The sequence below is a fragment of the Tiliqua scincoides genome, chromosome 2, assembly GCF_035046505.1.
Source record: "Tiliqua scincoides isolate rTilSci1 chromosome 2, rTilSci1.hap2, whole genome shotgun sequence".
Classification (NCBI taxonomy): domain Eukaryota; kingdom Metazoa; phylum Chordata; class Lepidosauria; order Squamata; family Scincidae; genus Tiliqua; species Tiliqua scincoides.
This window is the reverse complement of record NC_089822.1, coordinates 247337445-247459340: the sequence shown is the minus strand read 5'-3', so window position 1 is coordinate 247459340 and position 121896 is coordinate 247337445. Positions and strand designations below refer to the sequence as shown.

Genomic DNA, 121896 nt, shown 5'->3' with positions numbered 1-121896 from the left:
ATTCACACATTTCCAGCAGGTGTTCATTTGTTAATCACTGAATGCAAAACCTACGTAAAGATACATGATGCTTCTTGTCGCTTCCTGTGCTTTGTGGGTCTCAAGGGTGCTATTGGCTCTGCTGTAACACTTCCTTAATGATGAGTATCTTTTCAATCACCATAGAAGGTAATCTGCAAACAGAAAAGACATGATGTCGCAATTTTGCAAACCTAAGGAACAAAACTGTAAATTCAAGGCAAGTCATCTTAGAATCTAATATGGCTAAGATGCTGGAAAGCTTATGGTTGATCTGCTAGTTCATACTATATTGGTTGCCATGTCATTAACAGTCTAACCCTCAGCGGGCTGCAATAGTGACCAAAATGTGCATTCATAGTAGCTATCTTGAATTCCAGTATGGCAGCTATAGGCATCACTGACCAGATGGCAATGTGACTTTTCTGACATATATAAATCATCTCTACCTCAGTCATACACTTGCTGCTTGTGGTGAGAAAGGAAAGAGATGCCAGTTCTCCGAAAGTTGAAAACAACTCATTTGAGTGATGTGTACAGTGTGCCTGAATTGTTTTTAATTCAAGATAAAGGTAAATAAGTTGCAAAGACTTGTAAACATTAAAAGGCCCAGTGAGGCCCCCAGTGTTGGTTTTGAATGTCAAGTTTTTAAAAGCTTGAAACATTTAGATTTGCTCTGTTGGCATTCAGATAATCTGTGTGATTTGAGCTTGGCTCTGAATGTTTGTGTCCCTCAGCCTTTTGGGCTTCTTTTAAACTGAGATCTTGGCATTAGGCCCAGGATTATCCCCCCCCCCCCCAACGGCTTCTTCCAGTTCCTGCTACGCCCTCTGCACCTTTACTCCACTTTGACGCAATCTCTCCCATAATAGCCAAAAAGGGAGGGGCAATTACTAAACCGGGTTGCGACAAACAAGTTATTGAGAAGATCTAGAACCTTGCTTGATGAGCACACTTTTGCGTCTCCTTGCTTCTGCCTTTTGGAGAAGGGAAACTTGGCCCTTCCTTCATCTTGGGATCCTTAAGCCTGGCACACAGCTTGCTGGCTGCCAGTCTCTGAACTAGTGCCTGAGCTGGGAACAACCAGAAATAGATCTTGGAGAGGAAAACAAGGGAAGTACCAAGTGTGCGATTCCAACAGGATCTGCTCCTGCTGGGTGGGAAGACAGGTTCTGAGATGGAGGGGTCACGGTCTTCTTCATCCCAGTTGTGACACTGGAGCCATTGCCTAACTCACAACGAATCCCAGAGATGTGGATACTGACTTTGGCACTGATCCTACTACACCTGTCTCCTGCCTGCCTTCAGCTTACAACTCTTCCAGACTCTGTCAGCTGCTCTCCGGTGCGTATGAGTTTTATCATGGTAGTGGGTGGCAGGTTCTCTTTCGGCCAAGTCACATCTCAGGCTTTCAGTTGGAAAACCGTCCATTCCTTTCTGTCTTTCTCAGTTTTCTGTCTGTGTGTCAGCAGTGTACAGTATACGTACATTCCTGCTAGTTTTGTGCCACCAGCTGGCCTGGGGATTGCAGTATTTGCAACTGATTCAGCACTGCTCAGCTTGGTTTCTAGACAAAGAATGTGAAAGGGCAAGATCCACACCATAATCTCTTTGACAAACATATCGCACCAGCTTCAGGTGCCAAGTGAAGCCTTGACAGCCCTATGAAGGGGCGTTCCCTGGCAAGAAGGGAAGCTGTAGCAGCCGACTTGGCCAAGCTGAGTCCTGTGTCATTGCCTCAATAGACACCTATGTTTGACCTAAGGTGAATTGTTCTGTCTTACTTGGTACTACAAGGATTTTAGTTGGCAACCTTCAGTCTCAAAAGACTATGGTATCGCTCTCTGAATGGTGGTTCTGGAACAGCGTCTAGTGTGGCTGAAAAGGCCGATTCGGGAGTGACAATCCCTTCCACACTGGGAGCAAGTGTAGTGTGTCCCTGGTCTGTCTCCCTGGCTGTGGGCCTTCCTTCTTTGCCTCTTTGCCTCGGTCTGTTGGCCAAGTGTCTCTTCAAACTGGGAAAGGCCATGCTGCACAGCCTGCCTCCAAGCGGGCCGCTCAGAGGCCAGGGTTTCCCACCTGTTGAGGTCCACTCCTAAGGCCTTCAGATCCCTACAAGGATAGGGTGGCCAGATTCATGTGTGTGATGCTCCTTAGACTGAGCTGAGCCATTTGACCATCTAGCTCTGCGTTGATCTCCTGGGTCAGAAAGAAGAAGTGAGGCCTCCCCTTTCCACTCCACCATGGCCTGTGATTGTGCAGGGAAGGAGTTCTGTGGTTGCTAGGAGACACCGAGGCTGGACCGCCTGAAGATATGGACTCCGACAGGGCCTCTGGGCTGCTGTTTGCTCAGCAGCTGCTGAAGCCTTTTGACCAGCTGGTGTGCTGGTGCCCATGGCCGTGGAAACACAACTGTGGGAACAAGAAGCTATTGTACCAGTGCTAGGCTCAGAGGAGTGACTACTAAGGCCCTACTAGTATTATAGTGGCCACCTTGTGTGTGTGGGGGGGTCGTACATCTGTGCTTTTAAGACAGGCTGACATAGGAGTGATGCCGTTTCCACCACTTATCCCTATGCCAGGGAAATTGCTTTGCCTGCTCAGGTGTCAGACTGCTTCAAGGCACAGGAGTAGTGCCAGAAAACAAGGCGGCAACCCTCGCTGCCGGTCTAGGAACAACAGGCAAAGAAAGAAGGTCTTTTCATGGATACTGCAGGAGATGAAAAGGCCACTGCTGAGATGCTATTATGATGACATTTTATCTCTCTGTATATTTATTGAACTATTGCCCCCTCAGTGGCTGCAGAGCAGCCCGCTTCCAACATGCTCCTCCCTTCCTGATCCTCTGTTGTCTTTCCACTACCAAAATGTATATTGCAAGCCCCTTGGAGACAGGGACCTATACTTTTTGTTCATGAAACAGTTAAAAACACCATGTATACTGATGACACTATTATCAAAACAGTAAGGCCAGTGTGGTGTAGTGGTCAGTGTGCTAGATTAGGACCAGGGAGCTGTGGGTTAAAATCCCCGTTCATTGCGTAATGTTGGGCTGTTCACTATGTCTCAGCCTAACCTACCTCACAGAGTCATTGCAAGGATAAAAGGGAAGGGGGAGAAACCTATATGTTGCCTTGAGCAGGTACAGGATGCAAATATATCAGTAGTTCACAAACTTTTAGCACTGGGACCCACTTTTTAGAATGAAAATCTGACAGGACCCACCAGAAGTGACATCATCAAGCAGGAAAAAATTTTTTTTAAACAATCCTAGGCTGTAATCCTACCCACACTTTCCCAGGAGTAAGCCCCATTTACTATCATGTGTGTATCAGTTAGCTGGCATCCTTCAGTCTCGGAAGACTATGGTATTGCGCTCTGAAAAGTGGTTCTGGAACAGAGTGTCCTCTCCAGTGTGCGAAGCCTGGGTAAGGTAGATATGGAGGATAGACTGTGTTACCCATGCAGCAAATCCCCCCTCTCCACGTCGCTGAAATGGTCCAATGGAAAGGCAGAAGCCAATACAGTTGATTCTAGCGGCGTTGCAGGAGTTGCCAGAACGTTACTGAGTTCAGCCATGAGTTGCCTCAGGGACTCCGGCTCCAGATTTTGCCTCAAGGTTGACTCCTGAAACCTTTTCCATAACTGGATGTAGCCACAAGGCAGTGGAGGTTTGGGATCAGAGTTTTCCTTCTCTCAGATGAGCTGCCTTCCCAGGCTGACGAGTCCCATCTACACGGTGGCTGTTTAGTTGCCTCTTACGACAAGTACAGCCAAACTGAGGGCCTATTCTTATCCCCAGCCCCCAGGGAAATGTGTGTATCATGTGTACTATATATATGCTTTTAACAAAAGCACATATATAATAGCCTGTTAAAAGTACAGATGTGTAACATTTCCCCAAATGCAGTCACATACCATGATAGCATCAAGTCTAATACATCAAAAATAAAATATTGAAATGAATGGGGACCCACATGAAATTGGCTCAAAACCCATCTAGTGGCTCTCGACCCACAGACACTGAAATACATAATCCTAAGTTTGTAGGACAAAGGGAAGGTTCCTACCTGATCTCTAAGTAGGAAGTAAGGCACGAGCATTTAAAAGGGTCACCTAGACTTTAAAACAGTCATTGAATCCTCAAGCATTTATCAGATGAAACCCGAAATAACACATTCCTTGTCTCCACTATGTGAGAATGAGCAAGAAGCAACGGTGACTCAAGGGACCAGGGGCAATAAAGGCTACTATTATCCCTATTTAAAAAGTCATTGACATTTTACATGCTGCCTATTTTCACTTTTAGATATTACAGATGTCAATGTTTTTCAAGGTGTCACCCAAAACTCTCTCTCAATACTGTGACTTCTGGAACAAAATTTTAGCTGGTTGTTTGATCTGGTACAACAGCAAGAAAGTCAGTATTGCGTTTCTCAAATGGGTATAAACCCTTCCCTCTATCACTAAGTTCCCTATAAAGATTTTCACTTATCCATACTATCCATAAAAAGATCATCCCTCTTTATCCATACCAAAATGTTTGATATAAGGCCTGAGAACCATGGGGGGCGGGGCGGGAAGAAGGACCAGGTCTTTCTTGGAGGCAAGATTTACCTCCCAGTTTAGGATAGGCCTCCCCTTCACTCTGAGCTCTGGTGACAGACAGTGAAGAGTATAAACATGCCTTGGATGCCCAGGAAGGACTTCCAGGAGATCAGATTGTATTTTGGATTTATCCCCCTGGTAGGACAGAGGTCCAGAAGTGTTTCTTCTCTTGGGTGTGCTCCTGCGGGCTTTAGCAGAAGCTCTCTTCAGGACCCTCCGAGGAGCATGGAGAGCGGCTCAGGAAGAGGCGCTCTCCATGTGAGATATACTGTCAAATGAGTAGCAAGTCTCCATGTTTTCAAGGCATATGCATTACACTCTCCCTTTTACAGTGTAACCATTTTTGTGCTTTGTTTCTAAAAATTACTCTGAATCTGGGTCAAAAAGAAGAAGATGAAAAACATATGAGAAAAGTGGGGAAATGGGTGAAATGTAAAAGACCAAGCGCACAGTTTGCAACTACAGCTTGAGATACTAAACTTTATTATGTGGTGCCAGAATTTCTGAAACATTTTTATTATTGACTTTAATACTTTATTGATACTACATAACATTGCCGTTAATTGTTTTTTATTCTGTTTTATCATGACACACAACTTTTTCCTCGTGCTGTTAGGCATTTCGGGTTATGTTGGGGTGAACTTGGAAATGACTTTGGAATGAGTTAGAATTTTTCCCATTGAAATCATTGTAATAATTGTACTCATCTGGTTTTTTGCTGTAAGGACCATTTTCCAGATTGAATTAGGTACAGATGACAAGGGAAGAGTGTATTTAGAGAATATCTCCCTCTTGTGTATAGATTTGGTACATGCCAAAAGATAGCACACTTAATAAGTGCTCAGTTGGAAGGGGTGCTATTTGTGGGGGTGGGGGACAGCAGGGCCTCGGGGGGGGGGGTAAAGGGGGTAATTTGTACCCAGGCCCTGGGACAGAAAGGGGGCCCAGGAGCCAAAGGAGGGGGCCCAGAAATTTCCTGGGATCTTCAATTTTCTAATCTCACCCAGACTCACTGCCCATTTGGGATTTGGGTCTCACTGCCCAGACCTGAGCTCTCCATTGGAAGATTAGCAGACCTTGGCTCCAAAGACTATTCTGGCTTTTGCCACTTTCCCCCTGTTTTGCCTCCATTCTGCTCACCCCATTGCCACTCCCACTCTGTTTTCCCCCTCCCTCTTTGGGAAGGGGCCCAAAAGAAACTTCGTAGCCCTTGATAAAATTCCTCTTAGAAGCTCTGGGGGGCAGCAAGAGTTCTTCACTAATCCCTCGATCTGTCCCTTTTCTGTCCTCCTACACAGAATCTGCGCTGCAAGCTGCTGGGTAAGTAAACTGTTTACTCTGTTTTGTACTGGTCACATTTTTTTGTCACTGTTTTTTATTTAGATCTTGGTTTACACATTTAACCCAGCCCAGTCTGAAGACTGCCATCTATGTGGCATCTTTGAAATGTGTCATTCTAGATTATTTTGTTACAGGAACAGTTTTGCTTACTTGCTTGTTTAAAAGTGTATGGCTAACCCTTGCTGTGAGGGCAGTAATTCACATATGCTTTGACATGAGCAAAGTGCCACTCCTTGGAAGTGACAACGACCCCCAAAGCACTGCTCCTGGGTGAATATGAATGGTAGAGGTGGGGGGATATTTATTTATGCAGGTATTTATTTAAATAATTTCTACCCTGCCTTTCCCTTGCCAAAGCAAATGCCCAAGGCAGTGTACAAAATATTCATAAAGTACAATACAAAAATAAAAAAGACATGAAAGAGAAAATCCATTGTTGCTTGCCTCTTCGGCCTTGTGGACCTAGATTCAGCAAAAGCTCCTTTTTAGCTGCAAAACTCCAGTGTCCAAGCTTTATACAATGGTTGTCATATCCTCATGCAAGAGTTGCTTATAACACTAAGGCCGCAATCCTAACCCCTTATGTCAGTGCTTTCCAATGGGACAAGTGCTGCCAATGGGACAAGTGCTGCATCCTGCAGTTGGGTGTCACTCACGGAGGCCTCCTCAAAGTAAGGGATTGTTTGTTCCCTTATCTCGGAGCTGCATTGCCCTTATGTCAGTGCTGGAAAGCTCTGAAATAAGGGGTTAGGATTGCGCCCTTAGGGGACCAAACAAGGTGACTTTAAATATGTCATTTGGCCTTGTATGTGTTTATTTCTGAATAGCAGCCATGGGCTTCCCTGGATTGGGCCACACCATAGAGGAAGAGAGGGATTTAACCCTTTGCTTCCACCACAACCCCAATTCATATCTCTCTCTGCAGCTGTTGTTTGTCCGAGGAAGGAAGGGTTCATTGCAGGGACAGAGTGCAGATCCTGTGAAGGAGCATGGTTAATATGACTACTTTTTAGACAATTAGTGCTGTGGTGTTCTCTCAGTGAGCATAAACTTTCCTTCAGTCATTCTATACACTTAGCTGAGAGATTCTTAAGAGTAATTTTTACCCCCTCTTTCCTCTTAGTAAAGGCTGGGCTGCATACTTCTGGAGAAGTACTACCAGTTCCAGAGCGAGATCCAGTCCTGGTACTGCTCCACCTACAGGCAGAGAACACACTTCGATGTCAGCAGAAAGGAGACTGCTTCCCATGTGTGCAGGTGATGCTGCACCTTGGCCTGCTGGGTGAGAAAGATGGTGCAGCAGCCTGTGTGTGGAAGTTGATCTGGTTCAACTTGACATCTGAGTTACTCTCATGTATAGGATGTCTTGCATGTACACCTATGATTGCCTATTAGGTTTCCAAACCCAGTTTAATATGGTGACATTCACTGGCGTAGCTAGAGGGGGGTGGCGCACTAAGTTTTGCAGGGAGCCTCCCTGCAGCGTGCAAGCAGCTCCTTCCCTCCCCTTTGGAGTCATGTGGGCGGGAGGGGGGGCGAATGGCTCCCAAGGGGAGGGGGAGTCTAGTTGTGCCAGTGGTGACATTGACTTTTAAGGCTCTTAACAATCTGTAACCAGATTACCATTGAACCTGTCTGAGCCCTGTGATTAGCATCAGAGGCCTTGATTTGGCTCTCCCACCCATGGACAGTCCAATCATGAGGCAGCAGATTGCAAGCGGGTGGCAGATTCAGGGTGCCCTTCATCCTGCCACCACCTTCCTGCAGCCTACCACAGATGCAAGTCACTTTGATCCATTTCTTGTTCACTCAAGTTAGAAGTGGATCATCCCTTCCCGTGCTTCTTGCACAGTTTCCTCAAACCCAGAACTGCAAGAATTCTGGTTTTATTTACAGGGGCTGTGCAAACAAAGGAACTCCTTTATTTGTGCGCTGTGGTGCCTGAGAACTAGGCCATGGCTTGGGAAGCAGAGAGTATCCTGGGGGAATTCTCAACTGGCACAGATGTGGTTCAGGGCAGTGCACAATGTTGATACCCCTGATACTCCTATGGCCTCAGATCCTGGAGAGGAGGGAGTTGGAGTTGCACCCTGGCCCTCCTCCAACCACACCCATAAAGGCCTTGTCACTGAGCTTGTCTCTTACTTCCAGGTTTGAGGAAACCACACTTAAGAGGAAAGTAAGGGTTTTTTTCTTCCTTACAGCATGCTGTAGCAGAGACAGCTGCCACCATGTTGGGCAGCGTCCAAGATCACACCTCTTGGAAGGGAGGGAGATAGCAATCAGCAAAAGCACCCCCTTTCTATGGGAAGATATCCCATCACCTAGACTGTTTGCTATCAATAAAACATACACAGGAGTAGATACAGTACTTGGTTAAGGTTTCATAAGAAACTCACAGTTTGTAGTTGTATACAGGCATCATCTGAAGTGAACCAGAGAACCCTAGAGCTGTTCCCTTTGTGTGGAAGTCTGGTGAGGATGGCCTGGCAGGCATGGACCCCTGGCAGAGCACAGTCCCCTTCTCTGATTGTGTGGAAGGCAAGAGAGAATGTGGGAAGAAAGGGGAGGAAGGAAATAGTGTTAAGGACCACACCTCCTGCCAGAACCATAGAGGGGGCAGGTGAAGAGGTCTCAGGTGTTTGGACAGTGCACTGCCATCCAGAGTCCTACAAATCATGTTGCATCCAAATTCGAACAATACCAACCCTGCTCTTACCATTGGCCTGTTGACATATGTTTGGAAGGTACAAGATGCAGGGCCTTTTGAATAATGGCTCCACAATCATTACCATTAGGTAGGATTGTTATAGGATTCTTGCCGACTGTTCCAAGCAACCTTGTTTTCTGCCACTAAGCTGGTGGCATTTGCTCAAGGCCAGGAATGCTGAGGTGTTTCTTCTGAATTCTAGACATTGCTTCAAGAGCTCCAATGACAATTGGCACAATACTGACCACCTTCTCCCATATATATATTTATATACAGGACCACTTTTCAACAAGAGTAGTTTGCAAAACGTTTTACAGAGCAAAATAAATCAATAAATGGTTCCCTGTCCCCAAAGTGCTCACAATCTTTAAAAAAAAAAAAGGCAGAAGGGACACCAGCAACAGCCACTGAAAAAGACACCGTGTTGGGATGAAGGACAGTTGCTCTCCCCCTGGTAAATATAAGAGGACACCACTTGAAGTGGTGTCTTAGGAGTGGTGGCCTTAGGAGTGGACCTCAACAGGTGGGAAACCCTGGCCTCTGAGCGGCCCGCTTGGAGGCAGGCTGTGCAGCATGGCCTTTCCCAGTTTGAAGAGACACTTGGCCAACAGACTGAGGCTAAGAGGCAAAGAAGGAAGGCCCACAGCCAGGGAGACAGACCAGGGACAGACTGCACTTGCTCCCAGTGTGGAAGGGATTGTCACTCCCGAATTGGCCTTTTCAGCCACACTAGACGCTGTTCCAGAACCACCATTCAGAGCGCGATACCAGAGTCTTTCGAGACTGAAGGTTGCCAACTACTACAATCACTTGAAAAGGAGCCTCTTTGCCCATTTAGCAGGGGTTGTTTCAAAATTGCTGTATGGCTTTTTTAGTGTTACTTTTCTACATAAAAGCCTTGCTTCTTTTAAATTATTCTGTTTTTGAATTATTCTTTTAATTTATTCCTGTTTTTTTTAAACTTTTACCTCACTGCACATCATTTTGGATTCATTATGTAGAAAACAAGTCTGAAAATAAATACTGGCTAATCACTCCCCATCAGCTTATTCAGCTGGTTCAGCTTATTCTCTAGTCTTCGTGCGGCTCAGTAAATTTGTTCTGGCTGCTCAACATCCTTTCCCCTTTCTCCTCCCCTTTCTTATTTCCAGCCGATTAGTAGTTTAGTATTAGCAGACGATGCTAATCAAACATTGACTTGACTTGACTTCCGACGGGCGGACTTCCCTCAAATGAGGAGGCTGGTTAGAAGGAGGCTGAAAGGGAGGGTAAAAAGAGTCCAGTCTCTCCAGAGTGCATGGAGGCTGCTTAAAACAACAGTAATAGAGGCCCAGCAGAGGTGTATACCGCAAAGAAAGAAGGGTTCCACTAAATCCAGGAGAGTGCCCGCATGGCTAACCAGCCAAGTTAGAGAGGCTGTGAAGGGCAAGGAAGCTTCCTTCCGTAAATGGAAGTCTTGCCCTAATGAAGAGAATAAAAAGGAACATAAACTGTGGCAAAAGAAATGTAAGAAGGTGATAGGGGAGGCCAAGCGAGACTATGAGGAACGCATGGCCAGCAACATTAAGGGGAATAATAAAAGCTTCTTCAAATATGTTAGAAGCAGGAAACCCGCCAGAGAAGCGGTTGGCCCTCTGGATGGTGAGGGAGGGAAAGGGGAGATAAAAGGAGACTTAGAGATGGCAGAGAAATTAAATGAGTTCTTTGCATCTGTCTTCACGGCAGAAGACCTCGGGCAGATACCGCTGCCCGAACGGCCCCTCCTAACCGAGGAGTTAAGTCAGATAGAGGTTAAAAGAGAAGATGTTTCAGACCTCATTGATAAATTAAAGATCAATAAGTCACCGGGCCCTGATGGCATACACCCAAGGGTTATTAAGGAATTGAAGAATGAAGTTGCAGATCTCTTGACTAAGGTATGCAACTTGTCCCTCAAAACGGCCACGGTGCCAGAAGATTGGAGGATAGCAAATGTCACGCCTATTTTTAAAAAGGGAAAGAGGGGGGACCCGGGAAACTATAGGCCGGTCAGCCTAACATCCATACCGGGTAAGATGGTGGAATGCCTCATCAAAGATAGGATCTCAAAACACATAGACGAACAGGCCTTGCTGAGGGAGAGTCAGCATGGCTTCTGTAAGGGTAAGTCTTGCCTCACAAACCTTATAGAATTCTTTGAAAAGGTCAACAGGCATGTGGATGCGGGAGAACCTGTGGACATTATATATCTGGACTTTCAGAAGGCGTTTGACACGGTCCCTCACCAAAGGCTACTGAAAAAACTCCACAGTCAGGGAATTAGAGGACAGGTCCTCTCGTGGATTGAGAACTGGTTGGAGGCCAGGAAGCAGAGAGTGGGTGTCAATGGGCAATTTTCACAGTGGAGAGAGGTGAAAAGCGGTGTGCCCCAAGGATCTGTCCTGGGACCGGTGCTTTTCAACCTCTTCATAAATGACCTGGAGACAGGGTTGAGCAGTGAAGTGGCTAAGTTTGCAGATGACACCAAACTTTTCCGAGTGGTAAAGATCAGAAGTGATTGTGAGGAGCTCCAGAAGGATCTCTCCAGACTGGCAGAATGGGCAGCAAAATGGCAGATGCGCTTCAATGTCAGTAAGTGTAAAGTCATGCACATTGGGGCAAAAAATCAAAACTTTAGATATAGGCTGATGGGTTCTGAGCTGTCTGTGACAGATCAGGAGAGAGATCTTGGGGTGGTGGTGGACAGGTCGATGAAAGTGTCGACCCAATGTGCGGCAGCAGTGAAGAAGGCCAATTCTATGCTTGGGATCATTAGGAAGGGTATTGAGAACAAAACGGTTAGTATTATAATGCCGTTGTACAAATCTATGGTAAGGCCACACCTGGAGTATTGTGTCCAGTTCTGGTCGCCGCATCTCAAAAAAGACATAGTGGAAATGGAAAAGGTGCAAAAGAGAGCGACTAAGATGATTACGGGGCTGGGGCACCTTCCTTATGAGGAAAGGCTACGGCGTTTGGGCCTCTTCAGCCTAGAAAAGAGACGCTTGAGGGGGGACATGATTGAGACATACAAAATTATGCAGGGGATGGACAGAGTGGATAGGGAGATGCTCTTTACACTCTCACATAATACCAGAACCAGGGGACATCCACTAAAATTGAGTGTTGGGCGGGTTAGGACAGACAAAAGAAAATATTTTTTTACTCAGCGCGTGGTCGGTCTGTGGAACTCCTTGCCACAGGATGTGGTGCTGGCGTCTAGCCTAGACGCCTTTAAAAGGGGATTGGACGAGTTTCTGGAGGAAAAATCCATTATGGGGTACAAGCCATGATGTGTATGCGCAACCTCCTGATTTTAGGAATGGGTTAAGTCAGAATGCCAGATGTAGGGGAGAGCACCAGGATGAGGTCTCTTGTTATCTGGTGTGCTCCCTGGGGCATTTGGTGGGCCGCTGTGAGATACAGGAAGCTGGACTAGATGGGCCTATGGCCTGATCCAGTGGGGCTGTTCTTATGTTCTTATGTTCTTATTAGTATTCTCTGCTAAATTAACACAAAAAATGATATACAACAAGGAATATTTAGACAATGGTTTAAACATCTCCGTGATGACACACGTCTTTTATTTTCCTGTAGAATCACCTGCCTTAGGTACAGACCTAGATGGAGAAGCTGACAAGACTGGTCGGCACCCCAGGAGACATAATGGGAGAACCAATGGTGAGATTTGTCTACAGCAGCCCCTACCCACCAACCGAAGATCCCGTCTCTGCCCTTGTGACCCTTCTCTCCTTCACTCTGTTCCCAGCATTACTGAAGACACGCATACTGCTTTTAACCCATGGGTATGCATCATCCCGCAGTGTCATTGTAGAGGTGTCGCTTCCCCATGACTGGCACAGCAGAACGAGGGTGAGTAATTAGGGCTAGTGTCATGTTGGCACAGCCCCTTAGAGAGAGACACAGTCCCTTAGAGATACACAGGTATCAAGATACATGTCTGTAGGCTGCCCCAGGAATTGCAGCAATGAATCTTGTTTCCTCCACACTGAACAATACTCTGACCAGCCTATCCAAATCACCTGGGGGAGAAGCATACACTTAGTCTTGCATGGAGGGGAGTCACTTGAACTAACCCACCACATGATTAGGCAGTGGGAGGATGCTGTGCCAAGGGAGGTAGCATTTCCCCTCACTTTGTCCTCCCTCCTCCCTCCCGCGACATACCATCTGATTATCTGAACTGTATCTTCTGACATATCTTTTGAACTGGGCAAAAGGTTCCATTTCCTGTATCTGTTAAGTCAAGTCAAGTCAAGTCAACCTTTATTAGGCATAAACATTTGGTAGGTGAAGACTCTGTACGGAAACCGTAGAGAGAATATAAACCTAAATAGTACACAAATATATGTATATATGCACACCTACGTGTACACACAGATACAAATGTACAATACATTTTACATACAAACATGTATTATTAAAAAAAACAATCAGTTACTCTGCAGATATTGCCAAAGATGTAATGTACTCAGTGATTACTTGCTACAGAAAGCTTGGCTCGATTCAAATTACTCAAATTTAGGAACTGTGCAACTGAGAGGGTTGTATGCTCTACATCACCTGCTAGAAGGAACTGAATTATAGCTTTCTCAGAAGTATCTATTAAGTGCCAAACTACTGGACGCATTACTTTAAAAGTGTATTGAGTTGGAATCCTGTGACTTCCCATGTTTCTTCTTTTACAAAAAGCTACTGTGGAGGGTTGAATCCAGAAGAAGACAGTAATATGGAGGAGGGCAGGTTTAACCCCTTCCCACCATGGCATGGGGCGGAGGAAAGAGTTAACCCCCACTCCAAAGTTCTGATCTGGATCAGGGCCCGCCAACAGCTGCTCTTTGTAAAAGAAAAAATCTGGGAAGTCTCAGTCACAGGATTCTAACATGCTCTTGAAGTATCATCTAGTTTGCCCTTGACTCATGCACCTGTGTACCCTATTGGTACCCTACTCCTACCGTGCTCTGCTCTGCCCTGCTCTGCCCCTACTGCCTTCATTTTCCTTTCACCATCATGAACAGTGCCAGAATTTTGAAAGAGCCCAAATCAGTCACAGCAGTATCATGAAAATAAATGAGGAAGCAATGAACTGAGTTGTTTTACAGCTATTTTTTCTGTGCTAATTTTCGTAGTACAGAAATTGGATGTGAAGGGGCCCCAGATATCTGGCAGCTCTAGTTATTTTCCTTTGAAGGTACCTGTACTGTGTGCGCATAGTTCCTAAAAGACATCAACTAGGAACGGCAGTGCTAAATACCGTGGTGACGGAGAATTCGATGTATAGAAAGGGAAAGAAATTAGTATGGTTCTTTATTTTAATTATTTACATCCTGCTTTTAGCCACACGGTCACAAAACAGCTTACAACAAACCACGTTTTTAAAAATGCAATAAACTGTATTCTAGAAATGAATTGAAAACAAAGAATTAAAGCAGCTGTGATTAAAATGCCTGATCGTGACCTGTGCGATATTGATGCAGAGACAAGGATCCCATTGTTTCAAGAGGGATTAAGAAAGGAATGCAGCAATCCTTTAGTTATCTCCCTCCCACTTGCCGAGCAGGTTCTGACTTCAGGTAGGGCTGTACACATCTGGTGGAGCCAGCCACCCCATCCCTGAGTCATCCCCATGTTCGACTTGGTCTGCCCACAAATTCCATCACTTATCCTATCCATAAGCAGAGCTGGGTCTCTATTGCACTTTAATTCTATGCCAAAAACATCACATAGCATTCTGTAAAATGTGAAATCAGCCAGGTTGTGCGTGAGCTTGCACCTTCTTGTCTATTCTTCAGAATGTGTCCACTAGTCATGAGGAAGGGCAAAGACAAAGCCTTGGGCACAGGAAATTTACTAGAAATTTCACTCACAATGTTCTCCAGCTTCTGACATTTCGCAAGGGTGTCTGCTCAGCCTTAAGGCTTAGAAAGTTGCCTTTTTGAAGGGAGCAAAAAAACAAAACAAAACAAAAACAGAAAACTGGGCTTTTCAGTTATGCTGTATTCTGTGATGTGTGTGTCTATAGAACTGTACAGTACACTCAGACCTGTCCATAAGTGAGCACAGTTTGCATAACATGTTTACAGCTTTCACTGGGTATAACCAGGCCTTTGGAGGGGGGAGGCAATGGAGTATCACTCTCCCTTCAAACGTAGGTATAGGATACGCTGGGATCTCCTGACTCATCCTTCTCCCATGTACAGCAAAATCCAGGTGCTAGAGAACAGGAAGGAGGAGCAACCTCAGTAGATCATAATGATGATGAATATTCACACTGTATGCCGCTTTTCAACAAAAGGATTGATTGATGAAGTCATCCCAAGAGTCTCCCACTGGAGAAAATAGAGATAGCAAGGGTTGCTGTGTTGCACTAAGAGATCCTCCCCTTGCTTTACCTTTAAACCTGTTGCTGAATTGGGAGATGAGACAGTCACAGCTTTCATCTGTACCATTCTCCTGTCCACCTAGCGTGTTGTCAGAATGTATGTATGCATGTGTAAATAGATCTACCCTTTCCTACCTTCTGTGTTGGAGAGCAATCCTGGTGTGTTGGACAGTGAGGAGGGGAATTATGCAAGAGTACCAATAGCTATCTCCTCTTCTGATTTCAGCAGCAGATTTAAAGGTAAGGGGAGGACTCTCTGGATTGCAGTCAGCCTTAGGTTTAGGAGTTCTTATATATGTTGGTGGACTGGCCAATACTTTGCTATTAAAGACAGAACAGAAGGTCCCTGTCTTTAATAGCAATTAGGACTGGGCCCTTCTAGTTACTCAAGTTACATTATTCCTGTTGAAGTAGAGACAAGTTGAAGAAAAGCAAATGCAGATGGTTTGTATACACTGTCACACTGGAATATGAGGTTTGTCTTTTTTAAAAAAAAATTCTTCATTGTTACTAGTTAAGGGCCAAAGTAGATGTGGTCTTAAATGTATAACATGGCCAAATTAGGGGGTGGATAATTTTTTTTAATGAATAGTACATGCGTGTGTATGACTGGTGGTGAAACTATGGCAGGGGTAGTAGGGGGACTTTAGGAATTGTTCCCATGATGCTTTGGATTCTGGTCTTGGCCTCCTGTATGCAGGTTTTAACTTAACTTCCATTGAAAGTCAATGGAAGTTTTTAATTCAACTAAAATAGCACATTGGGAGAGCCAAGATCAGGATCAAAACTGCAGGGGGGGGGGGCTAATTCTAAAACCCCTCCTATACCCCATCACAGATTTGCCACCTTTCATGCCCCACATGCTATTTATATATATTTTTTAAAAATCCTCTTCTGTGCCCAGAATTCACCTTTTAGTTTACATCTAATTTGGTCCTAAGAGTTCACTTTGTGTCCTTGTTTAAAAGCAGTTTGTCAGGGAGACCTAGGGGGTGATATTGAGAGTAAACTAGAACAAATAGGTGTACTCTGGAATGCATAGTATTTATCCATTTATGTACAGTGCAATCCCATGCATATTTACTTGGAAGTAAGTACTGAGATCAAGTGAGCTTACTCCATAGTATGTATGTGTGTATAGGATTCCAGCTTTAGACTTGAAGCCTACCCAATCTCGAAGATGAACACAACCCACTTACAGCAGAATGGAAAACATCTTTAATTATTCCCTGAAATTTCCTTGTTCTTTCCTGGTTTAAACAGTGGGCCTCAAGGGATTGTCAACATGCAAATCAACTGCAGTTCTCCTGTTGGGGTTGTATTTTCAGTGCTGAACACATTGCCCATGCCTGTCCTAGAAAGTTAATCACCTGTTTGTCTTTATTAGATAGAAAATGCAGATAAGAGATGTATAAGGCAATCCCAATTTCCAGACTGAGTTACAGAAACACCCAGCTCTCATGGAAGCTTCTAGGATTAATCCAATGGGTATTACTGAAGTAAATTGGCTTCATCAACTTGGCCGCACATACCTTTTAAGCAAGGACTGTATGCTCCAAATACTATACTCAGCATTATTATGATTTATTATTAAAGAAAGAATGAATGGCAGATGGTCACAAAGAATTCCTATTATAAGTGGCCATGAATACTTTTTCTTCCCATTATGCCAAATAATGCAATCTACAGCAGTCAGTGGTCACTATATTCTTTGAAGCAAGGGCAGGCAGCCATAAAACCTAATATGGGAATTCTTGCAACTTCCTATTTCCTCTCCTATCACATAACACATCATGCATTAGTGATACTCCTTTGCTACTAAAGCAGAAAATATTTAAGAGCTGGTATAATGTCGTGGCTAGGAAACTGAGCTGGAAATCAGGGCTCTGCTAGTTCAAGTCTTACCTCTGCCATGAACTCACTAGGTGGCTTTAGACAACCCCGGCAGTGGTCCTGGTGCTTTCCACACCAGGGGCAACCCCTCTTCTGCCACCCCCCCCAACCCGGAAGTAATTGTGATGATGTCACCACAATTATGTCTGCGCGACCTCCTCCTTTTCGGAGGAAGCAAGTGCCACTTCAAATGGCACAAAAAAATTTTTTTACAGCACTGAAAGCAGCACTTGCCTCCTCCCAAATTGGAGGAAGTGGGCGCTGCTTCTAACAGTACAAAAAAGCTTCAGTTGAGCCTTTCATGCCACAACCAATGGCACAAAAGTCTCCATCGGAGCTATTTGACCTTTCTAAGGGCCGCCCTCTTCTCCCCTTTCTTTTGAGGGGAGGAAAAGAGGGTGACCCTCAGATGTGGTTTGGAACTGCGCCGACAAAATCGATGGTGGGCGGACCGGGTCGTGGGCACTGCCCCCCCCAGCCTGGCACCAGGGCATTTGCCCGCATTGCTCCCGCAGGTATGCCACTGGACCAGCAAATCCCTCTCAGCCTCAGCTCTCCACCTGCAATATGGTGATAATCACTGCCAGCCCATCCATGAGGGCACCTGATACGGGTTGCACAGGTGGCAGATTGTGAGGGGTTCAAAGGGGTGGAGAAATTGGGGTGTCTTTCACCTGGAGTCTGCTACTGCCATCTCCATCCAACCCACCACCGACAAAAGCGGCAATTATCTGCTTCCCGCTCGTTCAAGTGAGAAGTACCGTAGATCATGTCCTTCCTTACCATGTTTTTTCTGTGCTTTTGTCAAACCTGGAATATACTGGACTTAAATAAAAGTTCATTTACATTTGTGTATGTTTGTGAATGTTTGCACTGTCCCTGTATGTAAAACCGAAGTTCTGCACTTTCAGGTTTGACAACAGCATGCAAGGAATAGGGTAAGGATTTAAGGGCTTTTGTAGCACAGAGATGCCAGACCTGAGACAGCATCAGAGGGCATCCTGGGCCACACCACCCGTGGGGATATTAATACATTCCTCGCTGGGTTGCTGTAAGGATTATATTGAGATAATATATGTGAAGCACTTCGCATACTCCAAATGTGCTATACAAATATTAAGTATCAAGAGCCCGAACCAGAACCAGGGGACATCCACTCAAATTGAGTGTTGGGAGAGTTAGGACAGACAAAAGAAAATATTTCTTTACTCAGCATATGGTTGGTCTGTGGAACTCCTTGCCACAGGATGTGGTGATGGCGTCTAGCCTGGACACCTTTAAAAGGGGATTGGACAAGTTTCTGGACGAAAAATCCATTACAAGGTACAAGCCATGATGTGTATGCGCAACCTCCTGATTTTAGAAATGGGTTATGTCAGAATGCCAGATGCAAGGGAGGGCACCAGGATGAGGTCTCTTGTTATCTGGTGTGCTCCCTGGGGCATTTGGTGGGCCGCTGTGAGATACAGGAAGCTGGACTAGATGGGCCTATGGCCTGATCCAGTGGGGCTGTTCTTATGTTCTTATGTAAGAGAAGTGGTGACAATATGGAAGTGCCCTCACTGCATTTAGTCCACTTGTAGCTTTTGCTTCTCTTCTAAGGCAGCCCATTCTGCAGCATTTGAATCAAGAGAAGCCAATTGTGGATGGCACTGATTAGCAAGTGTCCTTGATGTCATCAGCATTCCTCAACCCATGCATCACTAGAGTAGTTTTGCAACTGTGTTTAGTTTGTGGTTTTCCATTATGTAATAAGGTAAAGCATGTATGTATAATAAACAAATACATTCATATGTTCTGGGTTAAATGTTTTAAAAAAAGGAAGACAGCTTACCTGAACCATAAGGGAAAGAGAAAGACTGACAGCTGAATGAGTGTTCAGTTCACAAGTGTGCACTCAGTCACGGCAAGGTACAAAGCTAAGATCACATCAGTGATTGTGGGTGAAAAGCTTAGTATGGCCATTCTTTATATGTTATCTTTGTTTTTATTTCAGTTTTTCGGATGTGTGAACAAGTTCTGTATATACAATATTACATAACTTCCCTTTGATCTTTGACGCTCCCGATTCCTCCCTCTCCAGGGCTCACTCCAAGTTGATTGCTTCCCAATTGCTCTGGAAGGAGAGTTGCATATCAAGGCCGTCACTAGCCCCCGGTACCAGTCCATGCCTGAGCTGAACTACACACATTATGGACCAAGTGAGTGTTCCTCCTGGCCCTCCAAAAGCAGAAAGCAGAACAATCTGACTATAATCAACTTAATCCCCAATTTTCCTTTATTTTTTGTCTGTTTTGTGCCTTCCTATCACCTGCAGGCTCCTATATGGAATTCAGCATCCTGAAATGATTCAAAGGTAGCAAAGGCTTGCAAAGGCGGCAAAGGATGCAAAGGCCTGACCACTGTGTTGTCATTCATTGTTTGAGCATCTTCTACTTCCCCACCTAACCAGTGAACAAAGAACCTGGCTTTGAGCCAGCTTATTGAATCATGAAGCCCACCTAATTCCCCCCAAAACAGGAAATGCAGATGGTTCAAGTGACCCCAAATATCCAATCCCACTGGTGAACCCCTAGAAGCACACACAGTTTATAAAAAGCGGGGTCATGCATTCTCCCTTTGCACCTTTGCCCTGTGTGGAACATCCGATGCTTTGACAATGACCCACACCTGGCTCACAAATCAGGACTTTAGGGACTCTCCATTATACTGGGAGGGTGGTTTTTCCAAGACGGCTTCCTTCTGTCCAGTTCCTTCCTTCTGTCCTTGGGTGTTAAGAACATAAAAACAGCCCCGCTGGATCAGGCCAAAAGCCCATCTAGTCCAGCTTCCAGTATCTCACAGTGGCCCACCAAATGCCCCGGGGAGCACACCAGATAACAAGAGACCTGCATCCTGGTGCCTGGTGTTGGCATCCCAGTTCAAACCCTGTTGGGTCAAGGAGTGGGTACTGGTTGGTTTCTAAGGTGCTGTGCCTTGCACTTATCTGCCTATTACACCTCCTGATTGTTCTGCTGTATTTTCTTCCCACAGGCTGCTCCTGGAGTGAAGCAAAAGATGCTATCCTCCTCTGCCAAGGTTTGTAGCAATGCTATCTCCCTGTTAATAGTGCTCTTCTGAGCCCAAGCAAACTTCTTTCAGCTAATTTGATTGGTATCGGACTTTCATTCAGGCACTTCCATAATTACTTCTTAGTCCTGCCCTGCTGGGTGAACCCAAAGATCCACGTAGTCCAGCCAGATGTCCTACCAAAGCTCACAAACAGGGCATGACAGAGGTATCTGGTAACTGGATGTATACTTGGCACTGGCAGGACAAACCATAGTCACAGGACTGGAAGGGAAGTGATGATTGCCTAGTCAAGCACTATGTTCCTTCTGCATATAAAGTATTTATACTCAGACAATGATATGTTAACTCGCATATAAAGTACCCCTGCCCGCAAGCGTGGAATCTGGTGGAGAACTTGGCATCAAGAACCCCAGCTTTCATTCCTAAATAGCCAAGTTTCAAGTTCTCAGTGTTGTGGAGAGCCACCCGAGCATGTCATGACTGTGTCTGACAAACACACAGAAATGGTGAAGATTTGCAAAGGCACCAACTTGCATGAGTTGGCACAGATTCGGATAGTCTTGATTAAGATATACTGCTAGTGGAGCAGTGAATTATTTGAACCAGGGCAGAGGAGCCTCAGGCAAAGGAGATGTTCAAGTAATTCAGGTGACTCATACAACAGATGCAACATTCTAACAGTGATTACAGCACAGGTGTTGCTTATCGTGTGGTCCTGGAAAGCAGCGTAGATACATTTATACATAACACTTTTCAGTGTATAAAAAATTATCCACGTACATTGTAATCACGATTGGTGGATTTCCCTGGGGTAGACAAGGAGCATTCATGATACCATGGGTGCTAGCCAATAGACACCTTATACGGGTATCCTTTCCTTCATTCAAAATGCACTAAGCTGGAAACTTTCAGAGCTGTTTTGTCAGGTTCCAGTGAATAGCCAGGCATCAAAAAGAAGGGCTCATTCACCACGGAGAAAGGATTTATACCTTGCTCCTTCCTTCCCAAAGTCCATGCAACCCTATGGCTGCAATTATTATTATTATTATTATTATTATTATTATTATTATTATTATTATTATTATTATTATTATAGATGTGAGTTGTTTTACCTGTGAATTGCTTTAACTGGGTATTAAAACATTACATCTGAAGGACAACCTATGTAGCCGAGAAATTTAGTAATAATTGAGATCACTGTCAGAGGTCCTTCACTGGACACTCCCACTGACAATGATGAGGTGAGTGGTGAAAGAGCCTTTTCTGCTGTGGCACCCCATCTCTGGAATGCTCTCCCTAGGGTGGTTCACCTGAGTTTCTGGCAGCTTACAACTATCCAAGCCGTTCAGTGCTCATATGATCAACTTGATCTCTTGTTGCTTCTTCCTGATTTCTTGAGGGTGTACATTTATTTGTTACTTTATCAGCGGCTTTATTGTTGATGCTATAATTTTTGAGATTGTTTCAATATTATCTTATATTTAAAGAACTGTAAGATGGGAAATACAGTACTATATATATACTTTATTCTATAACTAGAAGGACCAGAAGAGTGGGCTGAAAAAGGGAGACCATTAGCAAAGATTCAAGAAAGGGAACAGCTTGGAATCACCATGTATTTTTCCAGTTAGCACTTTTCTCCTTCCAAGTGACCCCTAGACAATACCATCCCCCAGCCAGCCTGTACAAAGCATATGCCAGAATTATTGTGGATTTTAGTGACATATTCTCTCCAACAGTGCCCAGGCTGAAGATCACTAAGGGGTTAGAGGAGGTTGTGCTGCATGTATTGGATGTCCCTTTAGGACAACACCTTGAGCTGTGGCTGTATCGGAACCAAACGCGTGGACATAAAGGGATTATGGACAAGTCGAAGGCGCTGGTGAGTGAAGGATCCTGCTCAGTATCTGCCTAGCTTAGTACTTCCCCCATTCATTTCCTCCCTGTTGTTGGCATCCTTCAGTCTCAGAAGACTATGGTATCGCACTCTGAATAGTGGTTCTGGAACAGAGTGGTTCTTCTCCAGTGCATGAAGCCTGGGTAAAGTAGGTATGGAGGATAGGCTGTTGTCCATGCAGCAAATCCCCCCTCTCCACGTCGCTGAAATGGTCAAATGGAAAGGCAGAAGCCAATACGGTTGGTTCCAGCGGGATTGCAGGAGTTGCCAGAACGTGACTGTGTTCAGCCATGAACTGCCTTGGAGAGGTTGACTCCTGAAGCCTTTTCCATAACTGGATGTAGCCACAAGGCAGTGGAGGTTTGGGATCAGAGTTTTCCTTCTCTCAGATGAGCTGCCTTCTCAGGCTGATGAGTCCCATCTACCCGGTGGCTGTTTAGTCGCCTCTTACGACAAGTACAGCCAAACTGAGGGCCTATTCTTATCCCCAGTCCCCAACGGATTTCCTCCCTAGCCCCTATTTAACCCCTCCTTCTGTAGTTTGAAGTACACTGTACAGCTGTGTCTTGAAGTAACAGCAAGTCTTTAGTTTTCATTGTTAAGTTTTCAAGGTACCTTATCTCTACATTGCAAGTTATAATTGGTATTTTAATTCCTGCATGCATAGTAGCACACAGTCTCCTTTGAGAAAAAGATGGTTGCTGCAGCATTATGAGTTGCCATTTCCTTTATCCGAGGTGGTTAGATCAATGTTAGATTCAACGTTGCCACCTGTTTTTCTAGATCTGTACCTGGGTCTTTAACAGTAGCAGCCTGAAATTGTTGGTGAAGTTTTGTTATTATGAACGTAAGCTATGGGAAGAGCCTCACCTGCTAAGTTTTTATGACAGGCGATGGTTTAAATGCATAGGAGCAGGGCCAGAAAAAAGGTTGCTACCCTGGTGGTTGCTGTTGATTTGCTGTTTGCTTAAAAATGGGAAAGAGTTTGGTTGTACTTGTCCTAGGAGGCGACTAAACAGCCACCGGGTAGATGGGACTCATTAGCCTGGGAAGGCAGCTCATCTGAGAGAAGGAAAACTCTGATCCCAAACCTCCACTGCCTTGTGGCTACATCCAGTTATGGAAAAGGCTTCAGGAGTCAACCTCGAGGCAAAATCCGGAGCCGGAGTCCCTGAGGCAGTTCATGGCTGAACACAGTCACGTTTTGGCAACTCCTGTGATGCCGCTGGAACCAACTGTATTGGCTTCTGCCTTTCCATTGGACCATTTCAGCGACGTGGAGAGGGGGGATTTGCTGCATGGGTAACAGTCTATCCTCCATATCTACTTTACCCAGGCTTCATGCACTGGAGAGGACACTGTTCCAGAACCACCATTCAGAGTGCGATACCATAGTCTTCCGAGACTGAAGGATGCCAACTGACTGAGTCCAGGGGTGTCAAACATAAGGCCCGGGGGCTGGATGCGTCCTGTGGAAGCTTTTTATATGGCCCTCAGGCTTTCAGCTGCTGAGTAGTGCTGAGGTGTTACTGCTGAAAGGGCAGCCCACATGAAAATTGGGCTCTCCCATATCTTGAAATATGATCAAGATTCATATATTTTCTCTTTTGTTATTTGCAGCTATTGAGTTCCTAAGTGAGAAAAAAAGTGTTTATTTTCGGTTATGACCTGTTCAATGGCATCTTAATGCCATTACTTCTTACTTAATGACATCACTTCGAGCCCTCAGCAGGCATCATGAATGCTATGTGGCCCTCCGTATGAAATGAGTTTGACACCCCTGTCCTAGTCCTTCCCCTGGCCCCCTCTTACCGTATAAACTTGTTGAGAGCTTCTGATCAAAGCCATTCTATACATTACGTAGTGAAAAACACAGGTCTGCAATGAACAAAATAAAACACTTCAATATATAGTGATTGTTTTCTCACCATAGTTCGAAACTATTAATGATAGGATGAATGGCTGATGGTTAGAATGTTAGATCTTTCATTTGAAACTGATGGAGAAGAGCTCATGGGGCAGAAAGAGGTAGAATTACACCAGGTTGTTCCTCTAATGGTTCTCACCCTCCTCTCTTTATCTTCTCATCTTTCAGATTGGCCCTGAGAATGTGAGCATCCCTATCTCCAATGTGTTTCCTTGTCTCTGCCTGCAGGTGAGGCTCTGACATGTTTCACAAGGTGCTCTCACCCACTCATTTTAGTATTATTGTCCTTCCTCACGCGATCACCTCTACTCATACCCACTCCTTTCTCCTGGAGCACCAAAATACCAATTAAAGAGGCGGAAGCAGCCATGTCTTGACAAGGGTTGTGTATGGGCGTAATCCTAACCCCTTATGTCAATGCTTTCCAGCACTGACATAAGGGCAATGCAGTAAGGGAACATTCCCTTACTTTGAGGAGGTCTCCATGAGTGACACCCAACTGTAGGATGCAGCACGTGTCCCATTGGCACCACTATGCCAGTGCTGGAAAGCACTGACATAAGGGGTTGCCTCTTATGAGATTAACCACTAGGCATAACACAGTAGTGCCTGGATTCATGTCTGATTAGGAGATTTATTTTCATATTATGGCTTTATCCCGCTTCTCAGACAACGATGTGTCCCAAAATGGCTCACAGAAGTTAATTGTACCAGTCACAGAAAACCAGGGCCCAATGGCGGCTGTGTTTTAGGACAGTTTAGAGCAATTCCCAGCCTGATGTTTCAGAACATATAGGCTAGCTCTGTCCCCAGTCCCAGGGGCATGTATGTATGTGCGTGGAGTGAGTGTGATGAGGGAAAAGCAGTTGAATATATGCTGAAAGGCATTCTTTGACTTCCATGGCTGAGTTCGGGCAGAGAAATAGGTTTGTGGACTGCTGCATTCCATCTCAGATTAAACCCTGCCCTAATGGAGGAGAGAGCCCCTCTTGAGGCTTAGCCTGGGTGGCAATAAGAAAAGGTGGAGGGTCAAAGGGATTAATTGGCAAGGTTGAATCCAAGGAAGCCATTTCAGAGCTCAATGGAATGGGAGAAGATAAGTTCAGAGATTTGATCTTGCTTATGTCGAAGACGGAATTAAAAAAGCAGCGTTTTCTAAGATGATTTGTTGTGGTTGCATTTTAAGCACCCTGCAGATGCCCCTGTTTTTTTCCCCTAAACTGGTATGATTAAGGGATAATTAACAAAGAAGGTCTAGCAGTGGCTACAAAACATGCTGGTTATTCACCACCCCCAGTTTCTGCAACAGTTTTCCTCTGAATTACCTGTTGCAGAGGCGTAATGGCAGGAAAAAGGGATGCCTTTCTCCCCCGCTTGTGGGCTTCCCAGAGGCAGCTGGTGGGCCATTGTGGGAAAGAGGGTGCTGGACTAGGTGGACCTATAATCTGATCCAGCAGCGCTTTTTCTATTTTCTCATACTAAGTGGGAGAGTTGCTTCAAGATGCTCCACATAGTGGCTGGTACAATGAGGTGTGCCACAGGTAAGCAGCAGCAGTTCTTTGGGTGATTTTCTCCATACCAGTGCTGGCTTTTCCTTTTGCAGAACCAGAAGTTGTGCTCACTTCCAGGGGTTGGCTGCCTTTCTGAAACAATTTAAAGGGCCTTCCACTGGCACCAGCTGCAGTGTCATGCTATTGGAAGCGGCTGGCTTCCGTGTGATAGTCAATGTTACGTATGAAGTCAATCAGTCCTTGCATACCAACTTGATTCATTCTCCCATATCAGCCGAGATTCAGATCAGAGGCCTTGTTCTCTAGCCCAGTGGTTCTCAAACAATTTAGCACTGGGACCCACTTTTTAAAAGCACAATCTGTTGTGATCCTCCAGAAGTGATGGACATTAATCCGGAAGTGATGTCATGGCCAAGGATGACATCATCAAGCGGGAAAATTTTTTTACAATCTAGGCTGTAATCCTATCCAAACTTACCCAGGAGTAAGCCCCGCTGACTAAAAACATATACACAGTAGTCTGTTAAAAGTACAGATCTGTAACATTTCCTCAAATGCAGTCACATTCCATGGTAGCATCAAGTCTATTAAAAATAAGATATTGAAATGAACGGGGACCCACCTGAAATGGGCTCACAACCCACCTACTGGGTCCTGACTCACAGTTAGAGACACCGCTCTAGCCCATTATTGGCAGAGAACTGGGTTGGCTGGCATAAGAGATACACTCTTTTTGGTGGTGGCCCCAGTGTTGTGGCACTCCCTTCTTGGGGAGATCCGTATAGCTCTCACACTTGCAGCTTTTAGGAAGAAGCGAAAAACATTTTTATTCGGCAAGGCCTTCCCAACTCTGTAATTTTTTTTTTTTTTTGCTTTAATGTTATTTTAGTATTTATTTCATCAATTTTTTGTACACCACACTGATCTGCAGAGAAAGCCGTCCAAAAATTAAATAAATAAAATAAATTCATCCTTCCTGACTTTCCCTCAGGGTCAATGTGTGACATCATGGATTACTTTTCTGTTCCCTGTTCTGTTTATAGGTCTGGATCAAGGGTAATGACTCACCCCGAACTCACCTGTGTCCCTTTGCAAATGGTATGAAAAAAATTGCATTTATTCAGATTTCTATCCCTTAAGGCAGGTAACAACAGGTTTAAAGAACTATAAATTATATTTCAAAATTGGATTCAGAATTTCAAAAAATTTTAAGAATTCCATTAACAGATAAAAGATCTGGCCTAGCTGGTAGCCATAATCTAATTTTGTCACAATATGTATTTATATACTACCTATCCAGGAGCTCAGAAAGCAAAAAAGTTCAAAAATATATAAAATCAAACCATGAAAATACAGTATCACCGTAAAACCAGTACATAATACCTATAATATCCTAAAGAGGCATCATTCTCCTCATCACTGGATTCAAAAATAGAGGGGGCAGGATGCGACATTAAGATAGAGACTGCTGAAAAAAGGGTAGAATCCCCCTCCCTCCATATCAGATGTACAGCAATTTTCAACCTTTTTCATCTCATGGCACCCTGACAAGGCGGTAAAATTGTCAAGGCATAGCATCAAAAAAATGGTTGGCAACCTTCAGTCTCGAAAGACTATGGTATAAGCCTACAGCATCCAGTATTCCCAGGCGGTCTCCCATCCAAGTACCAACCAGGCCTGACCCTGCTTAGCTTCCAAGATCAGGCATGTGCAGGGTAACAGTTGCTATCAGTTTTGTGATAATTGACAAGGCACACTGTACAGCTGGTGGCAGGCTCACCTTCCCTAATAGCCCTACTAAGAAATGACCCTCCCCCAAACTCTCCTGGCACACCCGTGGACCATTCATTGGCACACTGGTTGAAAACAGCCACTCTAGAAGAACGCATTGTGTGCGGAGGAGTTTTCATGAGATGTGTACTTTGGGAGAGTGGGCTGTAGCAAGTGTATTTGAGCAGTGAGTAGAAGGCACTCTTGTCATTGAGTGTTTGCTGAGGGCATATATGTGCTTCTAGTGTAGTGTTTAATGATGAATGCTTACTTCCCATTTCAGACACTGAGGCTTGGGACAGGGCTTGGAGCCGGAGCCAACTGAAACTAACCGCCTTCAATGACACTTCAGTGAGCTGCTTTCTCAATGCACCGTGTGACCAACCAGGAGAGCTGGTTCCCTGCTGGAGAGGGGAATTGTTTGCCTGCTACCCCCTACCCCCACAGCTGCACTTGGCTATCACTCCACATGTGAGTAGGGGAAAAGCAAGGGGTATGGGAAAAGATGATATAGTTGAGGTGGTGAAGGAAGAAAGGGTTGAGGAGTGCAGAAGTTCTGGCCTCAGGTTGCTACACTAACATTTCAAATTTAAAAGGCAATTGGAACTTTCATTTCTAATCTCCTGGAAACTAGTAGTTGGCAGCCTTCAGTCTCGAGAGACTATGGTATCGCGCTCTGGATGGTGGTTCTGGCACAGCATCTAGTGTGGCTGAAAAGGCCGATTCGGGAGTGACAATCCCTTCCACACTGGGAGCAAGTGCAGTCTGTCCCTGGTCTGTCTCCCTGGCTATGGGCCTTCCTTCTTTGCCTCTTTGCCTCAGTCTGTTGGCCAAGTGTCTCTTCAAACTGGGAGAGGCCATGCTGCACAGCCTGCCTCCAAGCGGGCCGCTCAGAGGCCAGGGTTTCCCGCCTGTTGAGGTCCACTCCTAAGGCCTTCAGATCCCTCTTGCAGATGTCCTTGTATCGCACAGTAACTAGACAGAAACTAGACACAGAAACTAGACCTCTTGTTCCTATGTGAATATAGAAATTGAGACATTTATCAATTTCTTCTATTTTCTGTGATGTGCTGGAATAAGAGACAGATAGCTGTATCTTATTCCAGCACATCACAGCAGATAGGATACATGCCTCAATTTCTATATTCACATAGGAACAAGAGGTATATTTCACTTTGGCTAGTCACTTTAGCTAGACTCTATTTTAGAGTCTGGCACTTCTGATAACCCTAAAGCAGGACTGCAGGAGAAGGGGTTGGGTGAATTTGCATGGGGAGCTTCATGTGGAGTCCCATTGACTCACGGGAGTGGTTCACCATGTGGGGGAGATGTAGTTACAGATGTGTGTATGGGTAAGTACTGTTTACAGACTCTGATGTGGGGGCAGTGTATGTAACTAAATATTTCCAAACCCTATAGGAGGTTCAGGAGCTTCCAGGACTGAGACCCCACCCCAACCTCTGTGTCCAGGTAGGAGCCACATAACGATTGCTACAATTGCCAGCTTCCACAGATTCTTCACAGTGCTGGGCTTAGAAATGCTTACATCTAAAAGGTGAAAATGTTGCCTTCTCTGAATGGAAGCTTAATCTTTTCTGTAGTACAAGTAGATTCGGTATAAGTTGAAACCACTGCACATGCATCTCTTCTTAAGTGTGTCTACTCAAAAGTAAATTCCACTGAGATCAGTATATGTGCTGTGATCACAGCTTCGAACTAAGAATCACAGGCATGATTCAGACAAGAAAGCAAAGGAACTTTGATTCCTGTTATCACAGTGAAAAGCACTGGAGAGGTCAAGCCCTAGTAGCCCTTATCGGCAGACTACATAATGAACTAGATAGCCCATTTTGCTGATCCATTATAGCAGTTTTTGTATTCTAGGCTTATGAAGATAGTCCCAGCATGTACTGTTATAGAAAATAACAGATAATGTAAATTTCCCAGCAATTTCATTGAAAGGGGCACCTCTTTGTTTTGCTTGTGGTATTTTCTGGCTTAGTGGTTTAAAAACTAAAAGCGAATTCACCTAAACATGAACAGAGCTGTCTCGCAACTGTTTATTTTCTTACATGGCACAGATTCTCTTAAAGGCATTGTCATCTCTTTTTAATTGTTAAAACAATGACATATGAAAGGTGTAATCCTACCAAAAAGCAATGTTAGCAGATCATGTGGTAGATGAAATCCCATTATCTCTTCAATACGTGGGGTTTTTGAAGCCAATATGGTCTGATTTTAATATATGCCCAAAGAGTATGTAAAAGATCTGCACCAGGATGCCCACATCTCCAACATTTATCTGAAAATGAGCAATATATCCTGCTACATCTTTGTGGCGTTAGATGCTATCTTGACATCCACTTCTAGTGATTTTTTAAAAAAATTGACACTGTAAATTTTGGGATATCCTTGTATTGGCAACCTTCAGTCTCGAAAGACTATGGTATGGCGCTCTGAAAGGTGGTTCTGGCACAGCGTCTAGTGTGGCTGAAAAGGCCAATCCGGGAGTGACAATCCCTTCCACACCGGGAGCAAGTGCAGTCTGTCCCTGGTCTGTCTCCCTGGCTATGGGCCTTCCTTCTTTGCCTCTTTGCCTCAGACTGTTGGCAAAGTGTCTCTTCAAAAAGACAGCATCCCTGCTGAAGTCCTAAAGTGCTGCAAAGAGATCATCATCACTGAGCTGCATGAAATCCTCTGTCTCTGCTGGAGAGAAGGTGGAGTACCTCAAGACATGAGGGATGCAAACATCATCATGCTGTACAAGAACAAAGGTGAAAGGGGTGACTGCAACAACTACCGTGGCATCTCTCTCCTTAGCGTTGTAGGAAAATTGTTTGCCCGAGTTGCACTAAAGAGGGATATCCTACATTTGTGTCTAGACCACCAGATTTTCAAATCTCTTTCTCATATATATTGTTAAGACTAGATAGGGTTATTCAGATTCGTTAATATCTTATACATTTTACTGATTAAGCCTTCATTTTGTTGAGTCTTTAGCAGATTCTCACAGGTATTTCTATGCTGTCTTTCTTGGTCCTCAGATTTCTCCTTAGACTTTATTCAAGGCGGTTTACATAGGCAGGCAATTTTTAAATCCCTGTACGGATTTTTACAATTTGAAAGAAGGTTTCTATCTTTCAAGAAACCACAACATTCAGGTATTTCTTTCTTGATCTGGCCACACATTCTGGCCTCTATCCTCCCACGCTCAGAGCAGATGAAATAGCTCGGCTCAGCTTGTCAGCTGCTTCAAGGTCGAATAGTTTCAGTGGCCTCAAACTGGTGACCTTCAGATGTTATCGTCAAGCAAATGGAGGCTCAACCCTCTAGACCAGACCTCCTGCCCTCTAGACCAAGCTATTAGAATAGCTACTGAATAAACATCCAGCTTGCAAATACTGAAACAAGGGTACTTATTATCCTTCCATCTCCATAAATCTGTCTTTACATACTTAAACAGAGAAACTCCTCTTATTTAAGAAAAAAGCCACTGTGGAGCCTTGATCAAGACTCATAGGGAAGGGTGTTCACTTTTCCCATGGGCCATTTTTTCCACCAAAAATTGTCCCCTGGAGCAACTGTATCTACCAACATGGCAATTTGCTATAAATGGCTCAAGGACATGCTGTGAGTTCAGTAAGAAAATCCACGAGTGTGGCATTCTTGGCCAATGACACAGAATAAGGAAATAGATGGCCCTTAGTAGACCAGCTTCTGTATAATATTTGTAAGTTTTGTGCTTTTGCCTGAGAAAAGGGTTCTGTGTAATATGAAATATGCATTCTCTTTCATCAGGAGATACCCATTTCATTAAAAACTATCCTTATTTGGCCTTTATATTAATATATATATATTTTTTTGTCTGGAGTCTGGGCAACTAAATGTGTCTCTCCCACTGATAAAATCCCCTGTTAGTCCACAAACTTCTCAGTGTGATTTGGTGTAAAACAGTTGTCATTTCTTGGTCCCATAGAGCAAAAGAGAGAGCACGATCCAGCCAGAGCCATTTTGTCCCATTGATTTCAGTGAGAGAGTTAAACACATCCAATCTTGCGTTGCAAGAGGCAGGCCAGGAAGCCTGCGCTATATCCAGTGCAAGACAGGGGTCCAAAGTGGCTCAGCTGGAGGTAAGGGGAAACTCTTCCCCTTACCCCCCAGGTAAGCCACCGCAGCCCCAAAGGGTTTCCTTTAATTCCAGAGGTGGCATAAGTCTGAGGAGAGCAGAGCAGCTTGCAGTCTCTCTGCGCTGCTTAGGAATGGGGGCTAGGATCTGGCATATCTGCCAAGTCCCAGCCCTGCCTCCTGCTCCCCACCCACCTGCCCGCCCCCAGGACCATCCTCCCCCCACCCTGGAACACCTCCCTCCTCCCTGCCTCCTCTCTGCCCACTCTAGACCCTTGCATTGGCCAAGCTTGGCTGACGCAAGCCTCCCTGCCAGAGTCAGAATGGAGGCTGGATTCAGCCTCCGCGGGTCCCCGCGCGTCCCTGCGCTGGCCCAGCCAACTCTAGAGGAAGTGCAAACCCTCCTGGGCCGGCGTAAGGAGATTGGGAGATTGTACCCTAAATCTCTCTTAGCATCTTTTTTCACTGGTGGCTAACCAGATGCTTCTGGGATGCTCACAAGGAAACTGCCCTTGTCACACGCATATGTGAACCCTATTGTTGTTTTTAAAGTGCCATCAATGTGCATGGAGCTTGGCATAGAGTAAAAAGATAGTTCCCTGTCCTGAGGCGCTTCCATCCTAGACATTGACACAAGGGAGAGATGGCAGGTGGGGAGAAGGGGATGGAGACAGGGATAAACAGGGGTTGCATATGCTATTGTTTCAGTTACATGTACGTAGTTTACTACCTTACCCCTACCCAGCTCACTGTCCAGCATTTCACTGACTTAAGCTTTCTTTCTGTTCCAGGTAAGGCGCAAGGGAAGGATCTTGGTCCAGAGCTGTCTGCTGGAAGGTGAGTGGCCATAGCAGACTCTGGCTGTGCACTGAGCAAGGCCAGGTGAAAGATGCTAGCAAGCCCCTGCCTGATGTGATGGTGGGATGGATGATGACCCGTCTCAGCACCAATTCTGCAATAAGGCCTTGGTGAATATCCCTGGTCCATCAGCCACCAAAACCAAGTAATTTTCTTAATGGGAGCTTGGTTTTTCAAGAATCTAGAATGGCTCCTAGTCTTGGATGTGAGGAGGGAAATTGATTCTGTGCATGCTCAGATGCAACTTTTGGTGTATTGTGTTTGCTGAGTTCAAGGACTGGTCCCAACAGACCCAGGCTCAAAATAATTCCTACAGCCAATCTTATGATGCTTTCCTTTCTTCTGTGTACTACAGAAAGCCACCAGCCACCTGGGCAGCAGTTGCTGCTTTGGGAGACCCCAGGTTCCCAAGGCAATTCATCACTTCATGCATTGGAGCAGGGCAAATGGGTCCCCATTGCTGAGGCTACCAGCACAGTAAGTCTTGCAGAGGCAATTCCCCTTTCTTTTTACTGGGGGTCAGACCCTGGTTTCTGCTGGGCAAGTAGCTATGACTTCTGCAATGTTCATTGCATTTTCCTTTCTGCAGGGAATTGGGAGCCTGGAGGAAGCCCTGAAGAATGACGTGCGGTCAGGAGAGTGCATGCAGGTGATTGCTAAAGCAAGGGGTCACTGTGTTAGGGGAGATGAAAGTGGGAACTCTCACAGTGTTCCCTCTAACAATTCCCACCACCGCCCAGAGCCTTTCCATGGCTGCACTGCAGCAGAGCCAGGGCTTCTAGGCATTCGGCAATGACATCACATGTCACAGCTAACTTCCAGGTAGTTGAGTTCCAAACCAGGTGGCCACACAGCTTAGGGGGAACAGTGATCACAGCAAGGAAACCAATATTGGAGAAGTTTTGGAGAAGTATTCCTAATTTATTAGCAGATAATGCAGTGGAGATGTTTTAGTCTGACTGGTTGGTTGGCAACCTTCAGTCTCGAAAGACTACAGTATAAGTCTACAGCACCCGGTATTCCCATCCAAGTACTAACCAGGCCTGACCCTGCTTAGCTTCTGAGATCAGACAAGATTGGGCATGTGCAGGGTAACAGTTGCTACCTGAGGATAATCCTTGTGGTTGAGGAGTATGTTAACTGAACACTTATTGCCCTTTACTGAGTCAGGAGGTTCACTCTCTGGGGAACTGTTTGGTATTTTCTGTTTTTATATTGAGTTGGATCACTGATCCCTCTAGTTCAATATAATGCATTGTATTCTGACTGTCAGTGCAGCTTGCAGAGGAAAGCATTTGGCACTCCAGCCCACCACTTTTCACTTCTTCTTTCAATCCAGGTAGTGGGAGGAAGGGGAGTAGTGGAGGTGAGTGCTCCCTGCCAGACTGCTGCCTGAGGCCGTCACTTCAGTCGGCCTCATGGATGAGCCGGCCCTGACTCCTTGTGATTCACCATTTGGGAATTTTTACTTAGCATACAATGTTGTTTCTGCCCAGATTCTTCTGGCAGTTCATTGTTCAGTGTTTGCATTGCACAAGCAGGGTGGAGATGAAGTGCCTGTGGCAAATTGCCAGATCGCTCACAGCCTTTGTGGCAGGACAAGGGAGGAGACTTGGATCTGCCATAGTTCTTTGCAGTTGTGGTGTTAAAAGTTTGTTGTAAGGAACCTCAAAGAACATTCAGTTGAAGGTTTGGGGTATAAACCTGCAAATAATTGACTTGCCTCGCAGGGCTGTTATAAGGGTCTCTGAGAAAATGTATGCGTGAAGTACTTTGATTGCTTTATATCAGTGCTAAGTCTCATTGCAGGTTAGATAGGCATCTGTTGAGGATACATTTAATTATAGGATATCTTGCTGCCAGGCAGAAACTTGCCTGAGATGATCCATTTGGTCACCCTGAGTAATGAGAGTCTGTCATGCCAGGCAGTCTGTTTCACAAGCCAGCTGTTCTTTATTGCTCTCTGCAGGTGTGGTTCGGAGAAGACGGTGAAATTGGAACAATCTGGGCCTGCTCACTGGAGAAGTGTACGTGCCTCAAGACAGGGCATGGGGCAATGGGATGGGCTTCTTGGAGAGCAGACCTTGTATGCTATCAAGGCCAACTGAGGACAAGACAAAGACTAGCGGGAGGTGGGGGGGACTGTTTGTGCAGCTTTAAAATTACAGTCCCAGTAAAGAGGGGAGGAGGCCACAATCCAGCAGGGCCATAGCCATGGGGGGGGGGGAATGGCTCCTTCAGGCATATTCCAGGCCCCTTTCCTGAATGTTCAGCTTTCATTAAAACAGAACAAAACAAAAATAAATGCCCAGCCCTTTTTGTTTTGGACAGAAAAAGGAAAGCACACAGGCAGATTTCTGCCCAACTCCTCCCTAAGAAAAGTGTTCTGTTAATGCATAGCAAGGCAGTGGGGTGATTGTCAAGCACCAGGCATTTATTTTGCATGCTTTCATATAATTTAAATATTTTATTAACATTTTAGTGCAATTAAATAGTGTTAAACGTATTATACTATGTGTACCTAGGTTCTGACTTTTTGTCCCCCCTCTCCCATGCAAACCCAAAGATCCCTCATCGCAATATTCCTGGTTCCACAATCAAGAGGCCTACACCACTGACTCTGCATCCCTAGAGGAGTTGTTGACAATTCCTTGTTCAGCAGAAGCAGCATGGTTGGGGTGGTGTCAGAGGTTAGCCAGGAAGGACAGTGGCTAAATGCCCACACCCATCATGGGTCCAACCTGTCCAGACAGACTCCTGAATCCTAAGTACTGGTGGTAGTGGTATTGTCCAGTGCAGAGAGGGGCAGGTGGGGGCATGTGATGGCAACCTGATGCCAAAGGTGGACATGGCAGAAAGAAGGTACTGTACACTATGCCATCCTGGCTATGCTAAATAAATGTAATGAATGACCAGCCCAAGACATAGTTCATCAATTATAGCAGAATGGGCCAGTGAGTGTGGAAGGCACAGAGGCCATACCTACTAGAATCTGGGACCCAATATCTTATTACCACTACTACTACTTTCCCTCCTTTTGTTTTGTGCAGATCACCGAAAACATTGGACCCTGGCTTGCATAGTGACTTTCTTAGGCATCTGCTCTCTCTTGCTTGTGGTGCTGCTCAAGAAGGACACATTGAAAGGTACAGGACACTCTCCTGTTCCTAGGATGTTGCCTACAACTCTGGAACCTGGTCTGTTACCTGGCTACCAGCATCTTCACCATTGCTTATTCTCTTGTAGTTCTGCTCTTTATCCCCTCACTCATTACAGTGTCTACTTCACCCCCTGTTCTGTACTACCTTTTTAAGAGCCAAATCCAGAAGGCCTTGAGATAAGAAGGCCATGTAAGAGAACTGGGGGACAGTCTCAGTTTTGCAGCAGAAGCATGTGTGAATTGTTATGCCTGTGTGATCTTCTCAGTGGCCTGAACAGTCCTGGCCCAGATGGGCTAGAAATTTGATACAGTTCCCATTTAGATTGTGTGGCTTTTTTTTTTTTTAAAGTATATATTATATTAATCTAATTTAGTTTTATGTACTGGGCTTTTCCAGTGAATTTTAAGAAACAAAAATTGAGTTATTACAGTAGATCTGGTGTGTGCTCCTATTCTTACACAACCAAGGCCCTCTGTCTCTATTAGAATCCTACCTTCTCCCACCAAATCCCCCATTCCAGAGGGCCAAATATTGGCCATTCCAGAGGCCAAATATTTTATTTATTTGTTCATAAAATAAAGCAGTGCCCCATTCCCCAGCCAGTTGGTCTGTCCAGACATTTGGGATCCAGGCCTGTGTATGATCTGGCTAGGTCTTGGTTGCTTTTGGGTTTACCAAAAGTTCACAAAGCAGAGAACCATGTATATTAGCTTCTTGGAGGATGTACAGGATAAAAATATAATGAATTATACTTAGATGGCAAACTGGACTGTATTACATCGGGGGAAGGACTCCATTTTGGATATCCCTCCAATGCAAAAAAAGCAAAGCAAAACAAATGAAAAACCTCATTCTCTGCAAATAAAAAAACCCAGCACATCAGGGAGACAGAGTCTCACCCAGCCTGCTTCTTGAAGAGCTAATTTTCTACTTGCAGACACTCCTGTGTTTTATGTAGAAAAACTTAGTTTTATCGCATCTGCAGCCTGAAGTCACTAGTTCAATGGTTCCCAAACTGTGAGCTGTGGCTCCCCAGAAAGCTGTGGAAACCAGCCAGGGGAGCCATGAAAGCCGCATGAAAAACCCACCATCCTACACAATGTATAGGATTGTAGCCCTAATGGGGAGTCGCAACCAATAGCCCAGTAGGTCAATGGCGCTGCCAGTCAAAAATGTTTGGGAACCACTGTCATAGTTCATTTGATCCCTGCCCTCAGCCTCTGAACTTTATCACCTCTGTGTAGACAAAACCCCTTCAATAGAATTTTCTGACCTTGAGCTGGCTAGTTTGCCAGGCTAGTTTGCTCTCCTGTCCTGACTGTCAGTTCTATGGTTGGGCAGTTCCTTGACATTCCTTCTCTCCACAGGTTGGCTCAGAAAACTGAAAGAGGATTACAGTTCTGGAGGTGAGAGTCAGGCCTGGAGAAGCAACAGTGACAGGGCTGGGACAGGGAAGGGATTTGCTCTACCATTCAAAGGAGGAGACAGCATGGGTGGGCTATGCTTGGAATGTGTGCAATGCCTCACACGTTACCATAGTTCATGCAGTGTGGGTAGTTTAATAGCACTCAGACTATCTTCCTTGATGATTAGATGTCACTCTCCCAAGAGTGACACACAACTGTACCGATGGGGGTGCTAATGCAGGAGACGGTATAAGTCTGGTGATGTCTGCAGATTAAGAGTGTGTTCATTCTGTCATAAACACCAAATTGCCTCTGGGGGCAATCCTAACCTTGAGTTAGGCCAGCGCATGTCCCCAGCGCCTGCCTAGGAGTGTCGCAAAAATCCTGTAAGACATGCGCTGGCCTCTGGAGGCTGAATTTGGCCTCCACACCACTGACGTAAGGTATGTGTGCCCTGGTGGCAGGCCTCTGGAATGGGGGTCTTGGGAAGGCAAGAGAAGGGCGGAATGGGGGCTTTCCTGGGTGGCGGGAGGTTGGGCGGCAGGTAGGCCCATGGAGGGATTGGGCATGGGCAGGGGGTGGTGTCAGGATCTGGCACTTATGCCAGATCCTAGCAACCCTCCTGGGTGACCCAGCCTAGGCCTGGGCTGCCCGAATAGTCCCATTGGGACTGCTGCCGCATTACCCAGGGTAAGGGGACATCCAATGGTATATGGCATGACGGGTAGCTCCTAATACCGCGATGTTAGCACGTCCTCCCCCAGGACGCATCACCCCCCAGGGCACGTCACCTGGTGTGGCCCGCACCCCCCGCACTCCCCTAGCGATGCCAGTGAGTAGTCCTAAATTCATTGGTTAATTTGAGCTAGAGTTTACAGGGGTTTCATGCTGTTATCTAAACGGAATGATAGGGCCAGTTTCAGTGGTGGTCATTCAATAAAGAGGGCAATAAAGACAAGAGGACCTCTGAGTACTGTATGTGCAGAGGGCATGGCCCTTTCCATTTAATGGTCCCAGATTGGATAAGGAAGCAAAATTTGCAGATTAAACAGCATGGCTTTCAGGCAGACTTGCACTGTAGGGTCTCTTCTTAATACCTACCACTAAGATCATCAGCCCATCTGTCACCTGGGTGAAAACTTCTTCCAGTTTCTCCATGAAGGCTGTGGCGATGTGGATGGCAGTGACATAAGACAGGACCTTCCCCCCCCCCCCCGGAGCAGTGATTTTCAGCCTTTTTTGTCTCAGGGCACATTGTCAAGGTCCTAAAATTGTCAAGGCACATCATCGGTCTTTTGACAACTGAAAAGGCATACTGCACTGCCAGGAGGGGCTCACATCCCCCAGTGGCCCTACTAATAAATGACCCTCCCCCAAACTCCCATGGCACACCTGCATACCATTCGCGGCACATCAGTGTGCCTTGGCACAGTGATTGAAAATGGCTGCCCTGGAGGGGTGTGTGGCTCCTAAGTTGGGCTGGGCTCCCCTAATCTTTTTACTTTGGTAGGCGTTTGGCCTTAGTGGTTCATTAGGCTCTCTTGCTTCTTCACAGTTACCTTGCGTTGCTTCTGTGTTGGAGTTTTTAGTTACCTAATGTGGAAGTCGAGGAGAAATTTTGTTTGACTTTCATAAGCCATTTTGAAGTCCTTTTGGCAGAAAAGTGACCATGAACTAACGTAAACAAATAATAGTATATATAGTATTACCTTTTGAAGCAGCCAGCCAAGAGCAAATGTTCTGTCTCTATCTTCCCGCAGGAGCACTTCCGAGACGACACATTCTCATCCTCTACTCTCCTGACCATGCAGGCTTTGAACGTCTGGTGGCTGCTCTGGCTAGCACACTCACCCGGCTTCAACTGACTGTATCCTTGGAGCTATGGAGCCATGGGGAGCGGGGATCCTTGGGTCCCATGCAGTGGCTTCATGCGCAGCGACTTCGGGTGCTGAAAGAAGGGGGAGCAATTGTGTTGCTTTTCTCTCAAGGGGCTGTTGCCAGTTGTGCTGAATGGCTGGGCTGGGAGCAGAAAGGCAGGCTGTCCCACGTCAACCCTGACAGCAGTTTCTTGGCCACGCTCAACTGCATCTTGCCCGACTTTCAGGCTGGGAAGGCCAGGGACAGGTACCTGGTTGCCTGCTTTGAGGAACTCCTTCCTGTTGATGAAATCCCTGGCCTCTTCCATTCCGTGCCTATCTACCCTCTGCCATCCCAGGTTTTCAACTTTCTGCTGGCACTGGCTGGACCCAGTGTAGGCCATGAGCGGAGGAGCAGGCTAAAGACTCATGCGGTGTGGATCAGCAAGAGCCTGGAGCGTGCGGTACAGGAGTGCCAGCAAAAGATGTCACCAGGCTTTCAACATCCACTGTTGCCGCCTCCCCAGCCGAGGGATGCACGGATGAAGGAGATCAGTGGTCCACTTCTCATAGAGACCTGAGCGAGTAATTTTCCAACGAGGAGTGCATTTTCTGCATTGTGTTCATACAAGTTAGACTGAGAGCACATGGACATGAAGACTCCATGATGGCTTTTGGGACAATCAACCTAGCTCCAGCACCTGCAAGTCTGTTTTCCCATTCCTGTAAATTGAACAAGGAACTATGGTGGCACAACATGGCTGTACAACAGACATGTATGCATTTGAGCACAGCTGTACAAGCAAGAAGTGTGTATGTGAGCTTGATTAGCGATCAGGAAGGAACGGATCACCTGGCTGCTATATGACAACTCCAGTGTTTGTTGTGCTTAGAAGAATGGATACCATCAGAACATCCAAAACTGAACATATACAGAAGCAGTATGGTGTGAATACCAGATGTTGGAGGGGCAAACAAAGTGCCTATGGCCTCTGTGCCCTGCTTGTGAGCTCCCAGAGACATCTGGCAGGCTGCTTTTGGAAACAGAGTGCTGTACTGTATTGGACTTGATGGATCTGTGGTTTGACCTCCGCTTGTTGTTTTTCACCTGCCTCCAGTTGGTGAACTTGAGGTTCTAGTTTTATATTAAAAAAAAAAAAAGACATAAGAAAAACACAGGTACATAGAAGCCAGCAAGTCCCATTCAAATTCAGACCTGGAAGTGCACAAATATCTAAAATTCTCCACTAGAGGGCCTTCAAGGCAAAAGAGGTTTCAGCTTCCATTAGTTTCTAAGAGAAATCTGCTATAATCACATCTTTTCTTTTCTTTTCTTTTGAGTCAGTATTTATTTAAGAGAGAGAGAGAGAGAGAGAGAAAGAGTACTCCAAATTTGCCCCTCATAGAGAAATTTTCTACAAGTTTGGCAGGATTTCAACCTTGGAGAAATTTTAATTGTGGAGCTGCTGCCCTCTGAATGCAACCCCCTAACCCCAGTCTCCAGTAGGCAAGACTGAGAAACAGACCTCAGTTTCTACCCAGTCAGAGCTGCTCTTCAGAAGTTAGGCACATTTAAAGGGCCCTTCTGCAGTAGGGAACAAAACTGAATGGGGCAGGGCAACTACTCATTCAGACAGCCCCCACTTGACCTCCCTCTCCAGCCTTCTCCCTGCCTGTTCTGGTGGGGTGCAGTTCTTTAGCTGCCTGGTATATAACCTTTTACAATTTACATCTAGGCAAACAGAAGGGGAGGACACTTTGATGGCCCACTGTGACCAACCTGCAAGACACTTTATGGATCACATAGCTCATATCTGCCACAGCTTGGACTCTGCATTGACAGTTCTGGTTGAGGCATCTGTTAATACAGTTGCTATGATTCTTTTCAGGCTATGTAGCCTGAGGATGTGGACAGGATTTTTGCTAGTATTAGGTAGGCTGCCCCAGTTCCTGTTATGATAGGTATCTATCCATGGGAAGGGGTAGGGGCTGGTTGAGTGGCCAGGGTGGGTAATAAATGCTTCTCAGGGAGAGTGAGTCCATGCTTATCTTAAGACAGCAGTCAGTTGCCCTGTTCTGAAGAAACCCTCCTTTATTCCCACTTAGATATTAAACTATCAGTCTTTGGTCTCATGTTCTTGGACAAGTTGCTCAAGTGATTAGTGGGGACCCAACTATAGGGTTTTCTGGAAGAGACTGGTCATCTTGACCCATTTCAATCTGGCTTTTGGTCACATTTTGAGATGGAAATAGGTTTGACTGATCTAGTTCAGGGGTATCCAAAGTTTTTGGCAGGAGGGCCATATCATCTCTCTGACACTGTGTCGGGTGCTGGGGGAAAAAAGAATTAATTTACATTTAAAATTTGAATAAATTTACATAAGTTTACATAAATGAATATATTAAAGATGAACTTATATGAATGAATGAAGGTCTTGCAATAGCTCAGGGCCTATAAAAGGCCTGGCACAAAGCAAGGCCAGCTTTTCCTTCACTGCCACTGCTGCGTCACAGACGTGAAACAGCAAGCAGTGGAGGAAGCCCTCATCCCATAGTTCACGCTAGAGGTCAAACAGTCGCCCTCATGCTGAAAGCAGTTGCGTCAGGCCAATGCGGGCTCCAACAAATCTCTGGAGGGCCAGAGGCTCATTGGAGACTGGGGGCTCTCTGAGGGCTGCATTGGGAGTCCTCGAGGGCCGCAAGTGGCCCCAGGGCCGGGGTTTGGGCACCCCTGCTCTAGTTGATGATGCACACCAGGAACTAGATAGGGAGAGTGTGGTCCTGTTGGTTTTGCTGGACCTGTCAGTGGCTTTTGATACCATTGACTATGGTATCCTTCTGGAACGCCTGGATGAGACCTGGGGTCACCACAAGCAGAAAAATAACATAAAGTTTTAAATTGCCTCGGTGATGCCTTTCTTTCTAAGGCATATTCTGGTTCTCCCTTTATGCTGGACTCATAATCTGTTAGCACAGGTTAGCCTGTGCATGACCTCCCTAGGCCTTAGATGGCTTTCAGGAGGCCTTAGAAAGGCACTTCTGGTTTTTGTGAAAATCGGAAGTCCCTTTTGACCCCCAGGAGGACTTCTAAGGCCTCAGAAAGCCTACTGGATGCAAACAGAAGGTGCTTCCGGTTGCACCTGGGAGATCATATGGGGCCTTCCAGAGCAGGTTCGGAACCCGTGCTGAGTCAAATCCACAGGTTCTGAAACTGCAGATAAAGAGGGCTCTCCTGTACTTACAGGAATACTTGGATGGGGGAGGGGGAGAGAGAGAAATCCTGCAGGCTTGCTATCTAGCTGGAAAGGAATTCTGGGATGAGGAAGGAAGGATAGCCTGAACTTAGCAACCTGCATACCAAAATCAGACATCCCATCTGGCTAGCTCACCAACTCTATTGTCCCCTTCAGGTTCAGAAGGCTTATGCAGCATTACCGTTCTCCCCTTCCCTTGTGTGTACCACCGCTGCAGGGGTGAATTTGGCAGTGATACATGTGAGGGTCTTGTCTGGAGTGGCACCCAGCCTGTGGAACTCCTTATCCCTAATGTAGTGCCTTCATCACTCCCAGTGTTCCAATGACAACTGAGAACATTTCTGTACTGTTTAGCCTTTGGGGCCTAATTTTATGTTGAGATGTTCTGTTGCCTCTTTTGTACACTATTGACTTTATTTTTTCCTTCTGGTGCTGTATCATGTATTGTTTACTATGGAGTGCCTTAGTTTATTTTTTGTTAATTGTTGATGTTTTTATTGTGTTTTTTTAATACATGGTGAGCTAACTTGAGCCACCTCCGTTGTCGGAGGGGAAAGGCAGGATACAATTATTTTAAATCAATAGAAAGGGCTGAATGTTGGGGCTTGTAGAAAAGCAAAGAAGATGCCCAAAGTGTGAAGTTGGCCCCCCTTTGAACTGTGTGAATGAGGAGGAAGATTTTGTAGGCAGTGGAGGGCATTTTGGGGCAAGCCAATTGCAGCAACTGTTAGCCTGCACATCCCTGATCTTATCTGATCTTGGAAGCTAAGCAGGGTCAGGCCTGGTTAGTACTTGGATGGGAGACCTCTTGGGAATACCGGGTGCTGTAGGCTTATACCATAGTCTTTCAAGACTGAAGGTTGCCAACCAGTTCAAAATTAATGGTCACCTGAACAACAACAGAACCAGACTTGCTGGCACTTAGGGTCTGTCAGAACAACTCTCCTGGCTTCTAGGAAAAAGCCAACAGGCGGTAGGCAGCATTCCATTCAGGAAGACTCACCCAGGTGGAATGATGGTCCTAATTTAGATCAACTAAATGGGGATAGGATAGAACCTGACAATAAGCATACAGTGGGTCGTGATAGCCATTTAAAAAAACCAGAGGGTTATAGGGGAAAAATTCACTTTCAGCAGCCAGGTAGAGAGATAGAGACATACACAACAAAACAGTACTGATGTTTATGTGCTGGTGCTAGGAGCCTCCAACTCAGGTTTAGTTTGTGGAATTTGTTGTCGCAAGATGCAGTGAGGGCCTGTAACTTGGGTTGCTTTAAAAGGGAAGTGGACAAAACTCAAGGAGGACAGGTCTATCCAACTGTAGGTCTATCCTCCTGACAGGTCTATCCTCCTTTCAAGGAGCACAGGTGACTACTAGAGGCTGTTGTGGGCTACTGTAAGAAATACAGAATACTGGAGTAGATGGACCTTTTAGGTGACCTTAAAAGGGGGATACAGCTGCTGTTGCTGCATATTCACAGCATCTACCATGGGCTCTATTGTAGTCTATCAGCCACAGCTATTGAAGGGCATTTCCATGTTCTGAGGGCTCCTGATGATTCTGAACCCCAGTGGCTGGGCTACTGTGATCTACTCTCTGTGGGCTTCCAGAAGGCAGCGGCCCATCCGCTTCTGAAACATGACACTGGAGTAGCCAGAGGTATCCTTAAAGGCAGGACACCAGGAATGGTGTTTTAAATCCAGCAGAGGGACCAGATATCTTCTTTTCCCAGGACATGTCCTTTTCTTTTAGCCTTGTGTCCCTGGTGTGGAAGGGATTGTCACTCCCTTTTCAACCTTTTCAGCCACACTAGACGCTGTTCCAGAACCACCATTCAGAGCGCGATACCATAGTCTTTCGAGACTGAAGGTTGCCAACACACACTGTGTCCTGGAAAAGAACTTCAGTGTCCTCCTTTTCCCTGTGAGTGGGCAGTGCAGAGCCTTCTTGTAATCAATCAATTCTATGCAATATAGTTTTAGATTTTAAGAATAAGTAATATAGTTTAAACTGACCACATGAAATGCACATACGAGTGTTTATAGCTTTTACTTTGCCATATCCTAACTTTTTCTTCGATGCCCTACATTTTGGGGTGCCTGGTCCTCTTCTGTGGTTATGACATCTGATCACCCTGAAACCCAGACACCTTCCTTTTCCCACAGGGCCTCTTTGTCCCTGATATTTGGGGGGGGGGGAGTCTGATGTCAGCAGGAGGCCGGTGACGTAGCTAGAGGGGGGCAAAGTGGTCAGTTTTGCAGGGATCCTCACCGCAGGGTGCGAGGGCCCCCTCCCCTGGAGCTATTCCTCCTTTCCCCCCCCCCGCCTGGAATGCAGGGAAGAGGCCCCTTGCACCTGCGGTGAGGATCCCTGCGGAACTTACTGCTTTGCCCCACCCCAGCTACGCCACTGCAGGGGGCCTTTCCCCCTGGAGAGGAATCATCCTCGGGCGCCGCTGCGGCTGCTGCAGAGCCCGTCCCCGGGGCCTGCCCTGCTGGCGGTGCGCTTCCACTACGTGCAGCCTCTTGCCCAGCTGTCTCTTTAAGCCACCCGACAGGTGCTGCTCAGCAGTGCCCGTCCATTGGTGGCTTCATGGGGAAGAGAGCGATGTGGCTGCACATGGCCCGATGCCATTGGTGGAGGGGCGGGCTCTGCCCTGCCAGCTGATTGCGGTGCATTGGGCAGGAGGAGGAGGAGGAGTGGGGGGGGCACTCGCTGGTGCTGCTGTTGGAACAGCCCCGTCTGCAAAACCTGCGGGTCTCGCCCTGCTGGCTCCCCCAGGGGCCAGGGAAGGTAGGTGCTGAGCGCCTCTGGGGAGGGATCAGAGCGCACAGGCAGCCTCCTTCTCCCCCCCCGGGGGGGGGGCTTGTGCCAAGAGCCGGGTGGGCATTCGGCGCCTTGGGCAGCAGGAGGGGCTTTGGTCTTGGTCCCTAGTCTGGCCTTTCCATGGCAATGCGTGTTGCCTGCAGATTATGGCGAGAGCACCTTCCAGTCTGGGGGAGGCTGGAGCTGCCCAGGCCAGTCCTAGATCTCTGGTCTGCCTACAGGGATCATGAGAAGGGGATCATCTTTACACGGGCCCAGAGTCAAAAAGGGGGCCCCGCCAGGAGCCAAAGGAGGGGCCCCAGAGATTTCCCGGGATCTTACATTTCCTATCTCACCCAGACTCACTGCCCGTGCAGGATGCTGGGGGTGCCACCAGGGGCACAAGACAACAGCAGCCCCACAAGCCTTATGCATCCCTGACGCTCCTTAACACAGTGTCACAGTAGCTCTTTGGCTTATGGATCTGCTTGCCGTGAAGCAGTGTGTACAGGAGCTCAGGGATGCAGCACTGGGGCTACAGCTGCTGCAGAAGTCAGTTGGATACTCAGAAATTTCCTCAGATTTCAGCTTGTCTCATGGGATGCAGAAGGGAGGCCAGGCTGACTGGGAGGCCAGCCAAGTCTACTTGGTGGGTAGACCTGGGCTCTGGTGACTTTTCCAGCTGTTGCCACCCTCCCCCTGCCCTGTTTTGCCCCCTCCCTGCCCTGTTCCACCTGCCCCATCACCTCTTCTCCCTGCTCTGTTTTGCCCCTTCCCCCTTTGGAAGGGGCCCAAAAGAAGCTTTGTCACCCCTGATAAAATTCCTCTTAGAGGTTCTGTCTGGGCATAGAGAAATATCCCGGAAGCTTGATCTCTTCTGGCCAGAGTCTCATGCGGCCTAGTCTTGAATGCTTGTTTGGGATATTTCCCACTTAGCTCAGTGGGAATTCATTTCAAGGAAATGCACATAGGACTGAAACCTTAACATTATACAGGACCATTATACAGGATCATTATACATTGTTGCTTCCTAATGCCTTATGCTCCAGACGGCTTCATTCTAATTTGTGGTTTCCTACTAATCTTTGGCCAAGTACCACGGCAGATCTGACTTCTGAGCAAACATGCATCTGATCAGACTGCAAGAATGCTAAAAGGGATGTGAGAATAGCACTGAGGCTAGTTGTGGATTAACTAATACCAAATATGGATTGTACATTGTACAATGGATTGTATGTTAGCGCAGGCCAGCCAGCAAATTATGGGTGCCGATATCCGTGTTTGCATCCTGAGATTCCCCAAGGAAATTGAATTCATGGGCCTCAAGCCTGAAATTGGTGCCTACTTGACTTGGGATGTCAAACTTGTTTCTTACAGAGGGCCAAAGTTAGCATTCATGGTGCCTGCTAAGGCCTGAAGGGACATCATTAAGCCATTGATGGCCAGAAATAAGCAGTTTATTCTCACATAGAAACTCATTAGCTGCAAATGACCAAAGAGAAAATGTGCAAATTTTGTTCATATTTTCAAGATATGAGAAAGTTCAATTATCACACTGAGAGAGCACAATTATAAAGGGGGGCTGGATAAATTGCTTCCACAGCCACATTCGGCCCTCAGACCTTATGTTTGACACCCCTTGTCTGGACAGCAAGCAGATGGATGGTGATTCCAGCCCAAATCTAGGTATCTTTAAAAAGTGTTGCAAATTTGTATTTATGTTTGCTTTTGACTACCACGGTAGGTAGGGGTTTATTTTATGAATATTTAAAAAACAATAATAAATGTGATGTTTATTTGTTTTTAAGCATCTCTAGGGGTTAGAAGCTTAGGTTCGTCTAACCTAAGAGAATTAAGAAGCAGTGCCAGGATATCCAGGGATAACAAAGGTCTTGCCCCCTCATAAGAACATAAGAACAGCCCCACTGGATCAGGCCATAGGCCCATCTAGTCCAGCTTCCTGTATCTCACAGCAGTCCACCAAACGCTCAGGGAGCACACCAGATAACAAGAGACTTGCATCCTGGTGCCCTTCCTTGCATCTGACATAGCCCTTTTCTAAAATCAGGAGGTTGCACATCATGGCTTGTAACCCGTAATGGATTCTTCCTCCAGAAACTTGTTCAATCCCCTTTTAAAGGTATCCAGGCCAGATGCTGTCACCACATCCTGTGGCAAGGAGTTCCACAGACCAACCACACGCTGAGTAAAGAAATATTTTCTTTTGTCTATCCTAACTCTTGGTTCCTAACCAGGGTTCTGGTGTTATGTGAGAGTGTAAAGAGCATCTCTGTATCCACTTTATCCTTCCCCTGCATAATTTTGTATGTCTCAATCAGGTCCCCCTTCAGGCGTCTCCTTTCTAGACGGAAGAGGCCCAAACGCCGTAGCCTTTCCTCATAAGGAAGGTGCCCCAGCCCAGTAATCATCTTAGTCGCTCTCTTCTGCACCTTTTCCATTTCCACTATGTCCTTTTTGAGATGTGGCAACCAGAACTGGACAAAATACTCCAGGTGTGGCCTTACCATCGATTTGTACAACGGCATTATAATATTAGCCATTTTGTTCTCAATATCTTTTCTAATGATCCCAAGCATAGAATTTGCCTTCTTCACTGCCGCCGCACATTGGGTCGACACTTTCATCAACCTGTCCACCACCACCCCAAGATCTCTGTCCTGATCTGTCACAGACAGCTCAGAACCCATCAGCCTATATGTGAAGTTTTGATTTTTTGCCCCAATGTGCATGACTTTTCACTTACTTACATTGAAATGCATCTGCCATTTTGCTCCCCATTCTGCCAGTTTGGAGAGATCCTTCTGGAGCTCCTCACAATCACTTCTGGTCTTCACCACTCGGAAAAGTTTGGTGTCATCTGCAAACTTAGCCACCTCAATGCTCACCCCTGTCTCCAGGTCATTTATGAAGAGGTTGAAAAGCACCGGTGCCAGGACAGATTCTTGGGGCACACTGCTTTTCACCTCTCTCCATTGTGAAAATTGCCCATTGACACCCACTCTGTTTCCTGGTCTTCAACCAGGTCTCAATCCAGGAGAGGACCTGTCCTCTAATTCCCTGACTGTGGAGTTTTTTCAGTAGCCTTTGGTGAGGGACCATGTTGAACGCCTTCTGAAAGTCCAGATATATAATGTCCACGGGTTCTCCCACATCCACATGCCTGTTGACCTTTTCAAAGAATTCTAAAAGGTTTGTGAGGCAGGACTTACCCTTACAGAAGTCGTGCTGCTTCCCCCTCAGCAAGACTTGTTCGTCTATGTGTTTTGAGACTCTGTCTTTGATGAGGCATTCCACCATCTTACCCGGTATAGATGTTAGGCTGACCAGCCTATAGTTTCCCGGGTCCCCCCCTTTCCCTTTTTAAAGATTGGTGTGACATTTGCTATCCTCCAATCTTCTGGCACCGTGGCCGTTTTGAGGGACGTTGCATATTTTAGTCAAGAGATCAGCAACTTCATTCTTCAATTCCTTAATAACTCTTGGGTGGATGCCATCAGGGCCCAGTGACTTATTGATCTTTAATTTATCAATTATCAACTGAACCATCTTCTCTTTTAACCTCTATCTGACTTAATTCCTTGGTCAGGAGGGGCTGCTCGGGCAGTGGTATCTGCCTGAGGTCTTCTGCCATGAAGGCAGATGCAAAGAACTCATTTAATTTCTCTGCCATCTCTAAGTCTCCTTTTATCTCCCCTTTCCCTCCCTTACCATCCAGAGGGCCAACTGCTTCTCTGGCGGGTTTCCTGCTTCTAACATATATGAAGAAGCTTTTATTATTCCCCTTAATGTTGCTGGCCATACGTTCCTCACTGTCTCGCTTGGCCTCCCGTATCATCTTCTTACATTTCTTTTGCCACAGTTTATGTTCCTTTTTATTCTCTTCATTAGGGCAAGACTTCCATTTATGGAAGGAAGCTTACTTGCCCTTTACGGTCTCTCTAATTTGGCTGGTTAGCCATGCGGGCACCCTCTTGGATTTAGTGGAGCCCTTCTTTCTTTGCGGTATACACTTCCACTGGGCCTCCATTACTGTTGTTTTAAGCAGCCTTCATGCACTCTGGAGAGATTGGACTCTTTTTACCTTCCCTTTCAGCCTCCTTCTAACCAGTCTCCTCATTTGAGGGAAGTCCGCCTATCGGAAGTCAAGGGTTTTTGTGAGAGATTTGCCCGGTATTCTTCCCCCAACGTGCAAGTCAAAATGGGTCGCAGCATGATCACTGTTCCCCAACGGCTCCGTAACATTGACATCTCTAACCAGGTCCTGTGTACCGCACAATATTAAATCCAGAGTCACCTGTCCTCTGGTGGGCTCCATGACTAGCTGCTCACACAGTCATTTAGCACGTCAAGAAATCCAGTCTCCTTTTCATGACCAGAACACAAATTGACCCAGTCTATATGAGGATAATTGAAGATTATCACTACTCACTACTCCCCTCACTACTCCTCCTCCTTCTGCTGCTACCCCAAGAATGCCCAGTTTCCAAAGACAAGGAAGAGAAAAGTTACTGCTGCAGTCCTTTACACACTTAAATGGGAGTGAGGCTGCAATCCTAAACTTACTCCTAAACCTGGGAGTAATTCCCATTGAATATAATGAGACTTAGGGCCCAATCCTATCCAATTTTCCAGTGCTGGTGCAGCTGTGCCAGTGGGTCATGCACTGCATCTTGTGGTGGGGCAGCAGACACAGAGGCCCCCTTATGGTATGGGAACATTTGTTCCCTTACCTTGGGGCTGCATTGCAGCTGCATCTGTGCTGGAAAATTGGATAGGATTAATTCTGAGTAGACAGGCATAGGATTTGGCTGTGAGGCCTGTTGAACTCAGTGGGACTTACTCCTGGGTAGACGTGGATAGGATTGTGCCATAAATAATATTGACAATGAACACAACTCACTAAGAGCATTTCTTGAGCACCCGCAAATAGATTAGGTTGCACTGTTAACCTTGGACATATATCTTCACACAAGGTGGGATATAAATTATTTGAATACATAAATTGACGCTTGAGGAGGAGAAACTTCCAGTTGATTCTTGTTCATTGTCGTTTGATGAAAACAAAGTCCTTGATCTCCTAATAATTCTCCCCTGGCCTGGTTATGTGAGCTGTTGTTCTGTCTGTCTGTGCCCTAGCTGGCTGTCTGTTACCTACAGTTCTCTAGAAGTAACAGGTACAGACTGTGGACCCAGAGAGGGCCAGTGAAAAGAGAGAAAATGTCCTTTGTTACTCATACAAGAACATTCTGTACTGGTCTTCCTTCCCCTCTCTTCAGAGCAGCTTTATATACAGGTATGCTGAGCTCTAATACTTGTTTTCAGTGGCAGAGATGGACTACCGAAAATAGGAAGAAGAAAACTGCAGCCTTTAGCCTAGGACTGTCCTTTAGTCTTCCTTACCAGGTTTCCCAGACACATTTCATCAGAAGGAGAGCTCTGCTGACCTGCTGCAGCCAAAGCTAGAGAGCAGGTTGGTCAGTCCCGACCTTCTAGGTTCAGGTGATGATCCAGAGAGTAGTGTACCAAAGGTGGGGAGGCTGATCTACCCTGGGTGTCAAATGTGCCACTGAGTGACCAGTAGACCTGGCCTCCGCCAAGGCAAGGGAATGCAGAGGCCAGGTCTACCCTTTAATTCAAGTAGCCAGTAGACCTGACCTTTACCTTGAAACTCCCTCCAGTGGAAGCCAGGTCTACCCTTTGCTTTGAGTGACCCACCCCAAGTGTCAAATGCCCTAGGTATGCTACTGATTCAGGACTGCTTGACAGCCACAGCAGAAAAATCAGCTACAGTCCTTCATTTTAGCCGAAGCTTTCCTGCGGTGGGCCCTGAACACTGTTTCGGAAGCTGACTGCAGACCTTGGAAACTGAATATCAAATATCGTATGTAAGCAGGGTCTGCTTCTCCAAGTGGCAGCTGGCAGGAGAGACAGATTAATCAGATACCTGATCCTTCCTACAAAAAAGGCCTGTACCAAGCTGAATGCAACCCATTAGCCATGTAGAGGGCCCTGCCAGGTGCCTGATAATGTTCATATTTTCACCATCCCAGGCAGGCTGCGAAAATGGAAGTTTTATTATGGGCAAAGATCAGCCAGGTAAGGCACAGGTGAAGGCCCCATGCCTGTCAAGGAAACCAGCTGGCCAGCAGACTTCCAGCACTCTGGCACCAGCGCTGATTGTGGGCCAGGGTTTATGACTACTGGATTGCATTGAGCTCAGTAGGTTACACGTATGGTAGCATCTTCTTAAAGACCTGGATACAAGTGCTTATATAAAAAATGGAGAATGTTTGTATCCTGAATTTCTGACATTGAATGTGTGATGTGTACTACTTTCAGTCTATAATTCAAGAATTGTGGTGAGATGGGGAGGAACCCCACCACCTTTACCTCGTGAACACTGCGCAGAGACCATCAATCCTTCTCTCATCAGCTTTCTCAATAGGACTGCCCACTCCTTCATGGCTCGTCTTTCTCCAGCCTTGTCCCCGGCATGAAGATGGCTTTGCTTTCAAGGAGGGTCCAGCCTGCTCCGCTCTCTTTTCTCTTGCTCCTCCTTTGGGTTCCAAGCCCAGGATCTTTCCAGCAAGAGCCTTGTCAGATCTGTCGGGATCTTGCCAGCAATTTTGATAAGGTGGGAGCCTGGAAGGAGTTTTGTTTTGGCCTGGGGTGTGATATGGTTGCACAAAGAGGGCACTTACCAGCCCAGTACTAGTGTCCAGTCCACCCCTATTTGGGAGATGGCACTGGAATAAGAGTTGGTGTAAGATATGCCAAAGTGGGGTGAAGTGGGGCGGTTTGCAAAGCACAGGTTGCAAGGTTTTGGGGATTGCTGCATGCTGGGATGGTGCAGAGGGTTGCTGCGCTTGGTGTTTTTTGGGGGAAAAACTAGCTTTGGGATTGCTGTGAGCCTTCTCCTGCCTTCCCAGGGCCTGGAGCGGACACAGCGAGAGAACTTCGGGGGCGGGAACACAGCCTGGGAAGAAGAGAAGCTTGCAAAATATGCAAACAGGTGACCTGGGGTCTGGGTTGCGCCAGGCCGTAGATGAGATGCTGTTGCAAACTGCACTGAATCAGCATCTTCCTGGGGAGATGGCAAACCCTCCCAAAATCCTGATTATAAAAGGGATCAAAAAGATCTCCTTGGGCATGAGTCCTTCATTTAAGGTGGGCTGTGTGACTTATAGTCTCTTGGGTGGAGTTCTAAGAACCCCTACAGGACCCAAATTTGTGATTTAAAAAACAAGTTTCTAGTCCTTGTGGCTATGAATACAGAAGGTAAATTATAATAACATGCATTCATACAGTACTTTACATATATTTCCTGATCATTGTGGCAACAACCCTGTAAGGTAGGTCAGTATGATTATCCCCATATTGCAGGTGCAGGTGCATATTGCAGGTGCCATATGCAGGTGCATATTGCACTTGGCCAACATTGTATTGTATTGGCAACCTTCAGTCTCGAAAGACTATGGTATCGCGCTCTGAAAGGTGGTTCTGGCACAGCGTCTAGTGTGGCTGAAAAGGCCAATCCGGTAGTGACAATCCCTTCCACACCGGGAGCAAGTGCAGTCTGTCCCTGGTCTGTCTCCCTGGCTGTGGGCCTTCCTTCTTTGCCTCTTTGCCTCAGACTGTTGGCAAAGTGTCTCTTCAAACTGGGAAAGGCCATAAACTGAGGCAAAGAAGGAAGGCCCATAGCCAGGGAGACAGACCAGGGACAGACTGCACTTGCTCCCGGTGTGGAAGGGATTGTCACTCCCGAATCGGCCTTTTCAGCCACACTAGACGCTGTGCCTGAACCACCATTCAGAGCGCGATACCATAGTCTTTCGAGACTGAAGGTTGCCAACTGTTGGTGCTCTGAGGCACACGGAGTGGCTTGCCAGTGGCCTCTTAATGAATTCATGACTGAGATGAGATCTGAGCCAGGAATTACATTCTTAGGGAGAAGACAAATGTCACATGTAGACAGGGTGACCAAATACAATGAAGGACAAAGTGCCTATACCTTTAACCATTGCACAGAAGAGAGAATTTTACCAGGTGCATAAAACCCTTTCATGTTGAGCTGCACCTGCCAAAATCCCCTCTTCTATGCAGTGGTTAAAGGTATAGGCACTGTGCCCTCCATTGTATCTGGTCACCCTGCATGTAGAGAACAGTGGGGATGATCTGAAAGTGCCCCCACTAAATTCTGTCCAAAGGTACCTGTTCCTACCTGAATTGGGAACAAACTGGTTGGGTGTGATTGCTGCAGAATGGCTGGCTCCCTGTGTTGTCACCAAGAAATCCCTGCCTTGGTACCTGAAGCAGTGTTGCACTTTAAATAAATACCTCTTTTAGCACTATGACATAGTGCATAGACATTCATGCTTCACATTTAAAGCTAAAAGCAAACAGTCCATCTCAGACATGGAGGAGGTGCAAAGCTGACTCAGCATTCCATTGGCTGGTGCACATCTCAGTTGCAAGGCCGATACATTATGTCTGCAACATCAGTCATCTCAGTTGCAAGGCCGATACATTATGTCTGCCACATAAGTCATCTTTCTTAGTCGCTATGGTACATGGGTACTCAGGATTTGGTGGAGGTAGGAAAAACAGAGGATCTGGCTCTGGGCAAGTTTTCCACTGATCTCAGTGCAGGGCATAACTATCAGTTGCTCCTTCAACTCCAGATGGCTCTCAGTCTAACTCTTTGCCAGCATACAGATTTACTTCTGTGCTCCACTTCTTTCCTCGTCCTTTCTGGAAAAAAACCTGTATTTTGAATTGGCGAAGCCAAAATTCTGCCCTTTGAATAAAGGATGCTAGACAGTTAAAGGTGTCTTATGTATTCCCTTCCCTCCTCTATTTGCATACTTGAATCTAATTTTATTTTGCAAGGGTCATTGGGGTGACAAAGGGGATGATGATACAGGAGAGGGAGACAGTTGTTAAGAAAAGAGATTGGAGGGGGAGGAAGAAAGCGTGATCTTTTTGCACCAAGCATGATCTGACCTGACAGGCCATTCCTATGGTCCTAGTTACACACCCTGCACATGCCCGATCTCATCTGATCTTGGAAGCTAAGCAGGGTCAGGCCTGGTTAGTACTTGGATGGGAGACCGCCTGGGAATACCGGGTGCTGTAGGCTTATACCATAGTCTTTCGAGACTGAAGGTTGCCAACCATAGTTACACACTCAAGTCAATGTAATTCTGATGTTGGCACAGCATCACAGACACAGGGCATTTGCACCAAATCGTAGGAAGCTGCCATGCTGAGTCTGACTGTTGTCTGCTCCAACTAGCAGCAGCTCCCCAGAGTTTCAAACTAACATCTTTCTCATCCCTACCTGGAGGTGTGAGGGATGGAATCTGGAACCTTCTGTATACAGATCAGATGCTCTGTCTGCGCTATGACCCCTCCTCATAATTGGAAATCCTGATGAGTCCCAGCCACTATACATTGGCAGGAGGTCTGGTCTAGAGGGTAGAGCCTCCGTTTGCCTGAAGATAACAGCTGAAGGTTGCCAGTTCGAGGCCACCAGCACCGTGAACGGCGAGACCTTGAAGCAGCTAACAAGCCGAGCTGAGTTTTTCCATCTGCTCTAAGGCCGCCCTTCAAGTGAGATATGAAGGATTGTCAGCTTGCGTGGGAGGAAACTGGAGGCCAGAACGTGATACCAGATCATAAAAGGATCCATCTGAAATGTTGTAGTTCTTGAAAGACAGAACCTTTGTCAATTGTAAAAATCCCTATAGGGATTTAGTATAGCCTGCCTGTGTAAACTGCCTTGAAATAAAATCTGAGGAGAAATCTGAAGACCATGAAAGGCGGTATATAAATACCTGTATTATTATTATTATTATTATTTATTATTGAGCATAAGATTGTGGCCTTTGTGTAGCCCATTCTTCATTCTGTCTTTTACTGGTAAGGTTCAGATTCGGCCTCTCCATCACCTCCCCTCAGCCCGATGAAGAGTTCTGGTGAACCTGAAAGCTTGCTCATTAGTTGTTTTCCAAAGTTGGTCCTCATCAAGAGATCCTGCTGCTTTTGCTCTGAGATTATTTTTCCATAGAAGGGAGCAATGGTGACCTACCTCACAGGGTTGTTGTTGCAAGGTTGTTAAGGAAATGTCCTTTGCTCTGATAAATATCATACCTCTGTTCCATGCTAGCACAGCTGTCGCCCACAAGTTCCCTATGGGGTTATCTTCCATACTGCCAACTCCTGCCCTAGGGGAGCAGTTCAGGCTGTAGCTGTGTAACAGCTAGACATAGAGGCTTATGGACACTTTAGATTGGACCAAAGGGAGAGTGGGCTGCTTGGATCAAGAGGGGAGGGGAAACAAGGCTTTCTGGGGTGGTAGAGAGGCTGTTTTGCTGCCTTGCCGCTCACCCCCCCTCTCTATTTCTCCCCTTCTAGTGAGACACGCCTGCTGGAGGTGCTCGAGGGCGTGTGCTCCACGACTGATTTTGGCTGCCATCAGCTGCTGGAGCAGAGTGAGGAGCATGTGGAGCGTTGGTGGTTCCATGAGTGAGTGGAATAGGGCAAGGCTGGGCCCGTTACAGGAGGTTTCCTTTCCTGTTTGCTGCTGGCGCAGCTCCGACTGGAGACGTGGTGGGAAGGAGCAGAACTTGGGAAGTCCTCTGATACTTCCTGCCAGCAAGGGCCCTTGCCCTTTCCCGTTTAGTACCGCTATTGATAGGCAGCCATGTTTAAAAAAAAAAGAGTGCAGCAACTTTAACGACTTATACCACACTTACTCTAAAAGACCTGCAAGGCAGCTGATAGTACATTGTGAAAGGCCAAAGATTCTGGGAGAGAGATCTGGGAGGCGGGGAGCATTGTGTTAAAAACCCTTCCTCAACTCTCAGGTGTTTCTGAGGCTGCTGGTGGCTGACCTTAGGGGCATGCGGTGAGTCTTTGCTGTACCATGCCATTTCAGACCACAGTAGTGGGACCCTGCAAATTTCTCCTTTGTGTGGTAGTTTTGCCATGTGCAAAGGGGTTTATATGGCAGGGTACTAAAGCAAGCAGTTTCCCCGCCCCCAACCTACGAAGGCTCCACCATTTGACTCTTCTCCAAGATTCAGCTCTTTGGGGAGGGGAATCACTGATGTTCTGCTGTTTCCCTGCCACCATCCCCTATGGGTGGTACCAGCTCCATAGGTGACTTTCAAATGTTGTTGTGTTATAGAGAAATCCTCCTGCTCTGCTTCCTTCATGGAAACCTGCTTAGGAGACTGTATGGGGTATATATGGAGTGGCATTGGGTCTGTCTATAGCAGGGGTGCTCAAACCCTGGCCCTGGAGCCACTTGTGGCCCTCGAGGCCTCTCAATGTGGCCCTCAGGGCGCCCCCAGTCTCCAATGAGTCTGGCCCTCCGGAGATTTGTTGGAGCCCACACTGGCCCAACGCAACTGCTCTCAGCGTGAGGGTGACTGTTTGACCTCTCGTGTGAGCTGTGGGATGAGGGCTCCCTCCACTGCTTGTTCTTTCACGTCTGTGATTCTGTAGCGGCAGCAAAGGAAAGGCCAGCCTTGCTTTGTGCAGGGCCTTTTATAGGCTATTGCAAGACCTTCATTCATTCATATAAGTTCATCTTTAATATATTCGTTTATGTAAACTTATGTAAATTTATTCAAATTTTAAATGTAAATTAATTCTTTTTTTTTCCCCTGGCCCCTGACACAGTGTCAGAGAGATGATGTGGCCCTTCTGCCAAAAACTCTGGACACCCCTGAACTATAGTGTAGTGGAGGACTTTCCCCATGCTTGCTATCCAAGATCCTTATAAACTGGAGATATCAGGGGATTGAACCTGGAAACTTCTACATGCAAAGCATGTGTTCGACTTCTGCATGATGGCCCTCGTAGTGGGTGGGGAAAGAATCAAGCAGCATTCTTGCTTCAGTGAGTTGTTGCAGGTGTGGACTTTTCTTGGCTCTACCTAAGTGCTGCTTGTCCACAGAATGCAAATCTGCAGGGAGATGAACTCACAGTTACAGGATCTCAGAAGCAGAAGAGGGTGGGTAAGCATTCCAGTGGGCCTGTAGCCAGGAGTTAATGGGAAAGCAGGAACAGCAGCTGCCCAGCAAGATGGGGCTGGAGAAGGGGGAAGTGGACTATGGGAAATGACATGTTGGGCCTTAACAAATATGGTAATAGTGGACTAAATAAAGTAGGGGTGCAGGTTAAACTGTTCCAGGATCTTGGGGAAAGTGTGCTCTTTTAATATATGCCTAAAACACCCCAAAACCAACCTGCTATGGAATGTGCCTCTAGGATGTGCCTGCTTCCTTGTTCCTGGAAATTCCATTCTCAGGCACAGCAGAGGGATTGCATAACTCATGAGACAGCATGGGCTGTGGGGCAGCAGTAACAGGGGCTTTCTTTCCCCAGGCAGTTGCAGCACCCTGACTTTTTCCAATGGCTTTGTATGGATGCCCTGAAACTATGCTGCCCGCCTGGCACCTATGGGTCAGATTGCCACAGTGAGTTGTTACAACAGTCGTTGTCTCATGCAGTGATCGCATGTGTATGTGTACTGAGCAGATGAATGGGGGCTCCCCCAGTTCTTCACTGGGAGAGGGGATCAACGTTTGCTATGTGGGGCATGTCACAGACCTTCTGACTGGTTTACTGGGGAGGGACTAAATTTTGGGGTAGGCCTTCCATTGCTACTTGTACAGAGTTATAGTAGCTATAATTCTGTGAAAGGCTGCTAAACCTGGAGAAATCTGCAGTGGTTTGTTCATCTAGGATAGGTGTGCTTTGGGGAGGCTCTGTGCTGAATTCCAGCCAGTGTTAATTGACCACCTCTTAAGAAAAGAGAAGTTGTTGTTGTTGGGGGGGGGAGCTGGCAGTTTTGAACAGAACAGTTGCTATGAGATAGAATAAAGAAAGTGTGTATAGAATGGGAAGGGGAAATAGGTAACAGGTTGGGAGGTCTCCATGGCACAGATTAAGGCCAAGAATCACTTATCCCCCACCTTTACTCATATGTCTCTACAGCTTGCCCTGGGGGAACCCAGAAGCCTTGCAGTGGCTACGGGCAGTGTGACGGTGATGGCACCCGTGGGGGCACTGGCCTGTGCATGTGCCAGGCGGGCTATGGGGGTCCCTTCTGTTCTGAGTGTGGAGATGGCTACTATGAAGCTGCTCGCAACGACAGCCACCTGGTATGTGCGGGTATGTAGCGTGCCCGTGCTGGGCTGGACTGGGGGCGGGCCCTGGAAATGGAAGCTCTACTGCCCCTTGCTGGCTAGTTGCACATTCTGGTTAGTGACTTCCCACTCCCACCCCTTCCCCTCTTTTCTTCTCTTCCTTGACTGTGTGCCTCTGAAAAATCTCCATAATGTCCTGTTAAGTAAAGTGTAAAAGTCAACAGATAAGCTGTGACATTTACATGCTGGCTTGTTTAAACCACAGCTCCTTGGCTTGTTCAAAGCCAAGAACTGTGGTTTAACTCCTGGCTTGTGAGCCAGAGTTAAACCACAGCTCCCGGTTTTGTTCCTGTGGTTTAAACAAATTGGGGTGTCCTCTGCTGTGCAAACCAAGAAGGTAAGGAGGAAAGGGAGTATGTGACATAGGAAGGCTTCAGGCTGCGTTCCTGATCCAAACTGACAATAGTTGGCTGTTCGTATGAACAAGTCCATAGTATATTCCCAGAGATAAGACTCCCATGCTTTGAGTAGCCGTTTTTTCCCCAGCTGGCTGCTGAAAGGAAGTACTGATTCCAACATTATTATTTACTAAAATAATATTTTAAAATGGGTGCTTGGCACTGGCAGTGAATTTCTGTCCCTGTCCTATACACTCAGCCTTCTTTCCCATCTGAGCTCTATATTTATGGATATTAATTTGCTGGAGTTAGGCTGTTACATCCATGTATGGGAGCAGGGCCTGCTTCACTATTTGACTGCCAAGTGAGAATAAATTAAGTGGAAATGTCCCCATGTCCTGTATTTACTTCACTTAGTGGTCTGCATTTCCTGCTTACGTCATTCTCCTTCCTATATAATTTTATGCCTGTGGGCAGTGAACTGGTGTGCAGGTTTGTATGCTGGGACAGTTGCTAACCAGTACGCCTATCTGGGCTTGGAAGTGGGGGAAGCAGGGTGGAGGCTTTTGTTCTGTCTTCTCCCCCCCCCCCCCCAGTTATGACCTCTTTCCCACCCAGAATGCTACAGAGCTTGTGGACGCTGTTCAGGCCCTGAAGATTCAAGTTGTCTACGCTGCAAAAGAGGCTGGATGCTGCATGACCGGAGATGCATTGGTGAGCTTGTGGGACTATGCCTGAAGGAAAAACCCATGGTTTCTGAGCAACCTTGAAAAAGGAGTTAAACATTTCAAGGTGCCATGCGTTCTCCATATAGGTCACTGAGGCCGAGGGTGGGTGGCGCACTGCACTGTCACCAAGAGAATGAATATGGAGCATGAGGTGAAAGTGTCTTGTGTGATCGCTAGCTCTGATGCCTTTCTTTGTCTCGCACAGACATAGATGAATGTGGCACAGAAATGGCACACTGCCGCGCCAACCAGTTTTGCGTCAACACGGAAGGCTCCTATGAGTGCCAAGGTGAGGACTCTAAGCCTGCATGAGTACTATGCGCATCATCATCATCATCATTATCAACAACTGTATTTATATACTGTTTCAATGAAAAGTTCACCATGCGGTTTACAGAGAAAATCAAATAACTACCGTATTTTTTGCTCCATAAGACGCACCCGCCCATAAGACGCACCTAGTTTTTAGAGGAGGAAAACAGGAAAAAAATATTCTGAACCAAATAGTGTAATAAAGTATTTAATAAACTATAACAGAATAACATTTGAACCATGTAAAGTGAACAGCAGTCAACAGTGGCATTAAGAACCATTATCACTGTCATTAACAAATGGAGAGACTTAAAGGTTTGAGTATTCTAGTTTTCTGGAAACCCCAAGAACTCATCATCGCTGGAGTCAGAATTTATGAAGCTCACAAAAGCAGGTGCACACAAATAGGGGATCACATTATCTTCCTGTTACAATGATGTTCTGCCAAATTCCAATCCACTGGGCCTCGTGCCCGCTTAAGGCTGATCAGTCCCCCTTGGGCAACTCACCAGTGCAGCAAGCAAAAGTTAAGAGTCCAGTTCCAGTCCACAGATGCCAAGTAAATCAGTCCCATCAATCAGAGTTGCCAAATCAGAGTCCAGAGCCAATAAGCCAAATTACAGTCCAAGGTCAGGTTCCAGGTAGGTCAGTCAAATCCGTCAGGGTATCCAAGTCCAGTCACAATCCACAGTCAGATTCCAAATTCAATAAACCCAGTCAGTCTCCTCTTCTACCTCCAACCTGCACTCCTTCAAAACCCACAAACCCTTTCTGCCTCAGGTACTCCTTATATCCCTGGGGGCCCTATTGCCTTCCAGTGGCTGCAGCTGTGCAGCACACTCTACTGGATGCCCAGGCCTTACCCTTAAAGGGGCCACTGCTGGCACCACATCTACCTCCTCCCCAGTTCTTCCGTGATTCCAATACAAATGAACAAGTGGAAAGTCCAACCACAACTTGAAGTCTCAAGACACAACAAACCTCTGGATTTATGGTGAGAACCGAGCCTTACCTGGGGCTTGTGCAATAAGCGAACACTGGCATTCTGACCAAGGGGACAGTTTTTTCTTTGTGATGGCAGGGGGGGAGGGCCTACATTCAGATGCTGGATGAGGTGAGTGAAAGCACCCCTCCCCTGCTGTGTGAGTGTGTGTGGGGGGGCAGAGCATCTGTGTGTGTAAGAGAAGGGGGCAGCCTGTGTGTGTGAGAGAGGGGGGAAAGTGTTTGTGTTGCAGAGAAGTTGTGATGCTCCAGGCTTGGGGTGGGGGGAAAAGAGAGGCTGTGATGCTCCAGGCTTGGGGGGGGGGAGAGAGTCTGTGATGCTCTAGGCTTGGGGGGGGGAGCAAGAGTCTGTGATGCTCCAGGCTTTGGGGGGAAGCAAGAGTCTGTGATGCTCCAGGCTTTGGGGGGGGGGAAGAGAGAAGCTGTGGTGCTTCAGGCTTGGGGGGGGAAGAGTCTGTGATGCTCCAGGCTTGGGGGGGGAAGCAAGAGTCTGTGATGCTACAGGCTTGGGGGGGAAGAGTCTGTGATGCTCCAGGCTGGGGGGGGGGGAAGAGAGAAGCTGTGATGCTCCAGGCTTGGGGTGGGGAAGCAAGAGTCTGTGATGCTCCAGGCTTGGGGGGGAAGAGTCTGTGATGCTCCAGGCTTGGGGGGGGAAGCAAGAGTCTGTGATGCTCCAGGCTTGGGGGGGAAGAGTCTGTGATGCTCCAGGCTGGGGGGGGGAAGAGAGAAGCTGTGATGCTCCAGGCTTGGGGGGGAAGCAAGAGTCTGTGATGCTCCAGGTTTGGGGGGGGGGGGAGAGAGAGGCTGTGATGCTCCAGGCTTGGGGGGGAGAGAGAGGCTGTGATGCTCCAGGCTTTGGGGGGGGAGAGTGAGTCTGTGATGCTCCAGGTTTGGGGGGTGGAAGAGAGAAGCTGTGATGCTCCAGGCTTGGGGGGAGAGAGGATGTGATGCTCCAGGCTTGGGGTTGGGGGAAAGAGAGGCTGTGATGCTCCAGGCTTGGGGGGGGGGGAGAGAGAGGCTTTCCTGGGAATAAGCCCCCCTGACTCTAATGGGACTTACTTCAGAGTAGGCATGCACAGGATTGGGCAGCGAGACTGTGACCCCACCCACGCTTTCCTGGGAGTGAGCCCCACTGACTCTGAGACTTACTTCTGAGTAGACACGCGGGCTTGGGCGTTCTGCTCATTGCCCTTGCGTTCTGTCCGGCACTGCCACAGTCCGTGTGGGTGCTGAGGGAAGGCAGGAGCCCCCCGGCCAGCTCAGCCTCTGACTGCCCGGGGAAGCCGTGCAGAGCAGAGCAGAGTGAGCGGGCAGGGAGCAGCGCCGTGGTGGAGAAGGGGCAGCCGGGCCATTTCCAACCTGCAGTTGTTGTTGTTTTTTTTTTTTTTTTTTTTTGCAGTATTCGCTCCATAAGACGCACACACTTCCCCCCCCCCACTTTTTGGGGGGGAAAAAGTGCGTCTTATGGAGCGAAAAATACGGTAAAGAGCTCCCTCACAATAGCTCCCTGAAAAGATGCAAAAGAGCACTAGCAGACAGCCACTAGAAAAGACACCGCTGGGGTGAGGAGGGCCAGTTACTCTCCCCCTGCTAAATAAAAGAGGAGCACCCACTTGAAAAAGTGCCTCTTAACCAGTTAGCATTTCTCTTTTCTTTTGAAGCAGTGTGTATTGGAAGAGAGCAGCCAAGGAACAGCGTATCTGTGTTATGTCTGAAGGGGGGGGTAGTGTTTGCATGACGTGGTTTGATGGCTATAACTCATGTTGGCATGGCTGGCCTTGGGCAAGGGACTTCAGGCTCTAAAAACAGACCTAGTATAGAAGCTCTATGCCTTGGTTTGTTCTCCAACCTAGACAAAACTCAGAATGTAACCTGTGGGACCACTCGCTCCTTCGTTGGAATAGGAAAAGCATTTACTAGTTTTACCACCCAGTGAACTTCTAGACTGAACTTCAGGACTTAAACCCAGAAATTCCCCCATTCTAGTGTTTCCTTCTCCCTATAAGCAGCGATGGCAAGGGCTGCCTGTTCAGGACAAGGGTCGATCTGGAAAGCTTTGTTTTTGCTGGAGGTCCCATTAGGTGCACCTGCGATCATACTATGACTTTCCTGCACCACAAAATGTTGTTCTTCTGCCCAAGCCTTAATCCTTCCTCTTCTTTTTTTTTCAGACTGTGCCAAGGCCTGCATTGGCTGCATGGGTGCTGGACCATCCCGCTGCAAGAAATGCAACAAGGGCTATCAACGTGATGGTTTCAAGTGCCTTGGTAAGTCCTATCACCAGGTGGCTTTCTCACTGCTGTCCCACCCCTGTAATTTAGCCAGTAGAACAGAACATAAGAACATAAGAACATAAGAACATAAGAACAGCCCCACTGGATCAGGCCATAGGCCCATCTAGTCCAGCTTCCTGTATCTCACAGCGGCCCACCAAATGCCCCAGGGAGCACACCAGGTAACAAGAGACCTCATCCTGGTGCTCTCCCCTACATCTGGCATTCTGACTTAACCCATTCCTAAAATCAGGAGGTTGCGCATACACATCATGGCTTGTACCCCATAATGGATTTTTCCTCCAGAAACTCGTCCAATCCCCTTTTAAAGGCGTCTAGGCTAGACGCCAGCACCACATCCTGTGGCAAGGAGTTCCACAGACCGACCACGCGCTGAGTAAAGAAATATTTTCTTTTGTCTGTCCTAACCCGCCCTACACTCAATTTTAGTGGATGTCCCCTGGTTCTGGTATTATGTGAGAGTGTAAAGAGCATCTCCCTATCCACTCTGTCCATCCCCTGCATAATTTTGTATGTCTCAATCATGTCCCCCCTCAAGCGTCGCTTTTCTAGGCTGAAGAGGCCCAAACGCCGTAGCCTTTCCTCATAAGGAAGGTGCCCCAGCCCCGTAATCATCTTAGTCGCTCTCTTTTGCACCTTTTCCATTTCCACTATGTCTTTTTTGAGATGCGGCGACCAGAACTGGACACAATACTCCAGGTGTGGCCTTACCATCGATTTGTACAACGGCATTATAATACTAACCGTTTTGTTCTCAATACCCTTCCTAATGATCCCAAGCATAGAATTGGCCTTCTTCACTGCCGCCGCACATTGGGTCGACACTTTCATCGACCTGTCCACCACCACCCCAAGATCTCTCTCCTGATCTGTCACAGACAGCTCAGAACCCATCAGCCTATATCTAAAGTTTTGATTTTTTGCCCCAATGTGCATGACTTTACACTTACTGACATTGAAGCGCATCTGCCATTTTGCTGCCCATTCTGCCAGTCTGGAGAGATCCTTCTGGAGCTCCTCACAATCACTTCTGGTCTTTACCACTCGGAAAAGTTTGGTGTCGTCTGCAAACTTTGCCACTTCACTGCTCAACCCTGTCTCCAGGTCATTTATGAAGAGGTTGAAAAGCACCGGTCCCAGGACAGATCCTTGGGGCACACCGCTTTTCACCTCTCTCCATTGTGAAAATTGCCCATTGACACCCACTCTCTGCTTCCTGGCCTCCAACCAGTTCTCAATCCACGAGAGGACCTGTCCTCTAATTCCCTGACTGTGGAGTTTTTTCAGTAGCCTTTGGTGAGGGACCGTGTCAAACGCCTTCTGAAAGTCCAGATATATAATGTCCACGGGTTCTCCCGCATCCACATGCCTGTTGACCTTTTCAAAGAAAAGACTGTATTTTCTGTGGGTTGTGGAGGGAGGCACTTTCTAATACTGCTGTACTTTTCCTACCAGTTCTCATTTTCTGATAGCACGACTACTTCTTTCTACCACAACATTTAGAGCTTCTAACTTGTTCCAGTCCATTTCTATTAGCGTCCTCCTCCTTTGAGTCCCTTTTCTTTTTCTTTTTCTTCTTTTCCAAAATAAAAACAACAAATATATACAAACACATAACAAACACAAACTCAATACATAACACACACAAACAACACAAAAACACCGTTGGAGGGTGCAGGCAATCATATATCAATATATCTGATCAATCAATACATATCTTCAAATCTTGTTCCTCTTCTAGTTTAGTAATATTTATCTATCATATAATGTCGTGTGTAATATATCATGTATACAATATATTCATCTAAATGCCCTATTTCATACATCTACAACTTCATTTTCAACCAAGCATAAAATGGTCTCCATTGCACTATCTGTGTTGGTTTATGCTGTTGATCCGAAATCTCTGTTGTTGTTGGCATCCTTCAGTCTCGGAAGAGTATGGTGTCACGCTCTGAATGGTGGTTCTAGAACAGAGTGTCCTCTCCAGTGCGTGAAGCCTGGGTAAAGTAGGTATGGAGGATAGGCTGTTACCCATGCAGCAAATCCCCCCCTCTCCACGTCATTGAAATGGTCCAATGGAGAGGCAGAGGCCAATACGGTTGGTTCCAGCGGCGTCGCAGGAGTTGCCAGAACGTGATTGTGTTTAGCCACGAACTGCCTCAGGGACTCCGGCTCCTATCCATTTCCACCACATCCATTATTTTCTCTATTAATTCATCTTTCATTGGAATTTTAATATCTTTCCAGTATCTAGCATATAAAATCCTTACAGCAGTTACTATCATAATAACTAAATACACATCATTTTCTTTATCTATAATATCTAAGGTGATATTAAGCAAATCACTTTTGCAATTGAAGGAAGACTTTCTTTCGTTTTTGAGGTGAATTTAAGCCATTTATGTTGACAGAGTAAATACTCCATCCTCCCTTAACCATCATGTTTCTTTTTACTATTCACCTTCTCTTTTTGTCTTCTTGTTGCTATCGGTGAGTGCCTCGTTGCCCTTCTAGTTTCTTCCTTCTCTGATTCCTCAATTGTCTCTGAAACATCTGATTTCTTTTCTTCCAGCTCCATTTCTACACTTTCTAGTTCTTTTCTTCTCAGTTCCTCTTCCTCATTTTCTTCATTTCTCGTCTCACCTTTCATCACTGTACTCAATTTCTGCTTTCACTGTTGAATTTATATCTCTGTGACTGGAATTGAAAAAACATACCTTCCATGAGAAGTCATCTATATGGTATTTACTTTCCTCTTAAAAATTTTGCTAGCTCTTCATACTCTTTTCCCTTCTTTCTCACTTTCCATGGGACATGTCTCAGAATTTTCACTTTGCTACCCTCCACCATCCATTCCTTTTCCTGTGAGATCTTCAATATTTTATTTCTGTAAAAAGTTCTGATGAATTTCACATGGATTTCTCTTGGTAGTTCATGTTTTCTTAGATAAAAAGTGCTCGCTCTTCTCGCTGAATCCAGATCCATGAGTATCTCTGTTGGCGTGTGGATCCACTCTGATATTAAATCACCAATCAGATGTCGTGTATCTTCCCCTTTCTGTTCTGGTACATTTTGTATTCTCACCACTCAAGCTGCACTCTCCATCTGAAATTCCATTGAAATTGCCTCTCCATCATATTGTTTTTGTTCTGTCTCCAGTATTCTAGATTGATCTTTTGTTGTCTTTTTTTCTAATTTTCTAATCTTTTGTATATTCTCATCTACTTGATCTTTAACGGCTTTCAGTTGCACACTAAGATCATTTAGTTATGTAGTTAAAACATCCAGACGAGCTTGAACCTGCAGAAATCGATTTGTGTGCTGCTGTCCCATCACCACTAATTTTTCTATATTGTCTTGTGTTGTCTACTTCCAATCTTTCCCTTTCGGTTCCTCTTGTGTTAGTTTTCCCAAGCTTGACTCCAGGGCGGGAGAGCCCCTAACTTTCGCTCCTTTTCCTGTCATCCTTTTTCTTCCTTCTTATATCTTCTTTCCCGTAAAACTGAAATATCTGTTATCACTTATATCACTATCAGTTACCCATACATCACATCACATCATCTTAAAATCAACTGTTCACCCATAAAAACCAACACACGGAAATTTTAAGTCAAATAAACCTTTGCCTTACAATATTTTTAACGCCACTAGATGTCCTCAGCGTATCATCCTCTTTACTTCACTTGTCAAGTCCTGTTCTTATCCTTGCAATGTCTTTTTAAATCCACTAGATGTCCCTGATGTTCTATTCTTCTTATTCTGTTATCTTGAATCTATTGCTTACATTTGTTGCTATATCAACCGCATTCCAGGAGATAGTGAGAGGAATTCAAAACAATAAACCACTTTTGCAGAAAAAAGAAATGCAGATCTCCAACCCTCTCCACAGGCACTCCAAGATCTCCACAGGAAAATGAAACTGAGCATTTCAAAGCAAAGTTTATATTCCAAAACAATTAATTTGTAATCCAAAGAGTTTTAGATTTGTAAAGTTAGAGTTATTCTCTCACATTTCCATAACAAGCTCAGCAGGTCTCCTCCAAAACTTCTTCTCACACAAATAAACAAATGATCTGAGAAAGCCTCCCCCCTTTGCCTCTTCCCAGAGTGGGGAAACCTGTCCCTCCTTCTTCTTCCCTTGGGCAAAAGCTTAATCAAGGCAGTCAATTAATCAATCAATGCCAGACACACACAGCAGAACAACACCCACTTAGTTCTTCCAACTTCCTTCCCTGCTTGGGGCCTTCAGCTTAGTTTCAGCATGAATCCTCACCAACACCGACATTGATGTTGGCTGGCTGGTCCCTTCCTCTCCGAAACCATACACCATCTGTAGGATCGAATCTCTCCTGATCACTGATCCTCGGATCTCCTCAGACCCATGGTTTTTGGGCAGGAAATAGCATGCTTTCCCAAGAGCTTTCAAGAGCTCAGAAAAGCAAGGCCATTCAGTTGCCTCTGGCCCCGCCCCCTCCCTTTGAGTCCCTTTTCTCTTGGGAAGCCAAGAGTTGAGCAGTGTTGCCAAGATTTCCATTACAAGTTGGAAGCACTTGAACACTTTGCATGGGATCCTATGGTTTGTGCTCCAATTAGCTCTTACTAAGGGAAAACAGCCTGCTCATACTGGCTGTTTGGCAGGTTTACAGCCCAACTGAATAGGGCTTAGGTTAGTTTTTGTAGTGAGAGGCAAAAAGAATTCACTTAAAATAGGAAGCTGACAGGAAAGATGTTTTGTTTAAATTGGGGGTGGAAGCAGCTGTTTGAACTCAGCAAAAATCTGTCGACATGGGTGCACTCCGGAGTAGTTTAGTGAGCAGTGTTGTGTAGATGAGATTGGAGAATGGTGGTCCTTCCACAATATGAAGTGGGTTGAGCCTAGAGAGGTTATTTGGGGCATGTATAGCATTAATGGCTCCCAACTACCTAGCATGACTCCTGTCTCCCCCTCTCAGATGTGGATGAATGTGCTAGTGAAGTGGAGGAACCAGTGTGTGCTGGCGCCAACGAGGCCTGTGAGAACACGGACGGCAGTTACCGGTGTGTGTGCGCAGAGGGATATGTGCGCAAGGAGGGAATCTGTGTGGAAGACAAACCTCCAGGTAAACCTCACCAGCATACACTCTGTCAGTGTATGTTCTCTAGCTAATTTGGGGCAGCTGTGCCTCTTGGAGTTGGAGCCTGTGCTCTCCCCAGGAAGCAGTTTTGTCCTTTTCACTTGGGGATAGTCAATTTCTGTACTACTGGGAGCCATTCTGTTCTCCAAGCTGTGCTGTAGGGTCTGGCCGACTGTGCTTGCCTAACTACACATCTCTTGTCAAGCTCTATAATGAAATTAATACCATCCATCAATAAGGGGATCCCAGTTATTTTAGCACTTGTGCTCTGGTTATACACTCACATATGGGCATGTAGCATGCAGAGTTGAAAAGGGAAAGGGTAGCATTTAAATGTGGAATCTCTCAGTGGTGATCCTGGGCCTGGTACTGCTTGGGGCCACAACCGCAAGCTATTGGCCCACCCCAACCAGCCTGGCTGCCACCCCCTGCCTCCCTTCCGGAGGCCTGAGGAGGCCGTGCGCAGCCTCCCTGACCCTCTGAAGGCATTGTAAAGCTCTCAAAGGGCCATCAAACATCACTTCTAGTTTCACAGAGGAAACCTGAATGGACATTTATAAACCCTTAGAAGACATTATCAGGGTTGGGGACCATGGCCCTCAGAACACCTTCTAAGGGCTTACAAGCGGCACTTCCAATTTCCTCAGTGAAATGGGAATTGATGATTTACGACCCACCAAAGGCTTTAGGAGGACTTCAGAGGGTCAGGGAGGCAGTGTGCTACTTCCCTGGCCCTCAGAATGCCTCTAGGCAAAAGGCCATTGAGGGCAACCCTCAGATCGGTGCTGTGGGGAGGGGTGAGTGGTGGTGCAGTGCTGCTCCCAAGCCTGGCACCCGGGGCATTTGTCCCCCTTGTCCCCCCTCAGGTACATCACAGGAGTATCTCTTTCTCTCTCTCCTTGATAAGATTTTTCTTCTAAAATTGTGTCTGCTTTCAACTATCCCTTCAATAGAAAGGTGGTAGGCCCACCAAAGACTATGTGACCCCTGCTTTTGCTTACACCTTATTCCTTGTTCCACAGATGCTCCTGAGAAAGGCTTCTTTGATGACATCACAGATGACGAGGTGGTTGTACTGCAGCAGATGTTCTTCGGCGCCATCATCTGTGCGCTGGCCACGCTCGCTGCCAAGGGCGACATGGTCTTCACAGCCATCTTCATTGGCGCCGTGGCTGCTATGGCTGGCTACTGGCTGTCCGAGCGCAGCGATCGGGTGCTTGACGGCTTCATCAAAGGCAGATAGTGCATGGCGGAGTGAATGTTCTTTTCTCCTTCCTGCCTCAGAGAGCCAGCTGGTGGGCAGGAACACCTTGTCCCCACTCCCCACCCCAGGAGGTCTCTTAAGTCCAGAGGATGGAGGCATTGGGAAGGCCAGTCTATACTCCAATGTGGGCTGATGGAAGCCTCTACCCAGCATGCAGTGCCAGGTGGAAATAGGAAACACGCTCTGCAGTCCTAGTACTGGCTGAGAGGAAGAGAACTGACCGGAATTGGCATGGAGCAGGGACCCCTTATGGGTGTGTCTAAGTAGCCATCAGTGGGCCTGCAGAACGGGCCCCTTTTGCTCTCTGACCGGCTCAGCCCTCCATGCGTATGGGATGATCTCGGATATGCTCCTTTCCTGAAGGGTGAGGCTCCCCCACATTGGTCAACAGACCAGGAGAAAAATGGGATACTTGAGGTGGGTGGGGATGGCATCGCTCCCTGCTGGCTCTTTGAGGAGCTGTCCCCTGGGCAGAGACCGCTCTACACATTTTGCTGAAGCAGGTGATCGGCTGGAGTGGTAGAATTCTGGACTGCGGGTGGGGGGGTTATGTGTTGGAATGATTCCCCACATAAAAATCATTCAGTAAATCGGCTGCATTACAGGAATCGGCTGAATTACAGGGAATTGTGTGGCATGCATAGCCCTCTCTCCCTCTCCCTCATTGGCTAGCTTACTACTTGTGGAGGTTGGGTGCGGCTGATTTTTTTTCTTCTTCTAATTTTATATAGGGAAGAAAAGGGGTCCCCCCTGTATCAGCAGGGAATCTGTTCTGGTCCCCCCACCACAAATATGGAAACCACAGATATGGAGGAAACCTGTAGGTGCAGTGTTCTACAAGCTTCTCCCCCCTGCACCCATCACCATCCATTTTCTTCATTTTAAAGCATGTGTGTTTCTTGCTTTTACACAAGCTACAAGAGGAACATGACAAGCTGGGAAGCAGCCAGCATGCTGGGGGGGGGGGTATAGTCGGAATGATAACAGGAAGCAGGAACTGCATCCTGTTAACATTTGCTTAGTCTCCTCACCCTAGTGTGCAGGCTGCCTGCCTGCCTGCCTTCATGTCACGTTCCTCTTGCAGCGTGTGTAAAAGCAAGAAGCGTGCCTGCCAGTGGCATAGCTAAGAGGGTACAGGGGGTAGCAATTGCACCGGGCAACAAGCTTTAGGGGGGCATGGAGGGGGGGGGGGCTACAAAATCTTCTTTGACTCCAGGTGGCAGATAGATGCCTTAGCTAAGCCACTGGCTGGGGAGAGAGTGCAGAGCAAGTGGGTGGCAAGCTGCTGGAGGAGGAAGCGGGTTCCCCCCCCCCCGATTTCCACTTTTTTAAAAGCCCGGGTGTGACATCACTTCTGGGGCATCATTTTGAGCTCGGCATCGGGCTACACAATCATTAGCTATGTCGCTGATGGCTGCTTTAACAGGAAGAAAATGGAAGTTAATTGGGCGAGGGGGTGAGGCTTTTGGAGAACTGCAGATAACTGAAACCACGGAGACTGGATATGGGGGGACACCTGTGTTAAAAAAATACGGCACATGCTTCTGTGCTGCAGAAATACAATCCAGAATTCTACCGCCTTGTTGTGCAAAATGTGTAGAACAACTCTGAGGCTTCCAGTGGCAGTGTGTGAGGCAGAGGAAGCCCGAGTGGCCTGCATGTCGATCCTTGCCCCTTTTCACCTGTCCACTCACAGCACTGTTTGTCCATCCATATCTCAGGAAAATTAAAGGTCTCTCTACACACCCCATGTGGTTCTGGCTGTTTCTCTTATAGGCTGTGTGGTTTGGGTTTGGCTCCTGGGGAAAGGCCCACTATTTCAGATTTTTAGGAACTTTAGGAGCACCGTGAAATGTCACCAAAAGACTATTTTTTTATCTTTTCTCACGTGCACCTTTCCCTGGTTCTTGGAATTTCTTCTCTCATTTATAAGGAGTGGAAATGGTTGGCAACCTTCAGTCTCGAAAGACTATGGTATAAGCCTACAGCACCTGGTATTCCCAGGCGGTCTCCCATCCAAGTACTAACCAGGCCTGACCCTGCTTGGCTTCCAAGATCAGACAAGATTGGGCATGTGCAAGGTAACTGGAATTTCCAATGGGACTTTATCCTTTGTGGGGCTTTGGAGATTTTGGGGGGAACAATGGAAGGAAGGAAGGAAGCCCCCTCTTCACTCCTCTTATATTGCTTTAAACATGAGGGAATTTTCTCCCCCATGCCTCTCTCACGTGGTGGAATGGGATATCCCTGGGAGTGGCGGGAGCAAAGGTGCTCTCCGGAAGAATGGGGCTGGCAAGGCAAGAGGAGGAGAGTCCATAACAAGCTGCCCTGAGGCTTGTGAGGAACTGCAGCATGTAACATGAAGTTTAGCTGCAGGAAGGATGGCAAGATCAGGATCAGGACCATGTTGACTGTGGAGGTGGTATTTAGCCCCCACTGCTCTCAAAACTGCAGTTATCCTTGGCAGAGAGGCTGCTCTTAGGGCCGATGAATGACTTCCTCCTAAAGTTTTGGGGAGAGCTATTTTCATTGAGACAACCATTCAAGAGGAAAGGGTTAAATGCCCACTAACTGTGGCATGCAGTCCTGATCCTGTTTCCCACCCTCTTCCCTCTAGCAGTGTGCACGTACATAGCCAAACTTCATATATTATGTAGTGTGTGTGGTTTTTATTCCTTCCTTTTACAGGTGCCATTTTCCCATTAGAGCCAAACCAACCAATTTAGTCTCTGGTATTGCTATCCCTGCACATGCCTGATCTCGTCTGATCTTGGAAGCTAAGCAGGGTCAGGCCTGGTTAGTACTTGGATGGGAGACCACCTGGGAATACCAGGTGCTGTAGGCTTATACCAGCGGTCGGCAACCTTAATCACTCAAAGAGCCATTTGGACCCGTTTTCCAGAGGGGAAAAAAACCCCAGGAGCCACAAAACCCTTTTGACATCTAAAATGAAGATAATACTGCATATAGTTTTTTTTTACCTTTATGCTCTTATAGGTCCCGTTTTTATAATGTAGCCCCCTCTTGTAGCTTTTAGTTAGTTTTGTCATACATTCTTGTCCTGTGTTTTCAGACGCCTGGTCCTCTATGGTGTTTTGCCTGATTCCAAGGCCATTCTCTGCCTGGAGAATTATGCCCACCTTAAGCAAATTAGCGCCCCTTGTTTCCCCCAACAAATGACCCTGGTTCTGCCCTGCACGCCTGCTGGACCCCACCTCCAGGCTAGCTCGCCTGTTCAACCTGCAGAGGCCCTCTCTCCTGCCAGCAGCCTCCCACCACTACAGCAGCCCCTTGGTCCTCAGCAGGTCTTGGGCACAGCAGCCACACACCAATCTCCAGTGTCTCCAGCAGTCCATTAGTCACAAAGTCAGTCAGAGTATCCAGGGCAGAGTCCAAAGTCAATAAGCCAAGTCACAGTCCAAGGTCAGATTCCAAAGTCAGTCAGTCAAATCAGTCAGAGTATCCAAGTCAAAGTCAATAAGCCAAGTCAGTCTCCTCTCCAACCCACACTCCTTCTCCAACCCACACCCCTCTTCCTGCCTCAGGTGCTCCTTATATCCCTGAGGGCCCTATTGCCTTCAAGTGGCTGCAGCTGTGCAGCACACTCTGCTGGATGCCCAGGCCTTACCCTTAAAGGGGCCACTGCTGACACCACATCTACCTCCTCACCAGCTCTTCCAGGATTCCAATACATATGGTGGTTATGACATCTGCTTATCTTACATGGATACTAAAGAACTCCCCCCACCTTCCAGAGGCACCCTGCTGGAAGGAAAAAAGGACACAGACTCCAGAGGTGGGGAAGAGAAGAAGGGGGGGGCAGCCACAGGCCAGCTTCTGCCCTGCCTGCCTGCCTGCCCTCCCTCACTCAGGCTGCAACCCTCTCCACACTATCCTGGGAGTAAGCCCCATTGGCTACATTGGACTTCTGAGCAGACAAGTTGGTTGGAGCTCTCAGGCTGCAGTCCTCTCCACACCTTCCTGGGAGGAAGCCTCACTGACTACTTGTGAGTAGACCTGCATAGGAGGGGGCTGAGGCTGCAGCCCTCCACACCTTCCTGGGAGGAAGCCCCACTGACTACAGCAGGGCTTACTTGTGAGTAGACCTGCACAGGAGGAGGCTGAGGCTACAGCCCTCCACACCTTCCTGGGAGTAGCCCAGGGACTACATCGGGGCTTACTCTTGAACAGACCTGCGCGGGCTCCCACTCACCCATCCTTGCGCTTGGCCTTTGAGCAGGCTTCAAGGCTGCCATCCCAGGCACCCTTTCCTGGGAGTAAGCTTCATCTGCTGTAATGGGGCTTACTACTGAGTAGACACACAGGATGTCTCCTCAGCTGTGGAGGAAAAGCCTCTCCTTGCAGTGAGTGGGGACCTGCTCAGGGAAAGGCGGGCTGCAAGGGCTGGCAAAGGCTGAGGAGGAAGACGGCTCAGGATTGGCTGGTGGTCAGCCAGTGAAGGGCCCTGAGCCATTCCAACAGAAAAAGCCAGGAGCCTGCTGGATGCTGATTGGCTGAGCCTGCTGGAGAGTTGGGGAAGGGAAGAAACAGGGAGCTGAAGCCTGCAGAGCAGGCAAAATTGAAAAGGGAAACCAATGCGGGGCAGGTGGGGGTGAAGGGAGAGGAGGGCAGTGAGCGCAGGGGGCGGAGGGAAGCAGCCTGCCCTCCCAGCACAGGTGCCTCCTGTTAACTCCTTTGCCACTTTCACAGGAGGAGCCGCAGCAGACAGCTGAAAGAGCCACATGCGGCTCTAGAGCCGCAGGTTGCCGACCCCTGGCTTATACCATAGTCTTTAGAGACTGAAGGTTGCCAACCATTGCTATGTGCTGTTTGATCTTGTTGAAAGCCCTTCCCCATCACCAGTCAGTTCCTGGCTGCTGGGCTCTTCAGAAGCGAGATCCTTTTCATTCAATCTGTGCTGCTGTAGTGTCATTCCTCTGTTTATCTTGTGTCTGGGAACTCCCCACTCCTCTTACTTCCCTTCCTGAGCTCCTGTTACTTTTACTAGCCTTTGTTTCTCTGTGGCTACTGCAGCCATTCTCAGAATTCATAGCTTCCAAAGCCGGGTGTTGGCAGCCTGGGGTTTTCAGATTATTTTGTCCCACTGAATGTGCACTACTTTTTATATGTCTGGCAAACCACACTGGACCATATCATTGTATTCTTTCAATCAGAACTAGCAAACCCCCCAACAAAGTTGGGTTTCATACATACAGTCTCTGATATTGGATTAGAATTCTGCTTCGTCCATAAATGTTCATGGAAAGAGTATGAAAAGTCATGCCCGTTATGTGTGTGGCACGCTAAGTCAAAAACTCACATTTGTTGAGAGGATGATTTAAGAAATGGCAAACATTTGGCTGCATTGAAAATGCTTTAAATATAAATGAGCATCTAATAGCAATTTGGTATTCTGAAAAAGTCGGCACAGACAGAGCCACTATTTTGTGTGACAACGGTACCTTTTGAGAGTTGGTAACTATTGCTTGAGGTTGAACTATTGTTAAACTCTTTTCATTGGGAATAAGGTGCAGTCTCTGCAGTTGTAGCTGGAAGCTGGATGGCACAGATCAACTGGAGCTGCAGCAGCACTACAGCTAGAAAACGATTTTTTGCCTGCCAAAGAAAAACTCTCTCACCTTTTCCCTATTAGCACTAACAGCCAGGACGGTTTGTATTGTACATGCAGGACAGTGTGTACTCTGAACATTAAAACAAGGAAAGAAAGCAACATTCTGTCCTGACAAACTGAATTATGTGGTCTGTAAATTATAGTACAGTATTACTATGTACAAATGTGCAATATAGTGTCTTATTTTGCGTGCTATATTGTATTCTCTGCAAGTCATGGGGGAGAAGCAAGGAGCTGTGTTGGTTTCTGAAATCTTATACAGAATGACATCCAGTAATTATCTTTTTAAAAATAATATAGGTTTCTAATCCTCAAGGTTAGGAAGATAGACTGAAAATGTGTCTAGGCAATGGCTAGAGGATAATTACCAAGATTCTCTGAGTGTTGAATTCTGTATTCTCAGAAAATGCTAACATTGCGAGCCCTAACATTGCAAGTCCTCTGTGCCAAAAAATAAAAACATAAGAAGAGCCCCACTGGATCAGGCCAAAGACCCATCTAGTCCAGCTCAGGCCCATAGCCAGGATTCTAGAGGTGGGGAGGGGCCAACCATTTTTTTGGGGTTGGGGGTGGGGGAATTATGTCAGGTATCTATACTGGTGTGCAAAATGAAGGATAAGTATGGAAAAACATCAAAGACCCATAACTAACCCAAATTTCATTAGGAGGAAATATTTTGGGTTGTTTTTTGTTTTGTTTTTTTTGAAAGATACATTCATTATCAGTAAAGCAATCTAACAATGAACTGCATAGAATAAATGCATCTCTGTATGCAATGTAAAATCTATCTGTCTACATAGAAATAACATGCAACTTTTCCTTTCATTTTGGACACCAGTGCAATACACAGATTTGCAACACTGCAAAAGTAAAACATATCACTATGATACAGGTAGTATTTACTTGTATTGAAAGCCTTTCATTTGCTGATGACAAAAGTAAATTTACCTAAAAGCAAGAGGAAAGATATTGAAGTAAAATACAGCAACGCCATGGAACATTAGTTTTTTACATTATTCATTACTTTTAAAAAGTAAGGTACAGAAGATTTGAAACTACCTAGTAGAGCTGAATTCTCCTATCTTTCTGAGAATTGAATCTTCTTAGAACCTTTTCCACACTTAAATTCTTAGTTCTCTTTAGCTCAAAAACTAGGTATACTAAATTAACCATTTTTGAGTGAGACATTGATAGTCTTTGAGGTCTGTTAACTCATGTAAGCACTGAGAAAGTTGATTCACAAACTGCTGTGCTACATGCAAAAGTTCTTACTGCGGCAAACATACTGTAACAATCTTCAAAGGCACTCCGGTGTTTGTATATTTCACTGAAGAAATTTTGCTTTTCGATTTTGTTCTTCTCAAGGAAATGTTTTACTACTTTCATTTCTTCTTTACTTGGAATGGTAATATTGAAATTTTTTAGATAATTAAGCCTACCATTTTCATCATCTAAATTTTCTGCTGCAATTGTTGCCTGAAGAATCTCTTCATTGTTGTGGAATCTTCTTTTTATTTTGGCTAGCACTGCATCCAGAATTTCAAAACAGTCAGAAGCATGCTTATTGTGGGTGTCACTACATGATGCTCTGTTACCTATTGTTTCTCAGATGCCAGAGCCATGCTTTTCTCTCCCCCCCCCAAGAGAAAGGCTCTACCAGACCCAAACAGCAGAAATGGCCCATCCAAAATCTCCTGCCTGCTCACCCCCAAATGATGCCAGAGTCACTCAGCAGCAGCCTCCAGGGTCCAGCAAAGTGCCTGCACAGCCACTTAGTTCCCAGGAAGGTGACTGAAGGCACTGAGCACATTCCCTCCAGGCTTTTTCATGCCTGCCTCTCTGGTGTCCTGTGACTTTCAGCAGGTCTCTATGTTTGGCCCCTAAGGTGAGTTAGCAGTCTAAGCTGATTGGAGGAGGCTGCCTGCAGGGAGGGGCTGAGCTTTCAAGGAACAGGAGCTAAATTGGAGGACATTCAACCACGTTTACATGACAAGTGTGGAAAAAATGCCTGGGGGGGCAAACTGCTGCCTCGGGGCGGCAGGGGCAAAAAAACCCCTCGCCCCTCCTAGCTACTGGAGCTCGTAGCTACTGGAGCTGAGTAGCTCCTAGCTACTAGGCCCTGGTCCAGCTTCCTGTATTTCACAGTGGCCTCAAGGAGCTCACAAGACAACAAGAGACCTGCATCCTGGTGCCCACCCTTGCATCTAGCAAATATGTCTTGTGAGGATACCACACCACCCAGAAAGGGGCCAAGCTGGGTCACAGCTCAATGGTGGCATACAATTCCTGGCTTCTGTTCTTCAGTTCTTGGTATCTTGAGTTAAAGGAAATCTAGTAGTAGATGCTGAGAGAGACCTGAGGCTTTGGAGAGTTACTGACCATTAGCGTACACAGCACTGATAGACTAGGTCAACATAAAGCAGTGTTATATGCCCATAGTGGTTTTTCTGGCTTATGGTGGCCTTTCGACTTGCATGCCATAACAACCAGCATTTGCCTTATTACCCTTTCACTTTTAATGTTACTAGTACTTCTGTGGCTCGAGAAATTTCCACTGATGAAACATGAAGCTGACTGGGAGGGTTTTGAAGGCAGCTTTAGGAGAATCTCCAATTCCTTGATCATCCAGAATCCTTTCCAGCCTGCCACCATCTCTGAATCAGACAGCCCATCCCAGGCTTGGGTTTTATCCAAAAGCTTTCAAGCACTGTCTCAATGAGTTTGCTCAAGTCAGCAACTTTAAAAAAAACAAAAAACATTTATAAGTTATTTTCTTATTTTCTTTTTATAATTTTCTCATTAACTTGTTTTCTTAAATAAGACTGATGCTCAACTGATCGTGTTTGCTCTTCTTTGAGCCTGCACAGGCCATGCACAAGATCACACCCTTTAATTCCACATTCATTAATATGGAGCAACCCCAGAACAAACAAACACACACACACTCTCTTTCTCTCCCATCTCCGAACCAGTGTGTTAACAGGTTGGTTAAAAGGCATTAAAGAGACATATCTGCATTGTGATCTTCCACACACATCCAAAGAAGGGAACAGGCTTGTGACCTTGAAAAAAAAATTAATTGCACTACTTCCACCCCATGATGGTTGCCTGTTAGAGTTGTGGTAGCACAAGGAAATCTTGGAGCCAAGTTTTCAGGCTTTAGGCAGATTAGGACAAAGCCATTTAGAAAATGGCAGTGGCTACACTGACCACTGCAGGCCTGGCACCTCCTGCTCCCGTTTTCCTCCTCACCTGTACTCCTCACGCTCAGCTGGAGGGCCATAGATGGCTCCTTGTCTGGCCTGGTGGAACCTGCCAAGAGGGTGACACATCAACATTGGCCTGCATGGCTGATGCACAAGCCCCTCTGCTCCCAGTGGCTAGAAGGGCTGTTGCGGTCAGAAGCTGGGATTCAGGTTTTGTTTGGCAATACCTGAAAGATGAAGAGTGGAGAAGTTACTCAATGTGCGGTTGGTATTATAGGGTATCGGCTAAGAGCGTGCACTGGCAAGAGCCCGATTCAAATCCCATCTTTATTTGTCACTCCTACCCTGCCTTTCTTCAGATAAAATGCAAGTGGTATTTGCATTTCATCGGAAGTATTTGAAATGCTCGTGGCATGCTTGGGATGTCAAGTCTTCCAGCCAGGCACTGATCACACCCAGATTTGATGAATCATGCATCCTCCCCATGCCTGGGGCCTGTTTGGACAAACCACAGTCTCTTAACCTCCCACTCCTACAGCAATATGGGGTTAGAATAGTAGTTGCCCAATCTCATCTGATCTCGGAAGCTAAGCAGGGTCAGGCCTGGTTAGGACTTGGATGGGAGACCTCCTGGGAATACCGGGTGCTGTAGGCTTATACCATAGTCTTTCGAGACTGAAGGTTGCCAACCAGTAGTTGTAAGGTTTACTGGGGCAGAAGAATGAGGTGGCAGAGTGCTGAGCTGGTGTGCTTTGGGCAGCAGGTGGGAGGGGTGGTCACATTTTGAATGCACCCCTACAAGCAGAATACTAGCACAACCAGGAATAAGCTGGACTAGAACTGTTTTCTCAGCAAGGCATTATTTTTGCATGGGGAAGGTTTCAGAACTAGCAACACTATCCGTAGTTTGAAAACGGCACACTTCACAAGACCACAGTTCAGTACACAGTACCACAGTAAGAAAAAGATTCTTCCTGCCTCAGGGGTAGACCAGGCCTGAGATACTCCCCTTGCATCTGTGCCAGTCTGCTTCGTTGCAGAGGTGGAACTGGGGAGTTTGAACCAGCCCTTTGTCTTCCGGGTCCCCACACCACTGGCTCTGGCCCCCTCACCGATTGAGCTCCTTCTGCTGCATGACTGCTGCCTGCTTGTGGAGGTGGATGGCTATGGTTTCCAAGCTGCCAATGCATCTAGTCCCAGTTGGCAGCTGCAGTGGGGGTAGGCAAGGACCACAGTACAGGGGAAGCAGCAATATGAACTGTAGGCCCAGATCAAGGAGGATCTGGCTGAGTTAAATGGGAACGTCCTGTGGCTCCCCAAATAGAAGACGGAGAATATAGTCTCTTGCAATTCTGCATAGGCACCACAGAGGTGGTGTAGTGGTTAGAGTGTTAGAGTAGGACCGAAGAGACTCGGGTTCAAACCCCCCACAGCCATGATGCCCCCTGGGTGATCATGGGACAGCACAATCCCTCAGTGGATGTACCTCACAGGCTTATTGTGATGGAAAAAATGGTGGGGTAGGATCCTCCTGAGCACCGTAAAGGAAGGAGATAAAAAGGCAAAGTTTGGGGGCAGTATGCTGACAAACACTGCTTCTTTACTGGCCTGACTTACTGCAAAGACAGACTTCACAGTGTGTTGGCAAGGCAGCCTGGCATCAGCAAAAAGAAACAAAGGGAAGTTCCAGCAGGCGCAATGTGGGGCTTCACACAGCTCCTTGTCTCCCTCTCCCCAATGAACAAAATAATTAATGCAGCATAATCATGTATGAATCTGCATATGCATAACTTTGACTATGTGCAATCTGCATCGCACAGAGGTCACAGAACTCCACTTTTCTGGGTGCAGAAGTCAGGTCACCTTGGTGCTTCATTAATTATTTAATTTAGTCTTATGCCACTTCCAAGAGGTAACCTTTTTTTATATATATAAGGCATCAAATAAGCACTTTACAAATTATAAAAACCAATGAGTACCAAACAAGACACACAAACCAACAAACACAGAACTCCTATTAGACCAGCACAATCACCAAATGAAATAAAAACATGTTTAAGGCCCACTTAACATTTTGAATTTATGTTACATCAGGTACACATAGCCCTGTCCAAGCAAGCACCCACCACAAGCATCAAAGCTAAGCAGCGCTGCCTGACCATTTGCTGCCTGCAGCCGGGTACAGAATGGCACCCACTCCCTTCCCTTGCCTTTAACTTTTAAGCACAACACCTGCCTGCCTGCCTTCTTTTTCTGTTAGGAAGGGAGGAGGACAGAGGGGAAGATTTGCTCTCTATGGCTCCGGAGGGCAGGAACAGGACCAATGGGTTGAAACTACAGGGAGGAAGATTCAAGCTAGACATGAAGAAACATGTAAAAGCTGTTCAGCACTGGAAAAGCCTACGCTGTGTGCTCTCCCTTGTTGAAGGTTTCCAAGCCAGAGGCTGGATGGCCACCTGTCAGGGATGCTGTAGTAGTTGCCTGCACTGAGTAGGAGGTTGGACTAGACCAGGGGTGGGCAAACTTTCAACTTTAGAGATCGTGGGCCTTTAACAATGGTACAGAAGAGGGAATTTCAGCAGATGCTGCTTGTCATCTCACAGATGGCAAGCTGTACCTGCTGAAATTCTTTCACCTACACAATTGTTAAAGGTCCAGGACTGCTAAAGTGGAAAGTTTGCTCACCCCTGGACTAGACTGATGTCTACGGTCCCTTCCAACACTAACATTTTATGCGAAGTAGGATTTTGCCTCCCTTCCTCTGCACCGGAGAGGCTGCTGGTCTGCTCTGAAAACTGGCCCACAATCTATTGCCTGACGCAGCAGCTTCATCCTGCCTCACATAGGGCCAGCCTTGGGTATAAAGAGCATTTTTTATTATTCTATGGGTAGCACTTGATGTTACTAGAGACATAGTGCTGCTGAAAAAAAAAATGGAGCAGAAGCTGCTCCACGTATCTGGTAATGTCTAGTTCTGCCTTAAGCAGCTTGGCCTATTTATGACTTAGAGGCGACTGTGTTATCCCGTCAGGTATACTTTATTTGCATCAAAGCAGGAGTCATGGCTGGGAGGCAGAGAGGAGTGACCAAAGGAGCTGCATTTCCCGAGGACAGAATCATGCAGGGGGGTCCTGGGAAGTGAGGCCCAACCTGAAAAACAAAAAGGTGTGAGGGCATCTGGCCTGCAAAGCCAGTGGATTAGAAGCTGGGTAAGTACACAGGCAGGAACAACACAGGAGGGTTGACTGCCAGGACTGGAGTGGTCACCTTTTTCTGGTTAGTTTCTTATGCCTTGAGAAGCTGCACAACCTGCAAGAACTTGAGATCTTTTCAGAGCAAGATGCCGCAGTGGGGAAAATGCCACGTATTCCATTCCTACCAATTACACAGCTGTCCATCACATGGGACTCCTGCCGGAAGAGGCAAGCAAGAGCCCTGCCAAAAAGCTCTGTTCACGTAGAGCTAATGTGATGGATGGCGTGTCAGATTAGCAGCCGGAGAATCTGAGTTCACATACAGAGCCGGCTATGAAACAGTGTAGCTGACCTTAGGCTAGCTGCCATCTCTCAGCCCACCCTACCTCACAGGGTTGTTGTGGACACAACAAGATGGGGGAGAACTACTACACTTTCCTGAGCACCTAAGTGAAAGGGTGAGATATGAATGTAATTACACTGGCCAGAGGGCTAGGGACCCCAGGGAAATTGACCACCGCCTGGGAAGAACATTTGGGACGAGGAAACCAGCCTCTTCCCAATGGTCTCAGCCATTAGCCAGAGAAGGAGGAGCAAGAAGAAGCTCAGTTTCCTTCTTCCTGCTAGAATAGAAGCAACCACTGGGGATGGTGGTGTGTGTGTGTGATTATTGGTTGGCAACCTTCAGTCTGGAAAGACTATGGTATAAGCCTACAGCACCCGGTATTCCCAAGCGGTCTCCCATCCAAGTACTAACCAGGCCTGACCCTGCTTAGCTTCCAAGATCAGACGAGATTGGGCATGTGTAGGGTAACAGTATAAGCTATCGGGATCATTTGATCAAAAGATGGGATATAAATCTTCTAAATGAAGCATCAGTAGCAATGTGCAGTAGCATAGCCAGAGGGGGGGCAAAACAATAAGCACGGCAGTCACCGCAATTTGCTGTGTAAGCACCCCCTCCCACTTGCCATCGCAGCCATTCCAAGTGAGCAAGGGACACTCTTTGGTTCAGTGAGCACCTACACATTGCTGTCGTTGCCCAGAATGGCTTCGATGGTGGGTGGGAGGGGCCGCTTATATGGCACATTGCGGTACCTGCCATGCTTACCGCTCTGTCTTGCTACGCTACTGGCAGTGTGGCACAACTGAGTTTGATTCGGGAAAGTCAGAGCCAAACCAATATTGAGAGGCTGGAACAAAACCTTCATGCTCTGAATTTTTTTTTGAAGATTTCATCATTTTAGACAACAGCAAGACTGATAAGGATAACGCAATTTGCAGATTAGTCTGCACCAAGATTTTATTGACCCTGGAGAGACTTCAAAGCAGATTTTATTGACCCTGAAGATACTTTGAAACAATAATATTGCACTACGAGAGGTTAAAAACACATTTTTTTACCCCCACTGTGATCTGAAATTCATTGAAGAAGGGCTTTAGAAGTTCCTAAAGAAGTTGGGTATGTGCTCCTGAGCTAAAATAAACACACACTTGGGACTGCTCCTTGCCCTTATGCTGCAACACCCTGAGAACCCCCGTGGTCCTTGGCTGCAGTTCTGATGTGCAGATCCTGAATCCTGGACTTTGGCTTTTTCATAGCTGTGCTCCATCTGACAAGAAGTCCCTTAGTTCAGTCCCCTTGCATAAGCACAAGTGGGTGGGGTGAAGATGGAATTCTTCACTAAAGCAAGAACAGTGGTGGCACAACCCAGAACGCCACCCAGTACCACCTGGGGTCTGCTGCCAATGCACAGTTCCCTCTCCCCCAAAGTCACTTATTCAGCTTCTTGTGCAGTTTCTTCGGTTGCAGAAGTGCAGACCTTCTGGATTGATTTAACGCAGGGGTGTCCAAACTTTTTGGCAGGAGGGCCACATCATCTCTCTGACACTGTGTCGGGGGCCAGGAATAAAAAAGAATTAATTTACATTTCAAATTTGAATAAATTTACATATATTTACATAAATGAATATATTAGAGATGGAACTTCTATGAATGAATGAAGGTCTTGCAATAGCTCAAGGCCTATAAAAGTCTTTACACAAAGCAAGACCGGCCTTTCCTTCACTGCTGCTGCAGCATCACAGTCCTGAAACAGCAAGCAGTGGAGGGATCTCTCATTCACAGTTCATGCGAGAGGTCAAACTGTCGCCCTTACACTGAGAACAGTTGCATTGGGCCAGCAAGGGCTCCAGTAAGTCTCCAGAGGGCCAGATTCTCATTGGAAACTGAGGGCTACTTGGGGGCTGGATTGGGAGTCATCGAGGGCCACAAGTAGCCCCCGGGCCGGAGTTTGGGCACCCCTGCTCTAGTTGATGATGCACACCAGGAACTAGATAGGGAGAGTGTGGTCCTGTTGGTTTTGCTGGACCTGTTTGGTCACCCCTGATTTAACCGGACAGTGTGAATGAAGGAGTGCCTTCATTGCACAGTCCCTGTAAATCAAACCAGAAGTTTGTCATTTCTGTGCTTAAAAAAAATTGCACGAGGAGCACGGTTATGGAGCGGGATGATCCATTTTCTGCTTGATTTTAGTGGATGGAAAGTGGATCAGTGCAGGTTGCACCCACAGCATGTTGGAGGGAGGTGGTGGCAGTGGCAGACTAGGGGTGAAGGGCATCCTGAATCCACCGCTCTCTTGCCCCCATCCCACAATCTCCTGCTAATGCAACCTACATCAACCTGTCTCATGGGTGGACCACCTCTGAGCAAGACTATGGGGAAAAATCCAAGAGCAGGACCCTTTCCAGGCAGGATCACTGGCCACTCATTCTTTAGGGCCAGAAAAAGATGTTGGCTCTCCAGCATGCAATCTCCAGCATCTCTCACGCAAGGAAGATGTGAAGGCAAACTGTGGTTTCACTAAGATAGCTTCACTAAGAAGAGGAATTCCACTCCTAAACAAGTTGACTTACATTTTCCTAGGCAGGCCTCCATCCTACTTTGCGCATTGGGTCACAAAGGCTGTGATCTTGTGTATACTGATTCCACAGACAGCCCCACTGAACTTGGTGGAATCCACTTTCATGTAAACCTGCATAAGATCAAGGTACAACAGTACAATCCTAAACACTCTGATCTGGAATGAAGTCTCATTGACTTCTGAGGGACAAGCTAAGGCTATAAAAAGAGAGCCACCACAGGACTTTTGCTTCAGGAGAAAGCGGCAATGCAGGGGAAGCACAATAGCCTCTTTCCCAGCAAGCTTTTGGAGAAATGGTGTCCTCACAGTTTAAACACTCTCCCTTACTAGATTAGGGGTGTCAAACATAAGGCATGTAGGTTGAATGCGGCCCCTGGAAGTCATATATCTGGTCCCTGTTATAACTGGGCTCTCTCAGCTTGATAATTGGAGCTTGATAATCAGCTCTCCCATATCTTGAAAATATTGCAAAAATTTGCCCATTTTCTTTGCCATTTGCTAAGGAGTTTCTATGTGAGGACAAAGTGCTTATTTCTGGCCTTCATCTGCCTAATGATGTCACTTTCTGCTTAAGAACATGAGAAGAGCCCTGCCGGATCAGGCCAAATGTCCATCTGGTCCAGCTTCCTGTATCTCACAGTGGCCCACCAGATGCCTCAGATTGCACACCAGAGAACAAGAGACCTGCATCCTGGTGCCCTCCCTTGCACCTGGCATACTGAGGTGGCCTACTTCTAAAATCAGGAGGTTGCACATGCCCATCATGGCTTGTAACCTGTGGTGGACTTTTCCTCCAGAAATCTATCCAATCCTCTTTTAAAGGCACTTGTCCTGTGGCAAGGAGTTCCAAAGATTAACTACATGCTTAATGATGTCATTTCTGGCTCTCAGCAGCCACCATGAATGTTAACTTCAACTTCTGCATGACACCCTTGTTCTAGATGGGTGTCATTAAATTAGGGTATAGTCACCCACTCTGACCTCTTGTCCTGGGAGGAAGAAAAGGGAAACTGGAGGTGCCCAGGCATTCCACTGCTATAATAACCCTGCCGGCTGAGAGCCAGGCCTCTGCCACATCCCGCAACCCCTCCCTGCCTGTTCCAGAGGCTCATCTTTCCTGCTCCCTTCAGCTGCAAACTCACCTGCTGCTGGGTTGGAAACCAAATGCCTTGTTTGCAGCATGTGACACTCCCAGTGCTTGGAAACCACCAATAGGCTGAGAAGAGAAACAGGTTCAAAGCCCCCCGCTGCTGAGGAGGGGAAAGGAGGACCATTTCAGAGCAGTGCAGTGCTAGATGCTCCTGCGGGAGTTTAAGATGGCTGAATTCATTGGGGGGGGGGGGTCGACAATACTGTACTTATTGTCTTGTTGCCCCTTATGCTCTGGAGCTCCCTACATGCATCCAAGAGCCTACGGCTGCCTCCATCCCCTTTTAATGCTTGCCCCTCTCCCCTGCCAACATTTAGATTGTATGCGGTTTGGGGCAGGGACCTCATTTTGTAGTCTGTGGCTGAAGTATGAGGATGGTTATTATCAAGATCCCTTGCATACTTTCCTCAGGAGCTGGAGCCCCTTTCTAGCCATTTGGAATGTTCCAATCAGGGTGAAGAAGGGAAAGGGGATGCAAGCACAGGCTGGGAAGCCTGAAGGAACTGAGAGATTATTTAGCGTCCAGGAAAAAAAATTAGAAGCATGTGCCCTGCTGGTGCCGGGATGCTGGGACAACCTGAATGTGTGAAAAGTCTCCTCTCAGGGTGAGACTGCAGGACCCCCTTTCACAAATGGAACGTTTGGAATTTCAGCAGCAGAAGAGCCAGAAAAATGTGGGAAGGCAGGGAAGGGGCAAAGTGCATTTTGGAGAAGGGTGTGTGTGATCCCTGTCCCCTATATATTGATGCAACTGTATAGGAAGGGAGCGGAGGGGGGGAGACTCAACCTCTCCCCGTGTTATCTATGTCAGACTTCCATCCTTGCCTGCCTCCACCCCACTTTCAAAGGGCGACATGCTGCAAAAACTCCTGTTTTAAACCATTTTCTTCCCCGCCTTCCTTTCCCTTCCTGTCGCTTCCCTTGCGCGTGTCTAGATCAGCCATTTTCAACCAGGTGGCACACTGGTGGGCCGCAAGTGATCTACAGGTGCGCCACGGGTGTTTGGCAAATTAATTAATTAATCATCATTTATTGAGGGATGTGGAAACCCTATCAGCAGCATGGTGTGCCTTGTCAATTGTCCAAAGACTGATAGTGTGCCTTGAAAATTTTAGAGCCTTGCCAGTGTGTGCCATGAGGAGAAAAAAGGTTGAAAATCGCCGGTCTAAATTGTAAGCCTCTTGGGGCAGGGACTTGTTCTCTCAGTCTGTATCAAACGCTACGCACACTGATGGCGCTGTGCAAATAAATAAATAAATAAATAACCTGGAGCCAAGATGACATCTTCTGACAGAAGGTTTATTTCTTTCTTTTTGGCACAAACAGACCACGCGACATTCAACAGTAACCCTGTCCCGCCACAGATCTGGACAAATCCACCCTTTCTCTCCCCTGCCTTTGCAAGGGACAGACTCAGTACTGTACTCAGTAAGTACAACTTGTGCTATTAAAAGAAGACCCAGCCAGACAAAGCAGCAAGATCTTCTCTTCAACTTGGATGTGCTCCTGCAACAGCTCTCCCCATCATCACCAAACTGAGTTTTGAGTTTCAAGTGTTTTCTGGCAAGTTCGACTCTTGATTTGTTTAAAAAAAAAAAAAAAATCCTGAACCAAGAAACTTATATTCAGAAATCGGAATATCATGTCATAGATTTATATTACATAATTTAAGGAGCGAGAGTTTATTTGCATAAATTTGGGATTTAAAAATCAGCAGAAGCGAGAGGAGACCTATGACACATGGAGTAGGGAACAAGGTTGTTTATGGGGGGAAGAGATATAAACAGAGGATCGTGGAAGAAAAAAGGGGCTCGTAACCCTACTTGCGGGGGGGGGGGGGAGTTGTCTTCTCTGTTTCTGATAACTAAGAAGAAACATGAAAAGATAAATGAAAGATTAAATTTCCCAGCATCTGAATGAATCTTCACATTCTGAATGATGGATTTTCAACCATAAATTTCGACTCTAGGATTCACAGCGACATGCGAAGTTACTTGATGCCAATTCATACAGCTGGACCTAGTCTAACCCAATCTTATCTATCCTGACTGCCACTGGCTCTACAAGGTCTCATGAATACATCCTTTTCCAGACCTGCAATCCTTCAAGATGGGCTGAGCAGGGAACTTTTTTGTGGGTTTTTTTTGGCATGCAAAGCACATGTTCTTCCACTCCATATGGGACATTCCATTTCTTGTTCCAAAGCTGCAGCTTCCCCTGGAGCTACAGCCATGTCCCCACAGCAAGTCTCACCTTATCCCTTCTCAGCATCCTTCCTATGTAGGCCCCATCACCACAAATAGCAATTGTGCATTCGACCCACCAATCAGCCTTGAAGCTGGCTATCTGCGCTGAAATAAGAAGACTTACAACTCTCTCTCTCTCTCTCCTGTCCACCAGACGTGGAACACAGAGGGGTTTACAGAAAGTTGGGAGTGGGTGCTTGGTGTTGCTTGCACTACAGAGTTTGGGACACAGTGACTGGTTGGTACTAGGTATGTGGCTAACACAGTGAATGGCTGGTACTAGGAAAGTGGCTGATTCTGTATAGAAAGAACCAGGTACCATATTAGGGGCCATTGCAAAGATGTCTGGTACGGGGCCTGGTTAGGACAGAGGAAGCCCCATGGCTTGTCACAAGGAAAAGTGGATTCTTTTTGGCCCCATCCTTTTAAAGAAATTATCTTCACAGGAGTCTTCTCCATCTCCTGCCCCTCAGCTAACAACCTTGCTGGTGTTTCCAGGGGCGCAGGGGAGTTCACAACTCAATGGTGTCACTGGACAGGCTGCGGGAATCCACTTGCTTGCTGAGAGCCAAGAAACTCTTCCTGGCCTCACGTTCTGAGTTTGGAGCGCTGCTAGAGGGAGCTGGGGGCAGTTCGTCTGGCAGGAGCTGGGACTGGGTGGGCAGCTCTTCAGGAGGCAGGCTTTCTGGTGAGGACAGGCCATGGCGCCAGGGGTTCCAGCTAATCTTGAGGGAGGCCCGGGAAAAGGAGGTGCGAGAGAAGCTGTCAAAAGACGTGTCTGTGGGGGGCTCGCTGACCAGGCCGCGGCTCTGCGTGGTGAGCTCGCCCATCGAGCTGGCCCGTGTTAAGCTGTACAGGCAGTCCGGGTCACTGCTTCGGCGTGGCCGGGCCAGCAGGGGCTGAGCGGTGTGAGAGAGGGTAGAGCAGTCACCACGCAACGAAGAGCAGGAGTCCTGCCGCGCCAAGCGGGAAGGGAAGTGAAGGCTGGAACGAAGGAAAATGGAGTCCCGCACCAAGTGCTCGCGAAAGAGCGCTTCGTCAATGCTGCGGCTCAGGTTGATGGGCGACGGGGGCCGGAACTCCAGCTCAGCCAGGGAGAGCACCGAATCCCGCTCAAAGCAAATGCTGGTGTAGGACCGGCCCATGACAGCAGCTGTCGCATTGGGGCACTTGGGACTGTAGACGGGACGTGCAGGGGAAGGGCTAGAGCCTTGGCTGCCTGCCGCCCGCAATTCATTGCTGTCCTTGAGTGCCCAGAGGCGCACACTGCCAGGGGGGTTTCGGATCAGGTTCTTACTGATTTCGGTGTTGGGTACTTTCTCAAGGACACCCCCAGTCCAGTCGTAACAGTTGTTGGGGTACTCGGGCACCTCGGCCTTGCGGTAGGTACAGAAGTAGCGCATGAGCTTGGCCCAGCAGGAGTGTTCCGCGGCTCCACAGCGCTGGCAAAGGGCCTGCCAGGCCAGGAAGAGCAGAGTCAACGAGAGCACCAGCTCGCCAATGCGGAACCAGAACTGCACAAACCACCAGCTCCAGGTGAAAATGCCTGGCTGGACCAACAGCCCTGAGAGCCATAACACCCCATACAGCTGCAGCCCACAGCACGGCAAGGCCAACCCACTGCTTGCTAGCAACAGCCACGCTCCACTCCACACGCCGGGCTCCGGGGTGCCCTCAGCCATTGCGTTGCTCCGCAACTGCCAGTACACAAACATGGTGGCAGGCAGGAGACCGACCCCAGCCGCACAGGACAGTGTGTGCAGCCCCACAGCCACCGCTGGTTGCAGTGGTGGCGAGAACAAATCAGCACCCAGGAGGGTGGCGCTTTGCACAGACCCCAGCACGGCCAAGAGGGGCAGGCTCTGGAGTCTTGGAGGCAAGACCTGCAGGCGGGCCTGGCAGAGGAGGCGGAGCAGCAGCACTGTGAAGGTACTCAGCAACAGAGGGAAGGGGGCCGTATACAGCACCCGCACAGCACGGGTGGGGAGCCAGCCTCGCGAACCATACGGGTCGACCAGAAAGAACGTGGCGCGCAGCACCCCAAATGTGAGCAGTAGGGTGCTGGCCCCCACCACATAGGGGAGGTGTGGCACACGCACAACCAGGGAGCCCACTAGGCAGGCAAGACTCAGCAGACTCAACAGCAGGAAGAGCACACCGTAGCCATAGACATGGAGGGCCCAGGCAAAGCTCAGCGTGCGCTCAAGATCCTGCCAGTGCAGCAGTGTCTGGTTTGGCAACAGCTGGCTGCAGTCACTGCCAGGACGTGGGCAGGGTGGGTTGGAGGCAGGTAATGGGGCGGGCAGGCTGGGCTCAGGCCTGGCCAGCTGAGGATGCTGCAGGACTCTTTGTGTGGTTACCCGGATCAGGCCACGGCGAGGAGTAGCCAGAAGACGGGCAGAAGGCGTGAAGGGCATGGTGCTGTTCTGCCCAGGAGGGTGAGTCTCGGCTGCATCTGTGGAAAAGAAAAGGCACATCAGGGCCAGGAAGAAAGGGGACCGGACAAGTTTCTGGAGGAAAAAACCATTATGAGTTACAAGCCATGATGTGTATGTGCAACCTCCTGATTTTGGAAATGGGCTATGTCAGAATGCCAGATGCAAAGGAGGGCACCAGGATGAGGTCTCTTGTTATCTGGTGTGCTCCCTGGGGCGTTTGGTGGGCCGCTGTGAGATACAGGAAGCTGGACTAGATGGGCCTATGGCCTGATCCAGTGGAGCTGTTCTTAAGACCTAGAAAAGCCAAGGTGATGATTATGAGTATGCCACACTTCTGCTTAGGTGCAGCAGAAAATGTTACAGTACATGATACTGTGTACAAAGTTTATGTTTTTGTCTAAATGGTTTTGTTTTTTTTAAAACTTAACAGACAAAATGGTGGCTTCATCCAAAATCTACACTTTCATGAAAACAAAAGAAAGCAGCAAGCTTACTTCCCTGCCCGATAAGCTTGCCAGCATGTGGGCAGTGTGACGTGAATCCCAGAAACAATAACCTTTGACAGCTGAGACACTTGGCTGTAAGAGGGTGTAACTGCCTGCATTCAGTGGAGCCCACTCTTCACACGGCAGCATGAGTCACTGGTTTGAACGTGCCTCCTAAGGAGTCTGTGTTCAGTGGTAGGAGCACATGCAGAAGGCCCCCAGTTCAATCCCTGGTGTCTCTGGGTAAGGCCAGAAAAGTCCTTTGAAAACCTGGGAAAGCTGCCCCTAGTCAGTACAGATACTGACTGACAAAGGCAGCTGATAAAGGCAGCTTTATGTTCCAGCTAGAAAGTAGGCCAGCCACAGCAAAGAGTCCTACAGGGATACAACAGGCAACCTCCTCTAAAGCTGGGAAGTTCTGCTGTATTTCTATCTTGAGAATACAGATAGGATCCAATCATATTTGAGGCAGGAATACACAGTCGAATTGCTACCCTTGGGCAGAAAGAAGGATCGAAGGTAAAAGCAGAAGCTCATGTAGCGCAGGGGACTTCAAACTACCAGCTGCCAGGCCCACATCACTCAGTCTTGTTCTTATGGTGGGCCAGAGCAGGTCAATTACAGAAAATACATACGTACTTTCTGTACATAAGTCATACACATATTCACTATAGGAGCAGGTATTTGCAATTATTTCCACCCGTGGGGCTGCTCGCTATCTCTCAGTGAATGTAACCCAGCCCAGCAGTCACTTCAGCCCCCAGGGGGAAGAAGGTGTGTGTGGTGGCATTTGGAGATGGGGGGGGGGGGGAGAGAAAGGAATGGGGAAGGCACACATAATTCTAATGCCACTAGGCTCAGTGGGCCAGTCAAAATGTATTGGTGGGCCACCTAAGACCTGCACACTGTAGTTCTGGACCCCTGATGTAGAGACACATCAGAAAATGCCTCTGTGAAGCAGTATCTTGGGTTCATAGAATCATAGAGTTGGAAGGGGCCTGACAGGTCATCAAGTCCAACCCCCTACCTGTAGCAGGAAATCTTCCTAGAGCATCTCCATCCTATTATTCACATTTCTATCCAGCCTCTCATCCATTGAACTCAGGGTGGTGTACATGGATAAAGGTTTTCCTATTTCATCTTCCCACAACGCTGGGAGGTCTCACCCTTTCACAGTCCGAGTGACTGGCCCCAGGTCACCCAATGAGCTTCTCAGCTAAGAGTGGATTTGAACCCAAGTCTCTCTGGCCAAAGTTCAACACCTCATGGCCAGGTTGAGAACTGGCCAGGGGTCCAGGATTTCCCTAAGTTCCACCTGGATGACTCCTGAAGCCTTGTATCCTCCTAGGGCACCAGGGCCATGAAGCATATTTCTCTGAACAGAGAACCCAGTCTCTGGACAGCAGATGAAGGTGAGTTCTCCTTTTTGCCACAACTAGGGTCCACTATGGATGCTGCTTTCCTGCCTACTAACACTTAGGTGTAGTTGCTGACTAGGATGCAGCAGTCACAGAGGTCCTTCAGTAGGGCAATATTTTAAAATTTCAGATGCTCTGCTATCAGGGCTACATCAGGATGAGACAGCTGGAATATTAACACGGAGGCCTCTTGAAGGAAGTTGTCTCCTGAAGCCCCATTCTTCAGCTTCCCACTTCTCATCCAGGAATGCTATGCTACATAGTGGAAGTTGACTACACCGCACAGCGGAAGTTGAAGCCACTGCAGTCCTTCCTCCTTAAGGAACACTCCATGTTTCAATTCCAGATGTCCCACCCCTGATGCCACCTTGGCTTCAACTTCCCCCCTTCCCATTGCCCAGTAAGCTGTGGGGACGCCTACCAGGTGATGGGAGTGGGGGAAATCAACAGTCACAGGAAATAAGAGATCTCCTTTGGGAAGTGCTGACAAGTGCATGTACACACTTAAGTGGGGGTTGAAGACCCCCCCACCCCCCAAAATACCTTGGTGTTGATGCTGCTTGTGGCCCACAAACAGTTCTCTCCTGGCAAACTCATTGCAGATTACTGGTCTACAGTCATTCATGGGCAGTGGCATCACACTGTGACCCTGCACATGCCCAATCTCGTCTGATCTTGAAAGCTAAGCAGGGTCAGGCCTGGTTAGTACTTGGATGGGAGACCGCCTCAGAATACTGGGTGCTGTAGGCTTACACCATAGTCTTTGGAGACTGAAGGTTGCCAACCATGGGCAGTAGCTGTCCAGGGTGTCAGGCAGAGATCTGCCCCAATCCTGATACCTGAGTTGCATTAGTGTTAGGAGGCTGAAGCAGGGAACCTTCTGCATGTAAAGTCATCAGGAGGAGGGGAATGGGGTTGGTTGCAATGTGAGCCCACTGACATTCTCCCCTCCCTGAACTTTAAGCAACCAGATGAAGGACCAGCTTCCACAGCCATCTGCTCCAGGCTCTGCCAAACAGCAGGTGTCTGACCACCGAGCCAATTGTTACCTTCCTCCCCCTCACTGCCCCACCACCTGCCAACATGCTGCAGGGAGAATGAGGCAGGAACTGTAAAGCGCCTTGCACACAATGTTCCTGTGACAATTTATTACCACTGATAAAATGTAATCCTGAAGGTGAGCTTGGGGCTGGCAAAACAGAGAGGTGACAGGCGAAGGCTCAGTGGGAACTGGTGAGGTGAGACCACTGCTGAGATAAGCTGGAGGATCTAGGCCAGAGCTTGGGCAGAGCAGCAGGAGGGAATGGCTCTTTCCGGCCAGCCAGGAAGAAAGTGAACAATCTTCGGGTCAGGCCAAATGCAGAGAAGCTAAGAGGGACTTTTAGTGGCATCCTGTGTCCCTGAGGGTGTGTGTGTGTGCGCGTGTGTTCTGCAGAGTTATGTGGAGCTTAGTTGTGGTCATTCTGAAAGAAGCGCTTGTTAAAGAAGCTCTAGTGAACTTAGCATGAAGGGGAAAAAACGGTAGAGCCAGAAATGCAGTAGCTGCAGTGGTCAGAGTATAAAGTATCTGCATCCAACTGGCGAGTCAGAGTGTATCCCATCAAAAGTGAAACTTTTTGTGGGGGAGGGGGAGTCCACCAGGGCAGGCAAAAGAAGAATGATAGGAGCCACCCTGAGTGGTGTGCTCCCTGGGGCATTTGGTGGGCCGCTGTGAGATACAGGAAGCTGGACTAGATGGGCCTATGGCCTGATGCAGTGGGGCTGTTCTTATGTTCTTAAGGATGATATGTAAATGTAAAACTAGAAATAATAACACTTCTCTTTACCATGTGATACATTTTGTAATGAAAAAAGCTGTTGAAAGCAAAGAAAATCTGCCAGGTCAAAGGGGCCCAGACTGCCCAGACCTTGTGACCCTCTTCCACAGTGTTTGTGCCAGACAGCCAAGGCTCATCACAGAGAACAAAGCTGATCATGAAGGAGCCTGCCTAGTCCCAGAAGCCTCCCAGCTGGCACCCGTGTGGCTTTACTTCCCAGAAACAGCCCACAGCACCTACCAGAAAGAAGCAGGCTGGGCAAGTGCTGCCAGGAAGGAGTGTGGGCTAGCTAGACCTGGGCAGTTAGTGTTAATCAGGTGGAGAGATTATCCTGATTGAAAATGACACCAAGCTCAATATAACCAGCACCCCTGCTGCCTATGAAACAATCCATTTAGGGTAGAACTGGGTCTCTCACATGGCAGCTTTGCTCCTTCGTGGCCTTTTGCACATCCAGAATTCCCAAAATTGCTCTGGGTGGCCTGGATTACCAGCCATTCTCCCTTAGTAGGATGGTAGGGCTTGCAATGATCTGCCCAGTCCAGGGCTAGAGTGGGAAGGGGAAGGCCTCTTTGTCAAGTTCCTGAAGCACATGCAGCTAGGATCCCCAATCAGAATCAGATGCAGCGGCTCCCTCATCAATATCTTCTCAGAGGGCTGGAGATCAGGAACGCACAGCCTGAAATTGTGATCATAGCATCACAGAGCTGGAAGGTCATCTATGCTGAGTTATTGTCCCAAAGCAGGACATCCACCCTCTAATCCCTCTATTATGAAGTTATGCCTCCCAGACAACAGAATGCCACAGGCAATGAATGAATGAATGAATGAATGAATTAATTAATTAATTAATGAGTCCTTGCAAAACAAGTGCTCAAACCATGGGAGAATAGGTAAGGCGGGCCCATAATGAAATCCACAAACTTCACTCAAACTCTCCCTCAATTTAGCCATAGCATGCCTTCACTCCGCAGCCTTCTATAAACAATAGGTAAAGAAGTTGGGACAAAAGGTAAAGCCCCCCCATGGCCCACCTGCAGTTTGAGCACAGCTGCAGGGCAAATAGCTCAATGTGACTCGAGTAAGCAAGCCAAGCCACACAATGTAGGCAGAGCCATATGCTTGCACCACAATTCTGAAAAGACGAAAAAGCTCTAGAAGGTGGTTCTGGTCTCACAATTCAACTTCCTGAGACTTCTCACTTTCATTTAAAAAAACAAACAACAACACTAAGTTGCCCTGATATGTTTGAAAGTATGCAGGCAAAAGCTTAAGTGCCAGAGGCATCATGGAATAAGGTTTTCAGGAGTCAGAGAGCAGGGCAGGCCTCCTTCAGGGCAGGGGCTATAGCCCAGTGGCAGATCATCTGCTCTGTATGCAGTCCCAGGTTCAATCCCAGACACCTCCAGGTAGACCCCTGCTTGAAACCCCAGAGAGTCCCTGCCAGTCAATGTACACAACACTGAGCCAGACAGAGTAGCATCTGACTCAGCAGAAAGCAGCTTCATATGTCCTTCTCCCTCCCTGCAAAAGCCAAATAAATTATGCTTGTAAAACAAAAAGCATGCAGAGAAAATGATGCACATTTGCAACAGTGGCAAGTTTAAATGCTGCTTTGAGACCAAAGCCCAGTGGTAATGCAATGCACTTCCTTCAATACTGCTTCCAATCTGTTATGCAGACAGTCCAAAGCATGTTTACCCTGAAGTAATTAAGTGTGCAGAGGACTGCAGCCTTTGGCTTTGTTTGGGCTGGGAGTGAGCAGGCTGGAGGCTTCAACTTAGAGTCCAGCTATGATGAAATCTTCCCTGTCAATGGGATGCCAGTACAACTGCTTGCTCAGCTGTTGCCTTGCCCATTAGGACTCCAAAAGTGGCCTTCGAGCAAAACACACAAACACAGCACAGGCCTTGACAAGGATGAAAAAGAGTGAGTCACCGGGTGTCACCAACTGCTTTCTCAAAGGACGGGAACATCCACTCTAAGACCCAGCATTAAAGGCTGACACACAGCAACACAAAGGGTATATATCTCCTTTGCTCATACTGCAGTTTTAGCCACGGCATTTTACATCTTGGTTATGCTGCAGTGGCAAATCCTTCTTTGCGGTCTGTGTTGGGAAATGACTTTTCTTCTTAGTTGGTTGTTTCAATTTTTTCAAGGAAAGAGTATTAATGGCACTGAAGTGTAGGTAGGCAGGAGGAAAAGAGAAGGCTATAATTTGGAGGTTACCCTATGCAATTGACTGGAAGTAGATTTAGGACAGCAGCTATTAGCCATGATAACTAAATAGAACTTCCATCTACAGTTGTAGTCTACCACTGAATACCAGTTGCTGGGAGACAATAGTGCAGGCAGGGCTGTAGCCTTCATGCCCTGCTTGTGGGGTGTCCTGGAAGCATATGATTGGCCACTGTGTAAAACAATAGCCTTTGGTCTAGAGCAGGGGTGCTCAGACTTTCAACTTTAGGGATGCTGGACCTTTAACAAGTGTATAGAAGAGAGAATTGCAGCAGGTGCAACTTGTCATCCCACAGATGACAAGCTGCACCTGCTGAAATTCTCTCTTCTATACACTTGTTAAAGGTCCAGCATCCCTAAAGTTGAAAGTCTGAGCACCCCTGCTCTAGAGAATCCTGCAGGGCCCTTCTGATGTCCTTTAAAAATATTCTCACTCACCTGGATGCCTGGCTGCTGGGCGCTTCCCTGCCACAGAGATGCCAGGAGTTGAGGAGCCAACAGGGATCACAGCTCCCCGGACTCGTTGGGGGTCAACATCTACTACTCCCCCAGTTCCTGAAAGAGAGGAAAAGGTCTCAGGGGGGTGATGATGAGAAATCATTCCCGCAGAGTGGCATTTTTCATCTTTTTTTCATCTCAAGCACACTGACAAGGCACTAAAATGGTAAAGGCACACCATCAGTTTTTTGACAACTGACAAAGCGTATCATGTTCCTGGCGGGGGCTCACATCCCCCAATGGCCCTAATAATAAACTCTTGTGGCACACCAATGTGCTGTGGCACAGTGGTTGAAAACTGCAGACATAGAGATTCCAACTGGCAGACAGATGAAGTGAGCCCTGACTCATGTAAGGCTCTCCCTTGCTATGCTGGCCCCTCACTTGGGATTGCTCTACACAAAACCGCCCCTTTCAGTACTCTGCCCCACCAGCCTGCACCTGACTGTACAAGCAAAGCTGCCAGCTCTTCCCCCTTACTCTCTGCCTCTTTTCCACCCCCTGCATCCTCGGTCACAATCAAACATGTCTCCCCCCAACTGCTCTATTAAAATGACTCAACTCAATCTCTGCCTGTCCCCTGCCAACCTCCTCTATGATCAACCTCCGCCAAGCTATTTCAGCTGTCATTGGCACAACAGTTACAATGCTACCTCCATCCACCCCAGGGCAGACACCCTCTTTCCTCCCAAGCTGTCCCCCTGACAACCAGTCTTCTTCCTGCTCCACCAACATCATCTCGCTTCCATTTTGTAATTACAGCTCTCCTGATGCCCACGCAGCCTGGTCAGCTGCTTCACCCATCCGTCGTTCTCAGCCAAAACTCTCCCTCAGTTGCATCCCTCCTCAACACCCACCATCGCCAGCCTCCCACACACACAACAGATGATGCATTTGTCGAACTGGATCTGAAGCAGAACCAAACCGCCAACCAAAAGGATGTGGGGGAATCTGTGCACAAGATATGCTTCAAAAACCAGGCATTCTGTTTTCAGCTGAAGGATTAATGGTTTTATTTCTTGTTTTGATTTTTTAATCTTGTCACATATTTTGCATTGAAAAAAAAGAGCTAGTTTAAAAATATTTTCTTCTCACATTAAGTAGTTATTGCTGTAGTCATTTCATAGCGTTTTATTATCAACAAAAGAGTTTGCTCTTATTCAGTATGAAATATACCTTGAACCAGCTCAAAACCAGGTTACCGCACCACTTTTTAAAGTTAGGCTCTGGCTCAGGACCAAACTAGAATGGATGGACTAGACCAAACTAGCCCAAACTAGACCAAACTAGATGGACAGCTGCCCTGGGTCCCTTTGGGGAGAAGGGCAGGGTATAAATAAAGTTTGTTATTATTATTTATTATTAGAATGTTAAAAAAAGATTGATGGACCTGAACCAAGCCCAACTTTTTAATGGTTTGACTTCCTGGTGTCATTAAGGACATACGGAAGGACCCCAAACCTACCTGCGTTAGCAGGGCTGGAGAGTCCAGGCTTTGCAGAGCTGTTCTGGGAGTGAGTCTGTTCTGTTCCTGCCATATCCTGGGGTCCTGGCCGTCGTGTTGTGTCAATGATCAGCCCCCAGTGAGTGTATCTCTCACGGGCATCTGGCCCTTGGGTCCCTGCCATGCCCCCTACTTGCAAAGAGGTGGAAGAACTAGGGGAGAACTCCTCTGAAGCAGGGTGATGAGAGCCTACCGGGGCAGGGAGGAGCTCGCGACCCCTCCCATCCATTGAGATAGCTGTACTGGTTGACTGTGGGGTGTGAGGGGTTGAAGCATTGTCCATAGTGCCCTTCCCTGTCCCATGTGGACGCTGTGTGTCTTCAGCTGCCTGAGTGGGTCTAAAAGGAGGAGTGGAGAGCTCCTCTATGCCCTGAGAACCACCATAGACCTGTGTGCTCCTGAAGGAAGCCAAGTATTTCACAGTGGTTTGATTTCTGCCGAGCAGCTCCTGCTCCGGCACTCTGGTTCCCACGGTCTGCTCCACAGTCCTAGCACCTTTGGGTTCAGCACCATCAGTTGTCACCCACTTTATATGCGACCCATCAGCAGGTGACGCCACCAAGGGGATGGTGGAGACAGTGGGCCTGGGGTTTAGTGTGGTTACCAGGACAACGTTTTTGGACACTGCTCGGAGGTGAGGATGTGTGGTCTTCTCCTGGGAGGTTGGTAAGTCTAATGCCTGATCTGTGAATGAAGCTGGGGGTGAGGCTGCCCCAGGAGGGGCTAGACTTGCCCTCTCTGTGCCGTCTGTTCCCTGTTCTGGATTTAGTTCCACAATTATGTGACGCTCATCCTTAGGCTCTTCTGGGATACTGGAAGGGCCTACTGTTGGCAGCCTGAAATCACCTCTGGGTACTATGTGGCTTGGAGCAGGGCTTCCTACAGGAGCATCAGTGGGTGTCTCTAAACTGGGACTGGTCACTGCAGGGAAGTCAACGGGCATCCAGGGCGTTGGCGTTCCAGGCTGGCTACTGGGGCTGGCATCTCTCCAGTTCTCATCAGGCAGCTCTCCATCACCACTGGAGACCTCATGGGCATAAGGGTCTGAATGGGGCGCAGCTGGTAGGGCGCTTGAAAGAGACTCTTGGGTGGAATTATTCAGAGGTAGCCCTGGGAGAGAAGGAAAAGTAGGGCCTACAGCAGGGCTATCTGGGGTGGGAAGGTGGAACGCCTGCAGCAGTGGGGTCAGGACCAAGGCCCAGGTCAGGAAGAGCCCCTCAGCAGCCATCACTGATGTGGAACGGCACAGCTCACTGTCCAGCGTTGTCACAGCATCTCATGCTTCACCCTGTGGGACAGGAATGTTGGAATGAGTGGGGAAAGGCCTGGCTGAAGGGCAAGCAAGAAAGGAGCATGTCTTTCGAAGGGGGGCGCACCAAGGGCAGAAGCTCAATAGCTGGGGAGCTTGGCAGACACATGCATCAGTGCCAATGCACTGAGGCAGGTAGAAGAGGGTGAAGCTGAGAATCACTGAACTAAAAATCCCCAAAAGGGCCAAGAGAGGAGCAGGAAAGGCTGCAGGCGCGAACACAGCTACACTCATGCTGAGGCACATGGATGAAAACATGAAGCTGCAGTCACATGCATACACTATTCATAGGCATACACCAGTCACTATTCCCCCTCGAGGCTGAGAGGTTGTTTTTCTCCTGCTCAGATGTAACTCCATGTCCCCTCATCACCCCCCCATCCTGTGCCCACACATGGCAGCCCACCCCAACAACTCCTGACACTGAGCTTTGTCATTGCAATCGCAACCAGCTCCTGAGATAGGGCAATGGGGCTGCCCCCCAGAGAGACACTAGAAGGATCTCAGGGACATTTTTTTCTGAGAAATCAGGCAGGTAACACTGGGGTACCCTTTAGCTCAGCCTCTTCCTTATAGGATCGTGCTTGCTCCCCCCCTATCACTGGCCCCAGTAGGAAAGCCCTGGAGAGGAAACCGGGGTCATGCAAGGAGCTGCTTGATCTCCGCAACCCAAAAACATTCCCCATGCAGCCACTTTCCAAGACCTCAGAGAGCTTCCCCACTCGTGCTAAGATCACCAAACTGAAAATGCCAAGACCTGAACCTGGGACCACCTACAAGAGTAAGGATGTCCAATGCATACCTCAGAGGATGTAGGTATCAGATGACCCCTCAGGATCGCTTGGGCCCCGAGTGCTGCATGGCTGCACAGCTGGGACCCATTCTGAAGTGCGCTCCTTCCCTTGCACTGCATGCAAGTTCACCTTGGGCTCCAGCTCCCCATCCAAGCCAGCTTGAGGATGGGGATGCTCAGACCAAGCTAGATGAGCCGGGCAGCCGGATTGGAGCCTGGAATCCTGCAGCACTAAGTCGAACCCATTCCAGGCCTGGTCCGGAATCCCTGCATTTCAGATCACCCCCATCACCACTGCTTGGTCAAAGCAGCTGCTCCATGCCAATGCTCTACTTCAGCATCCTATATGGAAGCTGGCACATCAGCAGGAAACAAGAAGCAGCCGGGTCCAACTTGAACGTGGGTACCAATTCTCATTCTGTCCAGGACTCAGTGTCCTGGGAAGCCCTGGGAAGTGGGCTGTCCAGGACTCAGTGTCCAGTGCCCAGGGAGGCTGTCCAGGACTGTCCAGGACTCAGTGTCCTGGGAAGCCCTGGGAAGTAGCCCTGGGAAGTGGGAAGTGGCTATCTTTCAGCCTCAGTTTGTCATCTGTAAAATGGGCGGATGTCGCCAGCCTCGTTGGTTGTCATCAGGGCACAAGCTTTATAGATTCTCCTTAGCGCTGCAAACACTGGGCTGCACCATTTCGAGCTCCAGGGCCCTACTGCGTCCCCACAGCATCTACTAAGGATCCAGGAAAGGATCCAGTCTCTCCTCCAAACATCTCATCCTCCCCCATCGCGCATCAGTGACCAAGGAAGACAGCTTGCCAAGCAAGGAGAGCCTCCCCCCTCCCCTCAATCTTCCTACCTGCCCTGATTTGAATGCCACTGCCACACAGACCACGCATGGGCCCTGCCGGCAGCTGGCAAGGGTGGCACAGCGGGATGCCAGGCTGGGCGCCGTCCTGGCAGGGCAGAATGAACCAGCACCCAGATCATCTGGGGCTTGCGCAGGCGACGAGAACGTGCCCAGGTGGGTGCGAGCAAAGCCGTGCCCCGGGCAGGAAGGCAGGGGCAGTGCAGGGCGACAGCCGCAGCCCAGCAGGGTGTGCTCCTCCTCGTCCGGCCGCCCCAGCCAGGGTGTGCCTGGCGCCCAGGCTGCGTCTCCCCAGGGCCAGGGGGTGAGGAGGAGAGGTGCCCTCCCTCCCTCCCTCCTCCGGCACGGATGGCGCCCGCATTCCTTACCTGGCCTTCGCCTGGGCGCTGCTGCTGCTGCTGCTGCTCCTCCGCAGAGGCTTCATCCCTGGGGCGGGCGAAGCGGCCCTCGACGTCCCCGACCTCCCCGCTTCTCCCTCTGCCCGAGTCGCCCCCATGGCCGCCCGCAGCAGCCGCCGCCGCCTCGCGCAGCCCTCCTCCGCTGGAGAAGCTGCCTCTTTCAGAGCGCAAGCCTCGGCGTGTCTACTCAGAAGTAAGTCCCACGATGGGCAATGGGCCTTACTCCCAGGGAAGTGCAGCCTTCCATCGCCTGGCAAGCGCGGCTGCAGCGATCCTGCGCAAGCAGCCAGCACGTGCCTGGCAGCACCTGCCCGGGCCCACCAGGGGGTCGCAGGAGACCCAGCAGCAGCACATCCGCAGCAACAGCAGCGAGTCAGGAGAACCTGCGCTGTGGAGGAGGAGGAGCGGGAGCCAGGAGGGGAGGGCAGGGGGAGCAGACCCGCTTCCTCCTCCTCCTCCTCCGGGGTCCGAGCAGAGCTGCTGCAGAGTCCGGCTGGGGCCAAGAAACTGCACGCTGACTGGCGTGTGTGGCACCAGGCTGGGCACGCAGCCAGCCTGCCAGCCAGCAGCCCAAGGAAGCGCCGCTCTGCTGATGGGGCTCAGATGGCCGGCCCGACTCTCTCCCCAACTCTGCCCCCCCCCAGCCGCCGGGAGAGGACGCGGGCGACCGCAGCGGCCACGTGGCAGCCGCCTGCAGACCCCCCCCACCATGGAGGGAGAGATCCAACCCAACCCCAAGAGAGAGGCTTTGTTTCATTTCTACCCCGAGATGGTGCACGGGCTTGCATTTCCGCTCCCTTCCTCCCAGGTGTGTCACTGTGCACTCTGCACGCGCTCAGAGGCAGGCACTCACTTTTTTAAAAAAAATTGCACACACCTCTTAGAGGGGCAGCCATGCCCTGACTGAAAGGGGGTCCTGAAAAGACCTCCAGGCAGGGGAGGTTGGAAGGGCAGCTGCAATAGGCAGTGGTGGAGTGGAGAGCGTTTCATTTGGAGCCATTATGGGAAACCAGGTTATGGAAACTGCAGCCAAGATTGGCTGGAACACTGTCAAGAGATGGCAGAGCTTAGGGTGGCAAGAGGGTCAGGTGAGCCTCCCTGAAAATGCCAATTAGTACAGAATTCCAGAGCAGTGGAGTCTAGGCTTTAATTCCAAATGGGTAGTTGACCAAGAGGCAGTCACTTTACAAGAGACTTTACCTTGTTAGAGCTGTTCAAAGTAATCCATTTTTCAATTTGTGGCCAACCTGAAGTCAGCAGGAAGTCCACTAGCCTCCCCTGTTGCTTGTCCTCAGGATCTGGTACTTAGAGATCTACTGTCCCTGTACATGGAGGTTCCATTTGACTATCCTTCCTAATAACCATTGAAAATTGCATCCTCTTTGAATTTGCCTAATCCCTTCCACAAAATCTTCTAAAGGCTTCTAATTGATTGGTCATCTCCATGGCTCATGAGAGGGAATTATGTAGGTTAATTACATGTTGTTCAAGGATGATGAGCCCTGACAACAGGGCAAATAAGAAAGCTTCCAGGGTTGCCTAAGCAGTGGAGAGTCAGCTCTCTCCTCCCTCTGACTCAGTTTTTGTGAGGCTCCCATCGAATCACAGAGAGGCTGGAGTTCAGTGGCACAGAACCTGCTCTGCATGTTCCCTCCCTGTCATCAGTCCCTCTGCACAATCAGTCCCTGTCATCAGTCCCTGGTGTACCTGGAGAGTTGTAGCACTGAGCTGGATGGAGCCATGGACTGACTCAGGATGACTGACTCCACAGTGTAGACTTGTGTTCCTCACCCACCTCATCCCTTTCTGTTCACTGCAACTACTCAGTATGGGTTGAGAGCCCCCCCACAACACACCACCACTGCCATCTTCACTGATTGCAGCAACAGTGCACTAATCATACCCCTCCCTGGCAAAAAATTCATGCTGGCTGCCCTTGTCCCAAAGGTGAAGACTTTTGGTTTGTGTTTCTCCCCAGGCCAAGCAAGCAACTAACCTATTGACTGAACTGACTTTATTTTGCCAGGTCCTATTGCTATGCACATTCCCCACTTCCCAGAGCAGTCCTGGAACGTGCTGGAATCCCTAGCATGTCGGTCATGTAGTGAGAATGGATGATGGCCGGATCCCAAAGGATCTCCTCTATGGAGAACTCGTGCAAGGAAAGCGCCCTACAGGTAGACCACAGCTGCGATACAAGGACATCTGCAAGAGGGATCTGAAGGCCTTAGGGATGGACCTCAACAAGTGGGAAACCCTGGCCTCTGAGCGGCCCGCTTGGAGGCAGGCTGTGCAGCATGGCCTTTCCCAGTTTGAAGAGACACTTGGCCAACAGTCTGAGGCTAAGAGGCAAAGAAGGAAGGCCCATAGCCAGGGAGACAGACCAGGGACAGACTGCACTTGCTCCCGTTGTGGAAGGGATTGTCACTCCCGAATTGGCCTTTTCAGCCACACTAGACGATGTTCCAAAACCACCTTTCAGAGCGCGATACCATAGTCTTTCGAGACTGAAGGTTGCCAACAACAGATGGGTGTGTGTGCGTGTGCTGCAGGGCACAGATGTGGGCTTGCTTTGGAGGAGGGACCACCCAGTGTCTTTGTAACACTTTATTTACAAACAAGCAGACTGATTACTAGGTAGCAGAGCACTCCTTCCAAGGTCACACTGAGTCAGGAATGCCTCTCCAGTTCTGGTGAACTGATAGCCATGATCTGGTCCTGCCAAGGTCCAGTGGCCAAATCATAGCTGCATCCCAAGGATGGCTGTTCCAACGTTTTCCCATCTCGACTGGGTTGCTAGAGAAGTCTGGGGCAAGGGGGCATAGCCCTGAAGCCTACTCCTCTACATGTCTACTCAGAAGTAAGCTCAGGTATAGTCAGTGGGGCTTACTTCCATGCAAGCGTGCCAACTGCTGCAGCCACATGTGCTTGCAGGGAGGCAGCCTGGGAGCCTCTGTGTGGTTCTGGGGGAGCCCTCACTGTGGATGTGGGATCAGTGCCGTGGGCAGCCCCATTCTCAGATGCATAGGGAATGGGTCCCTAGTGAATTCCACGATGCTCGATGTGAAGGTGCTCCTCTAGGGATGAGGGGATGATCTTCGGATAGTGGTCTTGACCAGGACCTGGCGGCCTTGCAAGAGGTCAATGGCTCTGCTCCTCCCCTGGGGGTGGGGGGGAACAGGACCTGGCCACGGGCCACCACACATGACAAACCTCTGATCCATCTAGTGCAGTGGTTCTCACACACTTAGCACCGGGACCCACTTTTTAGAATGAAAAAGTCAGGACCCACCGGAAGTGACATCATCAAGCAGGACTGTTTTGAACCATCCTAAGCCGCGATCCTACGGACACTTACCCAGGAGAAAGTCCCGTTGACTATCATTGGTGAAAGCATACACTGAGCAGCCTGTTCAAAGTACAGGCCTGTAACATTTCCCAAATGCAGTCACATACCAAAATGAGAAGATGCTTCCTGTCCCAAAGGGTCTCACAATCTGAAAAGAGGTGAAAGGCAGGCACAAGCAAACACTGGAAGGAAAGCTATGCTGGGTCTGAATCGGGGCAGTTGCCCTAACAGTTGCTAAATATAAGGGAGCTGCCACTTTAAAAGGCTAGCAGGGAACGTGGTGGTTCAGTGTAGCTTACAGCCATTGCTAAATCTCTGTCTCCACTCCCCCCCCCCCCATTTAATCCCTTTTGAAAGCCATCTAAGCTATTCCATTTGGTGGGCCAAGTTGCTCAGGCCTGCGGTATTTACTCTTTTGGTGTGCTCTGTGTTTCTCAAACTGTGGGTCGGGACCCACTAGGTGGGGCCTGAGCCCATTTCAGGTGGGTCCCCATTCATTTCAATATTTTATTTTTAATATATTAGATTTGATGCTACCATGGTATGTGACTGCATTTGGGGAAATGTTAAAGATCTGTGCTTTTAACAGGCTACTATGTATATGCTTTGAACAATGCTAGTCAATGGGGCTTACTAAAGTGTGGGTAGGACTGCAGCCTAGGATTGTTAAAAATTTTCCTGCTTGATGGTGTCACTTCTGGTCATGACATCACTTCCGGTGGGTCCTGACAGATTGTGGGCCCTGGTGCTAAATGTGTGAGAACCACTGCTCTGACTGGTGGTTGTTTTTCTCTTGGGTTTCCATGGGCTATGTTTCTCTTGACAGCCAATAGCATTATTTCGAAAACTCGGTAAAACCAGCCAGAAGGAAAGGAAACTTGAGGGAAATAACTAAATAGTTTAAGAGTTGTGAGGGGGGGGAGGTGATCATTCCAAACACTTCTCATTTCCAAAGATATGTTGTTGGTGTGTATGGTTGTATGTTTACTTTCCTGTTATTGTAGAAAAAAGCATAGAAGATTATAAATCAAGAATTAGACACTGGGTGAAATGTTACAGATTGATGGAAATCAAAGGCAAACAGCATATTTACTGTTAGGATCCATCTGTTAAGTAGTTGGAGGAGTTTACACAACTTCAGGCCAATATTTCTATTTAAAAGATCTGACCCATAGCCCAAAGCAATCTTCTGTGCTGAATCACACAAAACATCTCATTGGTCAATAACGTTATAGCTGTGAATCTTTTAAGACACATTCAGATTCCCAGTTGTCCCCTTTTGAAAATACCCTGAGCCATAAACTTGACCAGTGGGTGGTTAGATTGGAAGGAGTTATGGATTAAACCACCTGTTTTGCATCATATATAGTACTGTACAGCACGTTCCTGCAGAATCCTAGGAACAGGGTTACTACAATCTTGAGCTGTAGTAACTCCCTATGGCACTGCTACTAATTACACAAGCACAATTCCCTGCAGACATGGAACTGGGCAAAGCCATTCCCTCTTTTGCGCCTTCTCTGCACCTCTTCTACCGAGGAAGATTCAGATTCAGAGTGCAGTCCTAATATGCTCCAGTACAGCCAGGCTGAAGTGGCCTGTGCTTTATCCTATGCAGGTTAGAAACAGGCTGCAGGTCACCTTAGGGTAAGGGAATATTTTCCCCCTTACCCATGTAACACCCCATCCTGCCCTATGGGTAGATGTGGGCGAAAACAGTGATAACAAAATAAAAATACATAACGTCACATTCTGCACTTCTCATTTTTGCAAAACAAATCAAAAACCGTCTGGCCTGCGCTGCATCCGGCACGGGGTTGGGGCTTTTTGTGGCACAACCCAGGGCAAGGAGAATTGACAACACTTTCCCCGGGTAACCCAGTAGCAGCCTGAATGGGGCTACTTGAATCGGTGCTACCTAGAGAGGTGGCGCAGATCCAAGCAGCCTGGCACTGGGCTGGGCTGCCCAGGAGGAGGGTTAGAATCTGGCCTAAGTGCCAGATCCTGACTCCGCCTCCACCCTGGGACCGGTCTGTCCACCGGCCTGCCGCCACCCGCCCTCCCCAGAACACCCCCACAACGCCTCCCCCCACCCTCTTCAGATCCCCGTGCCTCCAGCCCACTGGAAGCACATGCTTACCTTCTGCCAGCACTGCTAGGGCCTTATTCGGCCTCCAGAGGCTGGGGTAAGTCCTGTGCACCAGCCTCCTAACTCATCCAGTGGCACAGAGGTGACTTATGGAACTTTTGTGACACCGGGAAGCTGGCACAGGGCACTTCCGTTGGCCTAGGGTGCTCTTTGGATCGTGCCCTAAAACAGTTTTATTTGGTTTTTATTTATTATTCAAAGGGGGTGCATGGGTAATGACTGTGGTTTCATCTGCTGACACTATACAGTCTATATCTCCTACCTAGTACACTTTTAAAGCAATTATTATTTATCATTATAATGTAAATTTTGAATAAAAACACAGAACACCACTTTCTGTACTTCTGCTTTTGGAAAACACCATAATCCACAAACAACTGAAACAGTTTTCTCCCACCTCTACCATAGGGCTACTCAGATTTTTGCTATCTATTTAGCTGGCACAAATCTGAGCAGCCCGTATAGGGCTCCAAAGACCGGGAGTGGGGGTTAGGACATGGTGTGTACTGCTTCTGCCAGTCCCGCCCCCACCTGGGCGCAATCCTCCCCTGTTCCACCCCTGCCTGGAAACACCCCTCCTCACCCTCCGAATGCCCTCCCACCACCCTCTCCCACTCCTTGCACTGCCCAGCACAAACCTATGTGCTCTGGCCAATGCAGGGTCGGGATCCAGCCTGGGCGAGCCAGCCCAGGCCTCCGCACCGACCCAGCCAGCTCTCAAATCAGCACAAACATGCCTTACAGCACATTGACGATGACAAGTGGCAGCTTGGATTGGGCTGCCCAATGCTGAAAGTTTGTTTAGATGCATACGACCTATGAACCTGGGAATTCTGTTAAGCCATCATGTCTAGTAGCTTTTAGACCCTGATAGACCCTCTAATTGGTCTATAAACCAGTGGTTCTCCAACTTTGAGGGAGCTTTATTCCCTCAGTGAGTTCTTGCGGGGGAGGGCCTAGGGCAGCAACTCGATCTCCAGCAATGCATCGCTAAGAGGGGGGCACTTATGTAGGCAGGGCTGCTGCAGGAGATGCGGGGAGCCCTGCGCAGCCCTGCGCAGCGCTCCCTGAGGCTTGGAACATTCACTAAAAGCAGGCGCAAAGCAGCTCCTGCAAAACAGAAGTGCTTTGCACCCGCTTCTGCGGAGGGCTGTGCAGGGCTCCCCACACCTCCTGCAGCCTGCTGCAGCCCTGCCTACATAACCTAAGTCAGAAGCACCCTCCTTGCCCCCCATACAGACATGATCTTGGGTATTGCCCCCCATACAGACGTGATCTTGGGTATTGCATCCCTGCCTCTACCCTTCCCCCACCCCTTAAAGGGATGGGAGAACCTTTACGCAAACTGTTGGGTCGCGACCCGCCAGTTTGAGAACCACTGCTAGAGACCCATGAATCTGGGGATTTGTTTAATCCCCCTTTTTAAAATATCTAAGCCAGTAGCTGTTACCACAATTTGTGACACTGAATTCCATCCATTGATTATGTATTGCATGAAGAACTTCCTTCTAGCTGAGAGCTGCTTCTAGGTTCCAGTGGAGAAGATTGGGAAACTTGTAAACTGCTGTCTATTCGCCAGTAGCGGACCCACTCTCTGGGTTAGTCCAGTCTTTGAAGGTCAAAACAGAAATGATGCTGGAAGTGTCATTCAGTTCATTCATTCGTCCATCTCTATTTCAATATTAGCACAGCAGACATCGTAACGGAGAAGAATCAGCATCAGGACCGTGGGACACAGGAGCATTTAGCTCTTTCACCTCACATCACGTTCCTGACAAAAAGACACCCACACCCAAGTTGTTGAAAGACCCAGGAGAGAAGCTTCCATTTGTGCTTATGGAAGCTTCCAGCCTGGGGCTTCTATAGTAGCTGGGAGGTAGTTTTCATCAGACTGCAGCATTGGGGGGGGAGGGGCTGAATACCCCCTTCCCTGTGTATCATGGTCCCAGGGCTGAACATCCCACAACTGCTATTTTAATGTAAAAAAAGGATGGAAGGCCTAATGTTGCTAGCATCTGACTCTGGCTTAAGTAGTAAGCCCTTTAGTTGGATTGCCTGGGCTACCTGTGCAATTGCCATCTTGAACAGCACGATCAGTCCTGATCAGAAGCACTGATCCAGGTTGCATCAGTGGCAGATTGCAAGGGGTCTGAAGGAGGGTGGCAGATTTGGGGTGCCTTCAACTAAGTCTGCAGCCACCACCTCACTTCAACCTGCTGCCATTGCAAGTCGAAATGATCTGCTTCCCACCAGGGCCTGGGAGAGGGAGGTAATTTGTACCAGGGCCTGGATCAGAAAGGGAGCCCAGGAGGCAAAGAAATTTCCTGGGATCTTACCTTTTCCAATCTCACCCAAACTCACTGCCCATGCAGATACTGGGGGCATTACTGTGGCACATGGTGACAACTACTGCCCCAAGCCGTACACACCAGGCCCAGGATTACATACATTCCTTAACAGTGTCACATCTGGGAGGAAACTGACTAACCTACAGGAGTGTATAGAAGTTCACTGACACAGCTGCGGAACTGCAGCTGCTACAGAAGTCAGGTTTGGTGTAGACAGGACACTTTCCATTCTAGGGTGAGCCTAAATACAATGATGCTACACTTGCAATGATTTTCTATATTTAAGATTTAAGAGAGACTTAGGAGTGTGTTTGGTTTTCCTTATTACTGTATCTAGCTGCCAACACCGGGCAGGTAGGTGAACTCTGCATTGGGAAGACCTGGTCTCCAAAGACAATTCCTGCTCTTTCCCCTTGCCTGTTTTGCTCCTATTCTGCCCACCCACCCCCCACTCTGTTTCATCCCCTCCCTCTTTGGGAAGAGGCCCAAAAGAAACTTTGTACCCCCTGATAAAATTCCTCTCAGAGGCCCTGCTTCCCACACTCCTGGTTGGTTGGCAACCTTCAGTCTCGAAAGACTATGGTATAAGCCTATGGTATTCCCAGGCAGTCTCCCATCCAAGTACTAACCAGGCCTGACCCTGCTTAGCTTCCGAGATCAGACAAGATCAGGCATGTGCAGGGTAACAGATCATTCTTCTCATTACCGGACTGCTGTGAAACCCAGAAGTGCAAAACTTTGGCAGAGTGTGAGGAGCACAGTAAGAATTGGGGAGAGGGGGTTGTGGCACAGAGGTGGCAAACTCGAGACACATCAAGCTGCGTTCTGGGTCACAGTGCCTCTTATCGTGATAATACATTTTTAGACAGGTGAGATTGCTCTCTGGAGATCAATGATGCATGTTTGAAAGGGTGGTGAACTGGTTCTGGAGTTAGACCTGAAAAATCATGGTTCAAATCCCTGCTCAGCCATGAAGCTTCCTGGGTGACCTAGAGCCAGTCACTATCTCTTGGCCTCACCTATCTTACAGGGTTGTTGTGAGGACAAAAGGAGGGGAGGATCTATGCACATGGCCGAAAACACAGCAAAGCACTTGAGTCTCCCATTGAAAGCATTGACTCTATAATGAAAACAGGTGAGATAATAAACACATGTGATTTTAATGGATGAACATAAGAACAGCCCTGCTGAATCAGGCCAAAGGCCCATCTAGTCCAGCTTCCTGTATCTCACAGCGGCCCACCAAATGCCCCAGGGAGCACACCAGATAACAAGAGACCTCATCCTGGTGCCCTCCCTTGCATCTCGCATTCTGACATAGTCCATTTCTAAAATCAGGAGGTTGCACCATAATGAAGAATTAAATGAATACAGTTTTAAATAACAAAAACAGACAGAACAACCTAATGAAAGCAATTTTTTTGAACGCTCCTAAAATATCATCTTCAAGGGTATTTATTATTCGCACAACAGCCTGGGATTGAGGTATCTAAAGACTCCTACTCCATTTGACACGTTCCATGCCTCCCTTTTCTGAGATTTACAGCCCAATCCTAAAGTGGAGCTGCACCAGTGCAACCCTTCTGCACTGGCTCATGAGTATTGCAAACGTGCCATAAGGCACATTTGCACCAACTCAAGAGTTGGCAGTGCCGGCATGATGTGCGCCTGCCTGCCAGCGCTGGCTCTAATTCCCATGCTGGCTGGCACATGTAATGTTGTGCCATATAGCTTGGGGGGGGGGAAGAGAGTTCTAGGAGGGCTGTGTGGAGGTGAGGAGGGGCAATCCTAGGAAGGGTGTATCCTGGGGAGGATGTACTAGGGGTGAGATCACTAGCAGCTGTGCAAGCCATATCTTCTCCCTGGGCCTTGGAGCTCTACACAGGCTTCTCAGAATTGCACCCACTAAATAGCTGACACAGATCCAAGTATCTCTGTAGGGCAGGCTGGGGCTCAGGAGAAAATATCCCTTTACCCCAAGGTGACCTCCATCCTGCTCCAACCCTGCATTGAATACAGCACAGGCCATGCAACCTGGCTGTACTGACACAGGGTTAGAATTGTGCTGTTAATTAGGGAGGACTCACAACAGGACCTTCTTGGAGATTGTCCCAGGCTCTAGAACTCCCTCCCTCATTTGTGTTTTTTTTTTCACTTTACTAAATGAAATGCCTTTCTAAACAAAATGTATATTTCTGTTTAGTCAGGTGTTCAGTTTCACCCTCCCATAGTTTGTTTTTCTCCTGTTCTTATTATTGATCTCTTATTAGTCCATTTGATTAGAATTTCACCCAACAAATTAGTAACCAATCAAAAACCAGTGGCCAACTTGATGACACTCATACAACTGAACAAGAGTTAACAATATTCTAATAAGAGAGCTAATAAGTTAGCTCTGATACATGGAAATGGGATTTAACTCTTACTAACACCTTGTTGGTTCCCTGCTATGTCATAAAAACACCTCATTGGTTCTCAGAACAATCAGTCACATTGGTCAGTTCTGAGAAGAGGAAATCCACTTTTTGTTACATGAGACAGTTGTATTTTCCTTTTCTACTTATTTGACTACGATAGAAAATCCAGATATTTCAACCTAATTTGTTTCATTGCAATCTGCATTAAATTACCCTTTGAACGATATCTAACAAGATGGTATTATTCAAAAATACCAAGATTTTCACAATTTTGGCCGGTAGTGGGCTCCCCCGAGTGCGTCACCCAGTGTGGTCCTCCCCCCCCCCACATCCCCGAGTGATGTCACTGAGTCTAGGAGCAGTTGTACCACTGCTTCTCCTGTTCGTGTCAGCTTGGCCTCATACATTTTGCTTTCTAAAGCAAAAAAGCTCTAAAAATTTAGATCTGTACCAGCCTGTTTGGGGTATCACGCCCCAAACCTTCTGTTTTAGCCCTGGTTGATTATCTCACAGTGTCTGCTGAGCTCCTTTCGAGCCCCTCTTCCAGGAAGGAAGATCCATTCCACAACTTAGCTGCCTCTGAGCAGGCATCAACACATCCCAAACCTCCTGTCCTTGTCTAGATCTCAGCATTTGTAGAGTAGGGAGGGAGGAAGGAGGAATCAGCATCCTTTTTAATGCACTTAGATTTGGAAGACCTTTTGCTGATGCCTCTTGCTTTTCAGTCCTTCATGACGCAGCGGTTTCCAGGTTGATGGGATTTTCCCCCCCTCCTGCTGATCCTTCCCCAGACCCATTGCACTCACGGCCAATTTTATTCATGCGCCACTGATTAAAATGGCAGCGGGCTAAATATAACCAGTTCCCAGGCTAGGCATGCTAATCCGGTCGGATTAAAGGGGGAAGGGACATGGCTGCCAGCAGAAGAGGCCAGGTTTTGTGTGTCAGTGAATGGACTGCAGAGCATCAAAGCCATGGTTTAACATTGGCAGGGAGGGGAATTGGGGCTGATGGAAAAGACAGGCAAAAAGGAAGCAAAGCTCAGGCACACTTCAGCATGAATAAAGAGCAATAAAGAATGTTGCAAACATGGACTAGCCTGCAAGAGATTTCAAGAAAGATATCTGAGTGAGGATCAGCCTGTCTGGCCAAAGGCTGCTTCTCAGCATATGCTGCAGTAAGCATTGTAAACACAGGAGGGAAGGAGAGGCAGTGTGGCATAGTGGTTAGACCAAAGATTTTCAATCAGTGTGCTACAGAAGGTCCGCCAGGTGTGCTGTGGGAATTTGGAGCATAGTGGTTCAAAAGTGCTGAAAAATTCTTCTGGGTTCTGTGGCTCTGTTTCTAGGGTAATTGTCTGTAGTAACGAATTGTCTGTCCCTCTCCCTTCAGAATGTGGAAGACAGTTGTCCTAGAAAGAGAGCTCCAGAACCCAGAAGAGTCACCTGGAAGTCACAGGAGGCCATAGAGAAGACCATAGAGGTCAGCGTGCCATGAGAAGAAATAGGATAATCACTGGGTTAGACTGTCTGACGAGGCACAAGGAGACCCAGGTTCAAAGTCCCCTCAGCTGTGAAGGACATTGGATGCTCTTGGGCCAGTCACCTTCTTTGACTCTAACCTCACAGGGCTGTTGTGAGGAAAAAATGGGGGGGAAGCCATGCAGGCCACCCTGAGTTTCTGGAGGAAAGGTGGGCTAGAAATGTAATAATATGAAGAACTAGTCCTGATACTATGGGACTGGCCTTGATCCTTTGCACCAGCTAGGAAGTCCTTCTGAATGCCAGTATGCTCAGGGTAGCAGGATATGAGTATCAGGATTCATGAGGTGTGTTGGTAGCCCTGTTGCTGGAGAGATGTTCTGATATGCTGTGAAATGTTTTGTGTCTAAAAGTCAATTTCTTTTCTTTTCCTACAAAGACAATTCTTTGGAAAGCAGAAGACCATGGTTCCCTGAAGTCTTTAGACTCCTGAAGTCTTTAGAGCAGTGTTTCTCAAACTGTGGGTCAGGACCCACTAGGTGGGTCACTAGCCAATTTCAGGTGGGAGCTATTCATTTCAATATTTTATTTATAACATATTAGACTTGATGCTGCCATGGTATGTGATTGCATTTGGGGAAATGTTACAAACCTGTACTTTTAACAGGCTACTATGTATATTCTTTTAACAATGACAGTAAATGGGGAATAGTCCTGGGTAAGTGTGGCTAGAACTGCAGCCTAGGATTGTTAAATTTTCCTGCTTGATGATGTCACTTCCAAGCATGACTTCACTTCTGGTGGGTCCTGACGGATTCTTATTGTAAAAAGTGGGTTCCGATGCTAAATGTGTGAGAACCACTTAGAGGACAGATGAGCAAATATAGTGGCAATGTTGGAGGCTGCTTACACAGTGTTTGGGGGTAGCTATATCCCCACCCCTGGAAAATAGCCACAGGTAAGATTTGGATGGGAGCCAGGATGATGTAATGGTTCAGAAACTGGACTTAGTTCTGGAAGATCCAGGTTCAAATCCCTGCTCAGCCATAAAGCTTTCTGGGTGACCTTGGGCCAGTCACTGTCTCTCAACCAACCTCACAGGGTTGTTCTGAGGACAAAGGGAGGGAAGAAACCATGTACTCCCTGAGCTCCTTGGAGGAAGGATGTGAAAAATAAATAAGGGCCCAACCCTAACCAACTTTCCAGCACTGATTTGGCCACAATGCAACAAACATTTCCTTATCTTGAGGAGGCCTCTGCGACTGTCTCCTCCATGAGGGATGCAGCAGACACTCCATCAGCGCAGCTGCAGCAGTGCTGGAAAGTTGGATAGGATTGGGCTCTAAGATAATTAAGTAAACCATGGCAAGGGCAGAAAGTTCACCTCCCCTCCAATCTGGCTGATATTTCCTGAAGAAGAAACAAGCATGCTAGCTCCAGTTTGATCCATATCTGCTGGCCCACAGTATCATTGGTGGAGTGATATGCCAAAACGTTGCTGGCTGTTTACAATAATCAAGATGGGATGGGAAGTCACAAATTGCTAGTGACATAGGGAAAGGAGACAATCAGATGGTAATGAAGGAGTCCCTGAGGCAGTGGCATAGCTAGCAGGGGACGGGGGGGTGGTTCGCCCCGGGTACCACCCTTGGGGGGTGTAACGCCACAAATGCCCCAACATCGCTAACATCACAGAGGTTACAAGTAACCCCATCATACCATATGCTGTTGGATGCAGAATTTCCAGCAGAATGCAATGCAAAAAGCCAGATTGAAATATCTCCTTTCCATCAAAAGTTATGGCCAAAAAACCGGAAACCAAAAAATGCATTGAACCCTATGGAAAATGAAACTAAGCCATATTGAGCGTTTACTCGCAAAGAGGCAAACTTGCCATAGTTCGTCAGAAAGGGCAGGCTGAGAGGAATCCAATGACACCATAATGGTTCCTATCCAATGAAAGCAGCCCCCCAAAAACACCCAAGAAGGAAGTCCCTCCCTCCAAGCAGACGAATGTATTGAGCCCTATGGAAAGCGAAAGTAAGCCACATGGTTACGTTTACTCGCAAGTAAGCAAATGTGCCTTGGCTCCTGGTCAAGTCAGGCAAAGAGGAATGCAAGGCTAGCTGCATGGTCCCCATCTAATGAAACTGGAGCTCAGCAAATGCTCCAGAAGGCAGCCCCCCCCCAAAGAATAAACCTGAAGCTAGAGCTGGAAAGTTGGGCACTGGGGAGGGCTGAAAATCTCACTGATTTATTTGGGGGGGGGTGTTATTGCAGGCAGGCTACAGAGAAAATTCACTTAGTGAAACAGGGCTGGCTTCCCTTTATTTATCTGTTTTTCTTTAATTTAATTATTTATAATTATTTTATTTTGCTTGATGATGTCACTTCCAGCCATCACATTACTTCTGGTGGGTCTTGGCCAGATTGTCATTCTAAAAAGTGGGTCCCAGTGTTAAAAGTTTGAGAACTACTGCCTTAACTCAAAACAGGCCAATGAGACATCCGGTGGGGGGGGGGGTGACACCCTAGTGACTAAAATTCTGGAAATCTTGGCTTTTAGGAATAATACCATCATGTTATATACCATTTGATGCAGAATTTCATCCATTGCTTGTGGGGAAAGATTCACTGCATTTATTTTCTGGCCATTATTATTATTCATTCCATGTCATGACTATTACTATCTCTGTCTCACCTACCTCACAGGGTTGTTGTGAGGACAAAATAAGGGCAGGAACCATGTATACCACCCTGAGCTGCTTAGAGGAAGGGCGGTATAAAAAGTGAATTCGTTAATTAAACAACATAATTCATTAATTATATTATTAATTCATTCATTCATTTATATATTATTAATTATAATAATAATAATTAATTATTAATTAATAAATTAATTAAAACTTAATATAAATTTTTGTCATCCCATATAGTATTGGCAACCTTCAGTCTCGAAAGACTATGGTATCGCGCTCTGAAAGGTGGTTCTGGCACAGCGTCTAGTGTGGCTGAAAAGGCCAATCCGGGAGTGACAATCCCTTCCACACCGGGAGCAAGTGCAGTCTGTCCCTGGTCTGTCTCCCTGGCTATGGGCCTTCCTTCTTTGCCTCTTAGCCTCAGACTGTTGGCAAAGTGTCTCTTCAAACTGGGAAAGGCCATGCTGCACAGCCTGCCTCCAAGCGGGCCGCTCAGAGGCCAGGGTTTCCCACTTGTTGAGGTCCATCCCTAAGGCCTTCAGATCCCTCTTGCAGATGTCCTTGTATCGCAGCTGTGGTCTACCTGTAGGGCGCTTTCCTTGCACGAGTTCTCCATAGAGGAGATCCTTTGGGATCTGGCCATCATCCATTCTCACGACATGACCAAGCCAACGCAGGCGTCTCTGTTTCAGCAGTGAATACATGCTAGGGATTCCAGCACGTTCCAGGACTGTGTTGTTTGGAACTTTGTCCTGCCAGGTGATGCCAAGGATGCGTCGGAGGCAGCACATGTGGAAAGCGCTCAGTTTCCTCTCCTGTTGTGAGCGAAGAGTCCATGACTCGCTGCAGTACAGAAGTGTACTCAGGACGCAAGCTCTGTAGACCTGGATCTTGGTATGTTCCGTCAGCTTCTTGTTGGACCAGACTCTCTTTGTGAGTCTGGAAAACGTGGTAGCTGCTTTACCGATGCGCTTGTTTAGCTCGGTATCGAGAGAATGAGTGTCGGAGATCGTTGAGCCAAGGTACACAAAGTCATGGACAACCTCCAGTTCATGCTCAGAGATTGTAATGCAGGGAGGTGAGTCCACATCCTGAACCATGACCTGTGTTTTCTTCAGGCTGATTGTCAGTCCAAAATCTTGGCAGGCCTTGCTAAAACGATCCATGAGCTGCTGGAGATCTTTGGCAGAGTGGGTAGTGACAGCTGCATCGTCGGCAAAGAGGAAGTCACGCAGACATTTCAGCTGGACTTTGGATTTTGCTCTCAGTCTGGAGAGGTTGAAGAGCTTTCCGTCTGATCTGGTCCGGAGATAGATGCCTTCTGTTGCAGTTCCAAAGGCCTGCTTCAGCAGGACAGCGAAGAAAATCCCAAACAAGGTTGGTGCAAGAACACAGCCCTGCTTCACTCCGCTTCGGATGTCAAAAGGGTCTGATGTGGAGCCATCGAAGACAACAGTGCCCTTCATGTCCTTGTGGAAAGATCTGATGATGCTGAGAAGCCTGGGTGGACATCCAATCTTGGGGAGAATCTTGAAGAGGCCGTCTCTGCTGACCAGGTCGAAAGCCTTTGTGAGATCTATGAAGGCTATAAAGAGTGGCTGTCGTTGTTCCCTGCATTTCTCCTGCAGTTGTCTAAGGGAGAATACCATATCAGTGGTGGACCTGTTGGCTCGGAATCCACACTGCGATTCTGGATAGACGCTCTCTGCAAGTACCTGGAGCCTCTTTAGTACAACTCGGGCAAACAGCTTTCCTACAACGCTAAGGAGAGAGATGCCGCGGTAGTTGTTGCAGTCACCCCTGTCACCTTTGTTCTTGTACAGCGTGATGATGTTTGCATCCCTCATGTCTTGAGGTACTCCACCTTCTCTCCAGCAGAGACAGAGGATTTCATGCAGCTCAGTGACGATGATCTCTTTGCAGCATTTTAGGACTTCAGCAGGGATGCTGTCTTTTCCAGGTGCCTTGCCTTGTCATCCCATATGACTTGATTAATTAAGTAAGTCATATGGGATGACAAAAATTTATGAGCCCCGGGTGTCAAATGATCTAGCTATGCCTCTGCCCTGAGGGCAGAATAGGGCCTCTTCACTTGGAGAAGATGCTTCTCCAAGGCAATAACAGGAATCTGTAGCCCTCTGTCAGGCCCTGCTGTAGCATTAGTCTGCTGTCCTGTTCCTGCAGCATAGACAATACGTGCCTTTTATCCCTGTTCTCCAACGAGCGCTTGGATCAGTGGATCCAATACTTCATTGTCAGAGGAATTTGGACAGTGTGCAATAGGGCTGGAACAGGAGCCTTTAAACCCACAGAATTTTGGAAATGCCAGCAGAGTGATTTGGGCACAAAGACACTATCAGTTTGCAGGTCACGGGGCAGCTAATTGGTGGGATTTGCACAGGGGTGGCCAGGAGGCCCAAAGCAGGATGAAATGATGCAAACTAGTCCGAGGGCAGGGGAGATACTACCCCGCAAAGCAGCAAGACCTTGTATGTTCCCAGTCAGGGCCACTTATCTCTAATCCTAAGATTTTAAATCTGCTCAAAAACACCACCACTACCACTACTGGGAGCGGCCAACTTTTCAATGACTCGGGTTCTCCCAGCACTACCTCCAGCTGCTCTCTGCTGCTGAGATGTCACTTCTGAAAAGGTGGCTCACGTGATAATTGGGCTCTCCCATACCTGGCGTATGTTCTCTTTTGTCATTTGCAGCTAAGGAGTTCCTAAGTGAGAAAAAGTGCTTATTTCTGGTCACGGCCTGCTTAATGACATCACTTGCTGCTTAATGACGTCACTTACGGCCCTCATCAGGCATCATGAATACTATTCGGCCTGCTATATGAAATGGGTTTGACAGCACTGCTCTAATGGTCACCTGGAAGAGGAATAACCATCTCCTCTGAACCAGTAATCTGGTGACAGGCTGAGTAACTTGGCACAGATATTTTCATCTTTTCTTCATTTTAATTGCAGATGCCAACTTTTTTTCCTAGCATAAGAGCATAAGAACATAAGAACCCATAAGAACATAAGAACATAAGAAGCCATAGGCCCATCTAGTCCAGCTTCCTGTATCTCACAGCGGACCACCAAATGCCCCAGGGAGCACACCAGATAACAAGAGACCTCATCCTGGTGCCCTACCTTGCATCTGGCGTTCTGACATAACCCATTTCTAAAATCAGGAGGTTGCGCATACACATCATGGCTTGTATCCCGTAATGGATTTTTCCTCCAGAAACTTGTCCAATCCCCTTTTAAAGGCGTCCAGGCCAGTCGCCATCACTACATCCTGTGGCAAAGAGTTCCACAGACCAACCACACGCTGAGTAAAGAAATATTTTCTTTTGTCTGTTCTAACTCTCCCAACACTCAATTTTAGTGGATGTTCCCTGGTTCTGGGGGACAGAACCAGCAGAGTTCCTTTCACCCTCCACAGCCAGATGAGAAGCAGAAATTTATCAGGCAAAGGTCTTTGCAACACTGCTTCTGCTACTGGAAAAGAAGCCCATTTAAAGATCTTATTTGGCTGGCCTCTAATGCAGCAATCTGTCTATTTCATAGTCTTTGCACACCACCTAGAGGCAAAATTGCTTCCAGGCACCTTCTTGAACTACATTATTTCACACAAGTTTTGAATCTTAAATTGCTCCTCTTGGCTTAGATTTTCTCTGCTCACTTTAGGGTAACATCCCAACATCAGATACTCTCACTTTTTCCTTTCTTTTCCAATTAGGACTGGCAACTTTTTTTTTGTTGTTCCTGTGATTTTAATAGGTACCTTGTGTACAGAAATTAAGTCGGTGAAGCCTTTTGTGATATGGAGACAAAGATCCTGAAGGCCATGTTTGCTCTGTTGTCGTTTCTTGTTTGTCCTTTTATACCAGCTGACCAGTAAACAAAGAAGAGTTTGAGCCAGATCTTTGGACTGTGAAGCCCATCGGATTCCCAACGATGGGTAAATCAAGGACTCAGGTAATCCCTCTCTTCAATCCCTGTATCTAACTCAGGAGTTGTGCAACCCGGAACACTGTCCAATGCCACTTCAGGTTGCTGCCGCCTCTTCTGAATTACCAAAAGTAAAATAAAAAGGGACTTTATCATGCTGCTTGAGAGGTTTATTCAAATATGGAAGTGTAGGGCTTCTGGTTTTCTTTAAAGGGACTGCATGAATGAAGGAGCTCCTTCATTTGTGCGGTTCCTGTAAATCAAACCAGAAGTTCCGCACTTCCACAGCTGAAGAAACTGTTGAAGGAGCACATTAAGGAGGCAGAGGGTCCACTTTCTGCGTGATTTTAATGGATGGACAGCAGATCAATGCGGTTCATGACCATGGCAAGCTAGAGAGTGGTGGTAGATGTGGCAGGTGCAGGATGGTGGACTCCCTGAACCCACCACCTTTTCATCCACCATTGATGCAACCTGTACCACCTTGCCTCACGAATGGGCTGCCCCTGATCTTGTCCCACAGGTAAAACCTGCTTAAGCCATTTCTGCCGAATGTTGCATATATGCAACAGGGACCAAATGTGTACACCTGTGGGCCAGCAAAAATGGGTTAATGCTCACAAGCAATAAAGAGTGCAGTCATATCCACTACCTTTTGCACATTTGCCCTTGTCTCTCAGCTAGTGATTTAGCTGCTTGAACAAGGGTCGCCCACCTAGGTGTGAGTAGAAGGACCACATTTTTTGAACTAGCAGGTGTACTTAGCTTAGGAAAAGTACCCAGTGCCAGTGTGTTAATGTTTTGTTCTTGTTTAGTCAGCCTTTTCCAACCCCTTGATTACTCTGGCCTAGTCACATCTTTTCTGTCTATGTCTTATCTGGTTTTTACCCTTTTATTTCCCTGTCAATTTGTTTTGTTGTTTTTTGAATTTGTCTTAATACACTTTTATTTTACTGTCCAACCTTGCCACTATCCTGTTTTCAAGGAGTCCCCTCAAGAATCTGGGAGGCTTCCTTTGTGCTGGACCACGTCTTCTTGTCTTTTGGAGTTATGGTGGACTGTAGTATCATGCCCTGCCCCAAAGGGCAGAAGCAGTTGGTAGACAGGGATGGGTCTGTCCAGTGCCACTGAGACCAAATAAGCAAGACACTGAAAAGTGGAAGGCTATGAAGGCTGTTTATTGTTTCAGCAAGGCATGCCTATGGCCTCTGGGAGGCTCAGCTCAAATCCAGAAGGCCCTCTTCAGAGGGGTGGGACACTTTTATACATTCCTGGTCCTTTGTCCTAAAATCTAGACTTCCCATTGGCTGAAATTTTGCATCATAGATGGGGCAAACTCCCGATAGGCTATAGATAACATTAGAGACACCTATTCACATCCATCAATCCAATTAAAATTAATTGACAGGTCTTCTTACTAACATCATTAAAAGAGATGACACAATGTACTTTGCCTGGTACCATTATCTTATCTGTATACCTTTCCCCTTCGTTAATACAAACATTGAACACCTGTAGGGCCTCTCTGCCAAACTAAGGTTTCCTGTCTTTTAAGTCTTTTCTAAAATCAAGCAAACTTTTGGTTCCTTAAGAACTACTTCTAATGACTACTATGTCCCCGTATGTAAATTACAATTTGGGGCAAGACTATCTTGTCCTAGTAGTTGGCAACCTTCAGTCTCGAAAGACTATGGTATCGCACTCTGAAAGGTGGTTCTGGAACAGCGTCTAGTGTGGCTGAAAAGGCCAATTCGGGAGTGACAATCCCTTCCACACTGGGAGCAAATGCAGTCTGTCCCTGGCCTGTCTCCCTGGCTATGGGCCTTCCTTCTTTGCCTCTTAGCCTCAGACTGTTGGCAAAGTGTCACTTCAAACTGGGAAAGGCCATGTTGCACAGCCTGCCTCCAAGTGGGACGCTCAGAGGCCAGGGTTTCCCACTTGTTCAGGTCCACTCCTAAGGCCTTCAGATCCCTCTTGCAGATGTCCTTGTATCGCAGCTGTGGTCTACCTGTAGGGCGCTTTCCTTGCACGAGTTCTCCATAGAGGAGATCCTTTGGGATCCAGCCATCATCCATTCTCACGACATGACCGAGCCAACGCAGGCGTCTCTGTTTCAGTAGTGCATACATGCTAGGGATTCCAGCACGTTCCAGGACTGTGTTGTTTGGAACTTTGTCCTGCCAGGTGATGCCGAGAATACGTCGGAGGCAGCGCATATGGAAAGCATTCAGTTTCCTCTCCTGTTGTGAGTGAAGAGTCCATGACTCGCTGCAGTACAGAAGTGTACTCAGGACGCAAGCTCTGTAGACCTGGATCTTGGTATGTTCCGTCAGCTTCTTGTTGGACCAGACTCTCTTTGTGAGTCTGGAAAACGTGGTAGCTGCTTTACCAATGCGTTTGTTTAGCTCGGTATCGAGAGAAAGAGTGTCGGAGATCGTTGAGCCAAGGTACACAAAGTCATG

At 47.5% G+C, this 121896-nt stretch overlaps 3 protein-coding genes and 3 pseudogenes across 3 annotated transcripts; 4 read left to right on the top strand and 2 right to left on the bottom strand.

The window, feature by feature from the left end:
* Positions 1–2332: 2332 nt before the first annotated feature.
* On the top strand, positions 2333–39690 carry IL17RC (interleukin 17 receptor C). The gene is made up of 19 exons (XM_066613002.1): positions 2333–2398; positions 5925–5946; positions 7091–7249; positions 12293–12376; positions 12465–12568; positions 19075–19192; positions 20025–20069; positions 21803–21945; positions 24056–24115; positions 26442–26496; positions 27452–27639; positions 28588–28638; positions 32085–32130; positions 32507–32628; positions 32741–32800; positions 34121–34178; positions 35202–35297; positions 36680–36718; positions 38479–39690. Exons 1-19 carry the CDS (start codon positions 2333–2335, stop codon positions 39153–39155), a joined length of 2193 nt encoding a protein of 730 aa, XP_066469099.1. The 3' UTR covers positions 39156–39690.
* Positions 39691–44521: 4831 nt separating this feature from the next.
* Positions 44522–70678, top strand: CRELD1 (cysteine rich with EGF like domains 1). The gene is made up of 11 exons (XM_066614238.1): positions 44522–44622; positions 51089–51289; positions 51585–51667; positions 55072–55182; positions 57052–57143; positions 57664–57840; positions 58832–58927; positions 59147–59230; positions 62427–62522; positions 67505–67651; positions 68689–70678. The coding sequence occupies exons 2-11, from the start codon at positions 51149–51151 to the stop codon at positions 68907–68909; spliced, it is 1248 nt and encodes a 415-aa protein (XP_066470335.1). The 5' UTR covers positions 44522–44622; positions 51089–51148; the 3' UTR covers positions 68910–70678.
* LOC136642404 (5S ribosomal RNA) lies at positions 53671–53794 on the top strand (annotated as a pseudogene).
* A 977-nt stretch (positions 70679–71655) lies between the features above and the next one.
* LOC136643065 (5S ribosomal RNA) lies at positions 71656–71775 on the top strand (annotated as a pseudogene).
* Positions 71776–81670: 9895 nt separating this feature from the next.
* LOC136643472 (5S ribosomal RNA) lies at positions 81671–81793 on the bottom strand (annotated as a pseudogene).
* Positions 81794–86328: 4535 nt separating this feature from the next.
* On the bottom strand, positions 86329–101151 carry PRRT3 (proline rich transmembrane protein 3). The gene is made up of 4 exons (XM_066616208.1): positions 101012–101151; positions 97645–98971; positions 96120–96236; positions 86329–89737 (listed from the first exon to the last, which is right to left on the bottom strand). The coding sequence occupies exons 2-4, from the start codon at positions 98909–98911 to the stop codon at positions 87795–87797; spliced, it is 3327 nt and encodes a 1108-aa protein (XP_066472305.1). The 5' UTR covers positions 98912–98971; positions 101012–101151; the 3' UTR covers positions 86329–87794.
* Positions 101152–121896: the final 20745 nt, after the last annotated feature.

What these genes read in the sequence shown, in the direction of transcription:
- PRRT3 (XM_066616208.1), bottom strand. Translation starts at nt 98,911, where the DNA reads ATGGCTGCTGAGGGGCTCTTCCTGACCTGGGCCTTGGTCCTGACCCCA. An exon ending in CTCCAGCCCTGCTAACGCAG is followed by an intron (nt 96,237 to 97,644) that starts GTAGGTTTGGGG and finishes CCTCTCTTTCAG; the next exon opens with GAACTGGGGGAGTAGTAGAT. An exon ending in CCCAGCAGCCAGGCATCCAG is followed by an intron (nt 89,738 to 96,119) that starts GTGAGTGAGAAT and finishes TCTTTTCCACAG; the next exon opens with ATGCAGCCGAGACTCACCCT.
- IL17RC (XM_066613002.1), top strand. Translation starts at nt 2,333, where the DNA reads ATGGACTCCGACAGGGCCTCTGGGCTGCTGTTTGCTCAGCAGCTGCTG. An exon ending in TCTGCGCTGCAAGCTGCTGG is followed by an intron (nt 5,947 to 7,090) that starts GTAAGTAAACTG and finishes CTTTCCTCTTAG; the next exon opens with TAAAGGCTGGGCTGCATACT. An exon ending in CTACACACATTATGGACCAA is followed by an intron (nt 19,193 to 20,024) that starts GTGAGTGTTCCT and finishes TTCTTCCCACAG; the next exon opens with GCTGCTCCTGGAGTGAAGCA.
- CRELD1 (XM_066614238.1), top strand. Translation starts at nt 51,149, where the DNA reads ATGAAGATGGCTTTGCTTTCAAGGAGGGTCCAGCCTGCTCCGCTCTCT. An exon ending in TTGCCAGCAATTTTGATAAG is followed by an intron (nt 51,290 to 51,584) that starts GTGGGAGCCTGG and finishes CTGCCTTCCCAG; the next exon opens with GGCCTGGAGCGGACACAGCG. An exon ending in TGTGGAAGACAAACCTCCAG is followed by an intron (nt 67,652 to 68,688) that starts GTAAACCTCACC and finishes CTTGTTCCACAG; the next exon opens with ATGCTCCTGAGAAAGGCTTC.